Source organism: Cryptomeria japonica, chromosome 11 (genome assembly GCF_030272615.1).
Source record: "Cryptomeria japonica chromosome 11, Sugi_1.0, whole genome shotgun sequence".
NCBI lineage: Eukaryota > Viridiplantae > Streptophyta > Pinopsida > Cupressales > Cupressaceae > Cryptomeria > Cryptomeria japonica.
Genome location: NC_081415.1, coordinates 32,144,809 through 32,267,024, shown reverse-complemented (window position 1 = coordinate 32,267,024; position 122,216 = coordinate 32,144,809). Strand labels below are relative to the sequence as shown.

The following is a 122,216-nucleotide window of genomic DNA, read 5'->3' as shown; positions in this document are numbered from 1 at the left end:
ATAGACACAACACAAAGCAAACTGTTTGAAGCATTCAAACAAGAATTTCTAGATGTCAAGACATGTCAAAGAATGTTTGAGGGATTACGACCATGTTTTGTGCGAGGTACATGAAACTTGTTGTCGACACCTCCAGTCATATAAAAAGGCAATGTCAGAAACTAATCCAAATGTAATCATCCCTACAAGTGCAACACAATTTGTGAAGTCTATTTTATGTGATAGATTAGAAGGTTCAGATGAGTACAATGTACAATGTATAAAAAATGCATGTGCTGACTATGAAGATTTGAAAAAAATTGTACAAATTGAGAACATTGATCTTTCAGTGCAAGATCTATGGAAGAGATTTGAATATGAAAAATATCAAACAAAGTCAGAAGCTTAATCGGAAAAAAAATGGGTTAAAAGAGAGTGAATCGTCTTACAAAGAGTTTGTGTAGATTTCAGAATATGATATATCCACATATGCTACATTGTCATGGTGCAAGATGGCAAGCAAAACAATTTTGTATCTCAAAAATTTGTTTTCCTCCGGGTTGTATTCTTTCAATAGTAAACTTCTTTGAGAACTATACATTCAATCCTCACATAGAGATTGAAAGTCAATACTATCATTCTGAGCAGGTTGTCATTTTTGTATAAGTTTTGTATAAACATGCAGAGTTTCATGTGGACAGTGTAGAATTTGGTGAAGATGAATGCATTATCATTAAAGAAGTTCATTTTTATATCAGCAATGATACTTGTCATGACAAGAGTTTTAATTAGATTTGGTCTAATGGATGTGCTAGTTAGCGAAAAAATTGATTAAATTTCTTGTAGTCTTTTAATTATCTAGTATAATTGATTTTTGTAAACTAATATAATAGATTTGATTGTAACTTCATAGGATAATTTAAATATGCAAAAACGTTCAATTGGTTGTCACAACAACATGCTAAACGTGGTCTAAAGTTTTTGTGGAACTTTTTTGAGAGTGGACATGGAAAAGGAGAACATGATGGAGCAGGAGCTTGTGTGAAGCATGCACTTCGCCAATATGAAATTAGAGGTAACAACATACAAAATTCAAGTGAGATAATAGAATGGTGCAAAAATCATTTTGGGGCATGTGACATGACAAACAACAAACACTATTTTTGGGAAGTTAAAGACATTGATCGATCCAATTCTTATAATTGCCAACCAATTAATGGCATTAGAAGTTTGCATCAAGTGATGATTACAGGACATAGCAAACCTCTTGTGATTCAGGTTAGAGAAAAAACATGTTTTTGTGTTGATTACATTGAAAACAACACAAATATTCAACAATGTCAAAACATTAGAGATGGATTTGTTTTACAATGGAAGATGAAACAATTTGTCGCAATGCCTCCTTTTGAAGAAAGTGACATTATAGATATTCATGATCCTATATATTCAGCTGATTATGAACGTGTTTTTGATTTAGTTGTGCTAGGTACACTTGCATTTTATTTAAATATCCTTACACATTTTCATGTACTTAGTTTAAATTTTAATTCTTTTTACATTCTACCATACATTTTATAATTTAATTGTTTGTAATTTTTCGTGTACAGGTGATATTTTTGTTGTGCTTGCAAATCTTGATAATGTAGAAGGTGTTGACTATTACCTACTACAATGCACAAAACCAAAATTTAAATTGTCAAAATCAGTAGAAGATGCTGATGGGAAACAATATCCCACTAGATGAGTCGTTGTTGAAGGTATTTATTATCAACAAACAAAGATAGATAACAATGGTGTTACATTTATTGAATACATGCCTGACCAAAAAGTTTTGCATTATAGTCATTTAGTTACAACAACAAGATTACATTTTAAAACTTTACAAAAAAGAGGTCGTGGCCCCCAAAAGTGGAGGTTTCCTATCGAAGATCATGAAAGGATATTAGAGATAATAAAAGATAGAGAGGATCCAGATTTTATGTAAAATGATCTCACTTAATTTATTCGAACAAGTGAACTCATGTATGTTTTTTACCATGATACAAGTATACTATTTTTTTGGATCGTCATACATATGTACGTATGTACATTCGAGCTATTTTTTGGATCGCTATACATATATACATATGTACACACATGTATATTTGAGTTATTTTTTGCAACATATGTACACATGTGCACATACATATACATATACATTCGAGTTATTTTAAATTGCAATATATACATATGTACACATGTACATCTAAGTTTATCTAATGCAATTGCTCTGAAATCAAAATTTGCACAATTTGGGTTAATTTGTTGCATGTTATCTTATAATGATTTGAATCACTTAGTTGAATTGAATTAATTAATTGATTTGAATTGGTTCGATTTATTAATTTGATTAAATCATTGGATGTATTTGAATCACTTAATTGAATTGATTTAATTAATTCATTGGATTGATTTGAATCACTTAATTAATTGATTAATTCGTTGGATTGATTAATTGATTGGATTGATTAATTGATTTGAATTAGTTTGATTAATTCATTGAATTGATTTGATTAGTTTATTTGAATTAATTTGATTAGTTCATTGAATTGATTTGATTAGTTCATTGAATTGATTTGATTAATTTATTTGAATTAGTTTGACTAATTCATTGAATTGGTTTGAATTGATTTGAATTAATGTGATTAATTCATTGAATTGATTTGATTATTAGTTTGACTAATTCATTGAATTGATTTGAATCGCTTTTTTATTTGAATTGATTTGATTAATTTAATAATTAAATAAACAATTCAATTAACTAAATCAAATCAACTATTAACAATTCAACTAACTAATTGATTTAATAATTCATTGAATTGGGTTGAATTAATTTGATTAATTCGTTGAATTGATTTGAATTAGTTTGATTAATTCATTGAATTGAATTAATTTGATTTGATTAATTGATTTGAAACACTTTTTGATTTGAATTGATTTGATTAATTGATTTGAAACACTTTTTGATTTGATTTGAATTGATTAATTCAATAATTAAATAAACAATTCAACTAACTAAATCAAATCAACGATTAACAATTCAAATAACTAATTGATTTGATTAATTAAATGAATTCATTTGATTAATTGATTTGAATTAATTTGATTAATTGATTAAATTGAATTGATTTGAATCACCTTTTTATTTGAATTGATTTGATTAATTTAATAATTATTTAATCAACAATTCAATTAATTTAATCAAATCAACAAAATTAACAATTTAACTAAATTGATTTAATAAATTGATTTATTAAATCAACAATTCAATTAACTAAATTTCAAGATTTATCATCCAAAATAACATGATCAATTCTATGTAACTTGAACTAATTATAAAAATATAACATAGACACATAGACACGTGTAATAAACAAACAAGTAATCTCATCAAACAAGTGTGTCCGATATGTATATAATGTCAACAAACATGTACAAGTGTTCGATATGTATATAATCTCATCAAACAAGTGTCAGATACATATATGTAAAAAAAAAAGTACATGTATTGTACATATAATCTCATTAAACAATGATAATGTATAAACTAAGTCGGTCGACCCTCCACTGATCCATGTCCTCAATGTTGTCCCTACACAAGAAAGTACATGCAATCACACACATATATAAGCACATGCAAATATTATCTAACTATAAGTATGAAAATTTTACTTCAACATAAGTACATGCAAATTTTACCTGGTCTGATCCATCATCTGCACCACCAGAGTGTGCATGGGCCACAGGTATCCAAGATGAAGAACTCAAACGTGGTCCATGAACCTGGATCATATATAATTCAAAATTAAAATTGGTTTAACTAACAATTTTGAAGTTGAAATCCACTATTTAAAATCAATTAAATAATATGACCTTAGAAAAAAAACAATTGTGTACCTGACTGTGACCATGTGCAGAAGCATAAGGAGGCTGCAAATATCCTAATGTCTCCAATGTAATAGGACGTTGTACATAATTTAAAAATCAAATTGTGTTAAAATTTTTGAAGTTGAAATCCACTATTTAAAATCAAATAAATAATATGATCTTACAGAAAAACAATGTGTACCTCACGAGATGCGAAGGCTCTCCCGATCCTGCTGACCTCATATGAATAGAAGGACACGTGGTCAACATCTATATCCAATGATGCATCCTCTAAACCATCAATAAGAAGACTGATATAGTGACCATGAGCTCGAGCATGAGGGGTAAAAGCAATAGGCGACAACGGTGTAGGATGTGGTGGTTCAAGTGTCAGATTGCTTGGTGTAGGCTGAGGAGGAGGTGTGGGGTCAACTGATGTATGTGGTGGAGGGTCTATAGGATGCACCAGAGTTCCTTCCTCTCTCCCCATATCACACTGAGATGCTCTACCACCATGGCTCCTAGATCCACCTCTGTGTACATGTTGTCTCACCCGTGTCGATACATCCTCGAGTGGGATCCCAAGAATCAAAGAAAGAAGTGTATACGAATCCAATAAATCACTAGACAACAATGCACTCATTCGCTACAAAGGATCAACCTCTGTCAATCGAGCAGCGTCAAGTGGAGATGGTATGTCTACACAGGCGTAAGGATCAATGCTAGTGCTAGATGTTGTATTTGTAGCCTGCGGAATGGTACCCTGCGATCGCAACAAATATCTCCCAACATGATCAAGATGTCATCCAATCAACTTGAGTGGCGATCTGTGCAATGGTGGAGTAGATATGTTGCTTGACATCATCAGTTGTTGCATTTGCTACATGTGATAACTCCAAACGTTTTGGTAGAACCAAAAGGTTTGGACCAACTACTGCTTGTTTATTAACGAGCGCTGGTGCATCAGGTTGTCTAAATTTATCACTAAGCCTCCCTCTCCCCTGTCCAACATTCACTGGTATAGATGTATAATCAACGTCTAAGCCCATATGAAACTCTGCAAATAATCATTTGCATAAATAAAGTGGCAACTCATCCTTCTGTGGCCACATATGTTGAGTTGCCAACCATCTAGGATATATGAATGGTGCCACAACTAGATCAGTGCATCTGGTAACTAAATATCCTCTAATCTTATGTGGTCTCGGAACCTGATAATGGGGGAACGTAGTATGGACTTGTGTAGAAGATACATCCCCGCTCATGGTTTCCCATTTCACCGTGCCAGTGACACTGCGAGAAAGTGAGATATAGAAAGAATCGATAGACATATCTGAATAGTGTCAATCATATGTAGCAACTCATCCCTAATAGTCTCTGCCCTTTCCTTATTAGGTCGAACAGTAGCAAAATCTAATGTGGACACGAGATGGTCTAGAACATGTTGTAGGGCCTGAGTGGTTTCAGCAAAAAGTCAAGCCTTGACATCACTATCACTAGAAGGCATTTGACCATACTATCTAGATATTTGGTCAGTGCCCTCGCGATGAACACTACCATTTGATGTCTGATCGGCCATGTGAATAATATATGTATGTACATAATTATCAAAGCAAAGAATTTTAAAAATAATTATTCAAAACTATTTTAAACAGTTCAAACTAATTCTGATAACTATTTTTAACTAATTCATATTTCAAAATGATATACAATTGTAATTTAAAGTACAACTCAAAGTAATTGAAACATTTGATACAAATTACTTTACAGAAATATTAAAATTAAATACATGTGTACATACACATACACATACACATACACACACATACTGTACCTGCATACATACACACACACATGCATACATAAACACACATGTGTATATACATATATACATGTACACACACACACATATACCCACATACACACATACACATACGTGCATGCATGCATGCATACATACATACACATGCACACATATACGTATGTGTTCATGTATATGTAAGTATGCATGCATGCATGTGTGTGTATGTGTGTACATGTGGGTGTATGTGGGTGTATGTGTGTGTGTATGTATGTGTACGTGTGTTTATGTGTTTACGTGTGTGTGTATGTATGTATGCATGTATGTATGTATGTAAGTGTATGCGCATGTGTGTATGCATGCATGTGTGTATGTGTATGCGTATGCGTATGTGTATGTGTATGTGTATGTGTATGTGTATGTGTATGTGTATGTGTATGTGTATGTGTATGTGTATGTGTTAGCCCCAATTTTAAACTTGACAAATTTTGAACTTTTTGCATCAAAATCCTACAAATGGGAACCTTCTAGCTAAAAACTTTCCAATCATTTGCAAATGTTAGATCTCTTTACATCTCGAATCAGAACAATATCATTTCAATCATAACTATTGGAAGTCATCATGCATCATGTTGAAAATTACAAGAGCAATTAAACTTGAAAATCTATGCAAGATACTATAGAATCCTATTATGGAGTTGTTTAAGGTGTTATTTCAAATAATGTGGCCAATTTACAACTCATGATTAAATGGTTCAACAAGGAGGTTCGAGATGTTATTTTTAGTGATGTGGCGAATTTTTCAAAAAACATATTGATCTAGGATAAACTTGATTCTTCATTATGGGAGGTTCTCTTTGGCAAGTTTGTATTCTAGTGATGTGAAAGTTTAATCAAGTGTCTTCAGTCTTTTCATAAAGTTGTGAAAGTATATGAAGTTGTCGAACTTGTAAAGATCATTGAAATTCACTGGTTTTTAATTCAACATTTAAACACCATTGGTAATAAGGCTACCATTGGCAAGTTACTTCTCTTTGCCAAACATTTGCAGCAAAGAAGTGTGTTTAATTACGAAAGCACCAAAGGAAGAGGCCCCATTGCATTGAATATCGACAACTTGTGGCACTTTCATGAATGGCTGATAAGCTAAAGATCAATTCAAAGCTAAGTCACTCCATTATCCACATTTATCGGCAATTTAGCTTGTTCTTTCTCATCAGCTAGTTGTGGCTTTTGGCCAAGCCACCAAAGGAGTTTGAATGATTCTTTTCAGAAAGTTGTGGCACCTTCACAAATCACCGAAAAGATTCTCAAGATGATTAAAAATCTTCATGATGTTTTTGTGAGTTTTTCATGATGGAAAAAAATATCAATGCCTCTTCATGGAGTTAGTTATTATAACTAATTCTTGAACTCCATCCACACCGCTCTTATCAATATCATCTCATTGCATGCACACAGTAATGGAAGCTTTGTAACAACTATGTAAATGCATCAAAGTGATGTTAAGGCATTTGAAATGTTTGACATGATGTCTCAAAGCAATGACGTCTCATGGTACACCTCGATTGCAGTACTCAAAGAAAATAGATAACCTTCATGGCACGTGAGATGTCTAATATAATGCATTCAAGAGATGTCTTCTCCTAGAACACGAGGATTGCAGGTTACACACAAAATGCATTTATCAAACAAATTTGTATTTCTCAAGCAAATGCAATCAACAAGCATAAAGCCAAATTCACCCATGTCTATGTGAACTCTCTATCTATGCCAATGTTAGAGCTTAGAATAGGTTATGAACATCTGTCAAAACACAATTATAGGGATATTTTTGTTAGATATATCATTCAAAATACTATGATAGATGTGAAACTATATGCAAGGCATGTCAATGGTTTTTGACATAAATCTCGCAGAATTCAAAGATATATATTGATGTGAATTCATATCCAAATTTTTTAGCCAACATAGATAAACATGTGAACGGTTTGAAATAATGCTTCTCGTGGTACATTGTGGATTAGGATATGTACAAAGTTGATTGGATGATTAGGTTTTAAAATGTTTCAATCAAATGCAATTAGAGGCGTTGATATGCCACAACAGACATGCATGCAAAATAAGGAGTCATCAACAATGCACCTGAGTTGTATGATTGAATCCCTTGCGGTGATGTCATTTCATACAATTGTAATGATTTTAGTATCCATGCAAAATGGATATGTTTACAAGGATTTAGAAATCTACATACAAGCAAATGCACTTCACATGTCTAAAATTGGAATTTTGCAACCTTTGGTAACATCCTCTCCATTCGAGCATATTGGTAATGAGATTTTTGTGGTATATTTTGGTTGGAAAAGCTCCCGTAGACACAAATGAAAAATGTGGAATCATAGGAAATACACTTGAAAAGTTTGACAAACCACATGGAGGAAATCTCACATCATAGAGTACGGGGATTGCAGTAACAGAAAATTGCCTTCTTGTTCATGATGGTACTCGTTTCAAAGGTGAATTTTCATTTATTCTTATGGAGACCCTTGGAGTTGTATTTTTATTTTTGAAAGGAAAGACATATGTATTGCATCCTTGAATGACTATATGACAAGATGATTACAAAGGAAAATGGAGCAGACAAAGATGGAAAAGCGTACTTCAGCAAGATCCATAACTTTAATGTTATAATGTTTCAAGTTTTTTCTTTGTAAAAGTGACTTATGTCACTTATTGTAATTAAAGTTAGCTTTTTGGCTTAATCTTTGTAAAAGTTAGGTAAATCCTAACTTATCTTCAAAAAGGTAGTTATTCTAAGCATTGGCTTAGGTAGTTATCCCAAGTGATTAAGTTAGGTAGTTATTTAAAGTGATTCTCCTAGGTAGTTATCCTAAGTAGTTAGACAAAGTAGTTACCTAAGGTGGTTATTCAAAGTGGTTATGAGTTGGTTATCAAGGTAGTTATTATCTCAAGCCTATAAATGCAAGGCTATTTCATTTAGAAAAAAAAGACTCTGATAGAGGGGAGACTATGAAAAAATTCTTAGAGAAATAGTTTGATGACTTTTGTGTTTACACTTTGTATAGAAGAGTTCTTGAGATTATATAATTTCATGGAAATAATAAAGGATACATTTATCTTGTATGTTCTAGATGTGCTTCTTGAGTTATTATTACTAATTTTTCGTGCGTCAAATTGGTGATATCTTCTGTCTATGTCAAATCATTTATCATCTATTGGAAAGCTTATTTTCATGCAATTGATGTATTAATGGAACACAATCAAGCTTTGGTATCTTGGTTTGGATGTGCTAGAAATACCCATCTCTTCATATGTTGAGATATGTCACCCTTCTTTCATCATCACTGCAAGTTAAAACTTGTTTTGTGCTTAAACCCCCTTCGTACATGTCATCATTTGTGAAATCCTATTCGGTGTTTGCATGTCTGCCATTGGGGTTTCTATTATTCACCTTTCTTTAGTTTTGTCTCCTTTTTGTACTTTCAGTAAAAAGTACACAAAAATCCCCAAAACCCCCATCATACGAGGAAGCTGCCCCTCTCAAACACATAGGAAGATTGCAGTTTGATTGCAATCTCTCCAACTGTTGGAACGGTTGTCATTGCTCTTCGGGCGAACATGGTCAATTTTGAAGGAGAATTCATAGTGACAAATCTGTTTACCAACAATATGTACATGTATGTGTGTGTACATGAATGTATGTATGTTTGTATATATGCATGTCGATGTATGTATGTGTCTGTGTATACACACGTAAACACACACACACACATACACACACACATACATACATACATACATACATACATACATACATACATATATACATACATACATACATACATACATACATACATGTACACACACATACACACATGTACACATACACATGCATGCATACGTACATACACACACATATACACACATACATACATATACATGTACATGCATACATACATATGCACGTACATGCATACATACACACATACATACCCACACATACACATGCACACACATGTACATCTGTGTATGTATGTGTATGTGTACTTGTATGTACGTGCACGTGAGTCTGGGTGTGGGTGTGGGTGTAGGTGTAGGTGTATGTGTCTATGCCTTTGTATGGGTACGAGGATATATTTTTTATGTGTAGTGTATTGATTATAATTTTTTATGGTTTATATGTAAGGGTAATGAGAAAATGATTTTTTAAAATTATTTAACATGCATATGTGCATTTTTTTAGTAGTTTTCTAATGTTTTCATTATAATTTTTTTTAATAGTTTTCTAATGAATTTTTTAATTTTGCTAGGTTTATTTTTTTAAAATATTTTTCTAATATTTTCATTCTACAAATTTTAAAAAAATTGATGAACTATTCAATAAAAATAATCATAGCAATAAATATATTAAAAAATTGAATTACAAATACAAAACAAAAAAAAAGGGAAAAAATGAACCTACTTGGAAAAATGGGGGCTGGAAATAAGCTCCTTGTGAGTCTGGTCGAACTCCCAAAGCTCCTAAGGGTGGAAATGGGGGTCGGTGGGGAAAATATCAATTTATATAACTAATAGTTTGACTGGACTCTTGGCACCATTTTAGCGCCACACGACCCGATTGTAGTTCGGTCAAACTGAGTCCGACCAGACTACCCATAGTTGGCCGAAAATGTGACACAGGTTCATGCATTTAGCCGACAACGCTCCCAAGATGGGGTCAAGGGGTAGTGCCCATTGTGGGGTCCAGGGGTAGCACCCTTGATGCGCTCCCTATCGCGATACAAGGTGGGGTCGAGGGGCAGCGCCCCACGAGGTCAAAAAGGCTTATTATTTTATAAAGGCGTCGAGTTTTATTTTTCTATTGGTTGACATGTTGCAACCCTAATTTTGTAACCAACATAAGTCTTGATAAAAGGCTAAGGGTTAGGTATTTCTGTCGAGAATTTTGTAGAATTTTGTAGCAGTATTGAGTTGCAAGGGATTGCTGGTTGTAATCGGTTTGATTTACTGGATAATAATATTGGACTCTCTGTTTGGTGGACGTAGCCCGAGTTTGGGTGAACCAAGTTAAAATTGTCTCCTCATTGTTATTATTTATGTGTTGTTCATTCCTCTGTTTAATCTTTATTTGCATATAATTGATATTTTCTGCATGCAATTTCTAACAAGAACTTAGTGTCATCCTATCCATTGTTTGTCTTCCTCTTAATCGCTTTATCCCTTCATCTCTACTTTATCACAAGTGTGAGAATAAGTTCATACTCCTGCTAAAGTGGGGGCTAAATGTAGTGTAGTAAATTATATCCCTTTACACTTTAACACTCTATTCAGATCCCTACTTTAGTGTGTCTTTTCCTAGATCATTTTAAGCTTATTTGAGCCCTATTATACTTTATAATATAATTATCAATCCTACAATTTAACTATTGTCAAATATTCGAATCAAGACTTGATTTAGCATCACAAACCTTGACACTCTTGACTCTCTTTTGGAGGTCCTATTTTGGTGGGACCAGAGCATCCAACAACTCAATCCTACCAAAATTCCCTAAAAGTATAGCTAGTTCAAGTGTTGACCTTCACAATTTGAATCTTGGTCTTGGTTTTCATACTTGACTGTTTTATGTTGGCCTAAATTCAAAAATACCTTGTGAACCCTATATAAAATAATCTATTATCATTCATAAAGTTCAATTCTAAGATCAAACTTTCATGTTCAATTCAATTAAGAGTAGATATGAGCACATTGAGCAACAAGCTACAACAACTTACATTCAAGTATGATTTCATGTTCATGTTGGTTATGTTTTGTTATCATGTTATTGTATCAACACTTGGGAAACTTGTCTAAATAGAATTTCATTACCACCTTTATGTGAAACTCCATGAGAGGTTTTCATCCCTAAGGTATACTAATTTCATTTTAGTATTTTCATTATTATAAATACTTTTTACATCATCACAACTATTGTAAAGGAAGGAACACCAACACAGGGTTTGACTTAGGCAAGCTCCTATACAACACAACCATTTTCCCCCTTTTTTGTGTGTGTAGGTTCAAATTTGACAACATAGGATGTTACACTTGAGTGTAGAGCATATTGAGATAGATAGATCCAAATTTTGAACAAGTAGAAACACTAAGACCAGGGCACCCTCTAACCATTTCTAATGCTTTTTTGCTATAATTTTAAGACATAGGCCTACAAGACCTCCTGATTGCATTTTTGAACCTTTCTATTAATATGGACACCCTTAGGACTAGGGCACCCTCTAACCATTTCTAATGCTTTTTTGCTAGAATTCTAAGAAACAAGCCTACAAGACTTCCTCATTGCATTTCTGAACCTTTCTATTAATATGGACACCCTTAGGACTAGGGCACCCTCCAACCTAGTTCAACACTTCCAATTCCAAATTTCAACTATAGGTTCCTCTTCGTGTCTTATTTGTAGATCTAGGTTACTATATTGTTTTTTTGTTTTGAATTTGACTATTTATGTTGAAAGTTGTCATTTTTCTATCATTTAACCTAGTTTATTCACACACTTCACTCTCTCAATTCCAATACAACAAAGGAATCATAAGCCCACAAGCGTTCAACTCTCCTATTAGGATTGTAGTTGATCCTACTTCTGAATCTAATGATATGCCATGGAGATTTGAGATCTTACTTTACATTCCTAGGCTAGGATCTCATTTCCCACATATTAGTTCTTTTTTCATGGATTGTAAAGCTAATCATGAAGCTGGAGCTCATGTGCTTCTAAAAGACATTAAATTAACATGCAATGAATTGTCAACTCTTGGAGATTGAAAATAGCTATCAAGTTATCATTAATGGGTGCAAAGATAGTAATATTAGTGATTGGAGCTTGAAATCATATTAATGGGAGAGATTTGGTTTGATTTGGTTTGATTAAACATTATTATTTAAATGTTCTCCGCTTGTACATCTATTATGTCATTAATTTTTTTTTTTTTTTTCGTGTCATAAATGTGAATGACTCTATTTATCTAGGATGTCATAGAGTTTTTGATATGGTTTTCTTTTCTTGTGACACTGATTTGAGGATTTAAAGTGGCTTGCAAAGTTAGAATGATATCAAGGGTAGCTATGGTTACCATGTTTCATATAGAAGAGCACATTTAGACAATGTTTGAAATGCATTTTCAACACCAATTAATCGACTCCAAATTATTAAGTGAGGTGTTTTATACCCTAGATTAATATCGGCTCTAACCTTTCTTTTTCCATATCTAGCTTTTCTTTTTTGCCAAATAAACAATACGAGATAAAAAAGCACTCCCAACGGATATCTAAACCAGATGCTAATTATAGAATCTATTAGAGGATTAACTGTAATTCAAAGCTCAATCAAACGAATTCAAGTCGCGCAAATTTCCTTGCCAGAAATAATACGCCAATCAGAATAAGGTTAAAGCTAAAATGTAGTAATCTTGAGTAAGAAGAGAAACCCCTATTGCTGGAGGAGCATAGATCAAGCATCACTGCTGTAATTGGCATAAAAAAATCCCTGCAAAATGCGGACTGCAGTAATAGGAGCTGGAGGTAGAGCTTATCTCAATCCGCTAGAATCTTCTTCAGATTTTTTAATTCTTGGGCAATTTTGGATTTAGATGTTATGGCAGAAGGTTATCTCTTCTGTCAAAGTCACCCAATTCTTGTGCTTGTGCTTATTGCTGGGTATGCTACACCCAGAGAAGTAGAAAGTTGAATTTTATTCAATTTATCTGCATGTGCTCATCCGTCGAGTAGGTCACATCCAGGGAGTTATAATGTAGTATTTTACCTAATTTGAAACACCTTTGGGAAATTGAGCCAGAGCTCGAAGTCCAGATGCTTTTACCACTTTAGATCACACCTTTTTATGAATCTCCTTAGTCTTTGTTACTTTGAATTTTGACGTTTTATTTTATTTGATAAGTTCCTCATCTTTGGGGCAACCTTCTGGTGAGATGCCACTACCTAGGATTATTTGTTTGGTCATGTTCTCGTGGGGCATTTCACCCAATTTCAAACATTTTATCATGTTGCCTGGAGATTTGAAGGTGAATATTAACTTTGGAAACCCAGATTCTTTTTCTTATATGGATTTTCCACGCAGTTTTTGGGTGATTTTGTAAATTCCTTAGTTCTCGGGCAACCTTTTTCATAGATGGCACTTGGCTTCGTCGCCTGGGGAATGCCACACCCAGCTTGTTGAACCAAGCATTTTTACCATGTTACTTGGGGTGTGAACACGATGCTACGTTTTATGAGTCTGTTTGCTCTTATCACTTGAGTTTCCCATTTGATGAGATTCCATTCATTATATAATTTTTTCCCTTCTTTTTCTGTTGACAGTGTCTGGGCTAGTGTGTGCATCGTCATTGGCAGAAAGAGGAATTGCAGTGACGGTTTTTGAAAGTGCAAGAGGCCCTGGAGGGCGCATGTCTCAGCGCAGGTACATATATAAAACACATCTTAATTACTCTCCTAGGGATAAATAAATTGTAAAAGAAGAGTTATGCAGAAAGATTGGAGTGCGGCCTGCTATTGTTGTTTGAAGAAGGAATTTGGGTAGTCAAATATTTCTTTGAACATTTGAAAGGGAGGTTTTTATTTATATTCTACCAAGGAACAACTACGAGATCTACCAAGGAACAACTACGAGATCTAGTTTCCTTTATTTTTGGATTAGATTGGTTGGGTCAAGCTTCCAATTCAGCACACACAAGGGTTCTGTGGTCACAGTCTTATGCATAGTGACACCCCATCTCAATCACCTGGAAGTATTTGCTTGCTGAAACCAATTTTTCAACATTGGGCAAATTTTCTTTATTATTTAAATTCCACTAAAGGAGAGCTATGAAACCTCGCTTTCCTCTTTTCTGAAAGATTCCTCAGATCAAAATCCTGAATTGAACTTGCTCACACACACATAAAATACAGCTGATGAGAGAAAAAGCTAAACTTTGACCGGTAGACTTTGCATAACCAGACCATGCATGAAGAACATACCCATGCTTTTAAACATGGAATTGATAATTCACATGTTATCGAGTGGAAGTTTGGAACCATTGACAAACAGCTATGAGAAAAAAAGTGTTGGTTGTGTGATTTAGTTCCACATTGATGATAATTATGAGACAAGGAAAGCTACCTGCACCAAAAGCCTTGTCAGTTCAGAAGGAGGCTTTGGGGTCCAAGTTCCAAGGAGTGTTAGCATTGTGTACTAACATTGCAGTGCTTGTGCGCTTTTTGAATCCCGTCTTCTGATAATTTCCAATGATAATGTTCTTCTTAACATTGCAAGCTTCATTACAATAGAGTGGCATATCAATTTGTTGAGGAGCAAGTTCCTGTACAAAAAGCTTGCCAATTCAGAGGCAGGCTTTGAGGCGCAAATCCCAAGGAATGCTAGCATCAGGTGCTAACATTGCATTGCTTGTGTGCTTTGCGAGTCACCCTGCCTTGTGATTATTTCCAATGCTAATGTTCTTTTGAACATTGCAAACTTCATTAAAATAGAGTAGCCTATCAATTGGTAATGATTTTGTTCCACATTAATACGTACTTATCTCCTTTTGCATTCCAACTCTGGTAGCAACTGATATTTTTTGGGCGCCCTCAGATTTCACAGCAATTCTCAACACTCTGTTCAAAATCCTCAGACTTTGCTATATCTCATCTACCAGGTCGAGTTAAATTTGAAATGAGCTTTCATGATGTCAATATTTTTATTTGCATATGTTTCTATAGCTGAGGCCTTTCCTAAAGCATGTGCATTTAACCTGGAATTAGTTGGATCTGAATCTAGAAACTAAATGTACATATTGGCCTCAATGCTAGACTATCCAAGTCCTTACATCTCATGTTGTGTCCTGACTAACTCCAACAGCATACTCTAACCTCAATCTAGTAGGATGTAGATGTTGGTCGCAATGATATTTTCAGATTTTTCAACCTAATCATCTCATGTCCAATCTTGACTGGCTATGATAATCAATTCCAGTGATCTCTTGCAAGTTCTTTCTTAATTTTCTTGAAGATTTCTGTCTTTAAACCTACTTGCAAGTTTGATCTCTTGCCATTTCCTTTTTGCTTTTTTGTTTGTGTCAATTTCTGCATTCTGTTGAAGATTGACAAGGCAAGAGGTAGATTTTTCTTCCTAGCCTCAACCAGAATACCCCTTACCTCCTCCTCTACAAGATGTCCTACCCGTCTCCCACTAACATGGTTGCCAGAGCTCTTAATTGTGGTCATTTTATCTGCCTTTTACCACTGTATGCTTGCCCAACTTTTTTTGTCATCCTTAGTCATGTTTCTGGTTGCGGTAGCCATAGAATATCTGAGATTCTGTTGATGACTTTGATAATTAGCTTGGAGTTGCCTTTAATTTCAATCTTCAACTTATAATTTTCCTGGTTATTTATAGATTGTAGAGGAGTGCTTTAGCTTCTGACCTATTGCTGATTGCCCTTCAAGATTATACAAAGCATTATCTTAACTCAGCTCTGATAATATCGGATATTTCCTGTACCCCTAGCTGACCTCAGCTGTTCTTTTGCTATCCCATTGAAATTGAGTTTAAGCCTACATTTTATGGATGATTTTCCGTTTCTGTTAATGTGTTTTAATTTTTAATCCTTTATCCCATTGAAATTGAGTTGAAGCCTACATTTTATAGATGATTTTCTGTTTCTGTTAATGTGTTTTAACTTTTAATCCTTTTTGTGATCATCTCCTATATCCAAGGGGAAATAAAATCTGGAATTATTTGTTGTTTAATTTTGAATATCCAATATCAAGGGGTTCCATTTATTCTTCTCTTAATAGATTAATGTCTTTTAATATATGGATGCTTGTTACATTTTCTTATTATCCTCTATGGATATAGAATATTAGTGACCTGTATCTTCTTTTATTCCATAACGGCTATTTACGTGTGCTATGCAAAATTTGTATTTTCTGAACGTTGACCCTGAAATAGATGAACATTGTTATTGCCTGTTAGAGAGCGAACTGAAGATGGGAAGGAATTATGTTTTGATCATGGGGCTCCCTATTTTACAGTGAAGGATCCAAGTGTCTGTGATGTAGTAGATAAGTGGGAAGGTGCTGGTCTGGTTGCTGAATGGAAAGGACCATTTGGAACCTTTGATGTAGACTCTGGAAAATTTATGCCGCAATTGGTTAGTAACTACAGAACCCAATTATTATCCATGGGATTAAATTGCAGTGAATGCTCCAGAGGGTGGTCATATAGAACTCTGTATTTATAAGGGTTTTGCATGACTGGATGTGTTTACAATCAGATTCAAGCTGTATATGGCTGGCTTTAGGTGTCCATTAAAGGTTTTATTGCATTTGTTGCAGTTTATTCTCCGGAGGGTAATGGCTTTATTGAACTTATTTTCAGAAAATTAATGAAATTAAGAATCATAATATTGTTTATTAACATTGTGTTGTAGGAGAATTCAATGAAGAGATATGTGGGTGTTCCAGGAATGAATTCTATTTGTAAAGCTATTTGCCATCAACCTGGTAGTACGTTGTATTTAATCCTGCATGATGTATGTATTTGGAAACCTGTTATTATATCTTATGATGACCATCTTGAACAGGGGTAGAAGCTAAGTTTGGAGTTACAGTTGCAAAACTGCAGTGGAGGGAGGAAGATGGATATTGGGATTTGAAGGGGTTGCAAGGTGAAGAGATTGGGCAGTTTGAAGCAGTAGTTGCATCAGACAAAAATCTGGCTTCTCCAAGATTCACAATTCAGACTGGTCTTCCACCTCCTTTAGGTATATAGTTCGCTCTCTACATTCTTCATTGAAAGGAAAAAGTCTTTTTGAAAACATTTTCATCCATCTTAAGCGGGGATTTCCTTGCAGATGTGAATGCCTTCAAAAAGGCAATTTACTCTTGAAAAAAAGAGTCTGGTTGTTTTTCCATAAAATGAAAAACTATTACTTTTTCCTGCAACATAATACAAAACATCATAAAAACTATAAATCTCATTAATTGCTTCCAGGATAGTTGAAAACAAGAGTTGTCTGCATCTTGTCTGTAAGGATATATTCCACTATTCCACTTGTGCTAGAAGGGAAACATGCCTCATAGATGTCACTGATGATCTGGAATTTTATTTTGAACTTGTTCCATGGATCTCATTTAATCTTTGTAATGTCCCCTGCAAAGATTTTACTAAGTTGCAGGGTTTGCCTGCCTAGGGGCCTGGTATTGGTCTAGTTTGGTCCGGTACGCTTGCAGGTCCAACCAGGGTTTGTGCCTGGGTGAGCTGGTTCGTCTTGGGTGAACTTAGGGCGAACCTGGATGCCTAGGCACCCAAAAATGATTTTTTTTTGGCAAAATTTGATAAAAATTTGAAATCTGCCACTTGAAAATCAGAAAAAAACCCTAAAAGTGACATTTATAACATTCACTTAGTTCATTTTTGCTCATTTGTTTTGCAAGCAGCTATTTTTTACTTGCAGGTTGAGAAAAGTTTGGCTTCTAGCATCAAATAGGAGTTGAAGATCAAAATTTGAAGCTTGATCAAGTGTCGCAGCTTCATTCCTACTCATTTGCAAGCTTCCATTGGGTGAAAGAAGTTTTTTTACATTTTTTTCAACCATTTTTGTTTCACAAACATGAAACATTATTTATTTAGTTTACCTATTTTTTTCCATTCTTTTGTTTTTGTTTTTGAATGTGTTCATTAAAGTTTTTGCCATAGGAACTAGAATGGCATCTACCTCTTCCTCCATAGGCACAAATGAACAACAAAAACAAAAATCAGATCCAAATTCTCCCCTATGGAAGTTTGTTGATATTATACGACTGCTTCTAGGAGGTGGGGGATTCCGTTGGAAATGCTAGGGATGTGATAAAGAACGTAATAGTTCAGATTTTTGGGTGGTAGGCCATTTGTGTGGAATACCAAGAAGAGGCATCAAAAACTGGTGTGCCTATACCACAAGAGACAGTGTTAAAATATATGAGGGAGCATGAAGAAGCAAAAGGGAGACAAGTTCGTAGATTGAATCAAACCGTTTCAAAAAAATCAAAGGGAATGCAACCCCCATCTAATCCCAATATTATAGTAGAAACCACCTATTTTTTCCCACAAATGAGCCTGAAAGTGAAGCACTCATTGCATGCAAAAGATCAAAGGGGCATTTAGAAACTGCATTTCAAAATGAGAGTCGAGACATTGCCGACCAAGATGTAGCAAGATGCATATATGCAAAAGGGTTGACTTTTAATGTTGTTTGCTCCCCATATTAGAAAAAGATGTTGAAAAGTGTTAATGAAGCTCCAAGAGGGTATAAGGGCCTAGGTTATTAGAAGGTACGTGGAACCTTGTTGGAAAGAGAGGTCAAGGGGGTTGAAGATGCATTGAAGCCCATAAGGGATTCATGGACTGAGACTGGTGTATCCATTGTTTCAAATGGGTGGAAAGATTCCAAAAATCATCTATTGATCAATGTCATAGCGGTGTTCCCTAAAGGGGCAATGTTTTTGAAAGCTGTGGATTGTGAGGACCAGGTAAAAGATGGGCAATTTATTGCAGATATTCTCATCAATGACATTGAGACAGTGGGACCCCGTAATTTTGTTCAAGTCATAAGGGACAACACAAAGAATTGTAGAGCTGCTGGTTTGTTGGTTGAGGAATGCTATCACCATATCTTTTGGACACCTTGTGTGGTCAGCTCACTCAATCTTATGCTACAAAAGATTGGGAATATTATTGAATGGATCAAATAGGTGTATGTAGACACTGAGGACATCCAAATGTTCATCACAAATCACCACATGTCTCAAGGGATTTTTAGATCTTTTTCAAGTTTGGAGCTATTGAAAGTAAGTGAAATAGTAATTTAATTTACATTTTTTGATTTTTTGATTTTCAATGTTCATAATTTGATTGTGTAATGTGTATTCTTCTTTAAAGTTTGCCTTTATTTTTTAATCATTTTGGCTTTAATTTCTGTTATAGGTTGCATAGACCTGTTTTGCTTCTAAGACAATGTCTTAAGATGACTTGTGAAAGTTAAAGTGGCACTTTGTAACATGGTGATCAGCCTAAATTGGGCTATATGGAAGCAAAACATCACTAAGAGGGCAACAAGAACTAGGCAAAGGATAGTGGATGACTCATAGTTGGATCTTGTGAAGTATCTCCTTAGTTTCACTGAGCCCATTATGAACATGATTTGGTACATGACATGGATAGGCCTTGCATTGGAGAGGTTTATGATGGCATTGATTCAATGTTTGAGCAGATGAACTGCATCATAAATGTGAAAGAGCAAGACCTCGAGGAGACTTTCTTCAAACAATTGCAAGCAATTGTTGTAGAAAGGTGGAATAATATGACCACTCCTTTACATTTTCTTGCCTATGTCTTGACACCAAAATACTATAGCAATCAGTTTCTTGATCAACCAGAAGGCTTGCACCATGGAAAGATTTAGAAGTGTTTGAAGGGTACAAAGGCAACATTCCTTAGACTCTTCCTTGAAGATAATGTGCGAGATGTGATTACAAATGAGTTCACAGATTTTGTGAATGCAAATGGTCTAAGTGTTGATGCTCTTCGTCATTGGTTTAAGAAGGATGCTCATAGTTGGCGGTACTTCCATGGCACATGCTTTCAAAACCTACAACCCCTTGTAGTCAAAATTTTATCACAAGTTTAATTAATTTGATTTTATCAATTGAGCGGATTCAAAATTAAGGGAAAACAATGAAAGGATTGCTTTTGTAATCAAAGATCAGAAGATTGGGTCAAGAAGGAGATAGCTGAAATGACAACAACAAAGCTACCAAGTACCAAGCAAGAAAGAAACAACAAAGAAAAGGAGTAGCAACCAAGAAGGCTTTTCCTCCTCAATGCCATCCCAAACACTAATTGCAAATTCCGGTTCTCAATAGAGTAACTAAGGAGATGGTGGTGATGAAGATCCCTTGAGGAAAAGGAATCTCCAAATTACATGTGGTGATGATCCTAAAGTGAAAAGGAAGAGGCCTAAGCTTAAGGAAAAACCAATAGGCCTTGCACAAGAGGAAGAAAAAGCAAAAGACCTAATAGAGGTTCAGGATAATCTTGGAGTCAATGAAACAATACCAACAATGTCTCCTTCCATTCTTATTGACTCTCTTTTACATGAAGAACATGATCCAACAGTGTATGTACCACCCCTTCTTTAGCAAAGATGATGCTTCCTACAAAAGAAGTTCTTGAATAGGTCGTCGCTACTCCACTTGCATCACAACATTCTCAACATACAAACATACCAGAGTCCTCATATGCTCCTCATCCCTCATGGGTATAACAGAGTTTGGTAAAGAAAAGAAGGATTAAAGAATTGAACATTCTCGAGTTTAGTACAATTTTTAGTCTATTCCAAAGGCCTGAAAAGCAAAAGAAGATTAAGGTGCTTCAAGATTGAAGACTGACTTAGTGTTAGGAAATATGTGCTTAGAAATAACACAACCCATTCTATAGAAGAATGTGAGCAAAACTACACCAGATAATTTTGTTATGACTAGGATTGACATGGGTCTTACCCATGACGGTGACATACATAATTTCCAAGCAACTGCAACAAAGTTTGTAGAGAGGACCAAGAACGAGAAACATACCAAGGATCCATTGAAGCAACAAGTACACAATCTCACTTCTTATTTGAAATCCATTGTGGATACTGTTGACGTGTATTTTATACACAATCATACACAGAATAAAATACCAATAGGTATCTTATCCTCTCTTGAGAAAATAGTCTCTAATTGCTGAAGATCTGCAAAAAGGATCAGTTAGATGGACTCCAAGGTTCTTTTAGTGGGGTCTCCACGTGTGGACAAGCTTTTTAGTGGTATGATGTGATTTGCTGTTTCCTCCAAGGGGTCTTACGTATTCAAAGCTCGAAGATTTTACTAAACTAAAGGAACTTTCAAAAAAAAAGCAAAAGATAGGGTTTAAGGAAGTCTAATCTAGCCTAACCCTATGAACGACTTAGCATGAATGAGATTTGGCAAGACTCAACCAACTCCAATTTTGCCATAAGATAACAACTCAATTGAAATTAGTGCGATCTTCTAAGGTAATAATGATGTTCAATGCATCAAAGACCAAGGACACTACTACGAAGGTACATATCCTAGATATGAAAATGCTTGAAGGTTAAGGACTCAAAATGTTCTCCAGTCGACCACGCAAGGCATTCCTACAATCAGCAAGAAGCTAGTGGTTTGGATTGCGAATCCTACCAAATATCAAATCCCACACTTAGTCTTTCAAATTAACAAACTACTTTGATTGAGCGTGATTCAAGTACATCCAACAACCATGAAGATAACTTAAGAAATTTGCAACAAAACACCATAACTTCAATATTTTATTGATTTCCAAGTCATCATATACAACAATTGCTTGAATCTCTCTCTTCAAGACTCAATCTTGCTACAAAATAAGAATTGCTTCTAACTCTAATCTCTCTATTTCACTCTTATCTGACTATTCGACTATTAACTATTCACTATTACCAAATGAAATGAAAAATGGGGGTATAAATAGCATCCCCAGTTACAATGAAAGGTCCAGATTGAAAGTAAATCAACGGACAAGATCATGACACCTAAACCCTAATTAGGGTTTGTTACAAATGACCTCCTTTTTACTGAACAATATTAAATACATAGCCAAATATTAAATTTGGCACAAAAATCTAGGAGGTATCAACCAATGAGAAATAAGATGTCATGTCATCTGTAACAACCTTTCATCTAGAATCTTATTCCCTTTCCAATTCTCTTTCTTAGCATATGCAATGAATTTTGTCACGATTCCTTCGATTTCTGTGATTGGAATCTCGGGAAGATTCTTGATACTCTCTTCTAAGTGGATGACCCGATCGAATGCATCTAGAAGAGCTGCGTCCCAAGTAGGTTCAAGTTCCTTTGTTCTATCAATCAGGAGCATGGTGGCATACATCTGATCATACTGCTCATCTGTAACATCTGCGTCCTTGCGAAAGATGATCTTGATTCTATCCTCAAATTCTTGTATATCCACATCTGTCTCGACCTCGATCCTTCTGCCAAGAATGGTACGAAGTACCTCAAATACTTTGTCCTGGATCGGATTGATCACCTCCTCAACTTGACCACATCTAACACTGATGTCCTCGAAGAGAACACTCTTTATATGGAGTAAGGTTGACCACTGAAACAAACTGTGAGAATCACCTTCTAAGATCCTCTCCTGCGTTAAAATTCTTCTGGATGTGTGTCTTATTACTTTCAAGACAGGGATGACAACGTCCTTGGTATGGGCAAATGCAGCTACTGTTGCCATCAATCTGTGGATAATCTCAAGAACTTGGATAGCCTGATGAATGATCTTCGACATCCTTGTAACAAATTCTATAGCCACTGTATGAGATCTATCCATCCAACTACATGTACGCTGGACCAGGTTCCTGAATCTTTCTGCTTCATTGATCGATTGAAGGGGCAATGCTTGCACTGGTGATCTAACTGGATCCTGACGTCCCAAAGGTTCATTGATGTGACTGAAATATGTCCTCCATGCACCTCTCTCTCTCTCAAGCTTTCTATTCTTTTCCACCTCTTCTCTAAACTTGTCCTTCAATGCCTCAAATGTGTCGGTGGCATCATCTAAAGTCTGCTCTGCTGTGGATGGTCCTAACTCAAAAGTCTGTATATCATAATCCTCTGCTAGGATCTCACCCTCGTATTTATCTGCTGCCGGTGTAGCTATCTGTAGTTTTCTAGATCCAGTCTCATCTCGAATCATCTTGGACATCTTTGTAGCCTTCTTCTTCTCTGTTGTCATATGTGAACGTCCAACAAGGCTCTCTAAATCAATTGCACTGTCCTCGTCCTCTACTATGATCACCTTGGTCAATCTTTCCTTCAACCAATCTGGGATATTCGATCTTGTCTCTTGAACTTGAATTTCTTTATGTACTATTTCTTCTTGTCTGGGAGGAGATGTTACTTCATTATCATTATCTAAATCATAGTCTTGAAGAGATCCATCTGACGAAACATGCTGTGCCTGTCCTTCCTCCTGCCTGTCATTTTGTACCATCGACTCCATGGACTCTTCCACTCGAACTGTTCTATTTTCCGGTCTGGAAGAAGTACCTGGTGTTTGATTTTTGTTAGCACCTTGCTTTTTCTTGGAAGACTCTTTCTTTTCTGATCTTTCCTTTCTCTTCGAACCTCTTGAATGGAGATTGCCCTCACTGGCACATCGAAGGTTACCTTCACCTGAATTCCTAGGATTAGGATTGCCTTCACTAACACTGGCTCCACCTTCGGCTGGTTTTTCTTCCGAAGTAAAAGACATAGCTATGCCTTGTTCTCTCAACTTCTGATGCTGGACGTCTACCCATCTGCGAGTACAAGACAAGACTGGAGCCATCAAATCATCTAAATCCACGACCTCGGGCTCATTCCAATTCAAACTTATTGTTTTGCTTTCTCTATCATATGAAGATTGGATGTGCCTGCCATTGTCTTGAGCTTGGTCGGCCACTCTGTAAATCCTGCATTTCCTGATGAAATCCAAAGGCAATCTAGAATGTATCTTACGTTTCACTTCAAGATCATCTAGGAGGTTCATCATAAAATCTTCAATTTGGTGCTCATGCCTAAATCTTCTACCGACCGTCTCCTCTAAATGTCCATGGGGATCAAAACTATTCCTCCAAGCAAAAGATGAAAAAGAATACAAGGCTAACTCCTTCTCTGCGTCATCCATGGCTAAGACATTAGGACATACCTCAACTGAATTACCCAAAATAATAGGTACCTGAACTCCATTCTGATGTCTGTGTCTGAATGCCTTCACATATGCTGCCAACTGCCTTGTTACTTCAATTAACACAATTCTGTCTGTCGGGTACCTCGGCAACATGTATGGAGGTAAAGGACATCCATGCACTCTAATGTAAGTGAACTTGGGAAACTGAATGAACCAAGCACCGTACCTCTTGATGAACTCCTGGGCATCTTGAGATAATCTGTTGTGAATTCCACCTTGCAACGTCCTCGTGATGTTCATCGTGAAAGTATCATTGACTAACTTGTAGTTCTTCCCTGGCGGATGATGCAAGTAGGTATAGGATTCACAAGCTCTGACCTCGCCGGGTCCTCTTCCAATCACTCCTTTGTGAGGTAGTCCTGCGTATTCAACGCTCCTGATTAAGGCATAGATGACGTATGAACTCATGTGGAAGGACTTAGTAGCCCTGAGTCTTCTCAACTGTACGTCTAAGCAATGGCTAATTATTCTAGCCCAATGTATCGTACCCTTTCCTTGAACAATCACCTGGATGAAGTAAAACATCCATTTCTCAAAATAGAAGGCATGAGGTGCTCCTGTAACTCTGTTGAGCATGGTAATCAAATCTCTGTATTCCTCCTGGAAATCAATCCGGTGTGGTGTGTTCGGTACCTTGCTTAGACGGGGACGACTCTTGAGTAGTCAGTTCTTGTTAATTATGCTTAGGCAAGCATCTGGATCATCATCGTACATTGATCTGGCTCCTTCAATGCTCTTGTATATCATGTCCCTGTGTTCTGGAAGATGGAAGGCTTCACTTATGGCTTCCTCTGAAAGGTACGCCAAAGTGTTTCCCTCATTGGACACAATTGTCCTGGACTGTGGATTGTAGTGACGGGCACACTCGATCATCAACTCGTGGCACTGAATAGCTGGAGGAAAACCGGCCGCCTTGATGATGCCACTCTCTATTATTCTCCGGGCGACAGGTGATGGCTTGCCGATGTAAGGGACCTCCCGAAACTTCTTCGTGCTAAAGTTCCCCAAGTTTGTATCTCCAATGTTGCTCCACTTCGACACGATCTTGATCTCCACTTCTTCGGTCTTCTGATCTTCTTTCATGAGAGCTGAACGGCTGGTGGATGCTCCCGCCTTCGGGGTCGCCATACCTACACAACATTTCACTATAAGAAATAGATTTCGCAATAAATAACGTAAATAAGAGAGACAAATTTTTTAGGAAACATCATGATAAGTCTCTAGAGTTATCATTTCCTAAAAAACAACGATTGAGCTAAGAGAAATTCAAAAATCAAAAAATTCAAAATTTGAAATATGACGATGAATGAATAAAGCAATAATAATAAATCGCCATACCTCAATAGAGAGCTAACTCTAGAATGCAAAAACAAAATTCGCCTAGGCAAAATTTGAGGTATAAAATAGTCTTCAATGTGGTCTCCTCAAAATTGACTTTGCCACCCTTGGAGTGAACGTGATCTTCAAGTATCGCCTTAGACGTGGTCTTAAATGATCTTCAAATTTGCCCTTGACAAATCGCTCAAACAAATCCTCCAAGTCTTTAGCAAATTCGCCTTAATGTATCCTCAAGTTCGCATTTGGTGTGGTCTTCAAATTCGCATTTGGTGTGGTCTTCAAATTCGCACCACCCTTGATAACTAAGCGCCACCCTTGGTTTGAATTCGCGCCACCTTTGAACACACTTCGCACTATATTCGCCTCTTCTTAATTCGCATGAAGAAAGGTAAAAATGATTATGTGAAAATGAAATCTCTCACCCTTCATATATAGCGCGCTCATCCTTTCACCCCTTAGGCCGACTTGCTTAATAAAACCATTTTTTAAATGATTTGCAATAAAATAACAAGGCCGACTTGCTTAATTGGGCGCTTCAAATCGATTTTTATATTAATTAAATAATTAATTATTAATGCCTTGCGTTTTTTAAATGTGAATTTCGATTTTTAAATAAAGGCAAAAAATAATTAATAAAAGATAACGCCATATTAAATGCTAAATAAAATGGATATTCAATTTTTAAATTGATTTAGCATTTGAGGAAAATTCGAATTGCTTACTTGGCGCCAAAATTGGAAAAAAAAGAAGGGACGTACCTCATCGCTCTGGTCCCTTGGAGAGGGACAGGAGCGATCCATGATTTTGGTCTTGATTTTGCATTTCTTACGTCCAACTCCTTCATCTTCGTGTTGAAAATCGATCATCATGATGAGTCCTTCGAATTTGATCATCTTGCATGCGTACTTAAATGCCTTTTGAGTGTTCATCGCCCTTGTCCCTTGGAGAGGGACAGGAGCGATCTCCAAATTTCCACGTTCAATATGCATCTTTGTTCCTCGATCTTTCATTGTTAGCGAATAACATCTATGCTCATTCCTTTTGCGCTTATTCCATTTGTCTTCATTAGGTGTTTGGACGTATTAAAGGGATCATCGCCCTTGTCCCTTGGAGAGGGACAGGAGCGATCCATGTCCTTTTCCTTGACCTTGGCAACTTTACACTTTGATCTCCTTTGCGATGTCCTTCAAACGTCGTCCTTCACCTTACCTAACTTCGCTTAGCTTTGATCTTGAAGGAACGTAAGTATTTTGATAAGATCGCCTTGGTCCTTGTCCAAAGGACAAGAGCGATGTGAGTCTTTAGCATGACTAGCAACGTTTGGACGTTCAAAACTCTTGCATGTTATCTTCAAACGATGCCACGGACCTTGCATAACCTTGTGAATCTTTAACTTAGCACGCACTTGGAACAAAACGAGGAATCCAAAGCAAATCGCCCTGGTCCCTTGGAGAGGGACAGGAGCGATATGGTCCATATGTTCATTTTGGTGATTACTTTACGTTTGAAATCTTCATGCATCATCTTTCTATCTATCCATGGACCCTCCAAGACGTTGCGAACCCTTGATCTTACGTAAATCTTGCATAAAATGGCCAATATATCCAATCATCGCCCTGGTCCCTTCCTGAGGGACAGGAGCGATCTAGGCTATAGGGTGCGAATTTCATCATTGTGACGACCTTTTAATGTTTGTGCTTGCTAAAGACGTCTTGAAGTGTCCCTCGCCACCTTGTCTTGACTTGTATCGACCTTGAACTTGCATAGGAAGTAACATCACCACTGTATCGCCCTGGTCCCTTGGAGAGGGACAGGAGCGATCTTCCTTTTGTAGCCTTTACCTCACTTTGCCAGGTTCCAAGTTTATATTCAACGGACTCGTCCTTCTTCACTCCATTCGTCCATGCCTTGACATCATCTGTAACTTTGCAAGAAAATCATTTATATCAAAAATCGCTCTGGTCCCTTCCTGAGGGACAGGAGCGAACTAGGCATTTAGCACTGTTATGGACGTCCCCAAAATCTTCAATTTATATTCAACGCATTTATCTCATGTCTTTCCTTGTTTTTGAACGTAAACTTGCCTTGACCTTTGTCTGGATTTTGCATAATGAAGGAAATCGCTCTGGTCCCTTGGAGAGGGACAGGAGCTATAAGGTATTTCGCCCTGGTCCCTTGGAGAGGGACAGGAGCGATTTGGTCAATATAGGTCATTTTCCTTCGTTTCAGCATCTCAAATTATATTCATTTGGCAAAGCATCTTCCTTTGGACGTCCTCAAATCATTAAGTCATCGAAATCTTGCAAGGACAAAGCGAAACTTGAATTGTAGCTCCGGTCCTTCACTGAGGGACAGGAGCGATTTTCCTCCTGGAGGCATTTCTGTGCTCATGAAAATCTTCAATTTATATTCAATGGAAAGATATCGCCGTTCTCCATCACTTCCAACTTGAAATTTGTCTGGACTCTGCAGGGATGATGAGATATTTGAAAATGAGCTCCCGTCCTTCACTGAGGGACAGGAGCGATTTTGCTCCTACAGGCCAAAATAACATGATTTTACACATTTTAACACTTCACGAGGCGAAAACAAATCAATTCCAATGCCCAGGATCAAAAATCAAAAAAGTCAAAATTTGGTCAAAATATTCAATCGGACAAAAATTCACACTTGACTGTCAACATTTAGACAAATTTAAGCTCTGCATCAACATTCCAATTGAAAATTAGACCATTCTGGCGAATTCATTGCATTCAAAATTTGCATCCTAGAAAAGGAAGCTCGAAAGCTCTCAAAAACGACTGGATTTTGGCTTGAAAAGACAAAATTTAAAACCCTAAGGCTTGACCCTAAATCCAGACGACCAACTAACTAGCAAAATCCTAAAAACGAAAGCAAAAGCGAGCGAAAAACAAGCAAAAAGAGGGGGTCTCCATTTGCGATGGGGCGATGTGTGAAATGGTCACAACAGATACCACCACTCTACCTTTGAATGTTGATCATCCATCAGTTGTCGGAGGTCCTGGACGAGAGATTGAAAGGGGAGTTAGCTGAAAAGCAGGTTGAAAGAGTAAAAGCATGTACATCTAACTTCTTCATAAGAGCCAAATATTTCTTATAAATCTCATTAATTGCTTCCAGGATAGTTGAAAACAAGAGTTGTCTGCATCTTTTTCTTTAAGGATATATTCCACTATTCCACTTGTGCTAGAAGGGAAACATGCCTCATAGATGTCACTGATGATCTGGAATTTTATTTTGAACCTGTTCTATGGATCTCATTTAATCTTTGTAATGTCCCCTGCAAAGATTTTACTAAGTTGCAGGGTTCACCTGCCTAGGGGCCTGGTATTGGTCTAGTTTGGTTCGGGTCCGAATCTTGGTCTGGTACGCTTGCAGGTCCATCCAGGGTTTGTGCCTGGGTGAGCCGGTTTGTCTTGGGTGAACTTAGGGTGAACCTGGATCCCTCGACACCCAAAACCGAATTTCTTTTGGCAAAATTTGATAAAAATTTGAAGTCCGCCACTTGAAAATTAGAAAAAAAACCCTAAAAGTGACATTTATAACATTCACTTAGTTCATTTTTGCTCATTTGTTTTGCAAGCAGCTATTTTTTACTTACAGGTTGAGAAAAGTTTGGCTTCTAGCATCAAATAGAAGGAGTTGAAGATCAAAATTTGAAGCTTGATCAAGTGTCGCAGCTTCATTCCTACTCATTTGCAAGCTTCCATTGGCTGAAAGAGGTAAGTTTTTTTACATTTTTTTCAACCATTTTTGTTTCACAAACATGAAACATTATTTATTTAGTTTACCTATTTTTTTCCATTCTTTTTTTTTTGTTTTTGAATGTGTTCATTAAATTTTTTGCCATAGGAACTAGAATGGCATCCACCTCTTCCTCCATAGGCACAAATGAACAACAAAAACAAAAATCAGATCCAAATTCTCCCCTATGGAAGTTTGTTGATATTATACGACTGCTTCTAGGAGGTGGGGGATTCCGTTGGAAATGCCAGGGATGTGATAAAGAACGTAATAGTTCAGATTTTTGAGTGGTAGGCCATTTGTGTGGAATACCAATAAGAGGCATCAAAAAATGGTGTGCCTATACCACAAGAGACATTGTTAAAATATATTAGGGAGCATGAAGAAGCAGAAGAGAGAAGCTCGTAGATTGAATCAAACCATTTCAAAAAAATCATCGGGAATGTAGCCTCCATCTAATCCCAATATTATAGTAGAAAACCACCTATTTTTTTCCACAAATGAGCCTGAAAGTGAAGCACTCATTGCATGCAAAAGATCAAAGGGGCCTTTAGAAACTGCATTTCAAAATGAGAGTCGAGACATTGCCGACCAAGATGTAGCAAGATGCATATATGCAAATGGGTTGACTTTCAATGTTGTTTGCTCCCCATATTAGAAAAAGATGTTGAAAAGTGTTAATGAAGCTCCAAGAGGGTATAAGGGCCTAGGTTATTAGAAAGTACGTGGAACCTTGTTGGAAAGAGAGGTCAAGGGGGTTGAAGATGCATTGAAGCGCATAAGGGATTCATGGACTGAGACTGGTGTATCTATTGTTTCAAATGGGTGGAAAGATTACAAAAATCATCTTTTGATCAATGTCATAGCGGTGTTCCCTAAATGGGTAATGTTTTTGAAAGCTGTGGATTGTGAGGACCAGGTAAAAGATGGGCAATTTATTGCAGATATTCTCATCAATGACATTGAGACAATGGGACCTCGTAATTTTGTTCAAGTCATAAGGGACAACACAAAGAATTGTAGAGCTGCTGGTTTGTTGGTTGAGGAATGCTATCACCATATCTCTTGGACACCTTGTGTGGTCAGCTCACTCAATCTATGCTACAAAAGATTGGGAATATTATCGAATGGATCAAACAGGTGTATGTAGAGACTGAGGACATCCAGATGTTCATCACGAATCACCACATGTCTCAAGGGATTTTTAGATCTTTTTCAAGTTTGGAGCTATTGAAGGTAAGTGAAATAGTAATTTAATTGTACATTTTTTGATTTTCAATGTTCATAATTTGATTGTGTAATGTGTATTCTTCTTTAAAGTTTGTCTTTATTTTTTAATCATTTTGGCTTTAATTTCTGTTATAGGTTGCATAGACCTACTTGTTTTGCTTTTAAGACAATGTCTTAAGATGACTTGTGAAAGTTAAAGTGGCACTTTGTAACATGGTGATCAGCCTAAATTGGGCTATATTGAAGCAAAACACCACTGAGAGGGCAACAAGAATTAGGCAAAGGATAGTGGATGACTCATTGTTGGATTTTGTGAAGTATCTCCTTAGTTTCACTAAGCCCATTATGAACATGATTTGCTACATGACATGGATAGGCCTTGCATTGGAGAGGTTTATGATGGCATTGACTCAATGTTTGAGCAGATGAAGTGCATCATAAATGTGAAAGAGCAAGACCCCGAGGAGACTTTCTTCAAACAATTGCAAGCAATTGTTGTAGAAAGGTGGCATAAGATGACCACTCCTTTACATTTTCTTGCCCATGTCTTGACACCAAAATACTATAGCAATCAGTTTCTTGATCAACCAGTAAGGCTTGCACCATGGAAAGATTTAGAAGTGTTTGAAGGGTACAAAGACAACATTCCTTAGACTCTTCCTTCAAGATAACGTGCGAGATGTGATTACAAATGAGTTCACAGATTTTGTGAATGCAAATGGTCTAAGTGTTGATGCTCTTCGTCATTGGTTTAAGAGGGATGCTCATAGTTGGCGGTACTTCCATGGCACATGCTTCCAAAACCTACAACCCCTTGTAGTCAAAATTTTATCACAAGTTTAATTAATTTGATTTTATCAATTGAGCGGATTCAAAATTAAGGGAAAACAATGAAAGTACTACTTTTGTAATCAAAAGATCAGAAGCTTGGGTCAAGAAGAAGATAGCTGAAATGACAACAACAAAGCTACCAAGCAAGAAAGAAACCGCAAAGAAAAGGAGTAGGAACCAAGAAGGCATTTCCTCCTCAATGCCATCCCAAACACTAATTGCAAATTCCGGTTCTCAATAGAGTAACTAAGGAGATGGTGGTGATGAAGACCCCTCGAGGAAAAGTAATCTCCAAATTACATGTGGTGATGATCCTAAAGTGAAAAGGAAGAGGCCTAAGCTTAAGGAAAAACCAATAGGCCTTGCACAAGAGGAAGAAAAAACAAAAGACCTGATAGAGGTTCAGGATAATCTTGGAGTCAATGAAGCAATACCTACAATGTCTCCTTCCATTCTTATTGACTCTCTTTTACATGAAGAACATGATCCAACAGTGTATGTACCGCCCCTTCTTTAGCAAAGATGATGCTTCCTACAAAAGTTCTTGAATAGGTCGTCTCCACTCCACTTGCATCACAACATTCTCAACATACAGACATACCAGAGTCCTCATATGCTCCTCATCCCTCATGGGTATAACAAAGTTTGGTAAAGAAAAGAAAGATTTAAGAATTGATCATTCTTGAGTTTAGTACAATTTTTAGTCTATTTCAAAGGCCTGAAAAGCAAAAGAAGATTAAGGTGCTTCAAGATTGAAGACTAACTTAGTGTTAGGAAATATGTGCTTAGAAATAACACAACCCATTTTATAGAAGAATGTGAGCAAAACTACACCAGATAATTTTGTTATGACTAGGGTTGACATGGGTCTTACCCATGACGATGACATACACAATGTCCAAGCAACTACAACAAAGTTGGTAGAGAGGACCAAGAAGGAGAAACATACCAAGGATCAATTGAAGCAACAAGTACAAAATCTCACTTCTTATTTGAAATCCATTGTGGATACCACCACTCTACCTTTGAATGTTGATCATCCATCAGTTGTCGGAGGTCCTAGACGAGAGATTGAAAGGAGAGTTATAGAAAACATTCACAAGTAGCAATCTTATGGAAGGGTGCTGAAAAGTGGGTTGAAAGAGTAAAAGCAAGTACATCTAACTTCTTCATAAGAGCCAAAGCAATCCACGATGAAGTAGAGATCAAGAGAGAAGTTCTCGAGAAAGAATGGAGAAGTGTTAGAAGAGAGGAAGTGTTTTGGAAGGATATTTTGAAAGACCTCAAAGAGATGATAGAGATGGATGACAAAATCCTGGTAGCTGAAAAGATTTTCTCTCGTCTGGGAGAAACTATTTAGAATCTTGGCTTGAGGGCATTGAATAATTGACAAAGAGCATTTTAGTGGGGAAGTTTTCAATGAAGAGACAACGGAAAAGCTAAAAGACATCTTCACAACTTTGAAAGGTTCTAGTGCTCATTTACTAGATTTGTAGTTCGAGTTGAATGGTATTCACAAAAACAGAGAATTTGGAAGCTGAGAATGATTAACGTAGTCATCCCAAAGAGAAAGTTAGTCACTCCTACCATCAAACTTTTCTGAGTGTTCAAGGAGAAGTCCTGTCTTCAATAGGATCAAACTCAGGCACCAATTACTTCATCAAGGATGCCATCAACAAATGCAGATGATAATAAGATGATTTTAATGATTATTGAATAGTTTTTGGGTTGTATGGATACAAGTCATAATTTTGTTTGTGTTAATTGTTGTAATATGAGTTGTTTATTTTTTTAGTTAAAGTTAGCTTTTGGTCTCAATCATTGTAAATGTTAGGTGAATCCTAACTTATATCCAAATAGGTAGTTACTCTAAGTGTTCACATAAGTAGTTATCCAAAAGAACTATTTTAGGAAGTTATCCCAATTAGTTATTCTAAGTAGCTATTCTAAGTAACTACCCTAAGTAGTTATCTTAAGTGAGTACCCCAGGTGGTTATACTAATTGGTTACCCTAAGTAGTTATCCTATGTAGTTGCACGAGGTAGTTAATCTAAGTGGTTATCTCACTTATGCCTATATACATGATTGAAAATGTTGTAAAAAGGGTTCCACTTTTTCACAAAAGACATCATACGCAAGACTTGGAAAGCATTGTTGAAGTAAAGAAAATAGAGAGCAAAGTTTTGGATGTGTATTCTACTTGTTCTTATGTGTTATTGTTGATGTTTTGTATGTTTCATTAATAATAAATCTTGTTTTCCTAAATGTCATGTGTGAATGAGTTTAACATATCACGTTCTTGGTACCTTGACTTGAATATGTTAAACTTCAATAGTTAGTTTTACATCTCCTATCTTTTATTCTTGTTTTGTTACGCATTTTCAAGTTCAAAACCCTAAAAATTACCAAATACTCCAATCATATGAGGGAGCTACCCCTCTCAAATGCAAAGGAAGATCGTCATTCTACAATGATCTCTCCAATTGTTGTGAACATTGTTGCTGCTCATATGGCAAGCAAGGTTATTTTGAAGAAGCGTTCGCATGACAAATTTGTTTATCAACTGAGTGGTTGTGGACAACAACCAAACTCATTTAAGTGCCCTTCAAAAACCTTGAAAAAATATGCAAAGGGCCCTTTTAACAAGAAAAATTGCCTTCTCCAACTTGTTATACCTATACGTACAAAGAAAAAATTTAGGGGGAAGTAGGGTGTTGCTTTGTCACATTTGCAAGAAAGACTTTAGGGGCAGCTACACATGGGTATAAGCTCATTTTTTGGGTGTTAAAGGGCGTGGAGTTAAAATGTGTCCACAAATGAAAGAAAATGAGAAGATAGAGTGCCATAGATTGCACATGGAGGCGGAAATGGGGGCACAAGGTGTGAGAATGTCGACACCTATTGCAAGTGCACAATCACCTATGCCTATTTCATCCATGATTGGTAGTACCGTAGTAGTGAAGTTGACACTAGAGGAAAGATGAAGATGAGTAGTGGTGAGAAGGGAGGGTTAGTTGAATCTATGCTTAATGTGCAAGCACGAGAAACTACTGAGTCTTCCATTGCCAAATTCTTTTTTTCTCATGCCATCCCATTTTATGTGGCCCATTCCTCTTACTTTAAACAAATTGCGAAAGATATAGCCTCAATTGGTCCTTCAATCATCCCCCTTGGAGATCATAAGCTACGCACTACCCTCCTAGACAAAGAGTATTCCAAGGTCAATGTGCTAATGGAGGAGATGAAGATAACTTGGATGAGGGCAGGTTGCTCTATTGTGATGGATGGGTGGACTGATATAATGTTGTCATTTTTTCTCGATGGGTAGTTGGTTTGGCAGTTCCTGACAATTGGTAATCTTAGCCAACTGTCAGGTAGTATTTATGCACTCATTTGTGTCCTAGGAACTAGTTGTGATTTTGTACACATTACATATGGTAATGAATGAAATATCTTTTTGAAACACTCTCGTATTTGACATTATTGCATTTTGTTATTTTATGTTTTGCAAATGATATCTCTATTTACTCTATGTATTAAATAGTAAGTTCCATATGGGAGTAAACATATTTGGCGCCATTGTTGATATGAAGCCTTAAGATCTAAGCCACATAGAGACAGTATGGGGATAGGCAGTTTCACAATGTAATGGGCTGACCATTCGAACAAGAAGTATCTGAAATTGAAGAAGAGGAGGACACAGTTGAGGACAAATTGACGCAAGATCTAGTATACCTATAGGAAGTATCCATCAACCAGTATGTTTAGAGGGAGATTCTCCAGCAAGAGGTCCCTGAGAGTACCATCGAGAATGGCCTAATAGTGAATGACGAGGTGGACCATCTTCTTTGAAGACTACCAAGGTTGTTGGCACACAACTTCATTGACCTTAGAGATCTTTGGAAGGAAAGGGATTGAGATACTACAATGGTATGAGGAAAGGAATCAGAGGGAGTTTGAAGAGCGTGATACAAGCAAATGTCGTACCTTTGGCAATTAATGCCCCTACAAAAAGCCGAGAGGGAGAGGGATTAGTGAGAAGATCTTTTCGGCTTAAAGAGAAAAGTGAACGACGATGATAATTACAGAGAATCATTGAGGAATCACAAAGTCCAATAAGAAGTAAAAGTAGAAGTGTCAACCAAAGCCATAGTCGGGAGAGACATAAATCCTGGCAATGGAGACACAACACCTCTTACGTGGAGTGAGTGGGAGGAAATTGCTAGAAACCTACCACTCGACAAAGTAGACGAGGATCTTGTCGACCAAGCAAATGACCAATCCGTACATTTAGTGTTGTACGAAGAAGACTTCGGGAGTGAGTCCATAGAGTGGCTTGTTCGTACAATCGGTACGTGATGAAGAAGAAGAGGGAAGGATCCTCGAGAAGAAGGTGGCTGAAATGTTAGAAAACAATTTGCATTGTATTGAGAACCTATTTATAGCAGAAGAACCGAAAATAGGGAGGCTTGAGCCGAAGACCCCGGGGAGGAGGGAGTCAAGAAACGAGGAAGGTAACCAAGGTGCAAAGGACATAGATGATGGACATGTAGAGAGCTTGCACATGGTGGAGAGTGCAAGTGAAGCATTGAAATGTTGAGAGGAAAATAGTCCAATCTAGTCCTAGGCAGATGGTACATATCGATCAAGAATTATGGTGCCCCCCCAACGAGTCCAAGTGTTGATAGAAACTCCCCAAGTTCACGGGGAACGGATTGGAGGATCCTGTAAGGCAGTGTAAGACATGTGAAACTATATGGTTGGCAAGTGGTTAGATTGATAAGAACTATTGGTTAAGGTCATTTCTCGCAATGGTAAGGGGAGTGGCCACTGATTGGTTCTCTGAATTGGAAGATGAACACATAGCATCAAGGGATAGCCTAAAGAAGGTGTTCTAGGAGGAATTCAAACTTCTAAGGCATGATAATGAGATTGTTGCTGAAATTTATAACACCAAACATGGGAAGCATGAGATGTGCAAGCTTACAATCGTAGGCTTCGTAGGCTTGATGAGTTGTTGGGTAAGATGGAGAACCAGCCAACCGACGAGTTGAAGAAAAGGTGGTTCATTGATGTATTGATTCCCTCGCCGAGGAAGAGAATGAAGTTAGTACCTCCATACTTGTACGCCGATGCTTACATTTGGGTGATGGACATCGAATTTGAAAATAAAACATGATGGGGAAAGAAGAAAACAAGGACAAGAGTATGGAGAATAGTAGTAGTGATGATGAATATAAAACATTACAAGCCCCGAGAAAGGACATGATGCGCATGATGGAGTTCTCAGTGTAAGACATGTGAAACTATATGGTTGGCAAGTGGTTAGCTTGATAAGAACTATTGGTTAAGGTCATTTCTCGCAATGGTAAGGGGAGTGGCCATTGATTGGTTCTCTGAATTGGAAGATGAACACATAGCATCAAGGGATAGCCTAAAGAAGGTGTTCTAGGAGTAATTTAAACTTCTAAGGCATGATAATGAGATTGTTGCTGAAATTTATAACACCAAACATGGGAAGCATGAGATGTGCAAGCTTACAATCGTAGGCTTGATGATGGGTAAGATGGAGAACTAGCCAACCGACGAGTTGAAGAAAAGATGGTTCATTAATGTATTGATTCCCTCGCCGAGGAAGAGAATGAAGTTAGTACCTCCATACTTGTACGCCGATGCTTACATTTGGGGGATGGACATCGAATTTGAAAATAAAACATGACGGGGAAAGAAGAAAACAAGGACGAGAGTACGGAGAATAGTAGCAGTGATGATGAATATAAAACATTACAAGCCCCGAGAAAGGATATGATGCGCATGATGGAGTTGAAGGCCGAGAAAGATAGTCCCAATGACAACAAAGAGATTTGGTGAATTGTCTATAAAGTAGGTCACACAAAAACCCCCTATCCAAAGAAATTGTTTTGTGACATATGTCAAGCATTGGGACATTCCATCAAGGAATGCCCATACAACTTAAAACCAAGAAGCACACAACTACACTTTGCTCAAGGGGAACGAGTAACCTTGCCGACCACACCACCAAAACCACTTGCCAATTCCAATGCATCGCCTGGCGGATATTGCAATAGGTGAGGAAATAATAACTACTACAATAATAATAACAGTAGTGGCCCAACTAGCAAAATTCAATACGACGCAAAGGGGAGACCAATGATCCAATGCTGAAAATGCAATGAATGGGGTTCACTTTGCCTGAGAGTACCAAAGCGGTCAAAACAACTCAGGCATGTTATGCAAGTGGTGTGGACTTGGGAACCATGAAGATGCCGACTGCTCAAAGCAAAAAGAGGTGAACATGCTAGTTGTGGTGGAATCAGATGTGGAGGTTCTAGTGAACACCAAATTACAAACAAAGAAGGCAATATACCTAGACCCTCGTACGGAGAAGGACAAACTTCGAGAGGCCAAAGCTAATGTGGAAGGAGCAATGATGGATGAAAGAAGAGTCTCCAATGAAGTCGCCATAATTCCATTGCGGTCGGAATCTGAAAACAATATAGTATGACAAGTGCTGCAAACAACAATACCTGTAAAGGTAATAGACTTTCTACAAACTATTACACAATTGAAAATGGTGATCACTGCTATACTTGGTGACGATAGAGTCCACTAGAAACAATGCAAGCCATATGAGGAATCAACGATGAAACCATCAGGTAACTTGGTGAGTGATCTAATGTTATTAATGGTGAGCATCAGGTGGAAGTTGACCATTGTCCAGATGGAAATAATGGGGTGGGAGCTCACAAATACCATTGTCGATGGAGGCTTGGGAGTTAATGTGCTGTCATAGGAAACTTGGAAATGTCTTGGAAAGCCAACACTCTAGCCGCCAACCTCCCACTTGGTGGGTGTTGACCAACATGGCATTAACCCATTGGGAACATTGATGGCACAAAAAGTAACTATAGCTTCCTAAATTGTACTCGCCTACAATTTTGTCCTCACTTTGGCATTCATCCTCTAAGCCCTGATTGAAGCATTGATTTCGTTCACACCAACTATCAAACACAATTTTTCTTTGTCGAAACTCGCCCCTTGATCTTGGAGCTTTGATTTCCAGGACCATGGTGCCATGGTCCTCTCAAAAAGGGCCCATTTTGAGGCCTCATAACAGTCACCTAATTTGGGTGTGGACCTAGATTCCATGTCGGCCTATGTCGGAAATTTAATTTGTTTTTCGACCAACAAGTATAAAAGGAGGCCTAACCCCGTCATTTGAAACCTAATTCGTATTCATAATCAACTGAAGAGAGCAAAATCCAGATCTTACATTCAAGTGAGCAAGCAATTAGGCTTCTATCAAGCATTGGAGCAGAAGTGAAGTCAAGATTCAAGCATTGGAGATGACATTCATGTTCTATGTTTTATGAAGATTATCTACATGAAACCCTAATTCCTTGTGAAGACAAACAAAACTTCATTAATGGTATATCATGTGTTTCAGACATTTTCAGCCTTTCCCTTAAAAGGAAAGTATTTTACTACTTTCCTTTATTATACTATTTTACATTTTCAATTCAATTTCACGGTTAATTCCAAAATCGGGGTTTGACCTAAGGCAAACCCCTAATTCCCAACAATTTTCCCCTCCTTTCTGTGTGCAGGAAATAGGTATAGAGTTGTGTTTGAGAGGATCGACAAGATTCGCAGAGATGAACAGATTCACCTTTTGATGGTGAGATTCAGAGGACCAAGGAGAGGAGTAGCACGGTCCCAAAAAATCAGGTTGAACTTCTAAGAACAAATCCGAATCATCCTTTTTTGCTCAAATCTAGGTTTGTGGCTCTGTATGACATTTGTAGCTCATTGTTTCTATCAGATTGCTTCAACAATTCATTATTTTGCCCTAATATTTAACAATTCAAATTCAATTCAACTTGGGGAAGAAAGAGCCCCATTTAGGAGGCTTGGAATCTGATAAGAATCTTGATCTATCAAGCCTAGATCTATCAAATTCCATCTTTCCCTAATGTAATGGTGAATTAGGTCATTTAGTGGTTTTATTATTTTAATTTAACCCTAACCCTAATTTTCTCACCATTACTGTAACAATTGGGATGCAGTACTTTTTCTTGGACCTCCTAGTCAGCACATTGTAGAAGAAGGCATATGTTGCACTCCTTAGGAGAGGATGGCTAATTACTGCCAAGGCGAACCATAATTGGAAGCAAAACACACTCTCGATCAAGAGTGAAGGAAGTACGTCATCAACCTAAGGAATCAAGTGGTGAGCTAGGAACTAGCATCCTTTGAATTAGAGTTCAAAGATGGAGAGTCTGGGATGGATGAAAGAAGGAAAGGCATGAAATCTAATGATGGTGGTGTTCTCAAATTGGAAGACTACTCTAAAGATGAAATGAGTTCCTTGAATTGATTATTCCACGGGCAAATGGAAGACTATGAAGTTTTCCACCTCGAATGCAACATGCTACACATTGGGGAGCTCGAGGAAGGCGACTAAGGTGTTGAAAGTGTTACCTTCCCCCTAGAGTACGAGTACAAGGAGGGAGTGGCATGGGTGGATTATACGCTTGCTCTTTACTTTGAAAGAGACAAGATAATAATGTTGGGTATATTACATAATTCCCGTAGGTTGTTAGTGTGTCATTTTATAATTATTTGTTAGTTGGTTATACTTTAATTGTTGGAATTATAAGTTGTTTTAACAACTCATATATAAATAGGAGTTTGTTCATTTGTTACCCCATAATAATGGAGTTGTTATAGCAACCTTCTGGTAATATAGGAAATACAACCCTTATATATGATGTAAATTTTTTATGAAGGAAGGTGTGGAAGATAGAAGCAATATTATTTTGTGTTATAAAGTTTTTCTGTGATTTCTATACCTTTGTTGATATTTTTGACGTGGTATTAGAGGACTATAAACGTATCTTGTGAAGTGGATTGTGTGGAAGAGCCAAATGTGGATGAGGCCATCTTAGATGTGAAGATTATATGTTTTTTAGAGTTGCTGGCATATGTGGGAAGAAAAATTCCTTTTTAAGTGTTCAAATTAGCAAAGAAGGGCTTAAAGATCTGGATCTCACAATAACAATATTTGCTATCTTTTAGAGTGCACTTTATTGACGATAATCATGGCATGGAATTGCTGAATGACATGCATCTTGACAGCAATCTTTTCAAGGCAGATTTCTTTAATTCATTTGAAGATGATTTTGAAGATTTAAGCTTTGTCATTTATTTGGCATGTTTGAGTTGCCACTGCACTTCATGTTCTTCTTGATCGTCTCTGCACACATCTTCATCAAGAATCGTGGCATCCAAGAATCAATGGCAAAGAATTGTGAGAGATCAGCTTGACTAAAGAAGTCGTAGGAAGATTGTTTGCATGGAAGAAATCAAATGCAAAGTGGTATAGAGTTTTCTTGGATGTTGCACTAAGAGAATTGCAAAGTTGATGGTCTCTACAAGGGAATTATTGAAATACAAGGAGGAGAAATTGGCAGTGCATCATAATATTAAAGGTCTGCGAAACCACAATTTTGTTGTTTGACAATAAAACTGAACCACTTCACTTATATTCAAAGAGCTTGTTGCACTAGGATTCTATAAGTGTCTACTATATTGCTTTGCAGGAATTGATGCAAATCTGATGACTTACAAAGTATTACAATAGTATGGATTTGTTGCTGAAAAATGTGAAGGGTATATGCTAAACAAGCATGACATCTTTGAGATTTACTTAAAAGGCTCTTCAGCCTAGAATTAGGTTATGATCTCACATACACGGATTACATAACGGGGCACATTTCCATGGGATCTCTCAAGGATTTGAACGACATTGACAAGGTCTCATTCTTCTAGCTCACCATTATTGAAGTTCATAGAAGGAATGACTTGGAATTCTGTGTGGTACTTATTGCAGCTTCTTTTCCATTGATAAGTTTATTGAATCTCCTAAATGTGGTTGCTAGTTTAACCATAATGCTTTTTAGGTGTAGTATGTTAAGATTTGTTGGAGTTGTTATTTTGTAAAGATCCCTAGATATTTTGAGTCTAAATAAGCTACGTCTATAAGTCAAAGTTTAGTTGATTCATTTTGTTTAGAATAGATTATTTTTAATGAGTCAATAATTGTTGTCATTAAGAGTATGGTTACCAAAATCTAAAATTGTCAATATCTAATAAAAATATTGTATGTATTCAAAAAAAAATGTTGAAAAATTATAAAAAAAATAAATTTCAATTGTAATGGGAGTGCATGATTGGTGGTACCCACGCTCCTTGTAAGAATTTCACATCAATTGAGGGAGGATATATTCTTTCCTCACAACTAATGAAATGAGCCTCAAAAGACAAATTTGCTAAGTAGCACATGACTTGGAGGATGGAGGCACTGGAGGTTGGAGGACATTCAACGACCTCTCATTAGTCACTAGCGATGGGGCCGTGAAATTGCATTAGTGACAAAACTATTTGTGCTAAAACGACTAAAGCCAAGATCGGTTTCCAGGTGGTAGCGACAACTGTCTTATATCATTTGTGATCAGAGTGGCAATGATCTATGATGGTGGTTGCATACGTTACGATGAGGGCTTAGTGTCCAAACTTTTTTTGTAAGTGATTAGATGTGTTTGTTCTCAATCACTATTGTTTTTAATTTGTGAGTGGATGTGTTTGTCCCCATTCACAAGATTATGTAAATGATTAGATGTGTTTGTCCCCAATCACAAGAGTTGGCGATTATGATTTGATGTGTGTTCCCAATCATAATTGTTGTGAACAGATGTGTGTGTCCCTGTTCATAATCTTGATGTTGGATAGATGTGTTTGTCCCTATCCAAATTTGATGTAAGGCCTTGGATAGATGTGTTAGCCCCTATCCTTAGTTCCATGGGTAGATGTGTTTGTCCCTATCTTTGGATGAAACAATAGTGAGCATAGTGAGGCTAGTTCCACTATTGCTTCTCATGAGAAGATGTGTATGTCCTTCCTCATACCTTAGGGTGACCTACTGGATGTGTTCATCAAGTATTATTGGGTCTACATATCCCCATTTGGAGAATGATGCAATATGGGGGGTGTTGGGTATATTACGTCATTCTTGTAGGTTGTTAGTGTGTCATTTTATAATTATTTGTTATTTGGTTGTAGTTTAATGGTTTGTATTATAAGTTGTTTAACAACTCATAAATAAATAGGAGTTTGTTCATATGTAACGCAGTAATAATGGAGTTGTTTTAGCAACCTTCCTATAATATAGAAAATACAACTCCTATATATGATGTAATTTTTGTTGAATGGATGTGTGGAAGATAGAAGCAATATTGTTTTGTATTATAAAGTTTTTTTTGTGACTTCTATACCTCTAATAACATTTCTGCAAATATATGAAGAGCCGAGTGTAAAAAAGCTAAATCTTGGTGATGAAGATAACCCTAAGGTCATCTTGGTCGATGACGACTGGGACCATGTACTGAAGGCAATTGCATTCAAAATATATATGGAATATAAGGACACCTTCACCTGGACATATAAGGACTTGAAGGGGATACCACTAGAACTCCGCGTACACAAAATTCCCCTCGTATCGATGCACAACCTGTGCGAAAGAGACCCTACAGAATAAACAAATTATGCCGCCAAGCTACATGAAGAAATTGAGAAAATGCTGGACATGGGTATAATTTTCAAGGTGGAAACCAACGAGTGGGTCTCTCTGATTGTGATATCCCTCAAGGAGGCAATACAGATAAGGATTTGTGTGGACTTCAAGTGTTTTAATGCAGTCACAATCACGGATCCTTTCACCGATTCCATACTGGAGGAGGTTGTGGGCCATGAGATAATTCCTTTATGGATGGATTCTCGAAGTAGAACCAAATAAGTATTGCCGAAGAGGACAAGTTGAAGACGAACTTTGTAGTAGAAGATGGGGTGTATGCATAAGACATAATGCCCATTCGACTTGTGCAACACCTCGGCTATCTTTCAACACATTATCTTACATATTTTTGACAAGATGTTGGTGGGAAACTTTAAGGTATTTTTGGATGATTGGTCGATATATAGTGGGCAAGATATTCACCTGACTGCACTAGGAGAATGCATGGAGAGGTGTCAAAGGGCAAGACTACCGTTGAACTTGAAAAAGTGCGGATCTATGGTGCCCCAAGACAAGTTGCTTGGCCACATTACAAGGCAGAATTGAAGATTGACTCGGACAAGGTAGGGGTTATTATATAGATGGAAGCACTGGAGAATGTGATAGGGGTGACATCCTTCCTTGGACATGGTGGCTACTATCAAAGATTTATAAAGAATTTTGCCCAAATCTCTTACCCCTCGACATGTTGACAAGAAAGGGACAATCGTTCACATGGGGGGAAGATCAAGACAAGGCATTTAGTGAATTGAAGTCGAAATTGGTCAATGCACCTATTTTGGCATACTTAGACTAGAACGAGGATTTCCATGTGCACGTGGATGCCTCAAACTATGTAATTGGGGCCACATTGATGCAAGTGGGTTTACAAGGATTGGACCACCTGATGATGTGTTTTTTATGCACTATCAAACACAGAATAAAGTATTGAATACTCTATCCTCTCTTGAACAAAGACTTCTCAAATGTTGAGTGCTAGGATCACTTGAGACGACTTCGAGGTTTACAATGTCAGGTCTTGATGTGTTGGATAACTTCAATGGTTTGATGTGTTTGCTGCTCCATAAAGGGACTTACGTAATTGTTCTTTAAAGAGATGAAACTTCTTGATCACAAGGAATGTTGTTCTTAAGAGTGATATTGCAATGAGGTTCTTCTACTATTAGTGATCTCTTGGTAAAAAAATGAAAAAAAGGGGATGAGGGTTTAGGAATGCTGAACTAACACTAAGAATGCAAGAATGATGGACAATTTCAAGTGAGGCTCAACTAAGCTTTGCTCTGACATGCAACGAACATCTCCACAAGGCTAGTGCGATCTTCTAGGGATAGCTAATGATTTTCAAATCACTACTACAAACATAGATACCCTCAAGAAGAAGTGTATCAATGAAGGAGTAATACTTGAAGTTAAGCTTGGCTTGATGAAATACTAGTACAATGAAAAATAAGAACTTCACTATCAACGGTGCACATAAGTCTTTCATTCATCTAAATACTTGAGCAAACTCTATTTGTAATGTCCCCTTCTCAATGATGTGCATTCAGTGGTCCATTGGCCTATTCCGGAGACCCGTAGGCTATTTGGAAAGGAGAATTAGGGTTTCCTATTTTTTAGGAGGATTCTTTGGTGTTTTTAGGGGATATATGTGGTCGTTTGACAGTTTGGATTTTGGATTCCTTCTGGGTTTTCAGAGAGCTTCAGGATGGTTCGACATGCATCTGCATCGGGTGACTTTTTCATAACTTACTATTTTTAGTAAGTGCGATGGCTGCTCAGAATGTGGTTAAAATCACTTTGGAAACACTTACTATTTTTAGCAGTAGGCTATTTTTAGTAAGTATTATTTTTAGCAGTTCTATTTTTAGCAGGATGTCAGCTAGCCTGTTGAGATGGCTATTTTCGGCAGGTCCATTTGAGCAGTTGGTCTTCCAGCATTTTTTGGTGCTATTCTTGGCAAGGATTCTGCAGCTCAGCTCAGATGACTATTTTTGGTAGTTCAGTTCAGAGTCCCAACTCAGTTCAATTTTGGTGATTTCCAGCACTTCAATCTCCGGCTCAATTTGGCAATAATCAATATTTGAGGAGAAGGTATTTTTAATATATTATTACCTTAGGCATGAGGTATTAATATTTGATTATTTTATGGATGTCCACTTAGGAAGGGAGAAAATATTAATTTTATCCTAAGTCTATTTGGGCGAAATTTGCATATGACTTCAAGGGGGTCGTCATGGTGTTAATAAGTAAATTATCTCAAGGCAAATGGGGCGATTTTCTAAGTATATTGCCTTAGTAATATTTTTTATTTGGAAGTCATAGTTGGGCACCCACTTTACACTTTATTTTATGACACTTGTATTTATTAAAAAGGGCGATTTTGGGTGAATGTGAATTGGGCGAACTTGTGCAAGGAAATGAAATGAAATGCAATGCTAAATGTGGATGAAATGGAATGGCATTTGGTTTGGGCATATTTGGAGTGCATTTGAATTTGAATTTGGTTGGCAAAAAGTTATAAATAAGTGACTTGGGCTCTCATTTTGGTATCCAGAGAAAATATATTGTTATGCTGTCAAAATGACTCTAGACTTCTTCGAGGGTGAATACCTCCTAGATCTTTCCTTCCGGTTTCGAGTGTGAGACATCACTCCTAGATGTGGTTTGAAGTTGTGAGCTATTTGGTGAGTTTTGGGTGTGTTGGTGAAGAGTTGTGTGCTGCTGGTTTTTTTGGTGTTGCTGGTGTGTGTTGGCTGGAAGTGTATTTTGCTCGTAGCTACCTGCGTGTTGAGTGCATCATTCTGGGTGAGGGCTTGTTGGAAGCGTATCAGAGAGACAATAATTCTCCTACATTGGTGTGGCATTTGGAGAACTCTCCAATTTATAGTTGCAAATCGAACTATTCAGCCAAAACGCCATTTCCAAAATTGCCTTGGGATGTGTGCATCGCAGTTGTTGCTCTCCAGTCGCAGTTTTAAGGTGTTGCTGGTGTGTGTTGGCTGGAAGTGTATTTTGCTTGTAGCTATTAGCGTGTTGAGTGCATCATTCTGGGTGAGGGCTTGTTGGAAACGTATCAGAGAGACAATAATTCTCCTACATTGGTGTGGCATTTGGAGAACTCTCCAATTTATAGTTGCGAATCGAACTATTCAGCCAAAACGCCATTTCCAGAATTGCCTTGGGATGTGTGCATCGCAGTTGTTGCTCTCCAGTCGCAGTTTTAAGGTATTGATTTGATTGTTTATATCATACGCTTCATTTGCATTTGGTTTGGCATGATTCCATTCAGTTTTGAGAGAGTTACATGCATTTTAGTGGGTTTTGGGATGGTTGGTTCTAGATTTTCGTTGTATTTGATTTCAGAACAGCAAGTAGTGTTTATGGTGAGAATGTGTTATTGAATTCTTGAGATATGTACTTGTTGTGACGTATTCACACATCGCCCCATTGCAAATGGGGACCCCTACTTTTTGCTTTCTAGGGTTTGTTTTCTAGGGTTTGTTTTCTAGGTCTTTTAGGGTTTTTTCTGTTAGCCTTTGCAGGATGAGTGCTGTCGAGGGATCGTTGGATTACAGGCTTTGCTTGAGCTAGGGTGATTCCACAGGGCCCCAGAATTAGGGTTTCTTTGAGAGTCTTCCTTAGGGCTTGGTTTTGCTCTCGTTGCTAATTGTGTCTTGCTTTGTGAGTGGATATCATTCTTGAAGGTCTGAGCTAGGTCGAGTTGGTGAGTGATGAAGTCTGAAATGTCATCCTGATCTTCAAATGCCCTGAAATTTGGCCAAGTCTGGAATGTCCTGATCCTGAAATTTGGCTGTCTAGAATGTCCTGATCCTGAAATTTGGCTAAGTCTGGAATGTCCTGATCCTGAAATTTGACTAAGTCTAGAAAACTGAAGAATCCTCCAAAAACTAGATTTTGCAATATAACTCCTGGAGGTCCAAAACCACTCTCAAACATCCTGAAAGTATATATGGATTATAACTTAAAGTATAAGTCTTTCTTCTTTCTTATACTTAAATGTTATATTCCATAAAATGATCCTGACGGAGAGTCCAAAATGTCAAATTTCGCTCCTGACCCTTCCAAAGGGTCCAAAGCGAATTTCTCTCTTGACCCCCTTCAAAGGGTCTAGAGCGAAATTCTCCATAAGACATTCTACTTTGACCAAAACTTAGAACTAATGCATTCCTAGGCTTGAATGAAGGTAAAAACGCTTGTTTGAATGAAGAAATGTGAAAATGAAGTCAGGATCTTGGCCAAGATTAGGAATTTCGCTCCTGACCCTTCCAAAGGGTCCATAGCGAAAATCTTTATAACTCTTGTTTTCCTCCTTATTTTGGCTAGGCGTTGGCTTGATGGGAGATGAATGGGTATGTTTTTGCCTTGAGAGGGAGTTTGATTGATTTTGAAGAACAAGATTTTGGCCTAAAGGAGAATTTCGCTCCTGACCCTTCCAAAGGGTCCAGAGCAAAATTCATCATAAACCCTATTTCTTGCCTTGGATAGACTTGCAACCTTGTTCCTAGCTTGGAAAATGACCTAACTTTGCCCTGTGAGATGGTTTGAAGCTTGAAAAATGAGCAATTTAGCCAGGAATGAGATTTTCGCTCTTGACCCTTCCAAAGGGTCCAGAGTGAAAATCTTCTTAAAGCTCATTTCTCCCTAACTTTGGCTAAGTTTTGATGTGCAGGGTATCTTGGAGGGAGGATTGAACGTTCCTGTCACATTTGAAGATTTGGAAAGCATGAGTAAATGAAGAATTTTGGACAAATGGAGAATTTCGCTCCTGACCCTTCCAAAGGGTCCAGAACGAAATTCCCAAATACTCTCATTTTGCAATGAAAAAGGTCAGGATTTTGGCATGAATGAAACAAGAATATCTTGCTTTTACCTATTGAGGTTGTTTTGACTTGGAAAAATGAAGGATTTTGCCTAAAAACTAATTTTCGCTCCTGACTCTTCCAAAGGGTCCAGGGCGAAAATTCCTCAATCACCTTTTTTTTCTTTGCAAAATCAAGTCACTTTTTGGTTTTTATGTCTTGGATGAGAGAGGAGTAGTGTTTTCTTCCTTTGAGAGGTGAATTCAACTTGAACTGATGATGGAATAGGCCTAAAATGAAAAATTCGCTCCTGACCCTTCCAAAGGGTCCAGAGCGAAAATCTCTATAGGAGGTATTTTTTGTCTTGTTTGGTCAAATTGATGTGTCAAAGGCATGATGAAAGGAAGAACAAGCATGTTGAAACCCTTGAAGATGTTTAGAAGTCATGAAAATGAAGGATTCTGGCCAAGAAAGGAAATTTCGCTCCTGACCCTTCCAAAGGGTCCAGAGCGAAATTCCTTATAAACACATTTTTTAGCCTTTCTTGGATATGAAACCTTAATCCTAGCATGATGAAACATGAAATCCCACTTAGCAAAGAAGTTTCAAGGTGAAAAAATGAAGATTGTTGGTCAAAATTGAGAATTTCGCTCCTGACCCTTCTAGAGGGTCCAGAGCGAATTTTCTCAAAATCACCTTTTGCTATCAAATTTTGCTGAGTCAAGTATGGGATAAGGTGAAACATAGAAAGAATTGCCCCTGGGAGTGAATTGAGGTTGCAAGAAATCATCAAAAAGTGAAGGAATTGAGCCAAATGGTGAATTTCGCTCCTGACCCTTCCAAAGGGTCTAGAGCGAAATTCCTAAAAACACCTATTTTCTTGCAAGGTCAAGACAACTTTTTAGTTTTTATGGCTTGAATGGGTGTGAGGAAGTGTGTTTTGCCTTTTGAAGATGATTGAGATTGTCAAGAGGAAGCAATTAAGACTAGAACATGATTTTCGCTCCTGACCCTTCCAAAGGGTCCAGAGCGAAAATCCTCAAAACTATCCTTTCTTCCAAAGTTTGGGCAAATCTAAGCTTAGATATGGGTGTGAGAAGGCATTTGAATTGCCTTGAAGTGGAATTGGATTCCTAAGAATGCAAATTTTGATGCCAAGAGGGAAATTTGCTCCTGACCCTTTCAGAGGGTCCAGGGCGAAATTTCCAAATCCTCCTATTTTTTTTGCAGTTCAAGATAAGATTTTGGTTTTCAGGACTCAAAGAGGAGTAAGGCATGATGTTCCATGCCTTGGAAATGATTTGAAGTTGAAAGGATGAAGGAATTGCCCTAAAACCTAAAAATCGCTCCTGACCCTTCCAGAGGGTCTAGAGCGAAAATCCTAAAACCTATGTATTTCTTTCAAGTTTATGCTAAGACAAGACTAGACCAAGGTAGAAATTGCCCTTGAGACCACCTTTGAGTCAATGGTTGTCTCCAGAAGTGATGATTTTAGGCCAAAAGAGGAAATTCGCTCCTGACCCTTCCAAAGGGTCCAGGGCGAAAATCCTTCAATCACCTATTTTGCCTTGCAAAATCAAGTTAAACTTGGGTTGGATGAGAGAAGAGAAGCGTTTCCTTGCCTTGTGAAGTGATTTGAAGTTGAAATGATGGAGAAGTGAGCTACAAGCAAAAAATTCGCTCCTAACCCTTCCAAAGGGTCCAGAGCGAAAAACACTAAAACCATCCTTTTCTCCAAATTTTGTGCTAAGTCAGGCCTGGACTATTGTGAGAAAAGCTATTTGGAATGCCTTGGAAAGATGTTTGACCTTCAAAAATGTGAATTTTGAGCTAAAGTTGGAATTTCGCTCCTGACTCTTCCAAAGGGTCCAGGGCGAAATTCTTATAGGGTATGTTCCTGGAGAAAATCTTGTGGAAGTTTCATGTTGATATCTTTTCGTTGATGATTTAAGTTGAAAATGCTATGTTGAAATGAATTTATCATGTGTCCTTAATCATCTTTTTGTTTGTCTTGCAGTTAAAAGGCAACCTTCTCCAGTCCAGCATCAACAAGGACGGCCTTCTCCAATCCAGCATCAACAAGGACGGCCTTCTCCAGTCTAGCATCATCAGGGACGACCTCTTCCAGTCTAGCATTTGAAGGAAAGGTACACCATCCATCCTGCACATCAAAGACAAAGGAGGTTAAAGCAAGGGTTCATTGAAGAAGCAGAAAGTTCCAGAAGAGTTAATTAAAGTTAGCTTCTCAGCATCATCAAATTGAACATCAAACAAGTTGCAAGTGTCAAACAAGGTGGCGTCTCAGTCATCACTCCTCCAGTCGGATTTGTCCACCTCAGCGTGTCCAGATTCAATGTACCCGGCTCATCAAAATGGCACAAACTTCGATGTACCTACCCCAGTTCTCCATTGGTCGAATATTCCAGAGAAGACATGTGTCCAAATAATGCAATTATTTCATTGGCCGGAATTGAGTTTGTTGTAACAAACCCTAATTAGGGTTTTCATTGTAAAATCTTGGCCATTGATCTCAAATTGATCTGAGCCATTGAATTGTATTGAGGGCGCTATATAAGCCCTGGCTCCTCATTTGTAAAGGCTAATAGTCAGCTAATAGTTAGTCAATAATAGCTAATAGTTAATAGTTAGTAATAGAGGCCAGAATAGTAGAATAGCAATTAGAGTAGATTAAGAAGAGAAGGCAAGACATTGTTGCCTTAATTGTAAAGACTTATTTTCATTGAAGATATGGTGGAATATGTTGTTTCTTTGCAATGTGCATGGTCTCTTGTTGAATCTTCATTTTTGATGATAGATGATTAAATTGAGTGAAGAAAATTGTTGAATGCACCTAGGTGGAATCTGTCTAGTTCATACCACTAGCCTCTTACTGATGGTAAGTGCGCCCTGCGTGGTCAACTGGCATAAAATGAGCTTAATCTTAAGTTGTTACACGTCTATTGTTCATACATTATCTTGAATGGTGATCATTGTCAGATGGTGTACGATTTGAACATATTGGAAGCATCCCTTAGAAGATCACACTGAGTTGGTGTTGAATTGTTCAACCTAATGGTGAGACCCAACCCAGTAGGACTCAAAAGTCATTCATCCATTTTCTCGCATTCTAGGTAGTAGAGTAGATGTCCTTAACCCTGCATCTTTTGTCATTTGTTTGTCTTCCAGTTAGTTAATAGGACTTGTGATTCCAGCAAATCAGACATTTAGGTCATTGAGTGTAAGTCCCCTTGTGATTCTAGCAAAATCACATCATACTGCGAAGAGCTTATCCACGAGTAGAGATCCTACAAAGCAGAACCTTGGAGTTGCCTCGACTGATCCTTCGGCGAGATCTTCAGCATTCGGGAACTTTGCTCAAGAGAGGATAAGGTACCTTTAGGTATTTTATTCTGTGTTCGCATGTGCATGAAAAACACATCAATAGTACTTCATTCTATCTTCTTTCACATCTCTATCTTTGTAAGAATTGCTTCAGTAGTACTGACCAATTCATTCTATGTTGCATTTCCTGCTGAACAAGTGGAAGAGGATGGATTAGCCGCCTGTATGTTTTGTAATTCAGCTTTGTCCTCCCACTGAGCAAGTGGTTGAGTGATATTGTCCTCCCGCTGAAATATGCGGTTGAGTGATAGTTTTATGTAAAAGTCCTCCCGCTGCATAAGCAGTAGAGTGATTTGGTTCTGTTATGATCTTGTTACCTTGGCTGGTTTACCGCCAAGTTCTTGTTCTTCATCTTGCTGAAAAGTGGAAGGGGCTGGCTTGCTGCCCTGTATTGTATTTGCATTGTAATTTCCAGCGGATTAGTGAGCTAACGAACCCCTTATCACCGTATGCTCTCACCTTCCCACATTGGGCTCTTGGTGATCAGAAAGTGGAAGGGTCACTTTTTCAGTAGCATTGGGATTATATTTCCTAACTTTAACGGGTGCATTGTAATATTTGTTGCGCTTGAAAACCGAAAAAATAAGTCGGAATATTACACTATTCTATCTTTTTTTTTTTTGTCTTTTTTAGATTTTAAATTCTCTCATAAAAGGATGAAGAAACAAGCAAATGCTCCAAAACACAACAATTCACCAACACTTCAATGACTTTATTATTTCTGGCACCATCAAGGCAACAATTCTTCAAAACTCTTCTAATTGATCTTTTACAAATGAAATGAGTGGAGCTTATATTGTGCTCTCAAGTATAGTGAATGGCCAAGATTCAATCAAAATTTAGGGCCAAGATCTTGCCACCTAAACTCTAATTAGGGTTTGTTACTACAAAATACCTAACTATTGCAAATAATATCAACCAATGGGAATGTGACATCCATTTGGCACAAACTTCGAGGAAAAATCCTCCAATTAGGAAAATGACGCCATAGGGGATTATAACAAACCATCTTCTAGAAGTTTGTTTCCCAATGAATCTGGATATTGTAATTTCAATTTCAGTTATTGGAGCAGCAGGTACATTTTTCAATTGACCTTCCATGAAGCTCACTTCATTTGAGGTAGAAGCATAGGTTTTCTCCCGTCCTAGCCCGAAATCTTTTGTCTTGTTGGCAAGTACCAGGAATGAGTGTATGTCCTCCAATTGTTTCTCCGAAAGTGATCTGGCTGTCCCAAAGAATATGATTTTTATTCTCTCAATCAGCTGATTGGCATCTATATGGATTGCTTCTTCTCTATTGTAGTTCTCAATTCTTATCATCACATGGAAATGAAGTTGAAAAACCTTGGAGAATATAATTGGAAACAATTTTCTCTTTTGCCAACCTTTTGCATTAAATGTAGGTGCAAAGTTTGAAATCATTAATGGCGTGGCTATTAACTCCTTCAATTTTTCTTAATGCTGGTCTTTGATCTCCTTTTTTTGAACAAGATTGATGGTTAATGTGCATCGCAGGTTCACGTGATGAGAAGAGCGTTGGTAATGTTAGGTGTCAATTTTATGCTGGGGTCACTTGGGAAAATGCTGCATACCTCAACCATATAGAGCTTTGAATTCATCGATAACACTACAATATTATGCCAAGTATATTTACACTAACTCAATATATGATGATACTTTTGTTTTTTATCACTAGCAAACAATGCGCTTTTGAGTGTGCACTGTGGGACCGACAAAATTAATACATTGTGAAGTTGTAGGCTGCAATAATATCTCACCACTTGCTTGCCATAGTTTAAAGTACATTTCCAAGCTGGAACCAAGTTAGCGTGTTCATTGACGATATAAATGCTAGTGCACAATGCAGTTGAATGTGGGGTCCACTTCCAAAAGTGCAGTGTGAAGGAGAGTTGCAATGAGAAGAGGCCGCATGTTGTAATAAAGTTAACATATGACTATGACATGGGGAAAATGACAACTGTAGGCAACAACAAGCTGACAATAATGTTGGGCCAATAGACCAAGGGCATGAATAGCCTTAAGTGAGACAACCTAGGCAGCTAGTCAACCTCAAAGTAGAATGGAACAACAAAGCACCGTTAAGCACACAATTATACTAAGAGGTGAGGGGGGTGAGGGTGAATCAGTATAACAATAACTTTTTCAAATTTAAACTTTATTAATAAAATATAGCAACAATATAAATGTAATGAACACAAAGACACCATATATACGTGGAAACCCCAAATAGGGAGAGCACCACGGCAAAAAAATTGCTTTATATGAACAATAGTTTCTTTACAACTTGTAGAGGCACCAACCCCTAATTCAATTTGTGAGCACCAACTCACTAGAGGCACCAACCCCTCATTCAGTTAGAGAAACCAACCTCCTAAATATTAAACACTAACTTTACAAAAATGAAGCACAATCTTCACACAAAATTTCTGCAACAATGATGATCATAAGGCTGTATCAAAACTGATCAAAAGTCTGTAATCACTTCTCCACAAATCTGATTCAAATTATGCACAATCTTCCTTCATGAATTTCTGCTTTTACTTCCTCATACTCTCCACATTAATGTCTACGGTGCACTAGATGATTATCCTTAAAACTCATTCACACCTCTTATACGCACACAACTCAAAACATAGAATTTATTCTCCTTTTATATCTCTTATGTGTCCTTCCACAAAAGTCATGTCTCTTTAGCAACCATCAAATTGTTGTGATTTCTCTTAAAATCATTTTCTTAAAGTTATAACCACACTTGTTAAGAAAATGATTAATATCTATAACAAATTGTGCCTTTTCCTTAAGTGACATTGCGCCTTTCTCAAGATCTTAATTAGATCGCACCCTTTGTATATTTAATCACACCTTTTGAAACTTAAGACAACCGATGTCTAATCAATTAATTAGTTGTTATACATAACAATAATGTGGATTGCTGTCATTCTCATTGCCACGTTTCTGTTTTTTGAATTATTCTTCTTTTAGTTGCCAATCTCAGATTGCTGACTTGTATCTCTTTACTTGTTTAGTAAATTGTACTTACTCCTTTATTGCTGATCTGATTAGTAAATATACTGAAGTCTTTATTAATTATAAACCTGTTCCTTAATCACTGTCCTCCTTGATCAATGCTTAAGTAAAAGGTACATAAATTTAGTTGATCAGCGTTGTCTTCAATAACAAATATAACAGATATGCATTGTCAATAAACAGCAATCTTTCTAGTAAGGGATTGATCAACATAGTGATGTATTCCTCTTTGACTGACTTTAATGACAAATTTCAACAATCTCCCCCTTTGTCATTGATGGCAACCTTTCAATGATATAATCTTGATTATACAATGCTCCCCCTTACTCCAATTTCTCCTCCTTTGACATCAATGGCAAAGGGTATGATAGTTCATTGAAGATCTCCTTTTTAGGTAGAGGTCGCCTTGGAAGGATAGGGTATCACCCATAACTTTTGTCTTAGAAACTCAAAAGTCTCTTTAGGAGGAGGCTTTGTAAATATATCTATCACCGACTCTTTGGTACTCACATATTCCATCTTTACTTGTTGTTCTGCAACTTGTTCTCTCAAGAAATGGTATTTTATGGGAATGTGTTTTGTCTTGGAGTGCATTACTGGATTTTTAGAGATATAAATGGCACTTGTCTTATCACAGGGTATAGATATTGGGTGATCATATTCTACTTTGATGTCCTTCAAGGTTTGATGCATCCAAAGTACTTGAGTACAACATGAGGCTGCTGCTTTGTACTCCGCTTCAGCGGTAGATAGGGAGATTGAGACTTGTTTTTTACTCAACCATGAAACAAGGCTATTGCCTAGAAAGAATGCATTGCCACTTGTGCTTTTCTTGTCATCTACACTTCCTGCCCAATCAGCATCTGTGTATGCTTTTAGAAGAGTAAAGTCTTCACTTCTAGGATACCATAGGCCAAAGTCCAAAGTCCCTTTCAAGTACTTGAAGATTCTTTTTACTACTTGAACAATGTGTTTCCTTGGTGGCTGAATGAAACCTTGCCACAATTCCAACTGCGTACAAAATGTTTGGTCTTGAGGCTGTCAAATAGAGCAAGCTTCCTATCATTGACTGGTATAGTGTTTGATTTGCTCAAGAGAGTCATCATCTTTACTTAATTTACACCTTGTGACCATGGGTGTACTTGCAAGATTGCATTCTTCCATTCTAAACCTTTTCAACATTTCCTTGGCATATTTTGTTTGTGAAATAAAAATCTCATCTTTAAGTTGAGAGACTTGTAGCCCTAAGAAAAAGGATAGTTCACCCAACAAGGACATCTCAAATTCTTGTTGCATTTTTTGAGCAAAGTCTTGACACATACCCTTTTTGCTTCCTCCAAAGATGATATTGTCAACATATACTACAACAATCAATTGATTATCATCTTGCACCTTGAAGTAGAGATTGCTATCTACTACACCTCGCTTGAAACCTTGGTCTTGCAAGTATTGTCCAATCTAGAGTACCAAGCCCTAGGAGCTTGTTTTAAACCATAAAGGTGATGAGAGCAAACTTCGTTCCATTTTATGCCATATTCTAGCCTATTTTATGCACATTCATACTCATTTCAACATTCCTTTCCCATTCTATTTCATACCATTTTGTTGCCTTTATGTTGCATGTGGTGACATGTATATAAGAGGTATTTAATATAGTTTTGAGATTGATTAATGAAAATTAAATATTGATTGATTTATTAATAAACATTGTTATTTCAAATCTTGGAAAATATATTTTGCAGCATGCTGAAGAAAGGAGAAGAATAATCTAGTTTCCTTTTAATATTTTGATATTTCTTTTGGTGTGATTAGTTTATTATTTTCTAAGTACGAAAAGTATAAAAAGGTTCGAGTACTTCCATATTTCATTTACTGTTAGATTGTTTACAGAGCTATTTACAGTTCTATTATGTCCATGTTGCCAAGCAGTGGCAGTTCCTGTTGCCAGAATCATTTTGTTTTGTTGTAGGTTTATTTTCATAGCTGCATTCATAACCACTCATCTCATGACTTTCACCCCTTTGTGGAATATAGCCGACACCTTTCACAAGCTTACAATCCTCAGATTGACAGGTAGATCAAGTTAAATCTAGTGATTGATTCCTCTTATTTCTTTAACACAATGTTGGCCTATCAAAAGGGCCTTCTTCAGTTTATACACATAATCTTTGTTTTCTGATAGGATAAATCCTTTTGGCAATATAAACTTCTTCTTCTAGATGCCCATTCAAAAATGCTGATTTAACGTCCATTTGGTACACTCTGAAGTTTGTGTGACAAGCTTATGCTAGGAACATCCTAATAGCCTCTAGTTGTGCGACCGGGGTAAGTGTTTCTTCAAAATCAATTCCTTCCACTTGTGCATATCTGTTGCATACCAGCCTTGCTTTATTTCTCACTACCTGACCATCTTCGTTCAAGATATTTTTAAAAATCCTTTTGGTACTTATCACATTCTTGTATTTGGGTCTTGGAACAAGTTTCCGAGTTTCATTTTTCTCTTTTTGGTTTAATTCATCTTCCATTGCTTCTACCCAATGTGTATCCTGGCTAGCTTCCTTGAAATTTTTAAGTTCAATCATGGAAAGTAAGGCCATGCGATTTGGTGTGGTTGCCAATCTTTTCCTTGTCTGAATATTTGTATTCATGTGACCAATAACTAGTTCTTCTGGATGACTTCTTTGAACAAATTCAAAGGTGTCTTGGGTGCCTTCATTGGTGTAGTAGTCTTCTCATTTTCATCTTCCTTTTCATCTTCCTCTTTGCTGTTTTCTTCCTCCTCATGGTCAATTTCTTGATCTACTTCTTTGTGATGAAGACTATCATCAACATGAACATTTTTTCTTTCAATCACTTTATGTAGCTGGTTATTGTAACACCTGAATGCTTTGCTTCTTGACAAATAGCCAAGAAATATTCCTTTATTGGCTCTTGTGTCAAACTGCCTTTATTTCTCTTCAGCTCTTTTTATATAACAATTGCAACCAAATACTTTGAAGTACTTTACCGTGGCAGCCCTTCCTTTCCACAATTCATATGAAGTCTTATCATGATTGACTCTAATTTGTGCTCTATTTAGGATATAAGCTGCTGTATGCTTTGCCTCTCTCATAACGAGTTTGATAACTTAGACTCATTGAGCATGGTCCTTGACATTTCTTGTGCAACCGTATTCTTTGTTTCCACATTTCCATTTTGTTGTGGTTTTCTAGCAGTTGAGAATTGTCTCCTAATTCCATGTTTTTCACAAAAAGCTTCAAATTCTTTTGATGTGAGCTCTCCCCCTTTGTTTGATCTCAAACACTTTATCTTCAATCCGGTTTTATTTTCAACTAGAGCCTTGAATACCTTGAACTTTTCTAATGCCTCAGATTTTTCTTTCAGAAAAGTGACCCAAGTGAATCTAGAATAGTCATCTATTAACAACATGAAGTATCTTTCACCATATATGCTTTTGGTATGAGTTGGTCCACAAAGATCCATGTGAATAAGTTCCAATGGCTTGGATGCTGAATATTCCTTTGATTTAAATGTGACTCTTGTTTGCTTCCCAAGTTGGCAATGATTGCAAGTAGTATTTGAAGGTTTACAGATTCTTGGCATATCCTTCATTGCTTGTGTATTGCTAATTTTGATTAGATTGTCAAAATTGATGTGCCCCGTTCGTTTGTGCCATAGCCAACTTTCATCATCTTTTGTCATAAGGCATTTCTTGCCTCTATTTTCACATAGGATGTAAAGATTGTTGGACTTGCTTGATTTTGCTATGATTCTCCTTCTTTCTTGATTTGGCATCCTTCTGCATGGAATCAAAGAGTATTGCCTTGATCACATAATTGGCTTACACTCAAAAGGTTGTGTTTTAAGGTTGTGTTTTAAGCCTCCCACATGTAAGACATTGCTTATCTTGGTTTTTCCATTATCAACACTTATGGTTCCTTTATCCACTATAGTTACCATAGCATTGTCTCCAAAACTCGCTGTCCCACCATCAATAGCCTTTAACTTGATGAATTTACTTTTGTCATTGGTCATGTGACATGAACATCTTGTGTCCACATTGTTGTGACCTAATCATACATCACCCCATTCTAGATGGGGACCCCCTACTTTTTAGGCCTTCTCGGTCTTTTGATTTCAATTTTTGGGGTTTTTTGGTGGTAGTCTCTCCAGTCTCTCTGCTTTGCAAGTGTTTGGGGGTTAAATTGATCAAGTTTGCTTTTCATTTGAGCAAATTTGGGTGAGTCTAGGGCTTGTTTTGTCAGTTTTAGGGATTTTGCCTTTAGTCCTAGATTTTAGGGGTTTCCTTTTAGGGTTTTAAAAAACTAAATGTTGCATTGAAGTCAAGACCCCCTAAGGATCCGACATGTGAAATTTGAGCGAATTCTGAGCTACTTTCATTTTTTCGAAAGTTCCTATTTTTTAGGGATTTCACTGCCTCTCGAAATGTCTTCATTTTGCCAAAAATCAAACTAACTATTTATAGTAATTTCTATTTTTAGTAAGTTTCTATTTATAGTAAGTCACTCTGCGTCCTGTTTTGGCTCTAATGCTAATAGTTTGAAAAGGTTTCTATTTTTGGAAAGTTTATTTGTGGCAGGTTCCTTGCAGGCAGACACTGAAGACTAGATATGCACAATCATTTCTAAATCCGGAAAAGTCGAAAAGTAGACAAATTGGATCAAAGTGGCTAAGTGAGGCATTCTTCCCAGGAATAGAAACCTTGAAAATCTTTCTAAGTATGGAATCCACATCAATCTTCAGAATGGCATCCTAACTGTGAAAAGTTGAAAATTGGTTAAGTGTGGAATGGATACAGCAAAATTCCATAGCCAAGGCAAAATGGCACCCATACCTGGAATAGAGTGTTTAAGTCACATCATCATGGAAAATGGAAAAAAGTCAAATTCCATGACTAAATAAAAAATCCGCCCAAAGAAGACATAGGGCACTAAACTCTAGTGGTTATGGAAAATGAATGAAGACATGAATTCCTTGCCCGAATGAAAAATGCACCCTAGAAGGAAGGATGGCGCCAAAGTGCTTGTGTTATGGATGAGGGAAAAATTGTTAGAATCAATGATAGTCCCAAAGACACTGAGAGGGGGGGGGGGGGGGGGTGAATCAGTGTCTAACCGGTTAGCAGAATATTTAAACTTATTAAGAAATTTGTATCCCAAAACAGTGTACCGGTAAATAAGAATTAATGCAGCAAATAAGAATAATAGAGACAGCATAGAGAACACACCATAACACAAGATATTTAACGAGGAAACCCGGTGTGGGAAAAACCTCGGTGGGATTTGTGACCTGCAATATTCACTCACTGGCCAATGAATAAATATTACTTACAATGAGGGGCTTGCACATGCAGGAAGGCTAGCAACCTAGAGCTCACTGCTCAACTACAAAACAAAAGTCTCACTGACTTACAAAATGGATTATCAAAATCCAATACAATGTACTGCTTCAAATCAGCATCAACTATGCCAGGTTCAATACCAATTTAAGCTCAGTCTATTACCAAAAACCTTCACTGTCAACTATATCACCTTATACAAAATTATCATCTCTCTCATTTCTACATCTCATAAAACTAAATGACCTATAAGATCTCATACATATATGAGTCTTTTACAATATGCTATGTCGGCTTTTACAAAAGATAATTACAATATAAAACAAGAAACAAAAGTTTATTCCATGTCGGCTTGAGTGCCGGTATGCATTATTGCCGCTGCCGGTGTATGTAGAAGTCTATTGCCGGTGCCGGTAATTGCCGGTGGGTTGATAGATGATTGCCAGTTGGTTGCCAGTTGGTTGCCATCAATGACAATATCAACTATTCTCATAAGAGTGTAGAATGCCAACAAAAACTTGTGAATTCCTTGCCAACATGAAAATTGCGTCTAGGAGAAGAGGTTGGGTGCCAAAACTAGTGGTCCATGGAAAATAAGCAAAACATCAAATTCCCTCCCAAAAGCAAAATAGAGCCTAAGGCATGAGTAAGGCGCCAAATAGAGGAGATGAAGGAAAATGAGGATAGCAAAATTCCTTCATCCTATGGATTCAACGCCCTTGCCTGAGGATGGGTGCTAAAATGAGTGCCCCTTGGAAAAGTAAAAAAGTTCAAAATCCTTGGTTAAGTAAAGAATGCGTACAAGTCAATAGTCAAGGCACCAAATGGAGGTCAACGTGGAAAACATGAAGAGTGGAGAATTCCTTGCCTTAGTGAAAATTCCGCCCAAGGAGTCAAGTTGGGCGCTAAATGTGAATTGGCATGGAGAATGTAAAAAAATCAAGAATTCCTTGGCTAGCTCACAATGGCGCCCATGGAGAGATTAAGGCGCTAAATCCACATGCCAATGGAAAATGAATGAAATGACGAAATTCTACCACAGAATGAAATCCACGCCCAAGTCCACGATGGAAATTTTCCAAGGTAAAGGGGAATTTGAAGGCCAGGAATGGAATGGAAAAGCAAGAAATCCCCTCGGGAAAAAAATTTTTTAGGCACCAAATCTCATTAGAATTCGAAAATTCTTGTACTGGACTCGGGTTGTAAATTTTAGGAAAGTTCCTAATAAATAGGAGATGGTGGGAAAGCGTGGAAAATTTCCTCAAGCGCAAGAAAAGTCAAGCCAAATGGATGGATAAGGTGAATCTCGAGAGAATCCTACAAATTTCCCCCCAAAATTCAAAAGTGGAAAGTTGGTGAGTTGGCTAGGAATATTCTAAATCATGACCCATAACTTAATGCACTAAAAGAAAGTTCCATTTTGGAACTCAATTATGACCGATTCGCATTGCTAGGACCCATTCACATGGCGCCTTGGAGAGGAAAATATGACGTGTAATTAATGCGATTACCAAATTTGATTCCTCCTAACTTAGCAGCACATTGGAGAAACTCTATATAAGCATGAAGGTACAATTCATTACTCACATGCGAGTTTCAAGAAAGAAGAGTTGGAGAGAAGGTGAAGAAAGTCATACTTAAGAGAATTTTTCACTCTTTTCCAGGATGGCGGAATTAAGCAAGGCCGCTACCATCACTAGGCAGACACAGATAAAAGCAGAGCTGAAGGGATTCCTTCCAGATTCAAAGATGGTGTCCAGGTGGAAGGAGATCATTGATACAAATTTAGGAACGTTCAACATGGCTACCTTCAGGCTACCTTCAGAATCAGGATGTTCGGAACAACAGGGCATAGTCCATCTCCCATAGCTGCCAGGATTGTCAGAAGTGGAATTGTTGCGACAACTGGTTTTCCTCCTGCCATCCAGTGTCCAGACTTGATTTTGGAATGTGCAAAGCATTACAATCCGGAGAGGAATACAATTTCAACATCAGATGGCAAGTTGCTGGCGACCTTGACTCCGGAAGCAATTGGTGAAGCCTTCAAAATTCCTTCACACCATTCCATGACCGATAGGACCATGAATGGAGCTAAGGTAGTATATGAGGTAGGTCCTAACAGATGGGCAGACATCATTAGCAAGAGTTGGTTGCTGAGACCTAGACCGCACATCTCCAAAATGCCGAAGACGCTCACGATCTTCAAATTCAAATAGGAATACGTGGATCTGATAATGATGCAGAGCAGGATAATGGTGTGTCCACATATCATTAATTTTGAGCCATGGATGTTTTTCTACATCGGCGAGATTATGAATGCCAATGGATTGGTTGACCGGGCTAGGTTAATCAGCCACTACGTGTATGAACAGCTAAAGGATTTGAAGGAAAAGAAGTCCCAATCCTTCTTCATGAGTTCCAATGTAATTTACATGCTTGTGAGGATGGGAGGCTTTAATGGCCTGCCGACAAAAGGAATCATGGGTTGCGGACTAGCGCGGCTGAAAGTGCACGAATGCTACCCCCAGCTGCACCTCTACAATACCAATTCTTTCAAGCTGGTGAATGACACCTTCACCATGTATTTGACAAGACTTATGCAGAATGAGCTCCACACAAGGGTGTCACCACAGGCTAGGGCTCTAGTTCAGAGATTCGGAGCCACGTTCCTACAATTTCCAAAGTTTACCTACATTAGAATGCAAGGATTCTCATACCAGTCCTACAACTTACCAAGGTATCCATCCGACAAATTGGTGCTACTGGAACTCATGAGGCAATTGACAGCCCATGACCAAATGCAGAAAAAGAAGCAGTCTATTGAATTTCCAGCTATCATAGGTGACTATGTGGAGGTGTGCTCGAATCTCGAAGTGGCCGAGAAAGTAATAGAGGAGTTAACATTTTATCGCCTGGCATTTTACACATCCAGAGCTAATTATGATCCTTATTGCCAAATCAGAAAGGTTGCCAAAGTGAAATTTATACATAAGTTTCCTTGAAGACTATTGGGCAGGTGCCAAGGATGACCTTGAGGTCAGGAAGAAGATGTATTCCAGGCTGCCCTTGCAAACAATCGGAATAAGTGAAGTAATGCAGGTGCTTGATCAAGTGAAGGAAGATTCGGACTTGGTGCAACCAGAATTCGAAAAGGTGAAAGATCAACCTATACAACTCCCAAATTGGTCAGAACCAGAAGTTTATGATTTGGATATTTTGGCCAGACCGGTTTTGAAATTTTCTAAACATTGGGTTGATCGGCATATAAGAAGGCTGAAAGAAGGAAATGTCCACCTGACTTTCCAATTGATGGGAAATCTTGATTCCCACGAGACTACATGAGGATCTTCACAGGGCCAAGGTGAAGAAGGAGAACTTCAGCTTGATAAAGGGAAGAATGCTCCAAAGAGGCCGAGGACGACAAGGAAGAAGGATGTTCAACAGGAAGCCCAACATGAAGTCCATCAAGAAGTTCAGCAGGAAGAACCACCGTAGAAAAGAGCGAGGGTGGAAAGGATGCAGTTGCCAGCTAGTTCTTCCAGTGTGCGGGAGGTAGAAATGTTTTCACAAGAAAATCCAATAGATCCACCTCTAGGTAACGTTCTTGACAATGCTCCAGCACAGGATATTCTCAGCGTTGGTGCTTCACATAGACCCAATCAACCAGGAGGTTAGAGATAGGAAATTCCTCCTTATCAAGAAGGAACTTGCCTGGATAGTTTCATGGAAGCCATCCTTGGGGAGATGGATGAAGAATCGCAGGAGCATGAGCAGATGGAAATTCATAGTCTCTCCATTCCCACTCCTGATTGGCTGATGGATAGATTAAGGAGGGAGCCGGAAAAAGAGATTGATCCAACACGGGAGTTAGAAGAGCTTTTGAAAAGAATGGATCAGCCGGCAAAGAAGAAGGCTCCCCGAAAATTCTCCAAGGTCGTAAGGGATGGATCTGGATCCCGAACCTTGCATATAGTTGAGCCTGCAGTAGACAAAGACAAGAATGAGATTATGCCAGAAGATTATGTAATTATACAGGTTTATCTAGGGCATGCTTCCATTGGGCATGTAATAGAAGACTTCGAAGGATCTTCCTTGGCCATGAGAGAAAAGATGCAAAAAACAAAGGCAAAATGTAAAAGGCTGAAGGAAGAGAATAGGGCCTTATGTGAATATATTAAAAGTCTCAAGCGGTTGCTCAGAGAAGCTAATCCCTCATTTATTCCTCTTTCTTCTCTTCCTAAGGAAGTCGTTGATGACACAAAAGTAATCAGGGTAATGGCCCAAAGTTCCAGGGAATGGGTGGAGGACTTCTTTATTGCAGCTGGGAAGTTCATTGAAGACTTAGCTCATCTTCATACTAGATTTGTTGCCCTTCTAAACAGATTGGAGGTAGTAGAAGGTCTATGGGAGGACGTTCACATCTATTGGGACTTAACCATTCCATGACTCAGGGATTTAATGAAAGTTCCGAAGCAAACACTAATTAATGGGAAAGTAATTCAGGAGAGTGAGGTTTATAACTTTTCCCGATGGTTCTGTGCCATTTGCTCCGGAAGGAATACCTTTGAAAAGTTTAGCATGGAGTGTTTAACTTTGAAAGACTTATTTAGAAGGGTGCCAGAAGAAATTATTAGCGAGATTGAAGCATTGTTTGCAAAGAGGCTAAGTAAGGATGGAGTGACAGTGAATTCCTTGAAATACCAATTCCATGAATTCTTCTTTGTAGGTTCATTTTCTAAGGAACAATTTTTAAATGTTTCTTCATTTTCCAGCACAATAAAGAAAACATAGGAAATGGTGGCGGAGTGGGAAAACTTCTTTTCCAAGAGCGAGGAAGAAATCACCTTGATGGAGTTCGACATTGAAAGTATGCCAAGTGTCTCCATAGGAGAATTGGAAGCCGTCATCGCTAAGTTTATCACGTACGCAATTAATGAGTGGGATAACAGTTGCTCATTCCTGGACGAGAATCTTTTGATTAAGTAGTGGTGGCACATTTTTTAGCTGGAATATTTTGACTTAGTGGTGGCTCGGTCAATGCATGTTGAATGCATGAAGAATCTTTTTGCATGCAACCACCGCATTAATGATTTTATGACAGATTCCTTCCGCATGTAGCCGTCGCATGGAGAATGATGGGCATTTATTTCTGCATGGGGAATATTCATTATTTTTGGGCAAATTTGGTGTAAGGAGTCCATTTAATGCACAAATGGATGCCATTTTGGGCTTATTTGAATTAATTGTAGATGGGCTTAATGGGTATTAATTGCTGATTCCCACCTTGTTGCACCTTGAGTGGGGAATCTTTTGGGGGAAAACCCTAATTAGGGTTTTGCATGTAGCCAAGGCATCAAGCCTATATAAAAGGGTGACCCCCCTCACTTGAAAAAAAAGAGAGATTGATTGCAAAGATTGTTGCTAAGAGTTTTTGAGCAGTCACTTAATACATTGTTCAATTGTTGGTGTATTCTTGTGTTGTTTTGAAGCTTGCATGGTCTCAATCTCTTCATTTAGATTAGATTTGTTTTCAAGTTGTTAAATGAATAGGATTTGATAGGATTATTTGCTGCAGAATCTGAGCTCATACCTTTTGTATGCAGCTGATTGTTGCTTACTCTGTAAGGTTAGTTTGAGCCTACTTTATGTGTGTACCTAACTTCAGTTATCGGGTGAATGTTGTTCAAGTTGATGGCATTCATTGGTAATCTGAAAACCTATTACACAACCTTGGAAGATTGCACCGCCCTCGTGTAGTTGTGCTATGCTGGCGAAGCGAAGTGTGGTTGGATTTTGCTCAAGTGATCCCGTCTCTTTGTTCTTAGGATTAAATTAGACTTAGCCTAGCTCTCTAAACCCTTTTGCCATTTACTTTCAGAATATTTTAAATCCGAAAAGTCTCAAAAGCATTGTTCTTTCAAAGCCATATCATTTGCATCAAATCCTTGAACCTGCAAATTTGACAAAATCTTCTGTGAACATACGTAAGGCCCCTTGGATTACCAGTAGAACACATACACCAACTGAGTCACATCCATGTATGAAGGAACCTTGGAGTTAGCCGTTTGATCTCATCGCAATCTTAGCATACGGTTTAACTTTGTTCAAGAGATAGTAAGGTGACCGTTGGTAACTTTATTCTGTGTTAGGCGTAGTCATAAAAAACACATCAACACACATACCATTGGTCTCCATCATCTTGGGCATGCAATGCTGTTTGTATCAGCAAGGATCTCTCCTTTCTATTTCCTCCTTCCATATCTTTGAATTTTTCTCCTCTTGTGCTATGAAGGTTTTCTTCACTTCATCATGCTTTGATGCACTTGTAATGATGGTTCTACAAAATCATGCTATATGCCCAAAGTTGTTACATCTATAACATTCAACATTGTATAATAAGGGAGTAAAAGAGTTGTAATTCATGTTAGCCTTTTTGGTGATATTCCTATTCTTGTTCCAAGTAGAATTCTTTAGGTGAGTTCTACAATTTATAGCCTTGTGACCAAAATTTTTACATGTAAAACGATAACCAACAAAGTTATTCTTCTTCCTATTTATGTGATTATGTCTTGGATGAAATGCCCTCTTAATTTTGTCCTTGGAAATGTTGCTTGACTTATGTGGAACATGACTCTTCTTAGCTTCTTTATTCTCCACAGACTTTATCATAACTTTAACATATCTTCATTCTCCTGATTTTTTAGGTGATTCTCCCATTTTGCTGCTATTTCCTTTGATGGAACCTTTGAGTGCATTAGCATAACTTTTTGACCTTTCTCGAAATCCTAGCCCTGTGTTAGATGTTGATCTCTGGCTGTTAATAATATCGTCCAAGATTTGTGAACTTTCTCGTACTTGAGGTTTGTTTTCAGTTTGAGGGATGCTCTCTCCAATTCACCTATTAGAGAAGCTACTTGAGATTCAAGATCGCTACAAGCTTGTTCCTTATACTTCAATTGATACCTCATTTCTTCCTCTACTTTCTTTGCCTCATCAATTTGAAGTTGCAATTTGTTGATTTGTTTTTCTATTTCTTCAAAAGTTTTGGTCTTTGTACTTTCCTCTTGAAACAAGTGTTTATACTTTAGAACCTTCTTCCTTAGTCTCTCTATTTCATCTATGGCTCGATAGAGCTCTTCTTCAAAGCTGTGTTCATTGTCACTTTTTGGATTAGGCTTGACACTTTCATCCTCATGTGAGAAGTTTGCATTGTCATTATGTTTTAGAGTATCTTCTTTTGTTTCAAATGCCATGAACATCATTTCTTCTTTATAATTATCCCAGTCACTCTCATCAGATGAGCTATTGTCCCTATATGCATAAAGACTCTTTTTGTTTCCATTATTCCTTTTCTTATTCTTATCATACTTGTAGTTGAACTTATTTTCTTTTCTTGGGTAAGGCTCTTTTTTGTCATTTTTTTCACTTTCTCTTAGGTATGGACAATTTTTAATGAAGTGTCCAACTTTCCCACATCGGAAACATTTAAATGACAACTTCCATTTGTTCTTTCTTCTTATTTTTTGAACAAAAAGGGCTTCCTCTTTGTCCATGTCTTCATCGGAACTTTTACTTCTTGAAGGTTCTTTGTTCTTCAATTTTCTTGTAGCTTTGAATGCTGATTCCCTTGCTGATGAATTTCCTTTTCTAGTCCTCATTTCATAGGCTGTAAGAATTCCTTGTAGTTCATCCATGGATAGCTGGTCCAGATCCTTCATTTCTTCTATTGCGGAGACTTTAGAATCAAATCTATCAAGGGGTGACCTTAATACTTTTTGAAGTATTATTGGTTCATCTATTTCCTCTCCTAGACCTTGTATTGTATTGACTACCTTGTCAACTCGAAGGAAGAATGCTGCAATTTTATCCTCGTCCATCATCTTGAGGCTTCCAAATTCTCTTTTATGACGTTGAGTTTTGCCTTTTCCACCATAGTGTCTCCCTCATAGACGTTTCTCAGTTTATCCCAAACTTCCTTTTCTGATTGACAATGCATCAAGTTTCAGTTCACTTAGTCCACACCAAATTGCATTTTTTGCTTTTGTATTGTTCTCATATGCTTTCTTCCTTGCTACATCTAATGGAGGATTTGGAGCCTTATACCCATTCACCACTGCTTGCCAAACATCATATCCCAAAGAGCTTATAAAAGTTTCCATTCTTAAACTCCAAAACACATAGTTAGTTCCATCAAACAATGGAGCTTTGCTTGAAGAGAGTGTTGTCCTCATTTTTGTTTTCAAAAATGAAGGACCATTACATGAAATTTTTTGTGAAAAAATGAAAAAAATTACTCTATGGCACGCTTCCCGAGGCAGAATTTCGACTATTCCTTGGACTGGCTTAATCCTCAGTCCATCCTCGAACTACGTTTCGAATTTCGTCAAATTCTGGGTTCGTTTGCTATGTCTTTCCTTCAGTCGGGTTTTAAAACCCCAACTGCAGGTGGAGAATTTTCTTCAAACTGCAAGTTTTAATGATATTCATTGTTTTGGTCTTTGTAGGGGAATTTTTGACCAATTACATGTGCACTTTTATTTCAAATATGTTACTTGTAATTTATTTTAAATTTCCCCTTTGTTGTTTTTATCTTTTTATTGTTTTTTGGTCATTTTTAGTTAAAATAGGGATTTTTTGGCTCAACTGCAAGTAAACTTGCAATTTGGTCAAAAAACCCCTACTTTAATGGTTTTCACATGTAATAGGGATTTTAAATCCCCATTACATATGTGCAAGTAAACTTGCAGTTTGGTCAAAAAAACCCCTACTTTAATGGTTTTTGCATGTAATAGGGATTTTAAATCCCCATTACATATGTGCAAGCAAGTATAACTTGTTGTAGGGATTTTATTTCCCATTTACAAGTATTTAAAACTTGCAGTTTGCTCCAAAAAACCCGATTTTGCCTTGTAAGTGAAAAAGTGACAATTTAAAACTTGCACTTTGGTCCAAAAAACCCGATTTTGCTCATAAAGTGCATTTTTGACATTTTAAACTTGCTATTTGGCCAAAAAATCCCGATTTTGCCTAACATGTTGAAAAAGTGAAATTTTAAACTTGTCATATCCTCCAAAAAACCCGATTTTCATTGTTTCATACATTTTAAACTTGCTATTTGTTCCAAAAAACCCGAATTGCAAGGAAAAACATGTTTTTTGAAGATTTTTAGCAAATTTTTGTGGAGATTTTTTGGGAGATAGAAGGCGTTTTGGATTCCTTCCTATTTCCATGCATTTTTAGACACCTTTCACGCCACATGGAGGTTAAGTTTGCTGGTTTTTAGGTTTATAACAGCAAACACGTTTTTGCTAAAAAACCACGTTTTTCTTCATTAAAAATGCCACGAATCAGCAATGTTATGAATCGTTTTGGCTTGGTATGCTAAGGCATTGAGGTTAGAAAGAGTCTTGGCCATTTTCCATGCCATTTCTCATGCATTTGCTGCCACGTTTTTCAGTTTTTGCCATTTTTTCAAAAACGTGGCTAGGGTTTTGGAATACGGTTAGTTTCTTTTTAAGAGATATTCTTCTTTATTTCAAAGATTGATCATCTTTTGGAGAGGCATTTTTAGATTGGAGCAAGGTAAGATTTATTTTCTTCTTGTTTCATTTTTCTTGTTTTCTTGTTTTCTTTTTTTTTCTTTCTAGTTGTAAATTTGTAAATGGTTGGTTCTTCCCCAAAAATCAGATTTTGTGAGAGAGATTTTCCCTTTTGTAAAGCAATTTTAGAATTGCATTGTTCTTCCCCATTTTCCCTCTTTACTTGTATTCGGGATTTTAAATTCCGATTACAAGTTGGATGAAAATCATTGTTCTTCCCTTACGGATAAAAGATTTAACCATCTTTTTTTTGAAATCCGGGTTGCAAGTTGAAAGTTCTTCCCATTTTTGCATTGGCAAAGTTCCAAGTGATCTTCTTGAAATTCATTTTTACCTATCCGCTTTCAATTCCCTCATCCGTACATACCAATTCATCCACTCATTTCACATCTTCATTCATTTTCCCCATTTAAAGTCTACTTGCAGTCAGCCATCCAGAACCCGAAATTGGTCCAAAATGCACTCAAAAAACACTTGAAAATGAGTTTTAAAGGTCCAATTACAAGTGCAAACTTGTAGTTACCCATTACACATATGAAGTTGCATGTTTGTTCCCACATTTGCAAGTTAATGCTCTTGTTTTCCCCACACATGTGATGCAACTTCCAAAACCCGAAATTCACTGGTGAGCCCGTTTTTGCATCAATTTCTCTCTTCCCTTGTCAGTCCGGTTTGCACACACGATCTACCAAATCAATGGATTAAGGCATGGGCCTTATTTTGCAAGCAAATTTCAAGAATGAAGGATGATACAAAGAAGAGATACAACAACAATTCATGGTTGAGAGCATAGAATGCTTTCAAGACAAAGATGGTCATGACATGAAAAGAGGAAGGCAGCCCGTTCCCTCTTGAAAAGCTAGTATTACCCCAAGCAAGAAGACAAGGATGCAAGTTCCCGTTCCGGTTCAAGATGTCTTTACCAATCTAGAATACTTCAAGTTCTAGCATCCTGAAGCGACATGAAGATCATCACAGACAAAGGATGATGCAGTTAGAGTCGTGTCTTTAGACACATGGAATAGTTTTAGTTATGCATTTGTAATTTCGTTTTGACAAGTTACATGTAAAAATATTTTTTGTAAAATGCAAGTTACACATTACTTGCACTTTTGTAATTACATGTAAGACAACTACAAGTTGTGTCCAATTAGGACTGTAGTTGGAATAAGTCTTAGTTAGTTAGAGTAACTCTTAGTTAGTTAATGAAGTCTCAGTTAGTTATTGAATGAGTCTTGGTGGTTGAGAGAATCTCTCAAGTTAGTTAGGATCCTCCCACCTTTTTCTCAAGGCTCCTCTTCTATAAATACTGGAGGAGTCTATTGTAATATTTATCTTTTGGAAAGCAAGCAAAAACTCTGCCAAATTTACAGCAAGAAGTCTTTGAGCTTATGCATGTGGATTGAAAGTTTTTGAAGAATAATAAAGAAGGATTACTCAAGTTTTGAGTCTTTGAGCTACATGTTTGGGTTTGAATCTTTTATTTCTTCTATGCAAAGTGTTTCTAAAGGAGCTTAGTCCAATCTGATTTGAAGTCTTTGAGCTGCAAGTAGAGAAGATTAATTAAAATAGGAAAATCTCTAGAAGGAGCAGCAAGTCTTTGAGCTTGCGTCTATTCTTGAGGAAAAGTTACTGTTTGATAAGAAATAGCAGCAAGTCTTTGAGCTTGCATTAGTTCTTGTCTTTGTGTTAAAAGAATAAATTATTCCAGTCTTTGAGCTGTTGTTGTTTATTCATTGTAAAATTTAGTATAGAAAAGGGTAGATAGGACTTCCAATAGTCAAGTCTTTGAGCTTGATATTGTTGTCCCGTCCCGAAGGAAGTGACGGAAGTCTTTGTGCTTTCAGGAAACTTCATTTCCTTTCTCTTATTTCACTTGAAAGTGGTTACTGCTGTTATTCAATCGCTATCCTTTTCTGTGAAGAGAAAAGGATATTGTCTTTCTTGAAAAAAGAAGAAAGATTGCTATCCCATCCCATTTTATTTTTCAAGTTGTAGTTAGATAGGGGGAGCGTTCCCTTAATTAGGAGAGTTTTTACTCGTGTGCTGTGGTTGAAACCACAATTTTGTATATTTCCCCTAAGTGTACAAAATTTTCAACCAACAGAGAGTCCATTAGAGCCATATTGCTATTTTGATCTTCCTTCTAGTTGGTTAGACTAGTTTGAAGGAGCCGGCTCTAATACCAATTGTTAAGCACACAGTAATACTAAGAGGGGAGGGAGGGGGGAGGAGGGTGAATCAGTATAACAATCACTTTTTCAAATTTAAGCTTTATTAATAAAATATAGCAACAGCTTAAATGTAATGAAATCAAAGACACAATATATACGTGGAAACCCTAAATAGGGAGAAAACCACAACAATAAAATTGCTTTATATAAACAATAGTTTCTTTACAACTTGTAGAGGCACCAATCCCTCATTCAATTAGAGGCACCAACCACCTAAATATGAAACACTAACTTCACAAAAATGAAGCGCAATCTTCACACAAAATTTCTACAACAATGATGATCATAATGCTGTATCAAAACTGATCAAAAGTCTGTAATCACTGCTCCACAAATCTGATTCAAATTATGCACAATCTTCCTTCATGAATTTCTGCTTTTACTTCCTCATAAATCTGCAATCTCTCCACATTAATGTCTGGTGCACTAGATGATTATCCTTAAAACTCATTCACACCTCTTATACGCACGCAACTCAAAACAATGAATTTAATCTCCTTTTATATCTCTTATGTGTCCTTTCACAAAAGTCACGTCTCTTTAACAACCATCGAATGGTTGTGATTTTCCTAATAACATTTTCTTAAAACTATAGCTGCACTTGTTAAAAGAATGATTATGCGATATCCCCATCTAAACATGATAGAATTTAATGATAAATAATAATACAATTAAAAATAAAAATATTGTTGAGACATGGACCAGCTAGGACTCGAACATAGGACCTTCCATATGCTGCTGGAGTGATACTACCACTGAGCTACTGGCCCCTCTTGGACCAGTCCATCGTCGGTCCGGGTGTGGCTTATTTCCAACACCAACACCCCCCCTTAAGCCACACCTCTCGTGTGCTTGGGGCTCCTAGCCTGGACCTGGCTTTGATACCATGTTGAGACATGGACCAGCTAGGACTCGAACCTAGGACCTTCCATACGCTGCTGGAGTGCTCTACCACTGAGCTACTGGCCCCTCTTGGACCAGTCCATCATCGGTCCGGGTGTGGCTTATTTCCAACACCAACAAATATATATATAACTGAATAAAAGAATAGAACAAAATCTTAACAATAATAATAAACAAGATTAAATTACAAATGATTGAACCAAGAAGAAGTGATTAGGATTATCAGAAATGATAGGTGTCGCACATCTACAAGAGATGGCAGAAGAAAGAAATATGGACCACACAGGAGTCAATGGATTTGAAGAAAAAACAATATCGGGTATGGCAAATGAATGATAAACGTATTTGTCTCTAATTTACAGTGGTTGACTAGTCAATTAGCCGATGAAATAAGATAGTGCAATTAGTTTCCAGGGGATATCAAGTATGAGAACCACGATTACTAAAACGCAAGCTATAGTAGCAAAGGCAGCGGATGACACATGACAACGATTATGTTAATTAAGCAATATGGTAATCAACAACAAACAATAGTCATGAAAGAAATCGCTTATTCAAGAGTTGTGTCCCCTCAAAGCTGAAAAGGTGCGATCTGTTTAAGTTCGAAGAGATATGTCTCCTAACGTCCAAAGGATGTTGCCATTCAGTTTGTAAGCTATATAATGATTATTGATTCCATTTTCGAGGGGATATACTGATTATCTCTTCTCCTCTCACCCTTGGGGATACACTCTGTTTGGAACCAACAGCCTAACGGCCTTTCTGGTGCAAGTACGACCACATGTATTAGAAATGGAAGAAATATTGGAGCAGAGCCTGTCATCTTTAAGTCCAGAATCTTATACAGTTATAATTAAACAATTGCCTACAGCCATAACAGTCACTACTCCATTAAGTCATAATTGTAGTAATTAGTATTGAGTCATTATCCTCAGAAATACCGACCAAGTCGAATATCATAGTAGTGCTTCAGTCTATCTCTGAGATTGATATCTTTCTAAACTAGTAGATTGATATCTAATAAATTACAGTACTGTTATATTACTCTGTTTAAGAGGACATAGTAGATCTAAAGCATCAGTTAGTCTATATCTGAACCCTGTTTTGACCATATAACATTTATAGAATTGTCAGCACTAAGCACCAAAAAATAGAAAGAGGTGACGGGTAATTAAAATTCTGATAAAAATCTCTGGGATCCCAATAGGGGACATTACAGATTAATATCTATAAAAAATTGTGCCTTTTCCTTAAGTGACATTGCACCTTTCACAAGATCTTAATTCAAATCGCACCCTTTGTATATTTAATCGCACCTTTTGAAACTTAAGACAACTGATGTCTAATCAATTAATTAGTTGTTATACATAACAATAATATGGATCACTGTCATTCTCATTGCCACGTTTCTGTTTTTTGAATTCTTCTTCTTTTAGTTGCCAATCTCAGATTGCTGACTTGTATCTCTTTACTTGTTGTTTAGTAAATTGTACTTTCTCCTTAATCGCTGATCTGATTAGTAAATATACTGAAGTCCTTATTAATTATAAACCTGTTCCTTAATTGCTGTCCTCCTTGATCGATACTCAAGTAAAAGATACATCAAACTTTTTTGATCAGCATTGTCTTCAATAACAAATATAACCGATATGCATTGTCAATAAATAGCAATCTTTCTAGTAAGGGACCGATCACCATAGTGATGTATTCCTCTTTGACTGACATCAATGACAAAGCAATGACTGTTCTTTTCCATGTTCAGTTATTGTTGGAATCAAAAGGCAATGACTGTTCTTTTCCATGTTCAGTTCAGCTAGAAGCATTTATTTTGAATTTTTTTAAGAAAAAGCCTTAATAATCTGGCTGCAATTTTCTTCACTTTGTAAAGTTGAAAGGCATGTAAATGTTTTGTTATGTTTAAAACTTTCAAGTTGTTATTGAATGTGAATGATATCTCTGATTTTGTTGAACTTTATTTTGTGTTTTTTGCATCATCGCTGACCATCTAATCTGTAGAGCTTGTTTAATAATCTCAATTTTTGGCATGGACAACCTGAGGCCTAGGGCATGTAGTTAAGCTCATAACCTGCGGTGTTGAAATCATCTACAATGAAAAATGGAGAATAACCACTTAGTGTTGAAATCATCTACAACGAAAAATGGAGAATAACCACTTAGCACCATAACCATTAATGGAGATATTTTTCTCAATAAGGCAACTATGGAGGATTATAAGATACAGTCAATATGTGTATACAAAACTTCAAAAAAGCCTTAGCCTGCTGGCATCTTCTCTAAGATCCTTTTCAAGTCTGAGATCAGCATTACTCAAAAGGAAGCCTTGAATGCAATTTTTGTATTCTTGTGTGCTGCAAATCCAAGTCTAACAATCATCAAGGAATTGTAATATGCTACTAGAGATGATTATTTTAAATTTGCAGCAATTGTATTGTTATTGGTAGAAATGTTGAAGAATACCATGTGACATGCCTATATTCTCATTGTGTATTTGAGGATTTGGATCTCATGGATTAACATCAGCATAAAAGTAAAGAAAGCAGTAGAACTTACCACTAGACATTCTGACCTTCTGCAGGATTGTTAAAAGTTAATACTGCTTGTTATTAAAGGTCCCTTTTTTTTGTTTTACCTGTCTCTGGTCACTTTTATAGCCAAGCAGTAGGGGACTTCACCAAGATCTTTCTTATTGTACTGATAGGACAATGTGGCCAACATTACAGGAATCTCCAGTACTCTGAGTACGGTTCCAACAAGACCCAAATGAAGCCTGTTAAATCTGAGTGTGTTTACCTTGGTCCTTACTAGAAACCATTTTGTTGAAATGAACTGTATGTTTAGTATCATGTCTGTGATTATATTTTGCTGAGTTTGAGTCTCGGTCAAATTTCGGACCACTGATTCTCTGCGTAGCCCAAAACTTGGACTCTTACCATCATGTCCCTACGATCACGGATGGACAAGATTTCATCACATAAATAACAACAGTAAGAAGGTGATATTTACATGTGTGGCATAGGCATCATAAAATTTATTAAAGCATCGATGCTTCCTTTAACCCATAAAAAGATTTTGAGGGTCTGAACATATGCTATGTGCTTTCCCTTTCTGCTAGTAACCTTCTAACTATTCTATGTAAAATCTCCTTTTCAATACTCTTTTGCTTGTTGACTTAATAGATAGTGCTGGAGTACCAGAACTAGTACAAAAGATGCAAACAATGTCAGCTATTCCCTGTTTTGCAGTGATGTTGGCACTTTCTCAGCCTCTCACATCGGTGAGAATTTGATGCACCTCTGTTTTTACAGTTGGAGATTATATGTATTCAGTTTGTGTCAAACAGATTTTTGCATTATTTTATTGAAGATTCCCATTGACATATTATTTACTCCATACACCCTTTTGAACATATTGCGCTTGACTTTTTGCAGATTCCTGTACATGGTTATACTGTTGTAGGCTCTAAGTTGTTAAGTTGGGCATCGTGTGATAGTAGAAAGCCAGGACGATCTAAAAGTGGCAGGTGTGGAAGAATATAACTGATTTTTTTGTTTGCTCTTGAATATTAAACTTGAGGTCACGCATCTCATTCTAGCAGTGGATTCACTTTTTTAATTGTGGTTTTTAATAATGAATAAATAAATTCGCAGAATGTGAACCTTAAAATAAGAATTCATCACATGTCAAAATGAAACTATCTGAGCTTCTTTTATTTTTCAGTGAATGCTGGGTTTTGCATTCAACAGCTGAGTATGCTAATCAGATCATTAGCAAGACTGGCCTAAATAAGCCTTCAGATGATATACTGAACAATGTGAAAAGGGACTTGTTTGGGGAATTTCAGAAAACAGTCCCAGATATAACTTCTCCATTTTTCATGAAAGCTCATCGATGGTGAGAATTTGGTTTCTGCGGCTGTAATTTTCTACTCTTTATTCATTGATAGTTTATAGTTTAAGCATCAAGATGGTATTATTGGTCTATTCCATCCCCAACAGATTCCTGTAAACGCTTTGTACATTAACAGCATCAAATAGAGACTCAATTTCAAGTAACAAAAGTAAAAAAGACTATCAACTTCCCACTTATGCTTCTTAGCTCAACTGATTTTTGGCAGGGGCAGTGCCTTTCCAGCAACTAACCTTGCAAAGGATGACAAGTGTCTATGGGTGGAGAAGGAGAGACTGGTTATTTGTGGCGACTTTTGTGTTTCTCCAGATGTTGAAGGTGCCATATTGAGTGGACTAGCAGCAGCTTCAAAACTTTCAAAAGTCTACAGTACTCTGTAGCTGCAATATAATTGAAGCAAACTTTTTAGGGAAAAAATAATTCTTTTGACAGTGTATGATAGGTCTTATTCTATTTTATTTTTAATTTATTTTTTAAATGAACCTGACATTTTTTAAAACTTGAAAATCTTGACAATTTTTTTTCCATCATGAATCCTCATTTTTTTTGGTTGCAATAATCTCAAATTATTCCTATTTTCTTAGGGTTTATTTTGTGTATAGAAGTAAAAATAAAAGTTAAAAATTTCCAGGAAATTTTTTAATTTTTTTCTCCAAGAATTACTCCCAGAAGAGTAAGGAATGGTTGTAGTGTCTTCTGATTTTTAACCAAGTGATCAACTAGAAAAGAAGGATTGAATTCTGTTTGCATTAGAGGACAAACATTGTAAAAGATTCAAGGCATAGACTTTGCAGCCACAATTTTGTAACTTTATATTCATGTCACCTTGTAAGATTTATTTAAATGATATGCTACCACTGTCACACTAAACAATATTCCAATTACAGTGCTACTGATAACTGTTGAATATCGATGAATAATTATCAATGTTCTATACAGGTCTATCTGAATTTGTAAAGCAGCTTGGTTGCAATTTGTTATGAACACAAAGATCAGTTATGGAAAGTTTGTTTTCCATGTTTGTTTTCATTCATAATGGTTCTTTCAATTTTAACATTCTTATTGAATTGGCCATAGAGAATTACCGCATCTCTTGATGTTTTATGGAGCAGCAAAAGAGTGATGATCTGCAGATCATCTACAAAACACAATAATGCATAGTATTGTAGAAGACTCTCAACTTTTTGTTTGATTAATTTGTGAAAGGAAATGTACATATAAAGGAAATAAATTAAACCTGAATCCAAAACTAATACTGAACTCACTATCTACTAATAACTAACTATTGACTAACTAAACTATAATTAAATAATGTTTAGTTTTCTTAAATTTGCCCACATAATGAACATTAGAAAATTACAAAGCAAGAACACAAAACAATTTTTTAAAATTATTATGTCGTTCTCCCTTGTAATGAACATTGGGAAGAATATGAAGCACGTCTTGAAGTGTTTGAAATCGATCATGAGCAAGGGGCTTTGTGAATATCTTGATGTTTTGTACCTTTGCAGTGCAGCATACAAGACCGATCAACTCTTTGATGCAGTGTTGAATTTCAATATGCTTGGTCTTGTTGTGAAACACTAGATTTGTACTTATCTATAAGTAATTTGGTTATCACAATACAACATAGCGGGATCATTGTGTAATTGCTACATATTTGCTAACAATCTTTTGTACCTCAGGGCCTAGTAAATGATAAAGGTGGCTGCTTTGTAGTTACGCTCTGTGGTATAGAGTGACATAGTAGGTTGTTTCTTGGACTAACAAAATATTTACCAGAGAACCAAAATTAAAAGTATAACCAGAAGTAATCTTCTGACCATCTATAGAACTTGGTCAATCTAAATCAATATAGCTAACCAATCTATGCTCCTCTGAATACTGAAAATGGAAAGTATAATTCAATGTTTTGTAGAGGTATACAAAATTCTCTAAGTGGCACTTTAACTTGTCTCTATAAGTTCTAACAAGAATTGAGATGCCAAATTGGTGTAGGAGCACCTAGTATTTAGTCATTATGTTAATTAGATGTTTGAGTCTCAGGAGTTAGGGGTCATGTTATTCTGGTTCAATAAGGTCTATGGAGACCATTTGTAATGTCATTTCATGTTTTCAGGTCTGTATGTCAGAGTTGGAGTCATATTTTGGCAAGTCTGTAAAAATCTATCATTGTTGTCATCGGGATAAGTTATACTGATAAAGTGTCATTGTTGTAAAAAACTATCAATGTTGTCATCGGGATAGTTACTCCGATGAGGTGTTGCTGTTGTAAAAGAAGTGTCAAGTTTGTCATCGAGATAGTTTCTTCTATCGAGATTGGCACATATGGTTTAGCCAATTGTGGAAGGTTACCTCGATAGTTGTCAAATTGCCTCGTTCGGTATAGCTATGTCGACATGGGGTCATCGGGGTAAGTTTACCTTATCGGAGTTGCACAAAAAGGTTATCCTGTCGATAGTAGCTATTCTGATGGGTGAATAAAGACTTTAGTTCGGGATTGCTATCCCGACATCGTTGTTCGGTAGGGTCTTATCAATTTGAGATTGTTATCCCGATGTATGTGTTCAAACTTGATTTTTCAAATGTGGAAGTCGAATAGTCATGTAGTCCAACGGCCATGGCAGGAAAACACAAATTTGGTATAAATTGTATAGCGACGTTGGAAAATCGATTCTGAAGGGTGAAATATGAAAATTTGAATTTGAATATGATTCTGTAACATAGTTTGGAAGTTTTGAAATCACTGGCATCGTATTGGAAGTTCATTTCATTTTCCTGTAATTAATCTGTTTCTCGTACTTACATGTCATTGTATGAATTCATATTGGTCGGTTAGTTATATGTATGTATGGTTAAGTATTGAATTACCTTCTAGTTGCTGGTGATCTGAGTTTCAAATTCGTTGTGGAGAAGAGGCTTTGTCGGTGCACACGAAGACCTGGTTAGCAGGGTAACTAGGGTTTCGACCTTGTTTTGACAATTGGCCCTCTTTGTATTGCATCAAAGTGGTATCAGAGCTTAGGTTTTGATTGGGAGTTTTTGTGAGTGAAGTCTGAGCAAAAATAGTGATTACATAGAAGGAAAAGGGCAAGATGCCTCCCAAGGGAAGTGCAGTCCTCACAAAAGAGGTGAGGTTGGTCAAGGAGGGCCAAGATGGTATGTTGGTCAGGATAGCGGTTTTGAGGAGAACTAGGGTTGCTAATGTGGATAGCGACTTGGAGGAAAAAGAAGTAGGTGAGCAGGGGAATGAAGCTCCCCAAAATGTACCCCAAGAAGAACAATTGGGGTTGAAAGAGAAAAAGTTCCTAGCGATGCCCAAGGCTGTCAAAGGAGACCATTTTGACATGAAATTGGATTTGCCATTGTATGGTGGCAAGATGGATAATGAGGAGGTACTGGATTGGATAGATGCCCTTGACAACTATTTTTGACTTCAAGGAGGTTCTGAAAGACCAAAAGTTGAAGCTGGCCAAGACTAAGTTGAAGGGGTCATCATTGACTTGGTGGAATTACTCATTCAGAGAGATTGAGAAGAGGAAAACCCAAGATTAACACTTGGGACAAAATGGTAGCAAAGGTGAAGGCCCAATTTCTATCAGGTGACTATGAGGTTCAAATCTTTAGGAATTGCAGAACCTAAAGTAAAAAGAAATGGATGTGATGACATACATAGAGGAGTTTCATAAATTGAGCCTGAGGGAAAGGCACCACGAAGATGAAGTGGAGAAAACAACAAGGTATATAAATGGGTTGAGACATAGCATATTGTTGGCATTTGCATGAAGATTGCATTAATGATATGTTATGTTGTCATTGATGTCAATTAATCAGTAATGATATTGTTGTAATATTGTTACTGTAACCAGTAGGAAGAATTTGTGGAGTGAACCAGTAACCGGTGTAAACCTTATCTATTGATGTAACCGGTAAACCCTACCTGTTGTTTTTGATAAACCCTAACCGATTAAGTCTGACGAATTGGTTATATTGGTTTATGATCTGATGATGAGCGGTAATGATTATGACACGTATGATTATTGTATGAAGACAATTCCAAGAGATTTTGGCGAGTTGTTGTAACGGTTTTTGTCTAGGGAATGAACAAATGTAGTGCATCTAATGCAAAGCACATGATAAGTTACTAAGTTCGATGAAGCGATGATAAGGAGCGATCAAGGTTTTCTTGATTGATGTGCAGAGATTGCTATGTAATCCAATGGTCATACTTGAACCGATTTGTTTATAATCTCTATGAAAATTAGGTTTTTGTTGTGTTACTGACCTAATTGATTTGTTTATAAGGTCGATGAAGTTGTTTAGTTTAATGAGCTGGCAAAGAGTGAGCACAGATCAGTTGAGTGTGTGGTTGCCGAACCGGATGATGTATCTGCAGTTTGAGTAAAGACAAATATGAGCATGAAATGGATCTGATCAAACAAGTGTACTGCTATTCAGATAGATCAACAAGCTCCTGTTGTTTTCTAACAATTACAGCAAAATTGAAATCCCCTAACCGGGTAAGCTCTAATAAGTTTGGTGTTATTCAAATCCTCTAACAAGGTGATCCATTAGATTGGATTTTCAAATCCTCTACCGAGGTTACTCCTTACAGGGTATTGCTTCTAACAAGGCATTTGTAGTCAATCCCTTAACCGGGTGATTCCTAACAGGATCGGTTCTTAATAGGACTTTTTGTAAAGCTTTAACAGGCTAGTCTCCTAATAGGGTGAACTTTAGAAGAGTTCAGATAGTTATCTTGTGAGTCTCATTTCACCGTGGTTTTTACCTATTTTGGTTTCCATGTCAAAAAATTATTGTGTCAAGTGGTGAATGTTTTTGTGGTTATGTTTTCATGGTTGATTTACTTAACTACTTAACTATTTTGATAAGTCATGATAACTAGAAGCATTGAGAAATGATGAAGTTGTTTACTGTTAATTTGTTGTAATAGTCAACCTGTTTATCCTATGAGTTTTTATTTTGACATAGGTATTATTCTAAGTTTACTTTGAGAGATTGATTTTTGAGATTGGTGAAGTTTTTTATCAGTTTTTCTATCTACTAATTCACCCCCCCTTTCAGTAGTTGACCAGATACTTATTCTTTTATCATACCATCAATTGGTATAAGAGCATATCAGGTCCTCTAAGGTCTAAGCCTAATATCTTGAGGTAAAGATCTTGCAGATCACGATGAAGAAGGAAGGTCCGAAGTTTAATAGAGAGAACTACAGGATAAGGAGTGACAGAATGAAAATTTATATCAAGAGTTTGGGAAGTCAGTATTGGGAATATGTCGATACTAAGTGTGTTGCACCTATTGGGATGTTGACTGATAATCAGAAGAAAGAGCAACAAGAAAATCATTAAGCATTGGAGGCTATTATCAGTTCTTTGTCTGATGCAGAGTATGTAGATGTTCATGGTCTTGAAACTGCATATGAGGTATGAAAAAAACTTGAAGAGATTTATAGCGGCGATGAACACGTTAAGATTGCTAAAGAAGAGAGTCTAAGAGGGAAGTTTGATGACATGCAGATGGCTGAAGGTGAGAATATCCAATAGTATGGTCAAAGGATAAAAGATATAGTCGGTGAAACTAAGAGTGCGTGAGGTAAAGTGAAAGATTCTACAGTGATCAGTAAGGTACTGGGAACCTTGCTACCGGTCTACGCTATCTGAGTTGCAGCTATTCAGGAGCTGAAGTCCATTGACAAAACTAAGGTAACTCTTGACTCCATCATTGGCAAGCTTACTGTTTTTGAATTAAATGGTTATGATGGTAGTGTACAGAAATCTGAGTCTGCATTTAGAGCTTCTGTTTCTAACCCATCTATGAGGAAAAGTAGAGACACCAGTCGCAGTTATGAATCCAGATCCAACAAATAAGCTAATAATGAAGACAGTTTAGTTGAGCTTGAAGCATTGTTGGCCAAGCGGTTGCCTAGAGGTACAGGTAAATATAGAGGTAAATTACCTTTGAAATGTTTTGCATGCAACAAGATTGGACACATTGCTGCTAATTGTCCTGATGGTGATAATGAGCACAAATGAGAGAAATTCAAGAAGTATAAGAGTAAAGGCAAAATAGATTGTCTTATTGCTGTTGATGGTGGTATCACTGATGAGGAATCTGATGGTGATGCTAATGAAGACATTGTGTTTGTAACCATTAAAGAAGAGATGTCAGACCAGAAGGCATTAGTATCTAGGATGGATAACTTTGATGATTGGATCATTGATAGTGGTTGTTCACATCACATGATCGGTGATCAGAACAAATTTATTTCTCTGAAAGAATTTGATGGCGGAGTTGTAAGATTTGGTAATGACTCACCCTGCATGGTTAAAGGTAAGAGAACTATTTCTCTTAATGGAAAGAGTAGTGCAAATGATGTCTACTGGGTTGAAGGTTTAAAGCATAATCTTTTGAGTGTGGCACAACTCAATGACAAAGGATACCCATTGGAATTTAAAAATGGTATGTGCAAAATCTATGGCAATAAAGGTGAATTGATTGCAATAGGGAAACAAATTAAATGTTACTTGTTTCACCTTAATTTTAAAGTCAACAACTATTTAATTGCAAAGATAGATGATAGTTGGCTTTGGCATAGGAGATTTTGTCATATAAACTTTGATAACATTGTTAAAGTGAGTAAGTCGAAGATAGTGAGAGGTTTGTCTCAGTTAGACAAACCGGTTAATGCTCTGTGCAAAGAATGTTAGCTGGGAAAGATGACATCCTCAACTTTCAAGAACAAATATTTTTCAGTGGAACATTTGTTAGATTTGGTTCATACGGATCTTTGTGGACCAATAAGAACAAAAAGTATTCAAGGTGACAAATATTTTATGATCTTCACTGATGATTGCTCAAGGATGATGTGGGTCACATTCTTCAAGGATAAGACTGAAGCTTTTGGTAAGTTCAAGGCATTCAGGGCCTTAGCTGAGAAAGAGAGCGGTAAGAAGATAAAGTGTCTGAGGACAGATCAAGGTGATGAATTTACTTCTAAGGAATTCACTAGGTATTGTGAAGAAAATGGTATCAAATGACAACTTTTTGCACCAAGGACACCACAACAGAATGGTATCGCAGAGAGAAACAACTGGTCAATTGTTAAAGTTGCTAGGACGATGTTGATACAAGGAGGTGTAGCGAAAACTTTCTGGAGAGAAGCTGTCAACACAACTATCTACACTATGAACCGGATTCTGGTAAAGAGAGGTAAGGACAAGACTCCTTATGAATATTGGTATGGTAGATCATCTAATGGTAGTTATTTCAGAATATTTGGAAGCAAATGTTTTATTAAGAGAGGTGATTATATTAGCAAATTTGAGGCTAAAAGTAATGAAGGTATATTTCTTGACTATTCCACCAAGAGTAAGGCCTACAAGTGTTTTAACAACTGGACATAGAGAATTATGGAGAGTGCTGATGTTCGAGTGGATGAAAATCCTAAAGTCTCAGAGGAAACCAGTTCAGAGAAAAATGATGAAGGTCCTTGCATTTTGTTTTTGGAACTAGAAACTGGCAAAACAAATATTGATGTACCAGTTCAACTGGAATAGATAAATTCAGAAGAAGATGATGATAATGAAGAAGCTGAACCTGAAGATAATGATCATGCTATTCCAAGATATGTGAGACTGAATCACAATCCTGAACAGATTATTGGGGATAAACATGTTGGAGTACTAATCAGAAGAAGAATCAGAGAGAATTCTTGCATGATCTCCACTATTGAACAAATAATTGCTAAGGAAGCATTTGGTGATGATCATTGGGTTAAAGCTATGGAGGAGGAATTAGATCAAATTGAGAAGAACAACACATGGACCCTAGTACCCCGACCAATAAATAAAAATGTGATAGGTACTAAGTGGGTATTCAGGAACAAGTTGAATGAAGATGGTGTTGTAGTTCGCAACAAAGATAGGTTGGTGTATACACCTAAAAATGGTCTGAAGATAATTAATTATATAAGCAATTATTTAATTAATCTCCCTCCCCAATTTAATTGAATGCACTAAGCAATTTGATTAAATTTCCCCTTTCATCTACTTATTAATAAATCTAAGGATTTATTAAATAGGTTCATTTCAATAATCCCCTTTGATTAATTAATTCAGATTAATTAATTCCCTCCACCAAAATCATTCTTCTAAATCATTAATTAATTAAAACAAATAAAATTCATGAGTTGTTGAGATTAATTATCCTTTTCCCATTATTTGAATTTTTAAATTCAAATTCTCCTAACTTCTACCACTCCTAAACCTAACCATTCCTAAACCTAACCCATTCTACCCACCCACCATGTCCCCTTTCATCCAACCTCTTCTAGAACCTTTGTGACAATTGTCACTAAGTGTTCCCTTTCATCTAACTCCTTGTAGAAGCCTCTTGACACTTGTCACCATAGAGATGACATATGTTCTCTTTAATCCAACCCCTTTGCCAACCTCCTCCAATTTAGCCATTGATATCTTCAGATCAATCTTGACCATTGATTCTTGCCACCTCACCCCTAGCCTTGGAAATCCTATAAATAGACCTCATTTTGAGCAATATGGATCCCATCTCACTTTCATCTTATGCATTGTTACTATAGGCATCTAACTTCTAGTTTATCATCTTTAGCAATGTTATCATGCTCAATTTTAGTTTAATTGCATCCTAATCTTAGTTCATTTTCTAAATCAATCATGAACTCATATAGCTTAATCATGCTATTCTTGCTAGATCATGCATTTTCATCATTCAAATCCTCAATCTAAGTGTAGTCAAGTAACTGGAGTATGCATAATCAGATCTGAGAGCATTTTTCATACTCACATTTACTAGGAGGCAATAAGTCGATTAGCTATGGTTTTACATTTCATTGATTTAATTCACTAACCATTGCTTGTAATGATTTATTGAGTGCATTCTGTTTGCAGGTACAGGTACACTTCACAGAGCACGATAGTTGGTTTGCAAAGATTATGCACTAAAGGAATGAGAAGACTATGATGAGACTTTTGCACTAGTGGCAAGATTGGAAGGTTTCAGAACTTTACTTGCATTTGCAACACACAAGAAATTGAAGGTATACCAGATGGATGTTAAGTCTGCATTTTTGAATGAGATATTATAAGAAGAAGTATACATTGAGCAACCAGATGGTTATGCTTTGACTGATAAGAAAGACATGGTATGCAGATTGCATAAAGCTTTATATGGATTAAAGCAGGCACCGAGAGCATGGTATGAAAGAATTCATACACATCTAATGAAGATAGGCTTTCTGAGAACTAGTGATGATAGTAACATTTATCTCAAATCTGAAGGAGATAAAATACTAGTCAGCGAAGTATTTGGTGATGATATTATATTTGGAGGTAATGATGACATGAACAACAATTTTGCAGATGGAATGAAAAATGAGTTTGAAATGTCTTTAGTGGGAGAAATAAAAATTTTCATAGGCTTGCAAATACAACAAATGAAGAATGGTAGTTTTGTCACACAATTTAAGTATGTGAAAGAGGTCTTGAAGACATTTGGCATGAGTGACTGTAAACCAATTGGGACACCTATGGTTACAGGTTGTAAGTTTTGATTAAGTAAAAACAGGTATTTGAAAGGTACTCGAACCTTTTACAAGCTAGGAAAACAGAAATGCTAAACAAAGTGCCTGATCACTTCAAAAAGTCAAAATGAACCCACCGGAAGGGCACAACTTAAAACATCATTACATAAAACTTGGAACAGACAGCAAAAGGAAAGCAAAAGACAGCAAAGAGATAGAACCAAGGACAACAACTGGAACTAAATACTATTCAGGATCTCCTTAGCGTGAACAACCATTTATTTCATGTTGTTCGCTGAGGTCTTCATATCCTTCAGCTCACAACCTTCGATGTCGACCTTATTCTTTGTGTTGGTTCTGGTCCTCCTTTCATGACCCTTCTTGTTCACCTGCTCTTTATCACCATCCTTCTCTGCATTATTCTCGTACCTGTTGATAAAGATGTTCATGTTGTCCACCGAAGCTTTAAGGATTTGGAAATTTTGATCAGTAAGCTGCTTGACATTGTGCTCCAGCTTGTCAATTCTGTTGCCAAAATCTTTCAGTTTGTTGTCCATTTCCTTTCTATCTCCCATCTCATTGACCTTTTTCTCCGTGGCTAAGATTTTTCCAACCATACATTCAATAGCTTGCGCATTATGTAGAATGGCCACTAACTCTTTAACATGCTTCGCCAAGGGCTTGTCACCAACTGTAATTCTTGCCATGGCCTGTGTATCAGTTTTCAAACTATTAATATCCTTTACCAAAGTAGTAATGGTCTCACAAAAAGCCTTAATGGTATCTTTGTCACCACTATCACTTTGACCCCCTTTTTCCTCGTTATGTAGACTAGTGGTATTCACGGTCTCCACGGTTTCCAAATTATCCTTAACCGGGTTACCCTCCCCTTCTTTGTCCTGACTATCAATCCTCTTATTACCATCATCCTCCTCCCCAGACTCAACTAGAACATAATTGAGATCAAAATTGCTACCCTTTTTAGTGTTATTTTTCTGAGCCTTCTTTCCAGAGGCTTTCCCTTTCCTTTTTTTTAACAGGTTTTTCCTCAAGGGAATCAGTTTCAGAGTCCGACATTTCAGATTCCACAATAATCCTCCTCTTCTTGGCCCTAATCCTCCCTTTTTTGCTAGTTTCTTCCGACTCTCCCTTGGTCTCTGAATCAAAGTTGAAACCACTATCCTTACTTTCTGTAGTCTCATCTCTGGCATTTTTGCCTTTAATAGGCTTTTCAATGCACTTCCCCTTTAGCATTTTATAAACCAGGACCATAAGCCCCTGGTGGAGGGCATGATCGCCTTTAGGGTCCTTCTGGATCTCCTTTATAGTATGATCCATTGAATAGGCCAGGTAATAGGGAAGGCTAACCCTTTCTTCATGACGGAAATGGTTAAGAAGGACGAAGTGATGCCCATAAGCCCTGGTAAACCTACCATCTAAGGTAATATATTCAATAGAAGCAAATAAGACAAACCTCCATGGCCTGCAAATTCTCTTCGGGGAGTGGTAGGAGTTGTCAATTTTGATCATCTTTCTTCTCTCACCATCCGTAACAGGAAACTTGTCTGCAGCTTTATCTGATATCCCTCTGTCCCTATAAAATTTCATACCCTCAGTAGTCATCCCTGTGGCCTCAGCGATAACCTCTTCGTCTACATTCATCATATGTGATCCAATCATAACTTTTCCATTTTTCTAGTTCTTGATGAAGTAGCTGGTAATTGTGGGGTCCTTCCCATTCATTCGTTCCATGAAAACATTGAGACCCCCCTACTGAAGGATACTCCAAACTTCTTCGTTCTTTCTCCATTCAGAGCAGGAAGCAGGTTCAAATCTCTTCTTGTTTCCTCCCATTTTTCCAGAACCTTCCTTGCAATGCCTTCTCTCATTTTGATAACTTTTCCTCTGGTTTCTGTGGTTATTCTGTAAGAGCGCCCATAATCCGTGCCAAATAATGATGATATGACACCTATTTAATAGCTCATTATCTTCAAGCAAGCCCTGCATCGAAAAAGGCGGAAAGGTCATTAGAAATAATGATTAAAAGTACCACGTTGCCTTGTATAGCTTTGGTCCTGATTGAGCAAGGATTTCATTTCACTTGCAATCTCCATTTCACCATAACTAGTGATGATGTCTCCCGATTGGCAAGCTAGGTTGGCTGCCCAATCAGCACAAGAGTTGGCCTCCCTATAAACATGTGTAAAAACACACATTTCAAACTCTTCGCTGATTTTCCTTGTTGCTTTAATAGCATTACTAATTGACCATGACGGCTGGAATTTCATATTTAAACAATTGATAATGTTTAAGGAGTCTCCTTCACATCAAACTTTAGTGCATTTGGCTTCTTTGGCAAGGATAATCCCATGATAAGCCGCCATGGCTTTCGGCAACATGGTTGGTCTGTTTTCCTATAGGAATACATTTTATGATTTTACATATTCCCCATTCATCCCTTAGGACCACTCCACATCTTGCAACCCCCGGGTTTCCCTTAGAGGCCCCATCAAAATTGATTTTCATCCATCCCCTAGGCGGGTTGGTCCATATCACTCCCTCTCTAGGGTTACTCTGGATACTCTCTTGAGCTTTTAATCTCCATTTTTTATAGACGAATTGATCCTCCTTAGTGTTAGGATTATCAATACCACCTATAATATTCATATTTTCCACTATGCTTCTTCTTATTTTTTCAAACACAATGTTAGCCTTAGTATTCTTTTCTCTGAAAATTCTATCATTTCTCTCTTTCCATATACCCCAACACATGTGTGGTAAAGCAATTCTCCATAGTAAGGTAGTGGTTTTGTTTTTTGAAGGATGATGCCATGACTTGAAAATCTCCTGAATCGAGTTGGGGAAGCTCCAACTGATATTGAATTGATCCATACAACTTCCCCAAACATCAGCTGAGAAGGGGCAATGAAAGAGCATATGATTTATTGTCTCCTCATTCTGCTTACAGAGTGTACATAAACTTGGTATGCTGATACTTCTTTTTCTCATATTCTCTGTAGTAAGAATTTTGTCTTGGAGGGCTATCCGAAAGAAAATGTTGATCTTGGGGGTAAGGCCTTTCACCCATGCTTTAGCCCAGTAAGGACTTTCCATGTTATTGTACTATTGATGATAAAGAGATGCCACAGTAAAAGTACCACTAGCTGTGAGTTTCCAAATTAACTGGTCTTCTTCTTCAATCTTCACCATTGAGTTCATGACTTTGTTCAAACTACCCAAAGACTGATCCACTTGAGATAAGTCTTTCCACTGTCCATCTTTCCAATAATCCTCCACCTTGGTTTCAAATCTTTCCTTGCATTGGTTCTGATATCTGTTCCACTTAGGGGTTACATTTAAAGGGATCTCCAAAAGCCAAGGGTCCTCCCAGAACTGAATAAGATTCCCTTTCCCCAACTTCCATTTTGTACCTTTGATAATTAAGTCTCTAGTCCTAGAGATATTTTTCCAAATATTGGATCCAATTGGGATAATCTCTGCTTTGAGGAAACTTTGAAGATTTGGACATTGACTTTTATATTTGTTGTCCCATATTTTTTTCCACTCTCCTTGATTTCTATATCCTCTCCAAATCTGCTTGGCCATAAGGTATTCATTTATGTCTCTTATTCTTCTAAGGCCTAGACCGCCTTTATTCATAGGCTTACAGACCTTCTCCCAAGCAATTAAGTTCATTCTCTTCTTCTCCTCAACCCCTGTCCATAAAAAGGATCTCTGTATTTTTTCAATGGCCTCAACATACTTAGTAGGAATCCTAAATAGACTGATGGCATAGAGAGGGATACTTTGAAGAGTGGTTTTTAGCATTTGAACCTTACCTGCTTTACTAAGTAGAGCTCCCTTCCACCCAGACAACTTTTTATGGAATTTATCCACCAAGGCTCCCCAAAAGGTATCTAGAGGATCTTGACCTAAAGGGAGCCCCAAATAGGAGGCAGGCAAGGTACCAATTTGGCCACCCAGAATGTTACTAATTTTAATCCTCCTTCTCTTCGGGGTATTGATAAAATAAACAAAGCTTTTAGACCAATTTATAAGCTGACCAGTAGCCTCTCCATAGTTATCCAAAGCCTTTTTTAGTCTTCTAGCGTCCTTCATAGTGGCTTTTCCCATTATTATAGAATCATCAACAAACCGCTGATGAGAGCATATTTGATCTACCGAAGAAGGATTCAAACCACAAAACTCCCTTTTCTCAACCAGTTTTCCAATACATCTCCACAGACATTCTACCATGATGATAAAGATCACTGGAGATAGGGGGTCCCCCTGCCTGAGACCTCTTGAGGCTTTAAAGAAAGGAGAGGGGGAGCCATTCATTAACACAGAGAAAGTAGCCGAAGAAACAAGTTGCCTGATAAGGCCAACACTCCTAGGATTAAAACCAAAAGCAGAAAGAACATCCATCATAAAATCCCAATCCACTCTATCATAGGCTTTAGAAAGGTCAAGTTTCAGAAAAAAAACCTTCTTTTTTAGAAAAGGCTAGAGAATGGATGTTTTCATGAAGAGAGAAGATAGAGTCCAAAATTTGCCTTCTCGGGACAAAACCACTTTGCTGAAGTGATATAATGGAAGGAAGCAATTTGAGAATTCTAGAGGTAAGGACCTTAGAGATAATCTTGTAGAGAGAGTTGCATAAGCTTATAGGTCTGAAAAGATCCATTGAATTTGCCCCCATCTTTTTGGGTATAAGAGCTATAAAAGTACCATTAACTTCTTTCAAAAGTTTTCTAGCACCAAAAAGCTCTTTCACAGCTCTGGTAACATCATCTCCAATAATATGCCAGTACATTTGGAAGAAGAACATGGGAAAGCCGTCCGGACCTGGGGCTTTGCTGCCCTCAAAGGACTTAACAATTGTCAGAATTTCATCATGGGAGGGAATGTCAGTTAAATGATCATTGTGATCTTCCCCCAGAATGGTAGGTATATTGTCTAGAAGTTCCTTTGGGCCTGTATATTCAAATTATGATCCTTAGCAAGTAGATTAGAGAAAAAATCCATAGTAGCCTTGCTCATGGAATCATCATCTTCAACACATCTGCCATTCACTTTAATCTATACAATTCTATTTATGGCCTTATGTCTAAGGGTGGACATATGGAAGTATTTAGTGTTCCTATCCCCCTCCTTTAACCAGACATTTCTCAATCTTTGTTTCTAGTAGGTTTCCTCTTTAGCTATTATTTCATGATATCTCATCAGAATAACATCTTCAGTGTTTCTAGACATATAGGTATAACCATTGTGTTGTATCTCATCCTGGATTTCCTTGAGTTCTAAGAGGGTTGTTGCTTTTGAGGTAAAGATGTTCCCAAAGCAATCCTTATTCCACTTCTTGACATTATCTTTAACATTCTTCAGCTTTTTGATCACTTTATACATGACATTGCCTTCAATACTGACCTGCCACCAATCCTTAATCTTACTTTCCAGATCCGGGTGTCTAGTCCACATTTTTTCAAATCTATAAGGGAAATGTCTCCTTCTATTTTTTACTTCAGCCGTTAAGGTTATAGGGTAATGATCTGATCATGCCCTTATGTGAGAAGATAAAGAACATTCATGAAGATTAAACCAATCGAAGGAAAGAAGAGCTCTATCTAGTCTAACCTGAATCAAATTCTCACCACTTCTTCAATTAGTCCAGGTGTATTTGACTCCTTGCAACTCCAGATCATGAATGACATTATTGTTTATAAAGTCCATTAGGTCCAATCTGCTATCTAGATTATCATGACTCCCTCCCTTTTTCTCATTTTCCTTCAAGGGAGTGTTGAAATCTCCCATAATTATCCAGCTGTCCTCAGCAAACCTTCTTCTCAGCCCAGTAAGATATCTCCACATCTCACTTCATCCAGTCTTAGTGTTAGGAGCATAAACATTAGTTAGGACCCACGTAGTGCAATTCTTAATGTGCTTAAATCTAATACAGGCCAGATTGTTGTCCTGAATTAACACCTCTCCTTCTATATTGTTTTTGTTCCAGAATGTAACAATTCCTCCCGAGGCACCTTCTGAACTACCTCCGCTGACTCCTCCATTTTTGAAAATATTCAAACTTTCAACTTTATCTTTCACCATCTTAGTTTCTTGAATTAAAAAAATGTCAGGGTTTTTGTCTTTAATCATGTTTCTAACTAAATTATGTTTGTGAGGACTATTAAGTCCCCTAATATTCCAGGAGATGATTTTCATGGATTTTTAGAAATACCTGCCTCAAAGATGGTTCTTTGGGTACCATCTGCTAAATTCTTGCTTGTTTCCAATGTTCTTTTTTTGGCATTTGAGTGTCTTCCTGGAGAAGTGTGTTGCGCTCCCACATCACCAAGGCTGCTTCTGGTGTTTCTAGTCAGCGTACTATTAACTGGGTTATTGTTATTCTTTTTCTTTTGCTTGTTCTTTCTTTTATCCTTTGCTACTTCTTCATCCTCCTGCTTTGATTCATTCTTCCCTAGTGCCTTTTTTATGTCCTCTTCATCTCCCCATTTTGGATCTTGTTCCTCTGAATAGGCCAGCTTTCCCTTTGCTGGGGTGGTTAATGAGATTTCTGATAGCCCTTGGCCCAAAATGGTATCAGGTTGGGCCTCTTGGAACCAGTCTATTTCTTTATCTTGATCTTGAGATTTTGAGACAAGGTTGAAGTTATCTCCTTCCTCTTTATTATCTGTGGGTTGTTTATCTGCTTTCTCTACCTCTATCTTGTCCTCTTTTTGATCCTCTTGCTGAGTGTTGTCTTATTCTTTGTGTACTGAGGCCTTAACACCCTGTTCCAACATTTGAATCTTTGGTTCATTACCCACTTCACTGGCGATTTCTTCCTCCACCCTTACTATCTAAGATTGCTTCTCCTGATTAGGATCATTAGAATCCCGAGCTTTTAGTGGCTTGTCCACTTTTTTCCAAACCTTAGTTTGGATATGGGGTTTATCCTCTATAGATGGACATTTTTTAGCCCAGTGTCCAACTTTTTTACAATGAAAACAGGCGAAGGGGATTGTTTCATAAATAATATTTTGCTTCCACTTCCCCAGTTTTGATTCTATCTCTATTTCCTCTGGCAAGTTCGTATCAGGTCCAACTCCAACACAGATCCTTGCATAGATCAGCCTTCTTCTAGAATCCGTGATTTGATCAATGGCAATAAGCTCCCCAAAGGTATTGGCAATTCTTGCAAAAACGTCTTCCTCCCAGAATTCCATTGGGAGCCCAGGGAGTTTGACCCACACCGGGACTTAGGCCAAAAAATTCTTTCCTTTCGCTACATTAGGGTACCACTTCTGGATGTACATGATGTATTTGCCTATTGCCCAAGACCCACTACATAGAATGTTTCTTCTATCCTCATCACAAGAAAAGGAGAAGGATAGACAACCTTTGTTCATTGCTACCACATCAACCTGACCTTTCAGGTTCCACTTTCTTTTGACAAATCCATGAATTATCTCTATGTTAGGTCTAGATCCAAAGAAATAACCAATCAAAGTGTTTTCCATTCTAGCGATGTTTTGATCAATGATTTGGTCAGGAACAATGATAGCAAATTTGCCCTGAGACATATTCGAGGAGTTTTTAATAGGAGGCGATGAGGTAATGAGGACCACTTATGTGTCTGTCCATTAGGTCCCCCTTTAGGGTCCGTTGACAAAAGAACCTTTTCTGGATGATCTTTACCTTCCACTGTGTTCTCTGAAACACAAGTCGTTTGCTATCCTTGGGCTCCTTCCGAGTTGCCGTCTTTTTTTTTTGAAGTTTGAACCTGCCCTTTCCCGCTCTCTATTGCTAACTGCTCTTCACGTGGTGTTGTTCCTCCCCTGGGTCCCCCAAGTTCATGGGATCATCGGGGTCCTTACCATCTGAACCTCCTCCTTCAGTAGGAATCTTTGAATCATCTGCCGTATGCTATCCCGATGTCGATCCAGAATTCCCGCTCGAATTTGAATCCTGGAACCGCCCGCCTTCCATCCCTACAACCTGCGGTATTAACATATGTTACAGATTGTAAGTTGTCTAAGGAAGATGAGTCCAAATCTATTGATGATTGAGAAATTACACTATGTTGTTCACAACAGACTGAACATAGCTCATTCAGTTGGCATAGTTGCTAGATTCTAGAAGAATCCTAAGGAAACACATCTGGTAGCAACCAAAAGAATTTTTAGATATCGGAAAGGTACCGTTGATTATGGGTTATGGTATCTGTAGACACCTAAAATTGTCCTATCTAATTAAATTAATACTTTTATTTATTTAATTATTTTAAGCCTAATTCTTCTATTAATTAAATAAATCTTTATTTATTTAATTAATTCATTTATCCTCTTCTAGCCTTATTTCTCATTTATATAAATACATTTATTTATTTAAATTGTCCTTTTCCTAAATTAAATAAATATCTTATTTATTTAATTGATCCCATTTCCTCTATTAATTAAATAAATCTTTATTTATTTAATTAATTCATTAGCTTTTTCTACCCATGACACATGTCATTCATCTCTTAATTCCTACACTACCTACCCTCTTATTATTTTATTATTTCCTCTACCTGCCCTCTAATCGTAGCCGACCATTTATCTTTTACACCTCTTAATTTTATTCTTCCATTTCTTACAATGTATTCTATATAAGAGGATGCTTCTTTCATTATCAATCCTCCTAAGATCTCAATTAAGCGCTCTAGCATTCAAATTTTCATATGCAATCAAGCCTACTTGCAACCACATTTTCGTTCTTTGTTGAGCTCTTGTGCAAACATAAAATCTGAGAGAAAATATATCAAACAAGATCAATGGAGATAGGAAAAATGAAGATTCAAACCCTATTGGATATGTGATGGTATCATCTTTGTAATTTTGTTGATTTACATTGTCTTAGGTAATCTTCATATGTTATGGTGGATCTTTGTTGTTGTTAAGCTAGGGTTTTGTGGTTGAATTCATTTAGTTTTTCGATATTGTTGTTTCCATTTTTACCATAAACATTTTGGCATGCCCGGTGGGACATGGATTTTTGTTAGATCTATGTTTTTTTTTTTGTAGGTTTTCCTAACCCTATATTGCTGTTTTGTAAAACAATTTGGAGAATAACCTTGTGCAGCTAGGGTTTTGGACACAAAATCAAGATCTTGGAGAGATTTGATCCGATCTCACAAATGGATTGGAAATTTTGCACCAAAGTTTGTTGGTAGGTTGAAGACAATATCAAGAGCTCTCAATCCAAAATTTAGAATGTTTGGAGCATATTTGAATTTTCTATGAATTAATTATGAATTTTAATAAAAAAATAATTTTGAGATCAAATGAATGAATTTTTTGGATTTGCTTATATTTTTGGAAATATCTCCAAATTATACACAGGATCTATTATTTGTGATTTTAATTTTGATGCAAAATATGTCCTAAAAAATCGGATCTTTAAAAATTAGGGTTTTTCATTATTTTGATCAAATCTCACAAAGCGCTTTGAATTTTGAAATCAAAATTTTGTTGCAGGTCGAACATTATTAGATGTTCGCAGTTAAAAAAAAAGATTTTTTGGATCATATTTGAATTTTCTATGAATTTCTTATGCATTTTCATAAAAAAATAATTTTGAGAGCAAATTAGCAAATTTTTCAGATTGTTTTACATTTTTGGAAATATCTCAGAATAATACACAGGACCCATTCTTTGTGATTTTTTTTTTATGCAAAGTAATTCCTAAAAAATTGGATCTTTAAACATTAGGGTTTTTCATTATTTTGCTCATATCTCACAAACTGCTTGGAATTTTTTTAGGAATTTTTTTTTATGCAGGTTTGGAATGCTATTAGGAGTCTCCAATAACAAATTCAGATTTTTTTGGATCAATTTTGCATTTTCTATGAATTTTTTATGATTTTTCATAAAAAAATAATTTTTGGAGCAAATTAGAAACTTTTTTGGATTTTCTTACATTTCTGGAAATGTCTTGAAATTTTACAGGTGGTATGTTTTTTATGATGCAAAATAACTCATGGAAAATCAAATCTTTGAATCTATCAAAAAAACGCATTGTCGAAGGCTCCTTTTCACAAATTCTTTTGGATCTAAAATTTACCTAACTTGTGTGCTTGCAGCAAAGAGTAATCATTTGAAATAACCCAAACTACTAACAAATCTTTGTTACAAGATCTTGGCAAGGGTTTTCTTTTTATTTTCATTATGTGCCTTGTTTTCATAGATTAGCAAACACTTCAATTGGTGCACTAAAATTGAACCAGTGTCTTTTGTGTCTTGAGCAATAGGCTCTTTTTGGTTTAATCTCTAGAGGGTCTATCTCCCCATGTGGTCATTAGGACTACTCATGAGGAGAGAATTACCCAAGTGGTAGCAAGGAAAACCCACCTCTTTCAAACCACTATAAATAACTGTATCCATGGTGAAAGCCATGGGGAATGTGTGTTGATTAGTTCATACCGACACTATGTCTCCCAATAAACCCGTTTGATCAAATTTATTTGATCAGTTGTAGGGTGTAACCCCTATCGGCTGGGAGCCTTCTATATTTACAGAGCTGAAAGTGCCGCATGTATGGCCACACGAGCGAATGCCCTTACTAGCACCTTTCTGTTTTAGAAAGCCAAAATCCTTCTAGTTGTTGGGGTAGGAGGTCGGACCTCTGGAGTGACCAACATACATACAACTCTTAGTAGAGATACAAAGTTCACCACAAGGAGTTTTCATGGGGATTGATGCTTGGCTATCTCAGAGAAGTGAATGCCGAGGGTGGAGCTAGTGGGGTCAAACATCTAAGTATCCACTTTGAATAGCATAGCCTCAGGGGAAACCCCATGTGGGATCAACAACTATCGTCCTAGCCAACCATAAGAATTGTGCTTCCTTCTTTTAAACATTCAAACATTCAAGATCAAACATCAAAACATTGTGTCTTTTGTGTCTTCAAGTGTATGCAAAATATTTTTACATCAAACAACACACTTTCTTTTGAGTCATTTTGAGTCTAAACACTTGCAAACATTGAGTCCTCATCAACATTGTGTCCTCTTGTCACGAAAAATGGTCAAAAACTTAGATTTGGTCACAACAAGCAACTTTACAAATTGGAAAAATTGCACTCAGATTCTGGAAACGCGTCTGTGTCTGACAGAAACACGTCTGTGTCTTGTAACCATGTCTGTGTAGGACAGAAACACGTCTTTGTTATCATAGCAAATTACATTCACAAAATCTCATAAATGCATTTGTGCAGAGTCTAATCACGTCTGTATTGGATAGCCGCATCTATGAAGTATACAGACACGTCTGTGTTCAGTATTGAAAAAACTTACAGTCCAACAAACAAGAGCAATCAATTTTAGAATTCTTGAGCTTCCTAAGTTATTTTTCCAGATTTTCATCTAGCATTCAGCCTATTTCTAGGTCTCACAAAGTTCATCATTGCTTTACACCTTGCATTACATTCACATTTGTCTAAACTTGAGTCAAAAAGTCACTTGCTTGTCATCATCTTGCTTTGTCAACACAATACATACAACAACATTTTGCTAAGTGGTCCCTCATCAAGGTCTATCACCTTGGGGTCTCATTTGGTTTTACTTAGAGTCAAGGTCAACTTACGTCATCAAGAGATCTATCATCTCTTTGGAAACCACACCTACTCTACTACAAACATACTTGGTCTTACACTTTTGACATTGCAAGTACACCTTAGATTCATTTATATTCCATCCAACTCTTGGTCTTCCATACTCTTTCCATTTTCATCTAGTCTCACACATCTTGGTCAAGACCTAGTTCATAGTTGAAACCCATTCCCAAAAATCTAGGAGAGAAGCTAAAGAGGCTCAAGAGTCCACAAACATGAGTGGCTATGAGTATGGCAATGATATATTTTTCAATTATGATCATACCACATTACCTGACATGGACACTTATAGAGATATTCACAATATTGAGAACATGGATAACACAAACAACAATGATACACACAATGACAATATGGACAACATTTCAGTGCATTCAACACAAGTGGAAGACTCTATTATGGATCTCCATTTTAATAGATTGGTTGAGGAAATCATGAGAAGAGATAGACAATATTTTCTACAAGTGATGGCACAAAGTGGAACTAAGATACCTCATGATTTTGACATGTCCCAAATAGTGGAAAATCGACCTATGCAAGAAACTCAACTCAACATGGATCAAAGGAGACCTAATAGTAGAGGTACAAGAGGACCACATTTTGTGCCTGAGTCACCATCATCCTTGTTTCAAAAACCTGAGATCCCCAATACACACGGTCAAGCTTATGATACTCATGAAAGAGCATCTAATGAACAACTCTATCTATGCAGACCATTATGGAAGTCTTATGCAGAAAAATACACTCAATTGCATACCAATGCTAAGGATCAACCTCAAAAACAATTGGATATCCAGAGGCATGCTCAAAATCTAGACACAAGAAAACCCCGTGTCAAATTTGGGGGCACTACACAAGAACAAACTCATGGCATGCCTGTAGAATATGATATACATGGACAAGTCAGATATTACATTCCTCATTATTACTCTATACTAGGTGGTTCTCATATGCAATATCATTATAGACCCCCTCCATATGAACATGTTTATGATCAATACCATCCATATATGCAATATCCTCTTCCTCCACCTGGTGGCTCAGGCATGGGATATGGTCCAAGAAGTCGATCTCCACCCAAAAACAATTTGGAACAACAAATAAAGGACTTACAAAAGAAGATGGAGGACATAAATACACCAAAGCCAACCTACACAATGAGAGACATATGTCCCTATCCATTTGATAAGAGCATTCCAATGCCTCCTTTCCCTACACATTTTGTAACACCAAATTTTGATAAGTATAGAGGAAAAGGAGACCCTAAGGCACATATAAGACAATTTTTCACATTGAGGTAGTAGTAGAAGAAACATACTTGATGAGATTGTTCCCGCAAAGTTTAGGTGATCAAGCTATGGAATGGTTCTCCCAACTTCCACTTGGAATTAAGTCATGGGGTGATCTAGTAGAAGCTTTTATCCAACATTTCTCATATAACATAGAGACATATATATCAGTCACCACTTTGTGCAACACCAAGCAAAGGATGGGGAGTCATTTTCATCATTCTTACAAAGATGGAGGAATTTGGCTAGCAGATGCTCTTGTGAAATTCCACAAAAACAAATGGTAGAGATGTTCACATAGAATGTCCATAGAGAAATTGGTTATGACTTAAGGAAATATTGTTTGTCCACTTTTAAGGATGTCATTGAAAAAGGCTTAGCAACAGAGAAGGTCTTAATTGAACAAGGAGTCATTAAGATATTCAAAGAAAACAAAGAGGACTTTAAAGGAAAAGACAAGCCACGATTTTGGAACAAGAACAAGAACACAACAAATGATGGTGTTGTCAATGCTAACATAGTAAGACCCAAAATCATTCTTTCTGGATCAAGTTCTACAAACAACCAAGTGAATAATCAAACAACTTCAAAACCATGAAGGAAATACACCTTATTGGGAGAACCACTTGAATCAACTTTCAAGAAGCTAGTGGAAAATAAGATATAACAATTCCAGACAATCCTCCATATGAACCAAAGGTTAAACCAAATTGGTGGAATGATGATGAGTATTGTGAGTATCACAAGAGCAAGGAACATAAATTAGGAAACTGTCATCACTTGAAGAACATCATAAAGATCTTATTGATAGAGGTGACATTGAGATCAAAGGACATTCATCCAATCAAGAACATGAGATGTTTAAGGAACCATTCCCTAAACATGACAAGGAAAAATCCAAAGCCACAGATGAGCAAGCCAACTATACCAAAGCCTCCTACAACTATGATTCAACTATTAATCATATTTCGATGGACAATTATGTCTCTACCATTATCATAAAGGACAAAACGCTTGAAAATTCTACCCAAAGACCCAAAGTAGTCCTAAAAGGCATTGGACCTTCTTCCGAATCTACCTCTGAATGTAATGTCACAACTCGTCGAGGTAAGGTCACTTTGCAAGGTGCTCCAGCTAAAACCACTGCTTCCTCAGTAACCAAACCTGTGTACTACCTAGTAGAACAATTAGGGAGGACACCCACACTTATCTCCATTCTTGAGCTTTTACGCATATCCCCCGCACATAAAGCCATCCTTGATAAAACTTTGAGAGAAACTTTTGTCCCCACTGATATGAACATGGACTAGTTTCAATCCATGGTGGGATACCTTTCCGTTCTACATTCTCTTACATTCACTGAAGCTAACGAAGCCTTTGTAAGCCAACAACATAATGCACCTTTACACATTGAAGCCTTCCTATACAAACATCAAATAAAATGAGTCTTGATAGATGGAGGAGATGGTCTCAATATATGTACATTGAATACTCTTAAGAAATTGGGATATTTTGAAAAAGCTGTGAATGCTACAAACAAAATCACCATTAAGGCATATGATGATGAAGAGCATTCATCCAAGGGCATGGTCACCTTATCTCTCAAAGTTGGGCCAGTTACAAAGGATGTGGTTTGTCAAGTCCTTGATCTAGATCTCACATACAACATCCTCTTGGGATGCCCATGGATTCATGAAATGGGAGTTGTTCCCTCAACATATCATCGATGTATCAAGTTCCCACACAATGGAGTTGAGTTGACCATCAAAGCTGATCCAAACCCATTCATATATTGCAATAATCTACAACCTAGATTAGAAATAACAATCCCAGTCAATCGAGAGGTTGTTCCTTCATCAACATATGTGGATCTAGAATCATTGAAAGCTTCTACATCAAAACAAACAGAGCTCAAAGAAACATTCAAGGTTAAAGACATGGGATGTGGTGAGTATATCTTTCATGTTGATCAACTCCCACTATCTCCTAAGACATTCAGTCAACAAGAACAATCTACAAACAATTTGCAATGCCAAGGAATTGGGTATGAACCACCTAGTGTTGTGGCTACTAAGTCTGAATGCAAATCTCATCTAGTGGTGCAAGAATCTCTTGATATCAATAGTCCAAAGAGTGGTTCCAACAAAGAATCTATTGAGCATATTGCCAACCCTCTTGAAAAATCACAAATCTTTACCATTTCATCCATTCATTCCATTTCCACTCCTCTCCTTGACTTGGATCAACAGGAATCACAAAAGCCCTTACTCATTGGGGATAAAAAATAAAGCTATGAAAAGAAAAATCTAAAAGTCAAAAATAAAGAGAAGTGCTTTAGTCCCATTCAAAATCAAAACCTATTGGACTCTACAAAAATCAAAGTCAAGGATAAAAATCCTATGAAGCAAAAAGAACAAGAGTTTCTCTCCCCTAATACCAAAATAACTGGGGGTAAAAGTTATAAAATTTAAAGTAAAAAAGAATACTTATTGATCCTAAGTCTCCATCATGTCATGATACTTTTACTTCTTTTCGGAATCATAAGCCTTCATCACTCATCCACTTGTTCCACACATCCTTTCCCTTTTGGCGATACATCATGGACCTTTAATGGAGCTTCCTCGAAGGACTTTGTTATCAGGGATACCCAAACTTCTTTAGGTGACACACATATGGGCCTACGTAGTCCACACACTAGTAATTCTATCTCAACTCCTTCATCAAGGAAGACAATCACTCGAGCTACACATCATTCAGTCAAGGAACAATGCAACTACAATCATAAGGTTAAGACTCACACATTTGAGGTGGGTGACTTGTTCTAAAAAAAAATCCCAAAAATCAGCAAGATAGAGAGAAGAAGGGAAAGTTTGAACCAAATTGGCTTGGTCCTTACATCATCACAACGGTCTATGGATCAGGTGCATATAATCTTTCGACACAAGATGGAGAACCTTTGGAAGATCCTATCAACAACACACACCTTCACAGGTTTTACACATAGCTCTTTGGAATATCCTAATACAAAAGTACAAAATATCAAAAAATTCAAAAATACAAAAAAATTAAAAAATAAAAAAATAAAAAAAATCATTAAAAAATAAAATAAATGTTACTTGGTGAAAACCTGGCAAATAGACGCCTTGTGACACAAAAAAAATAAAAAAAAGTAAAGAGAAATAGATTCGTCCAACGGTGAAAACCACTTCGGTGGCACCCTGGGCAAGTACCATGGTGAAAACCGGGTCACTGGCGCCATGTGTAGAGTCATTTCTCCTCCCTCCTTCAAGATTCAATCTCATCCTTTCACTTTGCACACACTCATAGCCTATCCATTCATAATAAACTTACCCATTCCCATCATGGCTTGTTATTGATCTACCCAAGATTGGTTAGCCATTCATAATAAACCTCCCTTTTCACCCCTTTCCATCCATAATAAATCGGCTTCTATCTCTGGCTAAGGCAAATCCTAAGTCTAGTGATGGTGTGGAACTAAGAGCATCACACGTTTCAAAGAGTACAATTTCTTCTAGTTTTCTTCAGTCTATCCACACACAATTCACAATAAAGCAACACTTGCATCGCCAATCCTCAATAAAGTTCCGTCTTCTCTGCAATAAAGTATCAGTTTCATGGATTCAGTCAGTTTCAAATGAGACACAATAGCAACAATGGGCTTCAACAAATTAATTTTTTTTCAATAGAATAACATTATGGTTCAGTGCTATCTATCCTTTTGTGAAAGTAAACATTGTGACCACAATCAAATAGACTTATACAAGTGACAAGAGACACTAAAATTGAGGACTACACTAGATGTTGGTGTCGAGTCTTGGTTTTCTTTTGATTTTATCTTTTGGTGACATGTCTTTTAGCTTTTCTAGGATGTCTCTGACTAGAGATTCTGTCTCCAGGATGTCTTTGACTAGAAAGGCAAGGATGGGGTATCATCACCTATTTTCTTTGTTGTATGTGGATTGTCTCTTAGTAATGGTATGACTTATCCAAGGATATGAGGACACTTTGAGTCTAGTGTGAAATGGGGTATTCCTTGTTTGTGATTGTCTGATCCCCATGCAAATGGGTATAGTGACTTTATGGGTTGAAAATATACCTCGATTGTCATAATCTATTTGCCATAATAAATCTCAATGATGATAATAGCACAATAAGCTCTTTCACTTCCATATCTTCTATCTTCCATCCCCCTTTGTTGATTGACCTTCATCGTCCTTCTTGCGTCCGTGTACCCCGCTATTACATGACTGAATATAATGACACACCAAAAATATCTGCATTTCATATAGTTTGTCCTTGCATTACCACATATTCACATTTCATACATACATATAGATATCACAATTACATCACTCCTGCACACAACTCATGTTAGCACATTTTACATTCTCATCATGTAAATAGTTATTTGCATTATCATATTCATATGCCTTTCATACATTCACATTTACATTTTCATAACATATAAAACATAAAAGAACAAAAATATTGCATTCCATCATGTACATATTTGCATCCATATCATAAGCATCATATATAAACATGCATCATATAGAAACCATCATCACATATGTACACATGCATATAGCTTCCTCAAGGATGAATAATCTCATATATATATATACCAAAAAATCATAAGTGTAATGATACAATGATGTCAAAATCATATGGCTACAATCACCCGAAGGTGTCTACATCATCACACAAATATGGTACAAAACTAATACATAGGGAGCGCTCTAAGGCTATGATGAACTCCCTCCCTCAGAGCCAGCTCGCCTCGATGGAGTCTGAGCCCTGGAAGGACCCGCCCCAGGATCATCTCTCTTGCCTCCTCTATCCGGTGGTGGTGGAGGACCCATGACCCCACCACTAGATGCCTGTATCCTGTCTCTCCCTCTAGAGGTCGTCGCAGTCCGCGATGGTCTCTGAAAGCTCCTAGCCCACTGATCTAGTGGCACCACTCCATAATACAGGTCTCTCCAGTAGGCTATCTCCTTCCCTGCCCACAGAACATAGGCGTATCTGGCCCTTGTGTGCTCTACTGCTTGCCTCCCTACCCTCAATGCTATCTCAACCTTTGTATAGCGTTGAATAACTTGATCCCTCTCCCACTCAGTGTCCCTCAGCTGTCTCTTGAGTCTACCTATATCCCTTTCTAGATCCTGGATCTCATCTACCTGTCCTTGACAGATCTCCCTCAAGGATAGTAGCTCATCCTCCTCCTCTCTCCCCTCACCCTATCCCTGTGGCTTCTCCTGTCCCTATCCCTGTCCCTGTACCTATCTAGGAACCTGTACCTATTTGGGAACCTATGCTACTGGCACCTGTAACGACAATCCACCTCTACCCCTCACTACATGAGCCTGCTGATCCTGTCTCTCCTCTCTGCCCTCTCTCATCTGAACCACTCTCCTCTCTACCACTACACCTCGCCTCTACCATCGACCTCTACCTCTGCCATCTCCACTATCATCTCCATGACCTCCACTGTCTCCATCTATCGACTCCCTTGGATCCGTCAGCCATGGAAACAGATGCTCTACCCAATAGGCAGTATACTCTGCATCGATCCCTGCATCCTCTACATCTGCCCATATGTCCCAAGGCATGGGAACCATCTCTAGAATCTATGTCACAATGTGATCATATGACAATAATGACCCTAAATGCACTTGATCCCTCATGGTCTGTGCATACATCCCCGAACCCCTTGGCATCCGCCGTATCCTTTCGAACTGTCTGCATACCCTGTCTATCAATTGCCTCTCAATAATATTTGGTGTCCTCCCTATCAGATACTTGCTCCTGAACACATATGGTAGCTCCACTACATCATCCTCCCACTCCTCACAATCCCGATACGACCTCCATACCACACTATCTCATCAATAACCTAACACCAATACTCTAACCTCCCAATCAGTGGCTGAGAAGTAATCATATCATACAGGTGTGCATAGCTACACCCATGTCCCCTGCCTCTGAAGTGTATCAATTGTGTAACTGAAAGATGCTCATATGCCCATACCTGCAACAATGTCACTCCACATCCTAATCCTGTTGATCCGTGATATACAAACTGATGCAGCTCATAATACAAGTGTGCCAGTAGACACGACCCCCATGCAAACCTGGTGTGCTCGGTCACCAATGTCTCCAAAGTCCTCCCCCATCCCATTGCCAACCCTCGTGTCGTCCTGTCTAGATAGAGGAACCCACTAATAACTCCTGCTAGCATTGCCGGTAGTGCCAATCCTGTCACTATCATGGCATCCCAAGCCACATGTCCAGCCCTCATCTCCAGTCCTGGATCTTGAAACACTCGTCTCAGTGCATCCTTGTCTCCGTCTCGATCATAAGGAACCAACTCCCCATCGATTGGTATCCACAGTATCCTATATACATCCTCTAAGGTGTCTACCATCTCACCCATCGACAAATGAAACGTACATGTCTTTGAGTGCCATCTCTCAGCTAATGCAGTCAGCAAACCCATGTTCGCCCAAAACCTAGGCACATACAAAATATATCACAATCCCATGACCTCAACTGCAGCTCTATCCTCAAATGTCATCTTTGGTCATAAACTTTGAGTCGAAGGGAATCTGTCCCGTGACTCCAGCATCAGTATGTCCTCCTGCAGTCAAGCAAATCAACTGTGTCAATCCTAGTGGCATTCCTTGTTCATCACAAAGTGCTACTTTTTATCCTAGTGGTACTCCCTATTTATCACAAAGTGCTGCTTTTTATCCTAGTGGTACTCCCTGTTCATCACAAAGTGCTGCTGTTTATCCTAGTATTACTCCTTGTTCATCATAAAGTGCTACTTTGATCCTATTTTAGGGCACCTACTTGAGTGTATCCTCTTGAGTAGCTTATCCAATTGACAATGTATGTTCTATCACACAATTGTCAATTTCAGCCTGATCCAATTGACAACGTATGTTCTATCATAGAATTGTCAATTTATATGGTACTCCCCGTTCATCACAAAGTGCCTCAATCTATCCTATCCTAGGGCCTTTGCTTGAGTGTATCCTCTTGAGTAGTTTCTTAATTGGCAACATATGTTCTATCATAGAATTGTCAATCCTATCCCTATTTGCTATTCTAGTCTTCCCTAGAGGACCTGCTTGAGTGTATCATCTCAGAAGCTTATCCAATCGAGAACGTATGTTTATCACAGAATTGCCGATTCGCCCTTGAAGACATAAACATGCATTTATGACACAAACACACCTGCCTTGCACAAATGTGCCTTTGCTCTACCCAGATGCATCTGTCCTGCACAAATGCGCTTGCAAGACACATACGTGTTCACATTGAACACAAACATGCCTCTGTTCTGCATAGACGCACCTGTCTTGCATAAATCCGTCTGCATTTCGCAGATGCCCTTGCATTGGACACAAACGCTTTTAAAAGCATTGATGCGGTTACATTCTGCATAGACACGCCTGACACCAACGCAGACGTGCCTTAGCATTTTTTAGCCCACTTGAAATTTTTTGCAATCTACCTAAAGCACATTTATTACCCTACCTAGCATGCATTTATGACAATAATTAATCCAACAAGGTATAAGGAGGTTTTGTGGTACTTGTTGGCTCTCTTGCATTTGTTGGCCTCTGATATCAATGAATGCGATTGAATCTGTACACCAATGCCATCGTTGCTGGCTACTGATTGCTCTCTACTCTCTCTGCACTTTGATCTCTTAGGTGTGTGGATGACAATGAGGATGTTTTCCCTCATAGTCTATCTTATAGACTACACTAGACCTAGTCTCCTAGTCAGTCTTCTTTATCTCGTGACTTTGTCACTCTATCCTACCTTGTCAGTCCTTTCTATCCTTTCTTACCGAGAGATTGTCTACGATCTTTTCATACATTTTCATCCAATCTCTCGAGGGGGAATATCATTCCCATCTTGGGGCAACTTTGTATCAGTTCATCTTATCTTCTTTGAAACAACGTGACAAGCTACATTGTCTCAAAGAGGGGAAAAATGTAGACACCTAAAATTGTCCTATCTAATTGAATTAACATTTTTATTTATTTAATTAATTTAAGCCTAATTCTTCTATTAATTAAATAAATCTTTATTTATTTAATTAATTCATTTATCCTCTTCTAGCCTTATTTCTTATTTAAATAAATACATTTATTTATTTAAATTGTCCTTTTCCTAAATTAAATAAATATCTTATTTATTTAATTGATCCCATTTCCTCTATTAATTATATAAATCTTTATTTATTTAATTAATTCATTAGCCTTTTCTACCCATGACACATGTCATTCATGTCTTAATTCCTACACTACCTACCCTCCAATCTTATCCGACCACTTATCTTTTACACCTCTTAATATAATCCCTCCATTTCTTATAGTATCTTCTATATAAGAGGATGTTTATTTCATTATCAATCCTCCTAAGATCCCAAACGCTCTAGCATTTGAACTTTCATATGCGATTAGGCCTACTTGCAACCACATTTCCGTTCTTTGTTGAGCTCTTGTGCACACATAAAATCTGAGAGCAAATATATCAAACAAGATCAATGGAGATATGAAGAATCAAGATTCAAACCCTATTGGATATGTGATGGTATCATCTTTGTGATTTTGTTGATTTACATTATCTTAGGTAATCTTCATATGTTATGGTGGATCTTTGTTGTTGTTAAGCTAGGGTTTTGTGGTTGAATTCATTTAGTTTTTCAATATTGTTGTTTCCATTTTTACCATTAACAATATCCATATGGAGGAAATTTTGAATTGAAGGTGTACACAAATGCAGGTTGGCCTGGAAATGTTGATGACCGGAAAAGCACAATCGGTGGAACAATTTTTCTTGGAGGAAGACTTCTTTCATGGAGTAGTAAGAAGAAGAGTTGTACTTCACAATCTACTGCTGAAGCTAAGTATGTTGCAGCTTACATGAATTGTACATAGGCTATATGGATGAGGCACATTTTAGAAGGTTTTAAGATGAAGATTTCAGAACATATGAAGATTTTATGTGATAATACAAGTGCCATAAATATTTCCAAGAACCCTGTTCTGCACACACAAACCAAGCATATTGAATTGAAGTATCATTTATTGAGGGAAAAAGTACAGAGTAAAGATGTGATCTTGGAGCATGTTTCTACCAAGGAACAACTTGCAAATATTTTTACTAAACCTCTGCCTAAGACTACTTTTAAGTATCTTAGAAGTAAATTAGGGGTTGTCCCTCTTCATGAAGTCAATTAAGTATGATCTAGATTACATCAGTCCCAGAGCTACTTGTAGAATTTTATAGAAGGATTGGTGTAGAAGTGGATTTATTCCATAGGGGGAGCATCAAGTTGCATATTGTTGATGATGCACAGTGAAATTTGACATTACATGTTTTACTTTCAATTTGGCATTGCTATCAAAGGGAGAGAAGAATTATGTGATTATGGGAAGGAGAACCAGTGACAAGTTGAAGACATGGAGAGCATGGTGAATACTTGGTAATGTAAACCATGATTCCTATTCACAATCACGCAACAATCAATGGTATTGATATTTATATTGCCATCAATGTCAAATGGGGATATTGTTGGCATTTGCATGAACTTTGCATTAATGATATGTTATGTTGTCATTGATGTCAATTAACCAGTAATTATATTGTTGATATTGTTGTAATATTGTTACTATAATCGGTAGGGAGAATTTGTGGAGTGAACTGGTAACCGGTGTAAACCTTATCTATTGATGTAACTGGTAAACCCTACCTATTTTTTTTGATAAACCCTAACCGATTAAGTCTGGTGAATTGGTTATATTGGTTTATGATTTGATGATGAGCGGTAATGATTATGACATGTATGATTATTGTATGAAGACAATTCCAAGAGATTTTGGCGAGTTGTTGTAACGGTTTTTGTCTATGGAATGAGAAAATGTATTGCATCTAATGCAAAGCGTGTGATGAGTTACTAAGTTCGATGAAGCGGTGATCAAGGAGTGATCAAGGTTTTATTGATTGATGTGTAGAGATTGCTATGTAATCCAATGGTCATACTTGAACCGATTTATTTATAATCTCTATGAGAATTAGGTTTTTGTTGTGTTACTGACCTAATTGATTTTTTTATAAGGTTGATGAAGTTGTTTAGTTTAATGAGTTGGCAAAGAGTGAGCATAGATCAGTTGAGTGTGTGGTTGTCGAACCGGATGATGTATCTGCAGTTTGAGTAAAGGCAGATAGGAGCATGAAATGGATCTGATCAAGCAAGTGTAGTGCTATTCAGATAGATCAGCAAACTCCCGCTATTTTCTAACAATTACAACAGAATTGATATCCCCTAACTGGGTAAGCTCTAACAAGCTTGGTGTTATTCAAATCCTCTAACAACGTGATCTATTAGTTTGGATTTTCAAATCCTCTACCGAGGTTACTCCTTACAGGGTATTGCTTCTAATAAGGTTTTTGTAGTCAATCCCTTAACCGAGTGATTCCTAATAGGATTAGTTCTTAACAAGACTTTTTGTAAAGCTTTAACATGCTAGGCTCCTAACAGGGTGAACTTCAGAAGAGTTCAGATAATTATCTTTTGAGTCTCATCTCACCGTGGTTTTAACCTATTTTGGTTTCCACGTCAAAAAATATTTGTGTCAAGTGGTGAATGTTTTTGTGGCTATGTTTTCATGTTGATTTACTTAACTACTTAACTATTTTGATAAGTCATGATAACCGTAAGCATTGAGAAATAAAGAAATTGTTTACTATTAATTTGTTGTAACAGTCAACCGGTTTATCCTATGAGTTTTTATCTTGACAGAGGTATTGCTCTATGTTTACTTTGAGAGATTGATTTTTGAGATTGGTGAAGTTTGTACCTGTTTTTCTATCTACTGATTCAGTCCCCCCTTAATAGTTGACCAAATACTTATTGTTTCATCATACCATCACATACAAGATGAATTGAGTCTAACTACCCCTAAATATGTAGAAGAATGTTTTCAGTTAGCCACACGAGTAGAAGAGAAGGTTAAAAGGAGGCAGGAGAAACAAGATAGGGGTAGAGAAAAGAATAATAGAGGAAGAGGAAACTTTGGAGGAGGTAGAACACAATTCCAAAAGCGTCAGGGGGAGACTAGTGGACAACAAGAACAAACTAATGAGCAACGATGTGGATTCAGGGGTAGGAGATCTAACATAAGAGGCAGATTTGGAAACCAAGGAAGAGGATCAAATACATTCTCAGGGAAGTGTTTTCAATGTGGACAAATTGGTCATCCTTCTTGGAGATGCTCGGACAAACCAAGTACAAGCTCGTATGGAGGAGAAAGGAGGACACAAGTTGTTCATGAGGAAGAGGCAGAGAGTGTGAACTCACCATCATTGCTTGCAGAAACTGTGGTAGGGGAAATTTTTTTCATGAGGATGACATTGATCAAGGTTCCAACCATCAAGGAACCACCACAAAGAAAATATTTGTTTAGAACCACATGCATGGCACAAGGTAAGGTATGTAAAGTGGTAATTGATTCCGGTTCCACTGATAATTTAGTTGCAATAGAGATGGTAGAAAATTCAAAACTAAAGAGGATCCCTCACCCCACACCATATAAGGTGTCTTGGCTAAATAAGGGTCAACAAGTACTTGTCAATGAGTAGTCTTTGGTAGAGTTCAATATTGGTTTGTATGAGGATAAAATTTTGTGTGATATCATTCCCATGGATGTGTGCCACATCCTACTTGGCAGGCCTTGGTAGTATGATAGGGAAGCCTAACATGATGGAAAGAAGAATGTCTTTGTCATCAAGAAGGGGTGAATGCCTTATACCCTTAACCCACTAAAGGAAGATGAGAGTGCAGTCCATGAAGGACCCAGTGTAATGGTGGTAAAGGAGGAGTTTATGAAGAACTTGAAATAAGAGGAGTGTGGATACACTATTATGGGGAAACCAATCTCAGAAGCAGCAAATAATGACAACAAGGAAGTCCCTAAAGAGGTGTAAACCCTACTTGATAAGTATGAAGGTATAGTAGTGAAGGAATTACCTAATTATTTGCCTCCCATCTATGATGTGAGACATCATATTGACCTAATCCCTGGTGCAAGTCTTCCCAACAAGGCGACATACAAAATGACACCTCAACAATATGAGGAGATCAAGAAGCAGGTCCAAGAATTGCTTGATAAGGGCTTGGTGAGAAAGAGTTTGAGGCCATGTGTTGTGCCAACTGTTTTGACACCCCAAAAAAGATGGAGATTGGAGGCTTTGTAAAGATTCAAGGTCTATCAACAAGATAACCATTAGACATAGATTTCTCATTCCCCAGATGGAAGATCTTATGGACAGCCTGGCTGAAGCAAGGTACTTTACTAAAATTGATTTAAAAAGTGGCTATCACCATTTAAGGATTAGAGAGGGGGATGAGTGAAAGACGTCTTTCAAGACTAATGAAGGCCTGCATGAATGGCTTGTCATGCCTTTTGATCTATCTAATGCCCCAAGTACATTCATGAGACTCATGAATGAAGTCTTGAGAGAATTTATAAAAAAGTTTGTGGTAGTATACTTAGATGACATTTTGGTATTCAACAAGACAAAGGAGTACCATTTGGAACACTTGGATAAGGTGTTAAGAAGGTTGGATGAAGAAAAATTGATGATCAATCTCAAGAAGCGTGAATGGATGAAAGAAGAATTGGTATATTTGGAGTTTGTGATTTCACAAGGAATTTTGAAGATGGATCCACAAAAAGTAGAGGCCATACTAAAATATCCAGCACCTAAATTAGTTGGGGAAGTCAATATTTCCATGGTTTAGCTAGCTTCTACCGTAAGTTCATCAAGAATTTTAGTCATATTGTGGTACCCATGATAGACACCATCAAAGGAGAGAAGAGGAGCAGATTCCAATGGACTAAGGAGGCTAATCAGAGTTTTGAGAACCTCAAGACAAGGGTAGCACATCAACCTATCCTTACCTTACCAGATTTTAATAAGGTATTTACAATAGAGTGTGATACCAGTGGCTATGCCATATGGATAGTATTGAGGCAAGAGGGGAATCCAATAGCTTTCTTTAGTGAGAAATTGGATGAAGCCAAAAAGAAGTATTCATCCTATGATTTGGAGCTTTATGCCATGGTGCAAGCACTTAAAAAATGGAGACACTACTTACTACCCAAGGAGTTTGTGGTATACATAGATAGCCATGCTTTAAGTTTCCTAAGCAGTCAGGAGAAGTTGAGTCATCGACACATGAAGTGGGTAGAGAAATTGCAGTCCTATACTTTTACCATAAAGCACAAGAAAGGGTAGGCTAAAAAGGTAGTTGATGCTTTGAGCAGGAGGATAATGCTGATACAAGAGGTACAGTTTCAAAGTGTAGGAATTGATTCCTTAAGAGGTATGTACCAGAATGATGCAAAGTTTTATGAAGTGTTTTTTGTTTGTGAGCAGTCACAAGGTTCTTTTCACAGTGAGTATGCAGATTATGTAGTACAAGGTGATCGTTTGTTTAAGGGGGCTCAGTTATGTGTCCCAAAGTGTTCTATGAGGGAAAATTTAATTAGAGAGAAGCATAGTGGTAGTTTTGGAGGACATTTTGGATGTGATAAGACATTGGATCGGGTCAAAAGGTTTTACTACTAGCCTAAGATGCACCTAGATGTAAAGAAGTTTGTGGAAGGCTGTGGTATATGTCAGAGAGCAAAGGGGTCAAGTTATAATGCAAGGTTGTATCAACCTCTTCCCATATCCAATAGACCATGGGAAGCCATCAATATGAATTTTGTTTTGGGTCTACCAAGGACCACAAGGGGATATGATAATGTGTATGTGATTGTGGACATGTTCAACAAGATGGCTCACTTCATTGCATGCAAAACAACTAATGATGTCTCCCACATTGCAAACTTATTCTTTAAGGAGATCGTGAGGATCGATGGATTGCCATTATCCATTATGTCTGACAAAGATTCAAAGTTTATTGGACATTTTTGGAGAACATTGTGGAGAAAACTAGGAACCAATCTGACTTTTAGTTCTTTCTATCATACTTAGATGGATGGGCAGACTGAGGTTGTCAACAGGTCATTAGGCAACCTGCTGAGCTGTTTGACTAAGGAACACAATCAGTCATGGGATCTAATCCTACCACAGGTAGAGTATGCATACAATGATTCAATCAACTAGAGAATAGGGAAGAGTCCATTTGAAGTTGTCTATGGAGTGCATCCCAGAGGTATCTATGAGTTGAGAGATTTGAGTGGAATAGATAAGAGGAGTGGCCAAGGTGAAGACTTTGCAGTATCCATGCATGACATCCACAAACAGGTCAAGGAGATACTTGAGAAGAATATGGACAAGTAAAAGAAGAAGGCAGACTTGAAAAAGAGAGATGTACAATTCAATGTGGGTGATCAAGTATTGGCACATTTGAGGAAGGAGAGATTACCAAAGGGCAAGTATACAAAGTTGATGATGAAGAAGATAGGGCCATGTAAAGTGGCTCACAAGTATGACAATAATGCTTATGAGATTGAACTCCCATCGGGGGTTGCTATCTCACCTATATTTAAGGTAGCAAACTTCTATTCCTATAAGGAATCTGATTTTGCAGGTCAAGGAGAAGAAGGAGCTGAAGATGCTGACATGAAATGGGTCAAGGAACTTCCACCTTCTCAGCCTATGCAACTTGAAGCCATTTTGGACTCAAGAGAAGTGAAGAGGACAAGTATGAAAGCTTATAAGGAGCACCTGATCAAGTGGCTTGGACTACCAAATGAAGATGCCACCTAGAAGTAAGAGGAGGATATAGAAAAACATGGGGTCTCAGTTGCAAATCTCATTTCATCAAGAGCATGGAATCTTTCCTCTCTGGGTGTATGGTGCAAGAGCACCTAGTATCTAGTCATTATGTTAGTTAGATGTTTGAGTCTTAGGAGTTGGGGGTCATGTTATTCTGGTTCAATAAGGTCTATGGAGACCATTTGTAATGTCATTTCATGTTTTCAGGTCTATATGTCAGAGTTGGAGTCATATTTTGGCAATTCTGTAAAAATATGTCAATGTTGTCATCGGGATAAGTTATACTGATAAAGTGTCATTGTTGTAAATGTTAGGTCCCAGAGACAACTGAGAGGGAGGGGGTGAATTAGTTGTCCAATAAATTCAACCAAAATTAATTTAACCAAAGCTTAATGCTTAATGTTGGTAAACCAAACTTTATGTCGGTAGATAGTTTTATTAGTTAATTGCAGTACCAGTAAAGATTAATGCATGAAACAGAAAGACAACAACATCCACAACACATAACACAAATATTTTTACATGGAAACCTTGTAAGGGGAAAAAACACGGTGGGAAGCCTTACCCACAATCAAATAATACTACTACAGATAGTATGTGTGTACAATATGGATTCTACACATGCAGAAAGGCTAGCTGCCTAGAGCTCACTGCTCAATCACAAAATGAGAGTCACACTGACTACAATTGGATGGTTAAATCCAATGATAATGTATTTCTTAAAATAACATCTTCATACACTAGATTCAGTACCAATTAAGTTATGATTGCCTTAACAAAAAACCTTCCTTCAACCTTCAAATCATGTCTGCATGTATAGCTCTGCTTATTTTTGGATATACCCTATTACAATTCTTTTTCAATCGCATATCAATCTCACAAATGAGATCTTACATTTATACCATAACCTAAGACCAATTGAATAGGTCGGCTCACTAAAATATATTACAATAAAATCAATTACAAATAAATCGATTTGATGCATCATGTCATCTTAATGCATTTACAATAATAATAAATCATCTCCATAACGTGCTGTGCTGATTTGGAATAGATATGCCTACCGGTGTATATCCTGGACCTATTTGTTGGTAACAACAAATATGCAAACCTGAATAAACCAAATCACCAAAACCAAGTGATCAAATAATGTCTTCGACGTAATCAAGTAGTCTCCAAGTCATTCCAAGTGTCGGTGAACAATAAATTTTCCAGTAAACCAAATACCGGTGACTGTGCATAAGTCTCTGACTTGCTGGTGAACATAACCAAAGATCTCCAAGTGCTGATAAGTGTTGACAAGTGATGACAGGTGTTGACATCAATGACAAAACCATATCAACATATCCAAAATACCAACAATCTCCCCCTTTGGCATTGATGGCAGCACAAGATGGAAAAACCATCAAAGTGTCAAAACAAAAATGCTAAAAACCAAAAACCAATAATCTCCCAAAGAGATCATTAACCAGAAATCAAAATACATATTGTCTCTCCCCTAGGAATAATCTCTCCCCAAAGATATCTCTCCCCAAAAATGTTTTTCCATAATATCTCTCCCCCTTTGACATCAAATGCCAAAGCATTATAAAACCAAATTCAAATACAAAATACCAACTTATTATACCAACTACTCCTCCTGAGAAGTATCTCTCCTCATCAAGTCAGAATAAAAGATTTCTCTATTAATTCTGTCAGTTGATGACAAACATCAACTGTCTAAGTCTCTACCGGTGGGGGTAGGACTCCAAGTTTCTCGCTGAGATATTCAAAAGTCTCCTTAGGCAAAGGCTTTGTAAAAATATCTGCAATCTATTCTTTAGTATTCACATAAACTAATTTCACTTCTTTTGCTTCAACATTCTCTTTTAGAAAATTGAATTTGATAGAAACATGTTTAGTCTTAGAGTGAAATACCGGGTTCTTTGATATATCAATTGCTGCCATATTATCATAGTAAATAGTTATAGGTTCCTTGCATTTTACCTTTATGTCCTTCAACATTTGTTTGATCCGTAATACATGTGTACAGTTTGTTGCTGCTGCAACATATTCTGATTCTACTGTTGATAGACTTGTACAACTTTGTTTCTTGCTCAACCATGAAATTAGTCTGCTACCAAGAAAAAATGCTCCACTGGTGGTGCTTTTTCTGTCATCTATATCTTCTACCTAATTAGCATCTGTGTATGCACATAAGACAAAATTTTCATCTCTAGGATACCATAAACCAAGATTTGTAGTGCCTTGTAGGTACCGAAAAATCCTTTTCACTGCCAATTCATGATTTTCTTTAAGATTACTCTGAAATCTTGAAACAATACATACTACATTCATAATATCAGGTCTTGTTTGTGTCAAATACAGTAAACCTCCTATCATAGGCTTATATCTAGTCAGATTAATAGGTGTTGCTTCATCCTTCAAAGATAATTTATCAGTTGTAGTCATAGGTGTGCTTACTGGTTTATAGTTTTCCATGCCAAATTTCTTTAGTAATTCCTTCAAGTACTTAGATTGACATAGGAATATACCTTTATCAGTCTATGAAATCTGTAATCCTAAAAAAGAATTTTATCTCTCCAATCATAGACATTTCAAATTCTCGCTGCATTTTGTTAGAAAAGTCTTTACACAATCCATTTTCTCCTCCAAAGATTATATCATCAACAAAAACTTCAAAAACCAAGACGTCATCATTAGTCACTTTGTAGTATAGATAGCTGTCAACATTATCTTTAGTGTATCCAAGCTTCAAAAGATATTTGTCCAATCTAGCATACCAAGCTCTAGGAGCTTGTTTTAGTCCATATAAAGCTTTCCTTAACCTGCAAACCATGTCTTTGTTATCTGTCAAAGAAAATCCATCAAGTTGTTCAGTATAAACTTCTTCTTCAAGATCTCCATTCACAAATACACATTTAACATCCATTTGATATATTTTATAGTTCTTGTGTGCTACAAAAACCAATAAAAGTCCGACTGCCTCAATTCTGGCTACTGGTGTAAAGGTTTCATTGTAATCAATTCCTTCTTTCTGTGAATATCCCTTACACACTAATCTTGCTTTGTATCTGATTACCTTACCATATCCATTAAGTTTATTTCTAAAAACCCATTTAGTTCTAATTACATTTTTGTCTTTAGGCCGGGGAACTAATGACCAAGTGTTATTCCTTTCAATTTGTTCCAATTCATCTTCCATAGCTTCAATCCAATATTTATCTTCACATGCCTCATTAATTGATGTAGGTTCAATTTGAGAAATAAGACATACCTCTTCATTTGCCAATCTTCCTCTAGTCATAACTCCTTGAAATTTGTTTCCAATTATCTGATCTTCAGAATGATTCAATCTTACATACCAGGGTGTTTTTACTTGCTGCTGTTCTTCAGTGACTGTTGAATCCTCAGATGATGCCGGTGTAACTGGATCACCATTCTATATCAGTGTATTCACAGTAGGTTCATTTGTGATTATCTCTATTGCCGGTTTAGAGTCTGTGTACCTTGAATTTCCTCTAAACTGTTCATCAATCTTCACATTTGCACTCTCAACAATTTTCTGCAATCTCTTGTTAAAACATCTATATGCCCTTCTCTTAGATGAATAACCAAGAAATATTCCTTCATCACTTCTAGGATCAAATTTTCCAATATATCCATCTCTTCTAATATAACATTTACTTCCAAATTTTCTGAAATATTTAAGAGTAGGAGTATTACCAAACCTTAGTTCATGAGGGGTCTTACCGGTTTCACCTCTGATGTGAACTCTGTTGAATGTATAAACTGATATATTGACTGCTTCTCTCTAGTATATATGAGGTAGATTTACTTTTGATATCATACTTCTGGCTGGATCTAAGATAGTTCTATTTTTGTTTTCCACAACTCCATTCTGCTGGGGTGTGTGGGGTGCTAATAACTGTCTTCTGATCCCATTCACTTCACAGAATGTATTAAATTCCTTATATGTGAATTCACCTCCTTGATCTGATCTCAAATATTTGATTTTCTTGCCGGTTTCATTCTCTACCATCACTTTGAATAGTTTGAATTTCCCAAATGCTTTAGATTTTTCCCTGAGAAAAGTAACCCAACACATTCTAGAATAGTCATCAATGATTAGCATAAAATACCTATCTCCTTGTATACTTCTAGTTCTTGTTGGACCACATAAATCAGTATGAATTAAATCAAGAACATTGTTAGACTTCTCTGGAATACTCTTGAAAGTTGCTCTAACTTGCTTTCCAAATTGATATTCCTTACATACCGGATTGTGAGATTTAACAATCTTAGGCAAATCTCTTACTGCCTTATTTGTACTAATTTTCACAATGCAATCAAAATTTACATGACAAAGTCTCTTATGCCATAACCAACTTTCATCAATATGTGCAATCAAACATGCTTTCTCATTGTTGTTCAAATGAAAGATATTACCTCTAGTCTAATTACCGGTTGCAATTTCCAAACTAGTTCTGTTTAAGATTTTGCATTTACCATTGTTGAATTGTAACTGAAATCCTTTCTCAATTAATTGACCAACACTCAAAGGATTATGCTTCAAACCTTCAACATAGTAAACATTATCAGTATTGTGCTTACCATCAAAATATATAATGCCTTTTCCTTTGATCAAACAAGCTTTATCATCTCCAAATATTACTAGACCTCCATTGTATCCCTGAAAGGTTAAGAATTTACTCTTATCACCAGTCATGTGATGCGAACATCCTAAATCAATAATTCATTCATCCTTATCTTCAACTTTAACTGCCAGGGCTTGCTCTATCGGTTGAACAATAGGTGCCGATTGATCTTCTATTATAGCAACACAAGCCCATCCATTGTCTACTGGATCCTCATCAGAATCATCAACAACTCCATCAGCATAATAACAAGATTTGTCTCTATTCTTCTTAAACTTGTATTTCTGATAATCAGGGTTAGGCTTATATGTTCTTTTAGCTTCTTCTCTTAATATTGCATGTCTATCAGGACATCTAGAAGCCATATGACTAATCTTATTACAGTTAAAACATTTAAAGGGTGCTTTACCTTCATACTTACTTTCAATTGGACCTTTAGGCATTTTTCTTGCAAATAGTGCTTCAAGTTCTTCAAGTTCTTCATTTTCTCTCCTGCTTTCTTCAAGTTCTCTTGCATAGAAGGCTTTCCAATCAGATTTCTCAGATGCTGAAGATGATGATGCTGATGATGATGATGCCTTGAAAGCTAGATCTATTTTAATAGTAGCAATAGGACCAAATTCCTCAAGTTCAAAAGCTGAAAGTTTTCCAACCAAGGTGTCTCTAGATACTGATGCATTAGGCATTGTTCTCAATTCATTTATAGGAGTAACTTTCATTTTATATGCCGGTGGAAAAGCTCTTAAAACTTTAAAAACAATCTCATCTTCACTTAAGGTTCCTCCACAACATTGTATACCCAAAACAATTTCATTTACTCTTTCTATAAAAGTAGAAATTCTTTCATCTTCTTCCATTTTCAGACTTTCATACCTGACCTAGAAGCATTCAAGTTTTGCAATTTTAACTATGAAATGTCCTTCATTTAATGCTCCCAGTTTGTCCCAAATAAATTTAGCAGTAGATCTGTCTGACAATCCCATGACTTGCTGATCTGATAATGCGCTCAGAAGTGCTTCTCTTGCTTTGAAATCATTTTCCTCATCTTTAGCCAAGTTAGGTGGATTAGGTTGACCTTGAGTAGGAGCAGTATAGCCATTCTTCGTAACATACCATATGTCATTTTAAATGCAATTCAAATGTGTGTCCATCCTGATCTTCCATATGCCATAGTCAGTTCCATCAAGTTTCAGACTGTCCTTCCTGAAATAGTTAGAAGACATTGGATCTCCTCAAGCTGTTAAACTTCTGCAAAAAAGAGGACTAGGCTCTGATACCAATTGTTAGGTCCTGGAGGCAACTGAGATGGGGGGGGTAAATCAGTTGTCCAATAAATTCAACCATAATTAACTTAACCAAAACTTAATGCTTAATTCCGGTAAACCAAACTTTATGCCGGTAGACAGTTTTATCAGTTAATTGCAGTACCAGTAAATATTAGTGCATGAAACAGAAAGATAACAACATCCACATCACATAACACAGATATTTGTACGTGGAAACCCTGTAAGGGGAAAAACCATGGTGGGAAGCTTTACCCATAATCAAATGATACTACTGTAGATAGTATGTGTGTACAATAGGGATTCTGTACATGCAGAAAGGCTAGCTGCCTAGAGCTCACTGCTCAATCACAAAATGAGAGTCACACTGACTACAATCAGATGGTTAAATCCAATGATAATGTATTACTTAAAATAGCATCTTCATATGCTGGATTAGTACCGGTTAAGTTTTGATTGCCTTAACAAAAAACCTTCCTTCAACCTTCAAATGATGTCTGCGTGTGTAGCTCTGCTTATTTTTGCATATACCCTATTACAATTGTTTTTCAATCACATATCAATCTCACAAATGAGATCTTACATTTATACCATAACCTAAGACCAATTGAATAGGTCGTCTCACTAAAAGATATTACAATAAAATCAATTACAAATAAATCGATATCCGATGCATCATGTCGGCTCAATGCATTTACAATAATAATAAATCATCTCCATAACGTGCCATGCTGATCTGTAATAGATATGCCTGCTGGTGTATATCCTGGACCTATTTGCTAGTAACAACAAATATGCAAACCCGAATAAACCAATAACCAAATCGCCAAAACCAAGTGATCAAATAATGTCTTTGACATAATCAAGTAGTCTCCAAGTCATTCCAAGTGTCGGTGAACAATATAATCTGCCAGTAAACCAAATATCGGTGACTGTGTAGAAGGCATTGAATTGTCGGTGAACATAACCAAAGATCTCCAAGTGCTGATAAGTGTTGACAAGTGATGATAGGTGTTGACATCAATGACAAAACCATATCAACATATCCAAAATACTAACAGTAAAAAATTATCAATGTTGTCATCGGGATAGTTATTCCAATGAGGTGTCACTGTTGTAAAAGAAGTGTCAATTTTTTCATTGGGATAGTTTCTTCTATCGAGATTGGAAAATATGGTTTAGCTGACTATGGAAGGTTATCCCTATAGTTGTCCAATTGCCTTGTTTGGTATAGCTATGCCGACATGGGGTCATCGGGGTAAGTTTACCTTATTAGAGTTGCACAAAAAGGTTATCCCACCGATAGTAGCTATTCCGATGGGTGAATAAAGGATTTAGTTTGGGGTTTCTATCCTGACATCGGTGTCCAGTAGGGTCTTATCAGTTCAGGATTGTTATCCTGATGTATGTGTTCAAATTTGATTTTTCAAATGTGGAAGTTGAGTAGTCATGCAGTCCAATGGTCATGACGGGAAAACACAAATTTGGTATTAATTGTATAGCAACGTTGAAAAACTGATTCTGAAGGGTGAAATATGAAAATTTGAATTTGAATATGATTTTGTAACATAGTTTGGAAGTTTTGAAATCACTAGCATCATATTAGAAGTTAATTTCATTTTCTTGTAATTAATATGTTTCCTGTACTTGCACATCGTTGTATGAATTCATATTGGTCGGTCAATTATATGTATGTATGGTTAAGCACTGAATTACTTTCCAGTTGCTAGTGATCTGAGTTTTGAAATCATTGTGGAGAAGGGGCTTAGTCGTTGCGCACAAAGACCTGGTTAATAGGGTAACTAGGGTTTTAACCTTGTTTTGACAATTCTCCCTCTGTATTGTATCACAAACTTATTGCATGTGTGATATTTGGTCAAGTAGTAGTAAAGTAAATTGAATGCTACAAATTATCTATAGAAAATGGGATTCACTAGATTTGACTCATAAGAAGTGGACAAGTTAAGTCCAACTCCAGTAGGTGTGGCAACAAATTTGCAATCTTGCATATGAAATCTTTGAAGAATACTTCTATTGAGACATGAATATGTCATTTTCATCTTGCCGTATTTTTAGACAAAATAATAGAATGCATTTGTCCCAAATTATTTATTTCAAATTTTAAATTTTTAGTTGTTATGAACTTCACAAATAAAGTTGAATTGTTGTCAATGTAGATAAGATAATCCACATAGGGAACTAGGATAATAATACTCCCATCCAACTTC

The 122,216-nt window shown here is 37.1% G+C and overlaps 1 protein-coding gene across 5 annotated transcripts; it reads left to right on the top strand.

Moving 5' to 3' along the window:
• Positions 1 to 13,020: 13,020 nt before the first annotated feature.
• LOC131031362 (uncharacterized) lies at positions 13,021 to 77,703 on the top strand. Of its 5 annotated transcripts, none has more exons than XM_057962459.2 (9): positions 13,021 to 13,280; positions 14,076 to 14,175; positions 16,729 to 16,906; positions 17,186 to 17,234; positions 17,339 to 17,518; positions 75,959 to 76,056; positions 76,211 to 76,302; positions 76,500 to 76,673; positions 76,897 to 77,703. In XM_057962459.2, the coding sequence occupies exons 1-9, from the start codon at positions 13,253 to 13,255 to the stop codon at positions 77,066 to 77,068; spliced, it is 1,071 nt and encodes a 356-aa protein (XP_057818442.2). In that variant the 5' UTR covers positions 13,021 to 13,252; the 3' UTR covers positions 77,069 to 77,703. The 5 variants fall into 5 exon arrangements, with proteins under 5 accessions (XP_057818442.2, XP_057818440.2, XP_057818441.2 ...); XM_057962457.2 differs by having other exon boundaries at positions 17,186 to 17,261; XM_057962458.2 differs by having other exon boundaries at positions 13,024 to 13,280; positions 17,186 to 17,258.
• The last annotated feature ends 44,513 nt before the right edge of the window (positions 77,704 to 122,216 follow it).

Coding starts and splice junctions, on each gene's coding strand:
- LOC131031362 (XM_057962457.2), top strand. CDS start 13,253: ATGCGGACTGCAGTAATAGGAGCTGGAG. Junction 76,303..76,499: donor GGACGATCTAAAAGTGGCAG/GTGTGGAAGAAT, acceptor TTTATTTTTCAG/TGAATGCTGGGTTTTGCATT. Junction 76,674..76,896: donor TTCATGAAAGCTCATCGATG/GTGAGAATTTGG, acceptor GATTTTTGGCAG/GGGCAGTGCCTTTCCAGCAA.